General features: G+C 35.4%; 1 long non-coding RNA gene across 1 annotated transcript; it reads right to left on the bottom strand.

Annotated features, from left to right (window-relative positions):
* Nucleotides 1-26,625: 26,625 nt before the first annotated feature.
* Nucleotides 26,626-140,997, bottom strand: LOC150110178 (uncharacterized). The gene is made up of 3 exons (XR_016548247.1): nt 140,899-140,997; nt 111,747-111,851; nt 26,626-26,905 (listed from the first exon to the last, which is right to left on the bottom strand). It is a non-coding gene; the product is annotated as an uncharacterized LOC150110178 (long non-coding RNA).
* Nucleotides 140,998-144,179: the final 3,182 nt, after the last annotated feature.

Raw genomic sequence — 144,179 nt, 5'->3', positions numbered from 1 at the left:
TCGCAAAATTTCCAGTAATGGCGATCTTGGGTCATTTTTCTCCATTTTTTTGTGACACGGTAGGTCCGCCTCTTGTCGTGGAGTCTTGCAATATGACCTGCCCACTGTGCCTTGTTGTCATATATGGTTTTCGCTACTTCTTTTACTCCGGTCTGATAGCTGTATTTCTAATGTGGTCTTATTTTACTTATCCCTAAGATTCTTCATTCCATGGGTGGTTTGTAGACTAAGTTCGTCTTTTTGTGTGGTGCTCCAAGTATCAAAGGCGTAGTTTAGAGATGGGAGGACACAGCTGTTGAACATGCTAACTCTTATTTTGATATCTAGCTTAGGATCTGTGATTTTGAATTTGATAAGGTTAAACGAGGTCCATGTAGCTTTTTCTTTTTGATATTTCTTCAGAAATATCGTTGTCTATATTTATTGTTTGACCAAGGTATGTGTAGGTCTACACTTTCTATGGTAAAATTATTCTATGTTGCTTTTCTTTTTTTTTTTTTTTTTTTTTTGAAGAGAAGAATTGTTTCTGATGTCTTCTATTTTGATGGTATTTTTCTTTCTTTTAGGTATCAAGTAAATCTTCCGGTCAGAGCTTTATAAAGTTGTGGTCCTTCTTGTTGAATATAATAAAATTTCATCTGATCGATGCATTTGATTTCATGTTTTTGAGTGCATATTCTTTTTCGTCTGAGAGCACTTCTGGTACATCGTATATATTATCAAATTTTGGTTCGGGTAAAGGACATTTTGATGCAAAAAAGGTCGTAGAAGTTTTGTGCTATCTTTTGCATTTTTGTTCTGTTTGTGTGTATTCTTCCGTCTTAATCTAGTAGTGTTGTTGGGGATTGGCCTTTCATAGTTAATTCTTTTGCAAATCTTTTTAGATGGAGGCGTTTCTCAGTGTTTTTTCGCTGCAAGTTTGATAGTCCTCTGGGATATTTTTTCTTAATATCTTGAAAATAGTTTTATATTCAAGTGGTGAGTTTGGTTTATCTTCCAGTTCTCTTCTCTTTTGTACTAAATTCCAGGTTTGCATAGAGAGAGTCTTTCTTTTTTGAGGTGTTCTTGATCGTCGTTAGAATTTCCACGCACTTAGATTTTCCAGGAGCGTGTCATAATCCTTGTCAATGTCATATTCGGTAATATTTTATTTGATCAACAGATTGCTTAAACAAATCAAGATCTAAATATTTGGTTGTCGCTTTGAATGGTTTGAGATTGCCCGTATATTTGCTTTCTTTTCTTTTTTTTTCCTTTTGATCAATTTGTAGGATGGCTCATAGTGGACTAGATATCAAAATACTTTCTGGCAATTGTTCCTACATCTTGAACTATTCTTTTGCAGTTAGAATGTAGTCTGTTTGGACGACATTTATCTTTATATAAAAGAATTAAGAATATTGAAAGACATCTAAATGGTTTTCACTTGAATAATAACAAAAGCTCAATTTATGAGACACGTACAATCGAATTTATTTAGCGTATGATGATACAACGGCCGTGAGGCCCTTTTTACAGGGAAGTACGCACCATCTCAATCTCCCCTAATTTTATACTGCTCGGGACCGGCATATCTGACGAATCAGGCCTATGGCTGGGCCCCGGAACACACACAGATTACAGTATCCCTGACTGTAATCCATATGTGTTCCGGGGCCGGTTTGCCTGTTCTGGGGGACGAAAAACTCGAGTTTCCGGTTAAACCCCCCTGTCTCCGTACGAGACCGACTAACTCACCTTTCGTCGAAAGAGACCAGATAAAGGTACCTCACATCACCGAGGGGAATCGAACCCAGGTCTTTCCGACCACAGGGCTACTTCTATACAGACTGAGGTACGAAGGATCTATACAATCGAAACCTGATTCTTACTTTAAGTCTAAACTAATTCAGTTTCAAGTTATTCAAGATAAATTCAAGTTCTTCGAATAGCCCCCCCCCCCTTTAAGATAAACTTTGCCTTCATATCACCCCTAAATCCATCTTAGAATCAAATAAATAATTCGTCTGATATGATTTCATGCCGCACCATACTTCCGGTACTGATTAACTACTTTTGTGACGTCATCATTCATCCTAGTTGGCAAAACGCAATACATACGGTTTCGAACGGAAGGATGGCAGAGGAGAACGTGCAATTAAAGAGCCACCAAAGCAGTTATAACAGTGTGTGAAATCTTCAGTAGTCATGTAACTCATCCGTCATATGTGGCCTCGTTGGGGGGGAGGGGGGGCTGCACATGACGTGTTCCGTCACGCAATCTACCTTCATTTGGAGGAAAACTAAAGCTAGTTGGCAAGGACAGTGAAAGGTCGTTCTTTATCTATAGCAATAACCGTTCCCCTTTTAAAAAACTAATGTCTATCTTCCATCGGTCCTGAATTATAATTGTTCTTTTATTGAGTCTGTTCATGAGACTCGGAATTCTGTAGCTCGAGTCATGACCTTTATTTACGGCCTTACTCTTTTCTTCCCCTCTCCGCGTTTGCATAGTTTAAAAGAAAGAAAAGGAGATAGGGAACAAGTAATACAAGGCTTGGGGACAATTCTCCATTTTTGTTAAGTAGGGTCAGGGGGCAAACGTGATTGCGGAGACTGACCTGCCTCAGTGCGGCTTAAAAATGACATCGCCCGAAATGCACGCGTCCCTGTGTGCTTTTAATGAATTCAATTTTTTTAGTATTTTTATTTTTTATGATTTTTTTTATTCAATTTTACTTTCAGAATTTTTTAATATATTATCAGACTTTCCAGTTTTTTTTTTTTTTATATGTAAGAACAATGAGAGAAAAATGGTAATTTGTTCAGTTTATTTCTTGACTGTTCTTATTGTAAATGGCTGACTGTCATAAAATCATGTGGACTCGTCTTTTTATCTTATTTTATTTTCATTATCAGACTTTATAAATCATTGTTGGTTAGTTCATAAAATTTTTATGACACCTTCTTTACAAATCCTTAATTAAAACTGTCATTTCGATGTTAGTATAGGCATGCGAAAAAGCCACAAATAACTAAAATAGAAGTTATAGATTGTTTAAAATGTTATTTGTTGCACTCAATAAACAAATTAGCACTGCAATAGTCTTAAAATAACAGTTCTGCAGATTACAATGAGTTACATGCCACGTTATTTCTCAAATCACGAACTCAATTGTTGGGTGACGTTGTCGTCACGTGATATTGTGGCAATATCAAATGAAAACGACAGACAAGCAAAAAAAGCTGCAATTTCTTGTTGGTCGCCTAGCTGGAAATATGGTGTGCATTCTGTACACTTATATCTTCGTCTTTTAAGACAGAAAAAAAAAAAAAATCACAGGAAGTTTGTAACTAAAATTATAGCTGTTAGTCACACATACATACAAGCGGTATTGAGTTTTAAAACAGGTACTGGAGTTGTTTGAGTTGACTGTGAACAAACCATAAAAATACTTAATCCTGTTTCCTGCACAATGATAAAGTAGCCTGATCATGACGACAAACCAGAGAAAGGGGGGGGGGTAGGAAAAAATGAAAGCAGGTAGGTAGTGGTTAATCTTGTCGTAAAGTGTGCAGTAAAAGATGTTCTCATACCTGTTTCAACCTCCGCTATAATCTCCATTATAAGTCAACAGTGTAGTCTTTGTTTGATAGTTGCAGAACAGGTAAAAACAAACCGTGCCGGATGCATTTAGTTTAAGATTGCTTCTGCTCAATAAATTTGTTTCTCTGCTGACTGTTTTCTGTTGTAGCAAACGGGATAAAAATAAACTATCCAAGAAATATTTAACCATCAAATTTTATTATAATATTCCAATATTTATTGCCTTTTTATCGGTGTTAAAGAGAGATTGCTTCCGTCCATTGAGCAGTTAATGTAAGGTCAGTTTTGCTCCGGGGGATTCCAGTAAAAATTTTATACCAATATTTTTATTTTTATTTTTAAATGTCTTTTATCGATTCAAATTAATTATATTAATAAAATAGGAAGAGTTTTAATTGTTACTTATAATCAACTACTTCATAAACGCATGAATACAGATGAAAAAAGAAAATGGTTGCACGTAGGCACGCCAGAGGTCGCCCCTCGGACTTGTTCTTGGGAAGGAACATAAAAAAAAATAATATATAAAAAATGGGACACTGCTTGATCGCAGTAGATAAGCGTGTCACTGCGGCCATGTTGTTCTAATCACGCAAGCGTCCGTTACCAGACCTGTATTTTGCTACCGAGAGAATCGCCAAAGGCCAAGAAGACTCTTTTGTTTTGACAACGTGGAAGCAATCCCTACAGCCACCCCCTCCTTTCACCTATCTTCTGTTACGCCCTCTGGTTGTACGTCCGCCCTGTTTTCCGTAGGTCTTTTGTTTCAACTTGTTTTTGCGTTAACGAACACCTAACTACCCCCACCCCCTTCCCCCTTCTCTTCTTTCTATGACTGCTAAAATGTCACTCACTCAGGAAAGAAAGAGAGGGGAAAAATAAGAAGAATAGTATCAGAGTAGTGGACACACACACACGACTGATAAAACGAAAAAGAGATTCTTCGGGGAATATTATCCCGTAGATAGCACATAATAGCGACATTTAGGTTGGCAGAATATCTGGCATAATAGAACACTTAACTTTTAACATTTATAGTGCTTTGAAAATCAGTGGCGCCATCTAACGGCCAATGAATTTCAGCTATTTTAATTGTGAACTATTTAGGGACTCGTGTCTTTAAATGATCTGAAATAGCTGCTAATTTATTTGACAGAGAAAATGTCTTTCTTGTAGGTTCTGAGTTAGTTTGTTACAAGATTCGATTTCAGTTGAGGATCGAGCGTGGATTATAACAACCGAATTTATACACCATGTGTGTGTGCGTGTGTGTGTGTGTGTGTGTTTATTCTTCTAATTTCTTCTATCACTTGTCCCCTCCGAATTTATCTGTCCATTCTCTCATACATTCTCTTCTTATCATTTTTACTTTCTTTCCCTTCTGTGAAATAGATTTCAGCAGTTTTAAGCATTCATTTTAAACACCCTAACTCGATTCTTATTTCTTTCTCTTGCTCTCTTTGTTCTATTTTCCTCCACCTTTCTCGTGTTTTCATTTACATCATCCCTAGAACCCAAACAATCGGCAACAATGTTGATACAAAAAGAAAAAAAAAAGAGATTCAACAGAGTTTTCGAACATTGTTTCATTATCGTTAATTTTATTAGCATTAAGAATTGTCAGAGAACTTCCATCTACCCACTTATCAGAACCTAGCTTAGCTGCAGTTGATATTCTGCATCTATTAATTATTGTTATTATACAAACATCTTCAGGGAGTCACAGAATCAAACAGGGAGGATCTTTGAAGATTCTTTTGGTACCTATCATATCTCCCCTTGCACCAAAGTAGCACTCACAATGTCAATTGGTGGCGACTTATCCACTCACTCTCCACACACGCTATGAATTAAACCCGTACCGCATTTTTCCTGATCACACTCCTACCCAACTTCCAGAGACGACCCCGAGATCTCCCCCACCTGCCATCAGATGCAAAATTTCCGTTGTATCTTTACTAAAACATCTCCTTACTAGTTTGTATGCTTCTATCATACTCCATTTCTCAAACTTTGAAGGCAATACTCCTTCAGTCTATCTTCATATTAAAAGTTGGACAAGCTAGATATAATTTTGGTTAGCTGTTGCCGGACCTTTTCAACCTTTTCTTCATATCTGAGTGTCACGTACGCCTTAATCACATTGGCATGACTTCTTAACTCTAACTCACTGTCCATTACCGTTAAGTTTCTAGTTTCATCAACTAATAATTGCAGTACATTTCCATGAATATGATACTGAGTCTGCAATGTCCGAAGTGCATCACCTTACACTTGAAACAGTAGAAATGATACTTCTTAATATTCGCCTATAGAGTGAGTCTGTTCGAGTTAGCGTGCAGGATAAGGAACGTATCTGATGTAGAATCCCAGCAGCAGGTTGGGAATCTATATCACATAAGGTTCCTATCACCCCACCGCCCTGCTTTGCATCAACCGCATATAACTGAATGTTTCCCCTCCAAACCATCCCCAATATCATTAACATACAAGTCAAACAGGAGTGGTCCAAGCATAGAACCCTATGGTACCCCGCTAGTCACACTCATTCTCTTAGATTTAGATTCTCCATACATCATTCTTTGATAGTTGTCAGATAAGCACGATCCAATCCGTGCCACAAGCCTGTTTTGCATACGCATCCCTTTGAATTTGTATAATAACCTCCCATGTAGAATTCTGTCAAATACTTTGACAAAATCCAAACGGATCATGGTATATCTAACTCTATTGTCACCGTTGTAAAACGGGAGTATATTGGTAAAGCAAGATCCCGACTTGACTTGAACAAAGCCACCCTCTATAAAAGATGAAACATCCACTTCCGGATGAGATTGCTCACCAACTTCCCTAATTGGCTGCATCATTTCAGGTTACATCCTTGTTCTCTTTTCACTCCTTAGGAATATTAATTAATAATTATATTAATACCCATAGTTAATTAATACATTATGTATATTAATATGTCGGATCCTCTCAGTTTAAGTTTAAGTCATTAAATAAATCTGTAAGTACTATAATCTATTCAGTTCGCTGGGATACTAGAGTTCGATAATTTCTCACTAAATATTAAGTTTCGAGATTAGGTGCAAAATATTGTTTTAGATTCGAGGATAAGCCAAAATTGCAGCATTATTGTTTCCACATCGCAATTTAAATTTTAATTCAGGATCAAGGGTTGACGAACGAAAACGACGACTCATCGGAAGTAAGATACTCATGACCAAATACTCATTATTACTTCTTTTGTAAATTATCTTTTGTAGTTCTTTTTGTATATATATTCTCTCTCTCTCTCTCTCTCTGTTGTCTTCTTTATTCTCCTTTATCTTTCGATCTCCAATCTCCATTCGTACTATCTATCTATTTGTTGAGCTAGTCTTTTATAAAAGTAATATTTCTATTATATATTTCCGTTATAATATAATATATTACACACACACACACACACACACACACACACACACACACACACACACACACACACACACACACACACACACACACACACACACACACACACACACACACACTTTTCTAACTGATGGTTGCTTTTGCACTAAATTATTCGAAACACAACAAAGATTTCTCTCGACCTTATAACTTGCACTTAACTTTAGCAATGCCGGTTATTATTAATGCTACGATATTAAGGGGGAAAAAAAAGACAATTCCATATCTTTTGAAGTCTGAAACTCTTTTGTTTGGCGATACAGAAATTATTTTTATTTACTTGATGGCATTGTGCAAATTTCGACACACTCTCTAAGGAACTTAGCAGGTGTTCACAGCTGTCTAAGGGGAAAAGGCACCTCCCCTCTTTTGAATAATGAAAAGGAAGGAGATTTTTGCTGTTGAATTTATGAGCAGAATATTTTTTTATTTTTTATTTTATTTTATTTTTTTCCGATAAAGAATGATGGTGGAAGTGTACTCAAAGAATGAGACAGTTTTAAGGATAAACTCAAAAGAAGGTTTGGAATAGCTCTACAAATGTAGAAATCTCTTGAAAGATGAGTGATTGAAGTTTTATAGAGATGAGTGTGGAATCCAATTTTTCATTAAATAATTGCTTATACTTATTTTTTAGTTTTTAAAAGAAACTTTAAAATCTTTTGGAATTTGGTTTTAATTTTAAATATTTTCAAAGCTTTTGCAAGGTTTTGTTCTGATTTTCAAATTGTTTTTAATTTTTTTTTTAAATAATTTTCTGTAATTTTTTTCTTCATTTGATAATCAGCTTCACTCTTTTGGTGGATCTGCCATTAATTATTATTTAAATTAGTATTACAGAGAAATAATTGTTTCATTTCGGTGGTTATCACAAGTACTAATGTTATATATGCGTGTTGCATTTTTGCAATATAAGTTGAGTGTTTTGCTTGCCAACCGTTTTTGATTTCGAGCCGGACCCTGTTCACGAAAAAGAACCAGACTGTTTATGACCATCAAAGCAGTCCACTTCTTCACTTACTTGAAGAACATCCATAAAAACTGTCTTCTGAATCCTTGGATAAAATTCAGCTTTTTCAAAAATTTTGTAAACAACTAATGGGCACGTTACAAAGTACAAAACAGCTGATTACAAAGACAGACTGAAAGTCTATCCACTGCAGGGGATTCATGTTAGATATCGCTAAGGATAGTCCTCTAGTGTTTTTGAACTCAAAGATTCCGATCCACTGGTGATTCTTGAGATAGGAAGTGGATGTCGAGAAAATTTAGAAAGAAGAGTACATTTAATAAATATTAAATTTGAGTATCTAATTCTCATTTTTCTAATTTGTTTCTTGTGTAGAGGGTTCACATATTGATGCGTATAAAATTTAGAAGTGAGTTGCGGAAAGGTTTCTTTCAGTGGCCCCGTAGTGCACTCTTAAAGCTAATTGATTTGTATTTACGGCTGAAGCAACCCAGAATATGACTACAATATATTAGGTCCGTAAATTGACTCTCTTATATGTCTCTCAAACAGCCATGAGGAGATGAAGCGAAAAACTGTTCTTCCGTTGGAAAGGTCTGGGTTCAAACCCGTCTGCGGTGAATTTTTTTTTTAATTAAAAAAAAAAAACTTTTTGTTTGTGACCGCGTCAATATTTACTAATAATAAGCCATTATTATTAATATTAATATTTTGTCTTTTTTTCAGGGAAGCTCTTCTTTCATCGATATAAGATTCTAAAATACGCATTGTTTAAATCCTGTTTAGGTAACCCCCCTAAGTGGACACGCATGCTCACCAACCAGCATCAGGTAATAGAACCTTAATTAATGCATAACACGACTTGCCCAACCCACTTTTAAAAAATTCTATTTGATGCCATTAGTCGAGTAAGCTTGTATACATAAACATGTCGGGGCTATTGACAAAAACCCGCGGTTCCTCTTTCCAACGCCAGCTACACAATACTGACCGGAAGTGCGAAATCAATGAGTTGTTATCAGAGATGGCGCCTCTGTACCAACAGCTATTGTTCTGTCATGGCGGAGCCAAGGCCACGTGTTGACGCTAGACGAGGATCATGTTCTGGAACAAAGATACTTAAATTCCATGAATGCAGAGGAAATAAGCAGTCCTTTTCAAGCTCTAACAACGTGACTTTTTTGACGATTAGTACGTTGAAAGCAAGGGGGGGGGGATAACGTGACGAACGTGTCATCTCCATGGAGGAGGAGGGGCATTGTTCGTAAGTTAAACAATAGCCACGCCAGGTATCTGGGAAGGACTGTGGAGGAGGATGTTGCGTGAGGGTTTTTATATCCCGGATAGCAAACACCAACTAGCAAAATACCTAATTCTACGTATAAAGCACCTCTCGTCAACAAGGATTACCTGTAGCTGACGCCAGGTGGTGCATGATAGCTCAGGGGAATTGATTTAGAAGGAACTGGAAGCTTATCCTTGCAATTACTGTTATCTGTTGCATCCTTCCTTTGTCATGCGCGCTGTAGGAGTACTTGTTCATCTAATGTTCTCTATTCAACATTTCCCAGAGCTCCTAGTACCAGGTATTTGCTGATAAAACTAACGTAAAATGTACTTTCTAGTATGCACTATTGATTGGCGTGTGTTACTGGCAAATCACTCGAAGTCAATGGGAACAATCAAGCCAAATTCACCACGTGTGTTCTTACAGCCATTAGTTTATTATTTGTGATCGATAGGAGTTGGGAAAATTGCAATTAATCCGGTTTATTTACCCAAGAGACATTGGATGTATGTCCGGCACGAGATTTTCTGATACATCATGAAGACAGTAAAAACGTGACTGTCTAATGACACGCCATCTAGTGGTACAATTAGTATCAGATAACATCAGCGAAATTTTGTTTGTCTGTATGTTGTTGGGATCATTTTATTGTCATTGTTGCAAATTATCGCTTAATAACATTGTTGGGTTCCCACCCATTGTTAAGGTTTTTAAATGTGTCAAAATCGAATAGTGGAAAAGTGAGAATTAAAAGGGCTGTTAAAATCAAAAGCAATTATTCTGTCATAAATAAAACAAATATATATTGTTAGAAATATATAATGACACAGAAAAGATTAACATTGCTGCCCAATTCTGTTTGTCAGGTTGGATTTAAATACGAAACAACAGTCAGGTGAATGGCAGTTTCACCTTCTGAAGATCACATTCTTCAGGATTATTGTTTCGTATTTCTGAAGATGTTGAAAAGTACAGTTTTATCCTGAAAAGATTGGTATTCTTCAGTTGCAAGATATTCTTTAGAACTCAGATGAAAGATCGAACTAATACATTCTTGGACGTGAATATTGAAATTTCAGAAAGATCCATTTAGTTATGAGAGAGGGGATAAAGCTCTAGCTATTAATATGCTATTGGCTCCTGAACGAGATTACTAAACCAGATTGAAATTTATTCATACTTGCAGAATCACCCTCAGTGTTAACATTCATTGCAATCACTCTGCGCGCATCTGTCTGTTTCGTATTGTGTCTTATAACTTAGGGACAAGCTTAGCAAATTGGAAGCACACGTATTCTTGTGTGTCCCCGTAGAAGAGAACCACAATTGAAGGGGATGCTAACTAGGGATCCCCCCCCCTTTTGTTCCAAACATTTCCACCCCCTACTTTTCTTCCACCCCCTCCCTCTAGTTCTGAACATCTGTCAAACGAACAGGGCAATGGTGTGACAATTTCTAAAGACTGTTCAACTTGGTTCGTTCAGTGTCGGATTGGTTCCATGTCTGTCGCAAGATGGCAGCAGCACTAAAACATCGCCCGACGACAGATGGGATTCGAAAAGCCGCTTAAAAGAAACGTAGAGGATATGTTTCGATGTGTGGAAGGAGGGAGGGAGTCACCACTGTTTGATAGAAACCAGAACAACGACTAGTTCGCTGCTCTCCGGGTTCGAAAGATAAACGATGGTGCGGCCAATTAGCTGACTGACTGTGGAGAAATTAGAACGTAATTCGCTGCAGCTAGTCGGACTAATGCGGCGTCACTCCTCTTTCCTGCTCTCCCCCCCCTCCTCCGTCCGCCGGCAAAACCCGCCACCGATCCGCTTAATTTTATTAGGGCATCATAAGTCGACAGTTTGTGGATCCCGTTTTGTTGTGACACAAACAGAGGCTCCGTCACATGAAAGAACGGAGACCACCCCATCGTCGTTTTTCACCGCTTTGACTCCTGGTGGTGACATGGTGACAAAAGAGAAGTGCAGAGGTCGACGCTTCCCCAACAGGACGATGGAGAAGCGTCCGTATGGCACTGTACGCCTCATTACGAACAATAGAGCATCCCTTTCTCTCCCCCCCTCTCTCAGTATTTCCCCCCTAAAAGTGAAAGCCAAAATAGATAAAAGAACAGAGTGGTTGGCCTCCCTGTGTCTATTGGTTTAATCTGTGAAATAGGCTTACGGTGGTCTACTCTTCATGCATGTATTATGGACCAAATGGATGAGCTGTTTAGACTGACTCTAATGGGCAGTCTCCATAGTTACCGCGTGTGTGTCTCCATAGATACCATGAAATGTTCCGTTAGGACTTTATCCAGGTTTAAAGTCTGAGATGGAAAACCACGGGGAGGATGTTTAACTACAAACTTTGTTCGACTTCGCATAAAACATAAACAATAAAATGGAAAAGAAAAAAAAAAGGGAGAGAGTGTTCTGGGGGACCTACTTGGAATGACAAGCCACGAGAAAATCTAATCATTAGTCAGGGGACAGAAAAAAAAAAAAGAATGAAGAGTTTTACAATACGATAGGAATCGAAAGTTACGAAGTTGGGTTGGAAGAAAACCAAGTCCAAACAAACGGATCAGAGATATATAAATCAAATGAAAGAAATACTCCGAACAGACAGTCAGACAGAAATAATTAAGTGACTTGTATCCAATGAAACAGTGCGGCTATCGAGAAAAGAGAGAGAGAGAGAGAGAGAGGTGGAATTAGTTTCAAAGATATCTGCACAATAATCAGGACAAAGAATTGTTAAGAAGGAGTCGCGTGTGCTCCTGTGGAGTTGGTGATTAAGAAGGACTTGTGTTATTGATAAAGCACATAAAATATACTTTTTTATATTTTTTTTTATCCGATTGTCAATAAGAGATACGTTAAAAGTTATAGAAGTATTTAAAAGAAAATGAAAAATCTTCATAGAAATGAACTTGTGACTTTTTTTCCCCTTTATTTATTGTGAAAAATAGCTGCTTTAAAGCCAGTAATGGTTTGGTTTTAGTTTTTTAAAGAAAAAAAAAGATTTTTGTTTTCTTAGGGTCTGTTTCAGAGAAATGCTCTAATTAATGGCTGCCTACGAGGACATCGGTGTTTAAAAAAACAGTTAAACTTAATTAGATTATGTTAATTAATATAATGTCGTTTTTTTATTTAATTTCTCAAAAATTACCAGCCTTTCGAAAAATGATTATCATTTGTCATATAGTTAAATAGTTAAGTCATCATTTACACTTAGTATTATGTGGATTCATTTAATGAACACCGAACGAAGAGAATCAACAATTAACATGACGTCATCGAACAATAATTAGTACATTGTTCACACAAGCTTAATAGTTGGTTGGAGTCTGCTGTTTGCTTCCATTTCCTTTTACACGTAAATATATTGGCCACCGTTTTTCTTTTCTTTCTTCTAGAGAAAATAACGTCATCCCGCTAGTAACACAATACGAACACGGATGTCTGGGGGTAAAAAAAGATCTTTTCATCCTGTGAATGCCGAGAAATTTAATACAACCTTCTTTTCTTTTCAAATAACCTTACAGAGTCATAGGCAAGGGTTTTTCCTCTTTTTTTTTTTTTTTTGTTCTTTCGCTTTTTTTTTTTTTTTTTTTTGTAAGTCGATTTTGTCGGCTCGTGTGGAAAGTGACCCCTCATCCATAAGGCCACTGTTCATGATTTGTATCCAAGTCTTCGTAGCATGTGCTGATTTAAAGTTGGAGGCCTCAGGAAAATGCAAATTACATGGCAGCCAGTTAAATGAAGTCATTACGTCTTGTGTTTGTACTGGGGATCAGGTTTACCAGCTCCGTACGTTCCGAGAAAAGAGGGAAGATGGGGAGGGGGGGGCGAGGAGAATGTTGATGCTGCTGCTGCTGCTGCTGCTTGGGATAATTTAAATACGGCAGAGTGTGTATGTATGTGCGAGAGAGAGAGAGAAAGAGAGAGGATGGTTAGAACGTGTTGAAAGAGAAAGCACTGGAGGCTTAACCTATGGAAACAGGAAACGTCAGTTTACACAAAAGACGAGAAAACAGGTAGAATTACACCTGAGATCACAGCTACTCTACTAACAGATCTCTCTCTCTCTCTCTCTCTCTCTCTCTGTGTCTAATTTCGGCATTGTAGAAATACCTGTCTTTTTGTCTAAGAATGCAAACTAATGTGCATCTCGAAAGGAAGCACAGGAAAGAGAGAAACTAAAAAAAAAAATGCATCTTTCTCTCTATCCATTGAAATCTGAACTATATGATCTGTCCTTTAATTTCTTTCTCTTTCTCTCAATCTATTTTTCGATATCTGTCTCTTCTGTTTATACATTTTTTTTTATTCGCCTCTCAATTAGCTTAAATTCTTATATATATATATATATATATATATATATATATATATATATATATATATAGAGAGAGAGAGAGAGAGAGAGAGAGAGAGAGAGAGAGATACAGAGAGACAAAAAGAGAGAATAGTTATAAGCGAAAGTAAGAAATAGAGAGAGAGAGAGAGAGAGAGAGAGAGATACAGAGAGACAAAAAGAGAGAATAGTTATAAGCGAAAGTAAGAAATAGAGAGAGAGAGAGAGAATGAGAGAAAGATAGTTAAATACGCAAAACAAACAGGAAGAGAGAGAGAGAGAGAGAGATAAAGAGATACAGAGAGACAAAAAGAGAGAATAGTTATAAGCGAAAGTGAGAAAGATAGTTAAATACGCAAAACAAACAGGAAGAGAGAGAGAGAAACAGTTGGATACAGACAGTCAGAAAGAGGAAAAGAAAGAATGAAAAGACAACCCAAGAAAGCAGATAAATGTATCAAATTTAAGAGGATCAGTTTTGATGTGTAGAAAGAAAGAAAGAAGGAATTACACACGGAACTTTTATTACTTTTATTTTCTTTCATCCTAATGAAATCTGATTGTAGGCAATCAGGTAACAACTGAAGGGGGAAAAAATGTGTATATATATATATATATATATATTAAACCTCAGTTAGAACCTGGCTCTACTAAGTCTGAGGTCATTAAACCTGAGTATAAATTTCCTTATCCAGCCGAAGCTTCTGCATTTCCCCCCAATTTTCTAAGTGTTTTCGGTCATCCAATCATTCTTTATTCCATCTCATATTCGCTGCTAATATTAACGAGAGTTCAATAATTATTAAGCACAAGAAATTCGATTCATGTTTACTATTTTCAAAAGACAGTCATTTTGTACGCTCTTATACCCTCGATTCAGTAGGGGCTACTGACCGAAAGATGGCTAATCTGAAATGGGGGGAAAAGAGGGTCGATATCCCCTGAATGGTCATCTCTATTGATACTCTTCACAATCGGAAAAAAAAAGGAAAAAAAAAAGTCCATTTTCTTTTACTGTAGACTTGCATCTTAACCTCTCCGTCGTGTGCTGACGACCATACTTCGTATAATATATTCCAACAACCACTAGCTGGTATAGGAAGAACATAAAACAACATCGCAAATAAAAAAAGACACCCAAAGTTTCTTCCTTCTCTGCTTTGCATTGGAAACTTTGACAGATTGCCAGGGATTCGGGAAGTTTTGAAATATGCACCAAACTGCGAGAGGGAGAGATGGGGGAGGGGGAGAAATAAAAAAAAAAGAAGAAAGAAAGAACGTAGAAATGCTATGCAAAGTATCCACAATCTCTTTCCCCCCACGCTCTCCAGGAAAACCTACCAAAAGAAAAGTATACAAAATACATTTGGACCGTATAGCAGTTGGGCATGGTAGTTGGTAGACAAATGCCTAAAAATACATCATTGCATAGAGAATCTCCCTAGCAAATGTCTTGTGCAGAAAGAACAACTCAATGGGAAAGAGAAAAAAAAGACAAAAAAAAAAAAAAGATAGCTATGCACCACTCTGCTGACTGTCTTCATCCCCTAGCCGTTCGGTAGGCACACACACACACACACAGTATGCATGACAGTGTGTGTTGTAAATGAGGTATGGCATGAATGTGAATGAGGTTCGGGTCACTAGAAATGTAAATGCAGATCAGGACTATCAGCCATTCAAGTGAGTGGGGCTTATATCTCTACCTCCCTCTCTCTCTCTCTTGTGTGCGTGTGTGTGTGTGTGTGCGGCCGCGGAGGTGGGTGTACGTAGTGCTGCTTCTGTTGCCGATATTCCAGCTCCAACCTCTCTGCGAGGTTTTTCCAGTCATCAATCAAGACTACAATGAGTTGTGCGGGCCCTAAATCCAGCACAAAAGCAGTAAAGGCCATAAACATGCGGCATTAGATCGTGGAACCTCCCATTCTCTGTATTCTCCGTTGGCCTTTTACCGTTTCAGAAACCTCCTTGACGCTAGCCGGGCACGGCCCGCAAGGGCACGAGCTTGACCAGATGTAGCTAGCAGATAACAGTGTAAAGAACCGATAGAAAGTTCTTGACGGATTTAATGGCAATGAAAAACGTACCGGGGGGAAGGAAGTTAAAGGGGGGGGATGGGATGGAAACCTAATTTACTCACAGCTTAGGAAGCTACCAACCTAAAAATGCCACTCGGGACGCTACATGAGGAATAAAAATCAATCCGACACCAGTAATTCCCTTCTGTGACACAGACGGGGTATGGGGAGGTGGTGATGTGAAGGGGCAAATGGGGGGAAAGAAAGGTAATGTCGTTCAGGATGAGGTTCAACCATTTATACGCGACTCGTGAAAACACTATGACAGAAGCAATCATCGTCTTGTTCATCATACAAGACAGATATCTGGATGTCGACATCTCTAAGCTGGCAAAGGGGAGTAAAATTTGTAAAGGGATTGATTCTCCCTCAGTTTGTTTTGTGATTCAGAATGAAACTGAATAATCATACGACGCGATGCTACTAGCGAAAGAAAACTAGAAATGGGACTTTATTAAATAAATACTAAAAAGATTTTGGGTTGTACGGTCCATTTTCTTCCTCTTTTGCTTCAAGAGGATTTTTTAACGTTCACATTGCTTATATAATATATAATATATATATAATATAATATAATAGCTCATGTAATAAAAACAAACCAAAGTAGCAACCTTATAGTCCTTATAAGGACTGGCTTAAAGAGGCGAAGCAAGAATGCTTTTCATCTTCCCCGTTATCTGTAGAGGACAGTGTAGGGAAAGGTGTTATTGAGCTATTAAAGCTCTGATCATGGCAAGAGGGTAACAGCAATAGCCGAGCCTCAGTTAAAACTTCATTGGCTATAGCATTGCCATCCATCACTCTCCAAGGGTACTAATCACCGCATCTCCCGGTCGATTATTATTATGGGTCAAAAATCAAAAGAAATAGTCCTTATAAGGACTGGGCTTATAAGTGGCGAAGTAAGAATGCTTTTCATTTTCATATTTCCCGTTATCTGTAGAGGACAGTGTAGGGATAAGGTGTTATTGAGCAATTAAAGCTCTAATCATGGCAGGAGGGTAATAGCAATAGCCGAGCCTCAGTTAAAACTTCATTGACATCCATTACCCTCCAAGGGTATTCGATTGAATGAATCAATCACCGCATCTCACGGTCAATTGACTTCCTCTCAAAGTAAATAGGAATTAAAAAATTCAAAGTAAATAGGAATTAAAATTTTTTTATAGATCTATAATAATAAAAATATTAAGGTGTTGGAAATTTTATCAAAAAAGTTTTATAATTTTTTAAATCTTTTTATATTAAAATAACTTTTAAGAAAATATTACAAATAACATAAAATTTATAACATTATTTTAAAAATTATTTGAAAACTCCTAAAAATTATAGGAATTTCTTGAATTAACAAATATTATTTGACTCAAATTATACAGTATGAACTTGTTATTTCTATTTTTGTAATCGTGAAAAAAAGACGAGTCATCCATCGGATAGCTGCATTCCATATATTTATTCTGCAATCTAAAAAAGACTTTTTTTCCCTTACTGAATTTACAGTGTCTCTTGCACTTTCTTTAACAAACTTTAACCTCCGCGAGTAGTCTACGTTGTCAGAGGTGACCTCAATCGTTCCTCCGAAGATTAATTTTTTTAAAGACCAGTCGATCGTTGTTTGCCATCAGGAAATTACTCCCGTATGCTTGAACTTTTCCATTGTATCTTGTTGAGTACATCTTGGTCCATTTAATCCAATTCATCATTGGCTACGTTTGGATCCATTTAAAGTGGAGAACTTAAATTCCCATGCGCCAATGAGAAAATCTTTCAGGAGATGAAAATCGACAATCAGATGGCCAGTAATATCAAATTCTTTGATATTCTCTGTTTTGTTTTTTTTAATTTTTTTTATCGTTTTCTAGGACGCCATGTGGATTGCTTAGTAAACTGAATTTTCCATTTTAAATTTCAAGAAAAGCCTATTCAAACTTTTATACTTATGCTTTTTGTATTGATGAATCTCCTCTACTGATGTCTTCGAAAAGAGCTATCATCAGAGATATCATCAGTTTTGAGTATTTCATATGGAAGTTGCCAGGCCTGGTACTGGTGTACGATTAAGCTACGCATCATTTATGCTCCAAGTTCATTGGGAAGAAACTATGTAGCCATAGGAATGCAGAAATGTACCATGAGTTGAGTTTCTTTTGTGAATTTACATAATTATCAAAAATAGTCTCATCTCCAAAGCAGCCGAGTGTCATCATTGCTGAGATCGATCGCTACTGATGGATGCCACTGAGGTGCTCAATTTGCAGTACCACAGAAATTTAATTCATTAAATATATAGTCAATAAATATTTATAGAGAATCCTACTCCATTGACTAATGTCGATTCAGCAAAAAAAATAAATAATAATAATAATAATAAATAATAATAATAATAATAAATCATCATGTACATTTATAGGCATTTATGGCTCACGACCAGTCAAGTATCCTTGATTTTCCTACCATTGGATTAACTGGTTAGTCGTATGCCTACTGAGTACATTTTGTCTATAAATTGCGTACGTTTTCATTGCTAGTTTTTCATCTCTTAGTTTCAGGGATGAAAAACCCAGTTCTCGGAAGGAAAAGCCCTACCATCTTCATATGAAACCATCTACCTCACTTAAAAAGACCTTACAAAGGTTCTTCGTGTTCTGGACGAGATTGCATCCAAGTCTTTCCTTGTGAAGGGCATCGTCGATTCCGAGTTACAGAGGCTCCCAGTGGATATATGGAACATATATCCACTGGGAGCCTCTGTAACTCGGGGCGCCCTCTGGGGCGCCTCCATAATACTCGATTTTTTTTTTCACTTATCTAAGCAAAATATATAATAATTCGCAGTTAAACTCTTAGATAAAGCTATCTTTGCCCCCTTTTTTTTTTCTTGTGGGGAGGATTTGACTTTGATAAAAGGAGGTGGAGAAAAAATGCCTTAATTTTCAGCACGCTCTCTTATTGTTAATAATAGTACGAAATGATTATTTTATTTCTCTTTCTTTCTTTTTTTGTTTTTTGTTTTCTGTTTTATTTGTTTTTTGTTTTCTTTTTTTTTTGTTTTCTGTTTTATTTGTTTTTTGTTTTCTTTTTTTTTGTTTTTTGTTTTCTGTTTTTTTTAAACGTCGCTCTAACTTTCTTCTAAAATTTTGAATAGTTATTTCTCGACGTAAAATCAGTTCTCGGATGGCTTCATAAGTGTCCATTATGATAAAATAAATAAATAAATCTTGCTAGCGAAATCACTTTCGACGTGATCACCTTACGCGTAAACCGATGTCCTCTCAAATGTTATTTCACTTTCCGAAAGAGATGGAAGTCAGATGGAGTCAAATCGGCCTCCCAAGTGGATATCCCGAGAAAGTAAACCGAAGAAGGTGAACTCTTTACTTGTTTGTGCACGTGTATGAAATGTGCATTGCTGTATGTCAAGAAAAACTCTTCGAATTTGTGCCTTCAGTTTTCGCAGCGTTTAAACTTAGCGATGATCCACATCATATACTCGTGCATATTAAAATCATCCTTTTTTATTTTTGCATAACCATAAAAATAAATATTTATTACTTTATTATTTTTTAATTAGTTCATATTTCTAATTTCCTTTATTAAAATCATTTCCAAATAACATTTATCTCTAAAAAAAATTCCATTGCATGTTTGTTCTTGTTTATGCTTTTTTTTTGTTTTTTTAATGAAGAAATATGGATCTGAATCCCACCAAGCATGAAAGAACATGTTAGCCAACTGAACCCAAGTCATCCGCTCTCAAGTGAAATTAAAATCTTCAAAAAAAGAGTCGTTACGACTTGTAAACACCTACAATTCAGAGGGTTATCATACACTCGCCTCATTGCCTAAGCTTCCCATATCAACAGCATCTCCTTTGAACAATGATAACGTCATACTTCTGACATCTAGTGACAGACATTTCAACTATTATCATCACATTCTAGTATCATGATGACGTGTGATATTTTAAAGAGGAAAACAGCTCATATAGGGGACAACCGTTTTAAAAAATAATACAAAATGCGTTGTTAGATAATGTTTAAAGAAGAACCAAATTATTACATGAAAAAAAAATTGCTTTTGAAGAGCTAATTTTCTGAATTTTCTGATTGGTTGAAGTTATCGTATTAACTTAATATTTTGAGTTAATTCAATATTAACAAACGTCAGTCACTAATTTATATTCAAATCTATTTTACTTTCCCGAAATAACCACGTTGACTTTGCAGCGCCACCTGGGATCAGTAACGCCACAAACTTATCGAAGTAAATTTACCAGAGAAAAAAAAGAATAAATAAAATAAAATTTAAAAAAATTAAATAAATTGTTGGAATTGGGTTTTATTTGACTGTAATCGGCAACAAATAAAGAATAGGAACTTTTTAAAAAAAAATAAAGGGCATCAACAGTGCTGCTTATTCTGAGATATTATGGATAATTCCTCACATAAATAATGCAATTTGCAGTGGCTGAATATGTGCGCAATTCAACTATACTTAGTTGAATTGCGCATAATACTTAGTAATACACAGATTATTACAAAATATTATTAACATATCCAATTATTATTTTCTCTAATAAAATTTATGTATTAAATTAAATAATGCTCAAATTATTAAAAAATTGAAGTAATAATTAAATAGTTTTAAAAATATAATATATTATTTCGTACACCTTTTATTTATTTCAAATAATTTCCTACAATTACTCTCAAGATTTAATCAATCGGTCGCATTCCTATGAAAGGATCCACGTTTTCTTTTGTTACAACAGAGCACAAATAATTTCAATAGCTTCGCATTTATTTATGAATTCTCATGCGAAAGAAAAATATTTCTTTTTCTTTTTTTTTTAATTTCTTGCTTTTAATACCTTGGGGTTGTTCTTTCTGCAAAACAGGCAAACCGGCGAAAAACATGTGCAGTTAAACATAAAAAGACAGGGCTCATAATCTTAGTTACCCATCTAGATAATCTAACGGATTGCTCATATAAAAAGTGTCCGTTTTATAAAACTTTCAAAAACACTCTCGCAATCGCTGATTGGGCTGCACACTGACTAATTATAGCACATCTACTAGATATCCAAAATCACGTCTAGTTTTATTCATCTCAAGTATCGATTCAAATATTTTTTGAATATTTGACTGACGTTGACCTGATGATTTCTGTTCATCACTCACCAATCTTGGTATGTTCGACATATTTCTCCATGTGATTCTCTTAGCACAATAACCGTTTCATTGGGTCACGTCCTTTGCGCATTACCCCCGCGCACTTTAACGCAGCACTGTTTTATATATGACAGTGAACGCAAGAATTGTTTTGTGCGTAGCTCTGTTCGTGTAAACCGTAAACAACACAGAATCATCTCTGACTATTAGATTTCTTTACTTAAGTTGCATTTTGCAAAAGTGTTTAAATACTCAGTAAGATTCGCTTGACCCATAGTAAACTATAAACTCTTCATGTGTTCGTATGTGGATTGGATACAAAAAGAATTATTAACAGTGCTATTCTTGTGGGAAATCAACGTCTACGACAATGAAAGTCACTTTTCAAGACGTTACTCATTATTACAGCATTTGTGTCTGTGGCAGAATAGGGGGGAAAAAAAAAAAAAAAAAAACGAAGTCTCCACCTATTGAGTGTTAATACACTCAAACTGCAAAAAAAATAATTATGATTGATCTTGATGATTGTAAAAACTAAATACTGAAAACCATATGGGCAGGTGTTTAAGTAAAATGAGGATGGGGCACGCAAGACCTTTCCTGTTATATAATATAAATTCAAATATAAACAAGAATGTAAAAAAAAAAAAAAAAAGCCTTAGCAATCAGAATTTAATTAAACAGTGTCCTCAAATGACTACACATAAGAATAGTTTTAAATCTAGTAGCAGACATCACTGGATATCAATTGTTCATACTTATACGAAGTGTTCTGATTTTGTCAACAGTTACAGATTCAGTGCCTTCAATAACTGATGAATTCCTTGCCCGATATGTGGATAAAGGAAATGTGTTCTAATCGACTTCCAAAATATAAAGTGATATTGTTTTTCAAATTTAATTGCTAATTTTTTGACATTTAAATCGTAAATTTTGTTTATAATAAAATAAAATAAACCTAGCTGTTTATCAACGTGGGGTTTCCAAAGGAAAAGTCCTAATATCTCCATATAAGACCGGCCAACTCACCTCTAATTTATTATTATTCTTGTTTGATTTTTTCTCTCAGATATGCCTTTCTCATTGTTCGAGGAACAGGGTTCCCATTTTCCACTGTACAGGATCTGAACCCTACCGCACCCATGGATGTTTTGTGATTGTCTTTTGCTTGGAGATGAACTTTACCTCCCAGTATGAGACTTATTGGAGGTCTCAAGTAGATTGAAAACAAGTTTTATTTTAATCTCTAGAGCAGTTTTTATGCTTAATAAGCTTATAATCTTTCCTGGGTGGGATTTTCATTAAAAAAATGCAAAACGTTAAAAATATAAACCTGCTAAGGAAAACTGATTTGTTTTATTTTTGTTTTTAAATGTCTTATAAATAAAACATGTTTTATTATTCTGCGTATGTTTCTTAAAATAGTATTTCATTTTATTAAAATAATTCTGTCATTGTTATTTATTTATATTTATCAAAATAAATTTATTTTGAAATCTAAACTTTATAATTTTTTACTATCTTTTTATTTTATTATTTTTGACTTATTTACGACATGAGCAGGAAACTCTCTCTCTGTGAAAGAAAAAAAAAGGAATAATAATAAAAAAAAAACAGTATTGTATGCTCTTTTATAGAATCATTCTCAAAGGTAAATCTGTATTATTCAGAAGGAAAAAAAAAAAAAAACTGAAGCCTAACCATTGTTGGAAATGAAGACCAAAATAGCTCGAGGTTTCACTGCTAGCAAAAATTAAGAAGTGTCAAGATTCTTGCCAAAATATAAAAACTCAATTGTGTCCATAGAATGAAATAAAGTAACTAAAGGCTATAAAGAAGTTGAAAATATAAAAGGGGAAAATAAGAATTATTTCTGTTTGCTCTTTTATGGGATCATACAATTCCCTGGCTATAGTATAGTGCAGATTCGCAGAGGGCTTCTTTTCCCGTGTGTAATACTGGTCAAATGCCACAACAAAAGAGCACAATAGAAAGATATAGATGACGGGGAGGGTTGGAAAATATGAAAGTCCTTCATCCAAAAACATGCTGTTGGCATCACTCACTCACCACCCCAGTATGCTTGGAGGGCTATCCTTGCCGCTTTTGTTCACCCTAATCCGTGCCGAGGCATAAAATACGTGTAAACGCCACCAAATAGATCTCGTATCGTCTGGCGAGGCGTTACTGTTGTTAGCTTTTGAGCTACGTTAGCCCTACCAGTGGCATTATGGTTTCCTTATCTGGAGAGGTCGGAAGTTTGGATCTGGGAGAAGCTTTGGATTATTGGATGACGGGCTGACATCCATAGAACGACTGTCATTGTCCATAAAGCATTTTCGTTGAATTTATGAACTACCAGAGAATCCCATTTCACATCCAGCACAAGCGGATCGCACTTTTCTGCCCCACTCGAGAACTAGATAGATAGGATTATGTAGGGTCATATATTTCTCTTCGTGGACACGGTGTGGGCTCCGCTCTTGATGTAGTGAATGCTGAAACACGGCTTTTTATTTATATCGGGGATACCCAGCGTCTTGTGTTTGAAGGACAAGTGGCATGGGGGTGTGTAAATAGTGCGTTGTTATGTCTCACTCGAGAAAAGCTAGCCGCGATAGAAGATTTTCTCTGATGCATCTAAAACACTTAGTTTCTGGGTGATGAGTATCAGCGCGTGTTGGATGTATACTCTCGACTTCAACACCGAACATCTTACTGGATGATACAAAACTTCAAATATAACGTTTCGCCTCCTTTAGCCGTCAGTGCTTCATATTCGTACACTGGAGGCTACACTCGGAAGAGATTTATAACTGCTGTGATGATAAATATCTTCTGGCATGGAGAAAATATATTTTTTTTTTTTTTTGACGCCCTAAAACGTACAAAAAATGTCCACTTCTAACATCTGTAGTCGTCGTGTTGTGTGTGAAAGAGCATTCGATGAACCCTCCGCCCCCCCCCCCCACTAGCAAATAGCTTGTCTCTAAAAGAGCCATGTCGTTCATTTAAGTAATTACTACTATTTGCGTTAAAAATTCCGAAACTTTTCTTTAGTGACGTTCCGACTACTTTTGGTTAACTTTCTTCAACTACATTCTTTTTTTTAATGATGTTATTAAAAACAGGACCATCTTTTTCTCTCAGACTTACTGGTGGATGTAAAGAATAAAAATAAGCAGAAAAGTTAATAAACAAACATTTATTTATATTAAGAATTATTGTTTTATGTATTTTGCATAGTCAATTATTGTAATGTTTTTAATACTGTCATAATTTAAAGTGTTATGTTTTTTTCTTTTTTAATAATTTAAAATATAAATTGAAATATTCAAATTAAGTGGATATTGAATCTAACATTATTTCAAAGCCGAATTGAGAAACTTACAAGACTTTCGTGCCGAATATATAGATAGAAACTATAAAGTTTCGGCGGATCCAAGCGTAAGCAAACCTTTCATGACAGGCGCAACTCGTAGTAAAGATGGAGTAAACTCTGATCACTATCTTTAGTATTTCCCATAATGTAAAACACATCTCCTAGCGGACATGTATGATGTTATACATTATGGGGGGGGGGTCACTACCCAGACCGGTTTCGACCTTTGTTGAGGTCTCGTCAGTGGGAGCCAGACCCAGATGTAAATACTCAGGTTGAAGTGATGCAGAACTTATACTTTACCATACGAGTTGCTAAAAAAAAAAGGTGTCACATCACAAAAGGCACCAAGATGTCTGCTAGGAGATGTGTTTTACATTATGGGAAATAATAAGGATAGTGATCAGAGTTTACTCCACCTTTACTACGAGTTTCCCCTGTCATGAAAAGTTTGCTTACGCTTGGATCCGCCGAAACTTTTATAGTTTCTATATATTCGCACGAAACTCTTGTAGTTTGTATATTCGGCTTTGAAATAATGTTGGATTCAATATCCACTTAATTTGAATAATTTTGCATCGCCGAAATGAAGCCTTTTGGCTCTCTTTTCTCAGTAAATTGAAATATATTACAATATTTTCTTATATTTTTGTCTTATAATCCATCAGGGGCGATATTTAATTGTTTGCCTCAGGGCGCGATCTGATCTGGCGACGGCCCTGTGTGTGTGTGTGTGTGTGTTTTAAAGAAACTATATTTCCCACTTTTAAAGAAACTTTAGAAGTGGGAAATATAACCAGCCGTGTATATCTTAGGCTGCTGAGATGGGGGCAGCCCAAGGTAAAAGATCATTTTCTTCCTATTGAACAGAAAGTTAAAGGCGGAACATTTCTTCCTGAAGACATATCTTAAAACACTTCGAAATGATAGTTGGTTATTGCTTTTATTTTTATGACAGTTCTACCTATAAAAAGTTGTGAAACTTACAGGTTATTACCATGATAGGTTAGATAATCTTAAAATCCTCTTCTAGACAATAAGCAAGAAGGCAGTCACATTATCTTTTCTTTTTTTGCCAGGTGGACATCGTTGTCCGCCTTCCAACCAACAAATTTTGCACTTCGACTCCAGAGATGCTGAGCTGACCATTCGGCTAAACAAACGAGCATTATTATTAAGAGAAAAAAAAAAGACGAAATAATTAGTGACAAAAAATTGGACTCATTTCGAAGAAGTCCAGCAAAGGCCTTTTAACTCAGAAGTTAGCATAATTCCAAATCAACTGGATTTTTTTTTTCTTCTCAGAAGATGAAAAAGGAAGTCAAATATTATTTCACTTTTAGAAGGCAATTCAGAGCAGTGTCTGTATTAATTGCAAGGGTGAATTACTGCATTTTTAACGGTCAAAGTTAAAAAGTGCATTAATTCATCGGTCTTCTGTTAAAGAATAAGAAAGTTTACGCCATCTCAGATTCTTTTTATTAGAATTTCAGGACTGAGTTAAAGTTATTGTTTACCTTGCAATTTCTCACCACGGAAACAAATCCAATTTCGATTTTATATATACAGTGTAGGTGTACAGTATTTTTTCTTTTTTTGAACGCATAAAGTTTAAAAAATTTATGTTCACAGTTTTTCGTTTGCTTACATCTAAGAATCTGAAGTCAGTTTGATTCCGTAATTTGAAAAGAAGGAATGCATGCAGAAACTAAAGGGAAGCTTCGTAGCCTATCCTCTCTACTGTACTTTAGTCTGATTGAAATTCATTGGTTCCTCTATTTTCCAGACAGCAAACAGACTACTCTGGTATTCATTAGCTTTTCCATTTCAATGTACTTTTCTGGCAGCAAGCACAGGTTTGTAGGCCAGTACAGGCTCCTACTTCGTAAATGTAGAATGCTTTCGGCCTCGCTTTAGATCCTGGCTAACAATTGTCTACTGACGTCTGGTCACATGTCGAAACGCTCAAGTTCGGACATCAACAACACAAATGGTTATTTAATAGCCTACTGAGCTCCTAAGAGGAGAACGATTTTGTTAGCTGCACTTCCCCATTTATTCTAAAATCGAGGAAATCAATACGCCACCATTATTTATTCATATATAAATCTATGAACACAAATTATAAAGGGTGTCTGATTAATTATTAACAAATACATTAAATAAAAGCATTTTTTCTCATATTTTTCATATTATTTTATAATTCTTTTTACTTTCATTTATTTTATATATAAATTACTTAAAAATAAGAAACTAATCAGTGTTTATTCATTGTGATATTGTTAAAGCTTATCAAGGAGGAGATTTTTTTTTTTATTAATGTTTATATAGCAGAAGATGAAATCATTTTTAAATAACACATTTCATTTGTTTTTAGTTTATTTACTATTCTTCGAGTTTCTGTGCTTTTAAAACAAGAAAAAATATTTCTAACATTTCGTTTCTCTTCAAATTCAATTTAATGAATCAGCCTGTGAATTAAAATATTCAGAACAATTTTTTCACATATTCCAAAACTTCTGATAATTCTCCTCGGGAAATTTTCATTTCCGACTACTTTCTGTCTTTTTTTTTTTTTTTTTAATGCAATTTCCATGAACCGATCTTCTTCCAAAAATCCATGACTGTAATCAGAAAAAACAAAAGACAAAAGTTCAGTTAACATTATTTAAATGCTCATTAAGATTATTTACTTAAAGTAATTTGAATAAAATCATTTGATTAATAAAATAATTCAAAGAATAAATTTAATTTAAATTAAAGCAAATGATGTTGAAAGATTGCATTTAAAAGAGAAACTACAGAAGTTTAAAATAACAGAAAATAAAAAACTATCTGTTATTCCCTGAAAGGAATAAAAATCACGAAAGATACTAGATCTCTCTCTCTACATATGAATAAAGCAGATTTAGATCAACGGGATCCCTACTTGATTACTTTTTTAAACACCAGCATTGTTGCTGAGTAGATGGCGCTTCCGTTCACCAACAACCAATGGACTGTGGATGCCCAAGGATGTATTTGGTAGAAGATGAATTTCATTACCAGTTATTAAAAGATGGATGTATCTTAAAAAAAGTTGCGTGTAGGGATTATCCAATCCTCAGATTTACAATGTTTCGTAGATTTGGAATTCACATAAAAAGTAAATAGAATATTTCTTTGAAATTAATAGTTACAGATATAGTTGACAACTACGTGATAATTGTAAAACTGAGCAATGTGGTTCCAGTCAATAAGACAATAAACAGATTATCATATGATTTTCCGATTCTGATAGATTTTTGCAGACTAACTATACATGAATTTTTAAAATGTTGCAATATTCTTTTTTTTTTTTTTTTCAGTTGCTATTTTCACCTACCATCTCGTTGTTTTTTAAGCGAATTTTGCCAGGATAATTATAACAACCTAGCAACAGATAAATAGCGTAAAATTTCACTGTTTTTGCTTAATCATGAGAGCAACGGTGCAATTGCGTTTCCAAAAATTCATTACTAACGCATCCTATACAGCATGTGTAGAAAGATTTTTTATTATTGTTTTTAGATTTTGTTATTTCAGGCAAAAAAGTTGATCAACTGATTTTAAATTTTCAGCGAAATTGGGTGAGCCTAAAAGAAAAAAGAAACATCATCATTTGATTTGAATATCTGTCGATTAAAAAACAGTACATAAGCAGAAATTATTCCAAAGAATAGCACTAAATGGGATGAATAAAGAGAAAGAAAAACTAATGTTCGAGTTCGATAGTTCGAGTTGAACTTTAAATGGATAGTAGATGTTATCTTAATTATATAGGATCTTAAAAAGATAATTTTTAAACACGTGTGAAGATCGAGATCATACAATCTTGATCCCTTCAGAGGGCACTAAATTTTCCTTCACAGGAAAATTTAGTGCTCTCTGAACTTTATGACATCGCTAAATCAAACGCCTTAGAAATACGAACAGTAATTAGTGCAAGTTCTCCAAACTATTTTTCTTTAACATACGAACAAAAGTGGTTAGCAGAAAATAACGTCATGTACTTTCAATACATCGATAACATCCACACTTATTGTTATTAATTTTGAGGATTTTACAGGGTAATATTTTTAAAGTAAATTCTTTAAAAATTCTAAGGAATATTTAGGAGATAATTTAATGATTTTAAAAGCATGAATTTATTTGCATGCTAGAACGATTTCCCTTGTTTCTGAAAAGAGTTTTATAACTTTAAGCGTTTTTGATGAACCCTTACAACTTGTTAGAAACAAAGAGATTTAACTTAAGTATAAATTACAAAGTATTATTGATAACACTTCATACTAACATTACAATGAGTGATCTAGGATTTACACTCAACACAAAAACATTGCTAACAAAAACAGCAGTCCTATACAATGTCTATATCTTTTGATAGGATTGCTTATGATTTTCCTTTCAAGTACTCCTGTTTCAGTAAAGATGCCATAACCTTGATGTCTGAACATCTGAATATCACATTCCAATACTCTTATATTAGGAATATAGTTGAAAGTTATCCTTAAAATTAAGATTAAGTGTGTTTCAAAAACTTTGTTTTGATCTTAAACCTAATAGAAACGTTCAACGACGTATATCCCCCCCTCCACACACACACACACAAGGAAATGACAGCTATTTGCCATGGAGAAACGCATAAATAGATTATGTGTTTGCATTTCTATAATGTAAGTACTAAAATAGTCCAACACCTCAGTCATAAGTAATCAACTCCCGGTAATAGTCATTTAGATGTCGAGACTAGAAATCTAACAAGACTTGCAGATGATAAGACATTTTAGACAAGTAAGAAACTAAAGATAGGTTCCGACATTTTTTTTTTCCCCAAGTTCCCTTCACTTCATACTCTGAAAGTGAAATATAACGAGGTAGGTGTCGTTCTCTTGCGATCAAAACCAAAGACATAAATATTCTTGAGATAAGTACTACACTTTTACAAGATAAGTTGTCTTTAAAAAAATTTTTACTAAGGAGAGAGAGCAGTCGAGAGAGAAAGAAACACTCAACTACTCTCCTTGCCTCTCATCCTCAAATAAAAAAAAAGGAAGGAATAAAAAAACGAACCTTTAGAAAGCAAATTCTAAGATCCATAATGCCTCAATTTAACCAAACTTGAGCAAAGCAACGTTCATTTAGATGAGCTGAAAAACGTGGTCGAAGAATAAATGGTTCTATATCTAACTTTCCAGAGGCCGATGTCGACCAACATTGGATCATTAGTAACGATTGCTGAGGACTTTTATAACTTAAAAGTCGTTTATGACTACGAAATCGGGACTCCGTCTGCTTCATCGCTACCCAAGTGAACGCGCCGTCCATAAACGTCAAGAAGAAGGGAGGAGAGAAGAGGTAGGGGGGGGGATAGGAAACCTTTGACGTGATTCGGCTTACTTGTCAATGATCCAGGGCTCGTTATCAATTATAATCTCGGCGTTATTTATATAGATCGAAGCCACTGTTCTTGGATCTCATGCAAAGAGGCTTAAAACTCAAAAGAGGAAGGGGGTATAAAAAAAAAAAGAAAAGAAAAAAGGAGCCGAGAACGTGGGGGTAGGGGGGGGAAGAAAACCGGCGTGTCTTCATCCATCAGTAGAAAATGTCACCCAGCATGGAAAAGGCGGTACCCAATCAGTTCGCACGGCCTGGATGGAATGGGTCCGGTCCCTAATGAGTTGCTTATTTACATATACCCCAGTCATTAGCCAGGACCAGAAAGTGACGGCTTGTGACAAAGTAACTGCTGTGAATAATGGGAGCTTTGATGTGATCTTTCTTTGGTCTTCCCCGAAGCTGTGGGGTGGTTATCATTTTTCAAAAACTTGTCACTTACCGGCGCATGCAAGAATGTGACAGGTTCATATATATTACTGCGGTGACAGTCTTGTGGGGCGACGGATTAAAAAAAAAAAAAGAAAAAGAAAAAAAAAAGAAGAAAAAAAAAAAAAAGTCGCTGCCTCGACCGAACGCTATGACGCTACAATGAATTCTGAGCTGTCAATATGGGCGCGCCAGAGACATTATAGACGTAATTTCACGTAAGAATAAAACCCCTTCACCTTCTATTATAATAAAACATTAATTTCAACCAACATATTAAATGAATAGGTCGCACATCAATGGAAAAAGAGAGTATCGTCTGTGCTAATTTGGTATGCACTGGTTCCATTATTATTTTTGCTTCCCCCCCTCCCCCCAACTTCCTACCAAGACACGAAGACGTATAGATTTTTTGTCTGAGTCTGCAGATAATTTAGTAGTTAAGATGTTACTTTCCGATAATGTCCTTTCTTTAAATGCATCCACTGGAATAGATACATCGCGATGAGCCTATAAAAGAGCATTATGAAAGTCGAAGGAAATTAGCTCAACATACAAAGGATTGTTTTTAATTCTAGCAGACTGTCAGCACTATAATAGAGACGATTTTTCATCAATTTTTTTTTATTCATGCAAATATTATGCGCGAGGCAATTTTATAAGTGACACAATCGTTTTCTGACGCCATTATGTTTTGGAAAAGAGTTTGATGATAATAACATCGTAATTGAAAAACAAAACTACTCTCTTTCAGTCAACCGCATTATTTATTACCGTGTTTTAATCTATCATTTTATATGTTATGACAGCAAAGAGAAATATAAATTGTTTATTAGAATGCTATGATTATGCATACAGGACTCTGGATTCCTGAACCACATCTTTTATTTTTAGTTTTTATGATCATATAAGAAGACCACATAAAACACAACTTACACATCATTTGATTAAGGATTTAGTGATATTTTTATATTTTATTTTAAAGTTCGGCTGGTGATATTTTTTTATCTTCTTTCTCCGATAAGAATTAAATTTCATGGCTGTTGTATTCTTTACTAATTTCGATTAATAATTTTCATGTAAATACTATAATTTACTGCATTTAAATTTATAAAAAAAAATCCACTAATTTTTCGTAGAAATACCAAATCTTAACTTAGACGTAATTCACATTAATAAACCGTAAACATTTCATTCGTTCTTTGCCTAATTTATTTATTTTTTTAGAATTACTTCCTCTAATTTAATTCTAATTCCTTGAAAAATGGATTTCGAAATTAAATTGGATATTATTTAATTGTTATATTATGGAGTTAATCCCCATTACTTATTCAACTATAATGTAAAAGATTTTAAGGTTTATGATATATAAAAGATTTTAAGGTTTATGATATATTTTTGGAACAGTTTTAAAAAATATATTTTCAAAAAAAATATATAATTATAATTAAAATTTTTGTCTGATTTATTTTTCAGATTTACTTCCTCTAATTTAATTTCTTGAAAAATGGATTTCGAAATTGACATTAAAGTAGCTAATTGTAATTTTACCATTAAAATTTAATGGTAAAATTACAATAACGAAGTTAATTCTCATTATTTATTTAACTACAACATAAACAATTTTAAGGTGTATTCTACATTTTTGGAAATTTTTAAAAAAATTTGAAAAATTTAAAATATATAATTAAAATTTAAAATTAGTTTTAAATTACATTATTATTTCAAAGATAAAAATATTTATATTTAAAAATTAATAAAACTTTTATTGATAAAATAAAGCGGTTTAAAAGTGTATGAACTTAACCTACACATATGCATGTATGAAGGTTAATTTCTCCTCAACCAAACTTTTTATACATACGAAGAGAAATGAAAAAAAAAATAAATTAATAAATAAATGATGCTTAGATTGACATATCCTTCCGTTGTTTTCGTTATGGCAATGACCACGCAAAAAGAAGGATGGATACTCAAATAAAGGATATTATTTAAAATTTTTGGAAAAAATTGCATAATATAATTTAAAAATTCAGGTAAAGAATGGTTCGAGATTTGAGAAAAACAAGATAATTTTCCAAAGCTAAAGTACTACCGAAGCAATTTGATATCCGATTCCTTGGTCGCAGAATGTACATCTTATTTGAAAGGATCAGGATTCAACAGATGTCATTAGATGATACAAAGATGTTTTAGTCGTTTTCAAGAAAAACTGGGTTTGTCTGTATTAAACCGAGGTGTTGGTTTATCTCCTGTAACTCTGGGTTTCTTTCTTGCAAAACTACGAAGCACTGCTGAGAACATATGCGGTTGAAGATCATAACCTAGGATGCCTTAGGACCTTTAGTTGACTCGGTGCCGATTCTAAACAACTTAATGATACAAAGAGATTGAAAAATGAAACATTCTCATGTTAAATAACAACACACTGTTTCATACACTGTCTACTAGAAAACAATCACAATGACAATAGAAAATACTTAAACCAATGTCAAAACAACAATTGAAGAATAATAAAACAATGGCAAAACAACAGATAAATATTAGAAGACACACCATTGGATAAAAATTAGAACAACAACAGATAATTACAAACACGGACACAACACTATATAAATAATAAAACAAGATGCGCAAAAACAGATAAAAAACTAGAACCGTACGTACAATAGTAGATAAAAAAAGTAGAATGAAAGACAAAAACTAGAAGAATAGGACAATAACAGCAGTAGGTAAATGATAGAAATGACAGGAGCAACAATAGGTGCAACAATAGATGAAAAAACTAGCACAACAGGTACAAAAACAACGACAATAGATAAATACTAGAAAACACCATCCAAAACAATAGGTAAACCCTAAAACAACAACAATAGCAAGTGCAATTGCTTTATTACAATATCTGTTGTTCCAAAATTGTTTTAGATTTCACTAATGGAAAAAGCAACAAAAGCGAACCAACAAGAATTGGTTTACAACTGTTATTAATAAATAACTATTCATTTTTTTTTTTCAAGAACTGATGGTTATATGAACATTTTTATGAACATTTTATTGCATAATCTATGATGATGTAGAAATAAATGAGAATGATTTAAATTCAGTTTATTAATATTCAGACATTATGAAAAGCGATATCATTGCATTTCGCTCTCCAGGTGGCACTGTCTTCCATTTGTTTTTATACACAGTCCAGAGTAGATGCCCCTTGTTTACATACATTCCATTTCTACAAGCTCACTGAATGTACGGTGTATACTTTTTTGTGTAAAGTGATGTATTTTTATCCGATAACAATAACAAATATCTCGTTGAATAAACGAGCTCATATCAAAACACGAATCTAACAGATAATCTTATCAGTGGGTGGTCTAAAAAAGGAAACACAAACCTCCAGACCTGAACAGACTTAGATATAATCCTGACATTATAAGATGTGGTTTCATATTCTGTGACATCCGATGGTGTTGTTACTTGTCAAGTCTCCCCATCGCTGTTTGAATCCAAAGTTGAAGAATAATTTAAATCTTAAGAAAGCTGATCCATCAAGCATTATAAAGAAATCAAAACTAGGCTTCGTTGATGGCCTCAGTGTTTCGTCTTTTACCTTCCGCTTAGTTAAGTCCTTTATTCAACAGTCAGCCAATGTTCGGACTCCAAAAAAAAAAAAAGCATAAAAAAAAATACGGCCTACGTTCAAAGACCATCCTTTGCGAATCTGCATGATGTTATGGATTGTACATTGGACAGACAGACGTGGTGGGATCATTAGGTGCTGTCCAGCTATTGTTGTAGTGAAAGGGACCGCCTTCGACGTTGATTAGGGGGATATAATATGAGAGCGGCTTATTCTCTTCGCAACAGTCTTGCAAGGGAGGAACCTAATCACTGTACTCCGGTGTTTTTATAACCCCAGGATCTTGTAGACTTGTGCTGTTTAACATGCAAAAACTCCAGTTATTTGTGAAGAGATTTAAAAAAAAGCAGAATTTTGAAAATTTCCGGTATACATCCAGGAAACTTTAACAGAGTTCGACTCTAAAAGAAAGTCGAAGCTTATAAACACAAGATTAGAACTTTGTCTTGAACTAGGCTAATGATCAGTAGTTACCTTATTCTTAAGACTTTGTAACTTTCTTTTTTCTTTGCTTTTTTCGTTTTGTTAGCTTCTTTACTTTTGACATAATTCTAAACACCAAGACTGTAAGCTTTCGTAAAGAATGTTTCATATTTTTCCCTCAACTCATTCTGATATTTGCATAAGTAAATATAGTCAGGAGTATTAAGGCGAGAAAAAGGCTTGATGATACCGAAGAAAAATAAGGGAGAAAATGGCATTTTTGTACTGATCGAATAAATTGGAAAATATACAAAAGCATTGTATATTATTAAAACCGAAATTCACAATTCCTTCTTCTCTCTAACCCCCCCCCCTCCCAAAAAAAGAGGAGACAATGTAAGATTTTTGAAACACTCTCCATCCGAAACACATAAAAAAGACGGGGGGGGGATATAGAGTCGAAACCCACATTTCCAGTATTGGATCCCAAATTCCAGATGAATTTTTCTGAAGTCAAGTCCCGGTATGTGGAAAGCTATGCGACCTTGTTGACCCGATGCCTCATGTCAGCGTTAGAATCGATTGTTTCAACACCCCTCTTTATGCTGACGAAACGACAGTCAGTATGTGAGTAAACTGATGAAATCTTAGCGTTTCTGTTGATGAAAGAAATCCTTCTGTTTATGTCTGATTACATTTAGACGTTGACTAATGAGGTCGTAAACAGGGTCCGATTATTGACTGGAACGTGTTAAAAGACCGAAAGCAAATACAATGTTTGGCCATGAACCTAAGTCGTGTTAAATGAATTTATTGCAGTGATGGCTTATGTCAATTATTAAATTTCGCTAATCTTAACATATTACACTATTTTCATTCTTTATGATGAAAGAAGGAGGAGGAGGAGGAGACACTCTAATCGGCATAAATTAGATTTCAACTACTTTTTTTTCGATCTTACACAATCGTTGTTATTTGAATCTCTTTCTGAGGGCCTTTGATCCTTCCATCATAACACATCAGAAAGTGGAACTCCTAGCCTCAGTTTCCTCCTCATCATTCTAACCACATCCACCTTTCGGGTGCGGATATAAAGTTCAGTTGCAAAAGATAAGCCAACACTTTATTTTAAGAAACTAAAGTTTTTTGAATATGACAGCCTTATGATAACGTCAGGAGCTTGCTCCACCTTTGCCGAAAGTAGTTGTCGGTGTTGTGATATCTTCAAAGGGTAATTGTATGAAAACCACAAGTCTATTTGTTATAAGACTTGGGTTCAAGAGTCTATAAAACGTAATAAACTTTTCCAGACATTTTAACTGAAGCTAAGATGCCCGGTCTCAGACGGTGGTGGTGAATTTTCCTCTCCCCAACCAGCGATGAAAGCATGCACATAATTGAGAAAAGAATGATGTATTCGTGATACATCATTTTTGTTATTCCTAATCAGCTTTGGTGTCATAAATCTTCTAAATAACGATAACCTAAAGCGTAGCTATTGCTGAAAGCTCATCCGTCGAAATAGGTGTTAATTCCTATTCCTGTGGTCTCCTATGTTCATATATTGCATGTATTCTTCTGGCGAGTTTGTCTGTTTTACCGGGATGAAAAAACCCGAGTTTCCAAGAGAAAATAAATCACCTCCATATGAGAACGACTAACTCACCTTCAGATGAAAAGCCCTGATTTTTTTCCATCCCAAATGGAATTCGAACGCAGAACTTTCCAAACTTTCCAAAGAGTATCGTCGAACCTTACTAAGCTGCGAAGGCTCTTAATATTGAGTTAAGAAAGACAAAGATATTCACCAAATATTTTGTAAGACTGCTAAAAATATTTAATCTCGAAGAAAATCCCTTCGATGCAGAAGTCTCCTATGTTGAAGACCGCCCGCTCTACTAACTGGAAGACTGAAATGACCAAAGTGACTCAATAAAAAGATGTCTGTTGTGTAGAATAGATTTCTTTGGTTATATTAGCTCTTGTGCTGATATGCTTTAATAAAGTGGTTAATCATAAACAAAAAAAAATGAATAATCCAAGTGATATGATTAGACAATAAAACAGATGTAAAAAAGGCTTATAGAAGTTGCTTTCTTAGCAGAGTAAACATTTTGTAATTTTTATATAGAAATATTTCCATTCATAATTTACAGGAGGTGAATGAAATTAACAATAGATAACACTACCATGTATAAAATAAACTAAAAAAAAAAAAAAGTTAATCCTATCGACAAGAGTTAAAAATAAATAACCGGGATGAGACAGTTTTGATTGAACTTTTTTAAAAGAAATTACTTTTTTTCTTTACAGTGTTTTTAAAACTGAACGGTACCAAACCCTTCAGAGTTCAGATTTCTTATGACCCTAAAAGTCGACAACACTTGTTCTAAAAAAAAAAAAAAAAAGCGGTGCACGCAAGTCCCAGATACTTCCTTCCCCCCACCCCCTTATCCCACACACGATGACAACTACTACCGACAAGAAAGTCGACAAGTCGTAGTTCGATGACCAATTGTTCATTTGGAGGCACACCTCAGTACAACAGCCATCACGCGCTACTGTGACACACCAGTGGTGAACTGTTGTCGTGTATCGGTTGACGACAGCAGTACCAACTTCTGCAACATCCGGACACGACACGTTGTCCCGACCTCAGCCGTCAATCTCATCACACTGGACATCCGTAGCCGGGGATTAAAGACTGACTCATGCTAATATCATATACATGCCAGCCATGGCCGACTCTAATATTTAGCCTCTTGTGTATATAAATAGATATATAGCTGAGACCCTAGTGAAGTAGGGGGCAGAGGGGACGGAGGGGAGGGTACGAAGTGTAGAGAGGGAAAGAGAAGGGCTAGATGCGTCTGCTCTTTTTTTTTTTTTTCTTCCTGCCAAACAGACTTAATTAATTTAAGAGGATTAAACTACACCACTCTTTCGGCTAGGCAGACCAACAAAGGATTTGCCGTCAAATGGCTTTCCTTTCGCTGTCAACGCAATATCCGGGGCACTTCACAGCTGTGTGTGTATGTGCATTCCCCGCTTCCGACACGTGCCGTGATGCTACGATTGTCGCCTGTGGGTGGACACACAACGTACACAAGAGATTTTAAGGTTGCCGAGTGCAATGCTGTTGTCCCACCACTGTTGGATCACTTTGGACATTCGTGGAAGGACTGGTTACACTCGAGCGATATTTAGCCCACATTAGCAGGAATTATAACGCTTCGTCTCAAAACGCATGCGCAAATGGGACATTTCTTTTGTGAATATGCAGTGCTATGCAGCTATTGTTATTTCATGCACGTCGGTTGCTATATTAATTTTCCTGATAATGTTATTATGGAAAAATGGCCTTTTCGTCACATATGCTAATTGCTATAATATTAATTTCCAGAGTTATTGGATATCTGAAAAATGGAGGACATTCCTTTCTTGTCACACGTCCGTTGTCGTAATGGTAACTTCTACAGCCTGCAAAATAGAGATGTCTTCCTACTCCTCCATGGCATTTCAAAAATAGACTTTTTCGCAAAGAAATGAGACTAAATTTCATATTAACTACTATTAGAACAAGCTAATAAGTAATAAACAAGTTTTAATTGATAGATTAATTAAAAACATATTTTATTGTCTCATTGTCTTTCTTTCATCTTCGATTTGTGATCATCCGAGAAGTGATCATCTTAAGATGATCACTTCTCGTCCTCCCATATTGTGTTATTTGTATTGTAGAGTAGGCTTAGGAAAATTATTTTTTTTCCTTGTTATTGCAATTTTTGTTGTTGCTGTTACACAGATGATCGTTTAAATACATTTTACTGATCAAACATTCTAACGGAAAAAAAATTAAAGACAAAATTATAAGTATTATTGATGCTATATTTTAGTTAGCAGGAATTTTTTCTTTTTTTAAAATTTCTAATTCTAAACAATGAATTTTAGAAAAAAAATTAAATTGTGTACTAATATATTATTAACATGAGTTATAAAAATTGTAAATTCGAGAGTTTAGTGAAAATAATTTATTGAAAATGGAAAACCATGAAAGTCAATACCGAGTAATGCGGGGAAAGTACATTCACAGGGAAGAGAATAACATTATCATGTAATCTGATAAAGCTAAACAGGATTCGTATTTTGAAAATAGACTGTCGATCTTTTAACACTAAGTGAATTTTCTGAAAATTCATTCCTACTTTTCAGTAAGAAAAAAAGCTATTTAAATGAAGAATCTCGATTTTCCCCTAATAATTTGATTTACATTTTCATTCCAAATGTATTGGTGACAGCTTATTTAATTTGACATAAAACGAATTTCTGTCCAATTTCCTAAACGAAATTCGTGCAGAATATTGCGAAGTGATGTCACACATGTAAATGCGAACATGAAGGGCTCTTTTCAATATTAAATGAATATATATTCATGATCTTTTTTATCCAAAAATGTAGATAATCCAATTGCGAGTAACAAAACAAGAGTAAAATATAGCTTTGTTTGTGTCTACTTGCCGCTATTACGGTATTGTTGGAGAAGAGAGTTCACATTCCCAACAATTAAAACAATAATGTAATCCAAGTAGCCGCACCGCAAACGAAACTCCTGCTTACTTTTTTACATAATAAGATATCACTTATTTTAAAAGCAGTTGACTAAAAAGAGTGCAAAAAATAATTGGTTCGAAACCGGCTTAAGATTAACTCCGAATCTTGATCATACAGGACTTCCGCAAAACAATGGCGGTATTTTAAATGTAACCACTTATCAAATCGAAATCTTTTGGTAGCTTCTTAATCCAAGTTGTTCACAATCTCGATGGCTCTTGTGCGCATGCGCGACCATCTCTACGTAATTAAGTGATTCAAACAAACAAAAAAAAGTACTGTCTTAGGTTTTGATATTACATCGGTGTTTATTCATCTACCACTACAAGAGCCACATGATCTTATTAAGCCTAAATTTTCCACTGATTTTGTGTATTCAATTTTTTTTTTTTTTAATTTTACCACGCGCATTGGACACTCTTCCACTCAAGACTGAATAAAAGAAATAAGCAGTACTATATGGAAGACAAAATTCTAAGAGGTCATCTTTGAGAAGAAAGATGGCCTCTTTCTGATGTATTCTTCTGAACATTTTTCTTAATCTCAACAAGTATTATTGTTGCATTCATTTGGGTTTTGTGCTCGCAATACGTCAGTCTGAATCCAATGAATATCGGCAACTTTCATGTAATTTTTCGTGTTTACGGTGAAAAAAAGCTCATGAAATAAGTCACATTTTGCAGTACGCAATGTATGAGTCAATGATTCACGTATAAAAAGATCTTAGGCTGAATTCACCTGATGATAATGGTAGGAAAAGGTGGTATAATCTATTCTAAGAAACCGGAAATGGCGAAAACTGTCTTACAGTACATCTGAGAACAACACTGGATGGTCTGCATTACAACACCTTATAGCTCCACATTATAACATACTAAACCGTCGTTATTCGTGATTCTTTATTGACAAAACTTGTGAATGCAATCAGCTGATCAACCATCTTTAAAAAAAAAAAAATGCGAGTTCATAAATTGACTTTGTAAGAAATGAACTGTCTTAAAATTAATAACATTAATAAATGATGGGAAACGTTTTCCAATAAAAAGATACTAATCATGATGATTGAGTCTTTTATTTATTTATTTATAGTTACGGCAGAATTTATTTATTATTATTTCCAGCATAAACGGGATATTATTTCTAAAACAGGTCACATTAAACTGATCCTAATCCTGATTTACGCTCACGCACTTTACCGTGTAGGCATTCGAAACCAAAATCCTTACGGAATAGGTTGGTTACTTCTTATTCCGGGGGTGTCTTATACCTGTAGAAGTGTGTGTGTGTTCACGGGGGTGGTTTGCTGTTCTGAGGGACGAAAAACTCGAGTTTCCGGGTGACAAAAAACCCTCTACCTCCGTAGGAGACCGGCTAAGTCACCTTTAGTCGAAAGAGACCAGATAAAGGTTCCTCAGGTCACTGACGGGAATCGAACCCAGGTCTTTCCGACCAAAGAGCTTCGTCTATAACTACGGATATATAGTTTAATGGAGCTACGGAGGCTCCATTAAACTATACATTGAAATAAATTTAATGAAATCCCAAATACTGAATTGAATTTAAAATCTATCCAGTCGAGAAAAGGTGTTTGATTCATACGTGTTTACGGACGAAAAAAATTTGATAATTTTTTTATCAATCAAAATTACCAGATCTGCAGTTATAAGCGCTTTCTTATCATCCACGAGCCTCACTGAGTGAAAACCGTTATGCGCTTTGTCTATCCATTTACATAAAGAATTACCTAATTCTTTCTTTTCGTTTATCAGCCTCTCCCATAAATTACTATCCATAGTTTCTTAAGTCTCATCATAAATTTCACCATATGTTTCATATATTTCTTAAGTTTCATCTCAACGGATCCAGGATCACTTCCTTTATTTTACAATTGCCATTATTATAAAAATTTTATATTTATTTAAAGCATGCGAATATTCATGAGAGGTTATTAAAATTTTATTTGGGAAAACAAGAGAAAATCAGAAGTTTCTCTGGTTTTCTCCTCACGATCCAAACCATTGAGGTTTTGGTTATCTTGGTTTAAAAATAAGCTTATATTTTCGATTTTCCTTCGCAGAAAACTGAAATGGTATGTAATAAAACAATAATAATAAAGGTAAAAACCAATTATAATAGATATGGTATGAAGGTCAGCAATAAAAAGACAAAGACAATGAAAATAGGCAGAATCATTGAAAATGTCAACTGTGTTGTGAATGGAGAACCTGTGGAACAAGTAAAACATTTCAGCTACTTAGGCACAATTTTTACTGAAGATGGTAAACTAAATATAGAAATAGATAACAGAATCAGCAAAGCTGGTATGGTGGGAAGTCAATTGAATAAATTCATATCGAATAAGAGAGAAATTAGTCGGAACACTAAATTAGCGGCATACAAGACAGTGTTCAAACCAGTTTTAACTTATGGATCTGAGAGCTGGGTCAGAAGTAAAACACTTGACCAAAGACTAGAGACCGCAGATATGAGAGTCCTGAGAAAGATTAGAGGCGTGAACAGATGGCATCAATGGCAATATCATATTTAAAACGAGGATATTAGGAAAAAACTTGACATTGTCAGCATCCAGGAATGCGGTAGCAGAGCTAATCTCAGGTGGTATGGTCACTTAAATAGAATGGGAGAGGAAAGATTAGCAAAACAAGTGTTCTCTGCCAGGTTGGCAGGAAAACGACCCAGAGGAAGACCAAGATATAGGTGGATTGATACGGTACAAAGTGCCTTAGACGATAGAAATATAAGATCTGATGATGTTGGAGTTTTGACAAGTAACAGACTGATTTGGAGGAAAATTGTAGATAGGAAGTTAGTAATGATGTAATTTTTTCATGTAGTACTGTCATATCCTGTACACCCCTTGAGGGTACATTTCAGGAATTTGATGATGATGATGATGATGAAAAACTAATTGATTTACAAAAATCCCAGAATGATCGCAGACGTTCACTCCTAATAAAGAAGCCAATAGCAATTTCCGTTCTTCATTAGCAAAAGGATTTTCAGGGGAAAATGAGAAGCATGTTGATGAAGATAAATAAGGCATCATTTTATACGCTGCAAAACTAATTTTATCGATCTTCATTTTAGAAATTGTCACATTCTCTTTAAAAAATTTTTAAAAAAAATGTAAACCAGACATATTGAAATAGAAAAAAGACTGAAGAAGGAAATTTTCAAATATTCACCTTTAAACAAATAAATCCGCTCTACAATAGATTAGAAAGAGTGCAACAGGAAATGAAACGAAGAACTCGAGAATAATCAACATAACTTATTCCAGGAAATGTGCACCGAATGCACGTCAATTTACCTATCTAATAGGAAAGTGTACCCTTCGGACATTGGAAATGGAAACCGACAGAAACAGACCGCATAAAAATCCATCAAAATTGTGCCACAGTTTTAATGGCGAAGTAAACAAAGTGCGTAATAGGAAAGACACAAATATTAAATCCAGTCATACAGAACGTAATTTTGGACAATCTATAAGATTATTTGAAAATGTTGACCAGTAAACAACTTATTTGTGTTTATTTGTATGTCAACTTCACTCACAGAAAAGACGAAACGAGTACAGTAACACATTGATAGGTCAAAAGGTCAAATATGTGAAACCGTATTACGGAGACTATGATTTCCAGTGATGTTCAATCAAGAGTGATTAGGGATGTCTTCAATTCATATTAAAACAATTTATGTAATGAATTGAAGTAAGGGGGGGGGGGGTGTTTCCAGATGAGGATTTGTGTATTGTTTGAAAGAATTCGTCGTAGCAAAATGCTTTAAGCAGATTCTTCTTTGGAAGATGTGCACTATTGAATAATGTTTTAGGCGAACAATGCTTTATACACGTGATGCTAGCATCGCTAAGATCACGTGTGTATAAACGAAACGCACATAACACAAAAAAATACGAAAGTTCACATCTTGTATATATTGCAACCAAAGGTTCGTTCATAAAACAGGACAAAGTAATAAAATCAATTAAAATATTTAAATGAAATATATTGATATTCGTAAATAATTTATTAATCAGGAAACAACCACCTAATTCAAATCGAAATTTCTTTCAATCACTCCTTCTTATAGTCGCTTATGAATCAATTTAATTAAACGTACAAAGCTGTTTGATCATTCTCCCTTCTCTCTTTCACATATATTAATGATCTCGTATTATCCATTGATATCAATAGATCGTAATATTGAATAAAAATCTAATCATTAAGGCGGGTTTTTTTTTTTTATGTTCTGAGCTCTCTCTAAATTCATCAGTATCGGTGGTATAATTTTGTTGTCATTTGATTGTGCAGCAACAACAAAAAGGAAACAAAAATGGCCTCTCAATGTATGCGCGCAATTGTGTGCTTCAGGCAGAGCGTGAGAGCTTTGTTCGTTGATATGCTAATTAAGCTTTAGTCGTTAATGTTTGTTGTCGCTTGCGTAAACCATCCTGTTCTTGACTTATTAGTCACTTGATTGTAATCAATATCCCTCATTTAAAAGCAGGGGCACACGTTAATTCGATGCCTGTGACTCACGCAAGGAAATTTTTGTTGTTTTAAACGAATGTTTTAGCAGTCGTGTCCCATGTAGATTAAAAAAAAAAAAAAAAAAAAGCTGCCTGTTTAGAATACTGTCGCTGTAGCAGCTAATTTTAAATCTATTCGACTAATTGTTAACGCAGTTACTTAGCGAGAAACGTTTGTCACATCAGGTGCCATTGTTTACAATAGTTATTTTAAATCATTCTCGGTAGTGAGATGTCACGCGCTCCATTGTTGCCACTCGCGTAAGGATTATATCACGTGCTAGATTTTAATAGCCTGTAAGAAATTGACATTATTAAGCCTGTTAATGTTTTTAGATTGCTTATAGATTAGCGTCATTATTTTATTAAATAAAAATTGCTTGTTTATTTTTATTTTTATTTTTTTACTTAGCAGTTAATCAATTGCAAGTATGGCTCTGAATAGGACATGACATATAATCTATCGAGAAGAAGAATTGATTCTGATACTATTTCAGTGTAATAAAATTTATCAATTTAAAAAATTTTTTTTTTGAAAAACTGAAAATTGCGATGAGTTCAGAAACCTTGAAAACTGTAGGCGTTAGTGTAATACATAATAGTAATCAACCTTGATGGTAAACTGCGCAGTCGCTTTCTGTTAAAACAAAAGGAAAGTCCGCGTAAGGGGGCCACTGTAAGAGATTGGGGGGATGCAAAAGAAGAAGAATAAGGGGATGAAAAGGAGTGAGTTAGAAAGTCGTCTTAGCCAGACTGCTAAAGTACACTGGTGCATGGCTAATACTGGCCGACAGTGTTAACTGCATCGAAATGCAATATTTGCGGAAGCTGCCTCCTTTGCAAAAGGGGGTTGGGCTCTACTCACCTTATGTCACACTTTCCAGCTCGCTCCGATCCGGAATGACACTTCTACTTTGGACTCAAGCCTTCCATGAAGTTCGTTGTTACCATTCATATCGACACTATTGGAGTTAGGCAGTCAGGCGTCAACTCCTATGCACGCCGAGGGATACAACAGCGCACATTTCGGTGTCGAAGCACAGGGATCAGTATCGAGGTTTCAGGGGGAGGCACCCGTGCGCGTCATCCCAGGGAATTGGGCAGGTCCGCGCCAAATCGCGCTAAAATTACTTGTTAATCAAGAAGAGAAGAGGCGTGGGATTTGCAACAAAATGCCACGTTTTATGCCAGCACATAGCCCAGTTAATGACTACCCAGTGGGGCAGAAGACGAGAGAAAAGGACGGGGAAAGTGTTTGCGACAGCACCGACTATAACCGGCGGAGAAGGCACTGCCGTGTTTTCTTGCATGACTGGGTGCTGCCAAAGCGCTCGCGCGCCGGCCAAAAAGAAACACCTCGGCCTTCGGACGCCCGCCTTGCGCAACGCGGCGTGAAGAGCTTGCGTCACCGGTGTCAGCACGAGAAGCCGGGGCCCCGAGATAATTAAACGTGTCACCTCAGGACAAGTCACTTACCTCGTGTGCGGAGTCCTCCCCGTTGCCTCCGCACAGCTTTACCGGTGTGAACGGACGATTTCACTGAGATTCGCTCGCTGCAGTTTCGCGGGCTCAACATCGCTCTTTCCGTCCTCTTTTCTCTATTTTCCCCCTCTTCTTCTTCTTTTCCCCCCCACCTTCTCTTTCTATCGCTCTCCCGTCAAGCCGTCCGGAAAGAAGAACGCCATTTCTTACGCCACATTCGGGGGGCACGACCCCGGACTAAGGCAGCTACGGAAGGTGAAGCTGTAGTTCGATGATTTTTCTGGCCTCCTAACATGAGCTTGTCTGTCAAATACACAGTTCTGCGTGTGTGGTGCCTTCTCTAACCTTTTTTTTTTTTTTTATTCTTTCTTCTTCATCCCTCTATGGTCAGCAGACCAAATATTCCAAAGATGATGTGTCCATCTTTGGCACGTTGTTGGAATTGGCTGCAACATCCGCCTCTAGAGGGGGGAAAAAATAGGAAAAAGAAATCCGAGATGCCCAAAGCGCCAATACGCATGCCTAATGCAACAATAGAAAGCACAAGAAAAGTGACCAGTTTATGAGAGCATCACATGATCGCTATTACAACAATGATAATATTTAATTCAACAGTAGCAGCGAACCATCGCATTAACAAATGTAATATGCAACTGTAATTTACAGATAATCATCGATTAAGATATAAACACACAGTTCATAGATTAGCATGATATATTAGAGATTTATTATGCGATGTTCACTAATTGTTATCCAGTCAAAGAACAATAAAATAAATATTAATTTCGAAATCTCTCTTTAGCATACGAATTTTAGCTTAGGATCAATCAAATGATATCTGACGTAACCTTAGTTCCTTTCATTGTCACTTTTATGCACGAACACGTGTTTAATCTTCACGTTTAGCATTTTCCAAATACGCAGCAGCTATATCGAGGAGGGGAGAATCTTTCACTGGGAGAGAACTACGCCTAGCTTTATAAGAATCCATTTTTGTTAATCGCAATTAAAATTACAGTTTTAGAAAAATATTGTAATTTAAAAAGAAAAATACGGGATTCTCATTTTTATTTATTTTTTTATTTTTTAACAGTTTATATTTCTATTAGCTGATAATAACAATAAAAGTGAGAATTATTATCGTATTATTACACAAAAAATAAATAATGAGATTAGTTGATTTTTCGAAATAATATTTTCATTGCGTATGAAATTTGATTCTTCTAGAGAAACATTACACAAAGCTATTATTTTTCAACGCGATATTGAAAAATTATGAAGTATATAAGAAACAAAAGCTTATATACCTCCATTTTAAAATGACAAAATTTTATTATTTGTTGATGAATTGGTAATCGAAGTTCATTGGCTATCGAAAAAAATAATTGAAAATGTTTTTAATACTTTATCGGAAAAAAAAATCTTTAATTTATTTATCAAAGTGCTTTTCAAAAATTCAAAATGATTTCATAAATTAAATCATTTATATACAAAATTATCCGATTTTTGGTCAATATTATCCCAATACGCAACAATCATTTAATTGTTTATACGCAACAATCATTTAATTGTCAATATCCCAATACGCAACAATAAAGGATTGATTTTCCATCTAAACAGTAACGAGAGTTTATAGAGATTTTTCTTTGTAACAGAATTAGTCGTTTCTCATTAAACAAATACAGAAACTACAGATGTAACCAGGACTCTTTTATTTATTTATTATTTTGTTTTCAATAAGAAGAAAGGATTGAAAGTTAAATAGTCTTTTAAACAGTTAAGTTACTAAAAGTTTCTTAAGAATGAGTCATTTCGATTTTTAAACCAAAGCCGAATTGTTTTATGGCTTAAAAACAGATTTCGTAATTGTAGCCTTTTGAAAACGGTCGCAAATAAAAATCCCAAATTTAAAAAAAAAGAAAAAAAAATATACCAAAGAAAGGCCACAATTCTTCCACTTAAACTATTGTAAAGATTGAAAAGCTAAAAATTAATTAATGAAAAATAAAAGTCAAAAGTGCTCCCTAAAGATAACGTAAAAGAAGGCCAAAAAAAAATTAAAAAAAAAAAAACTATCTGCAGATCTTGAAGACGATAACACTACATAAGAAAGTGGTGGCATCCAATTACAGCACATTAAAGACTGAAAGGAAGATGACTATAGTGAGAAGTGACGCGTGAAGAGGCTTTGCAGTCATAAGAAAGAGTTAAAGAAAGAGAAGGAACGTCTCTAAATCTGTTAATTGTTGTGATAGCAAAATCCACTCATGAAGATACACATAATTATACCTAATAGTAGAAGATAAGCATAAAAAGCAAGACACTCTATTCTTTAATTACCCAACAGACACACAGAGAAAAACAAGAAATAAAGAACATAATAAAGAGAGAGAGAGAGAGAGAGAGAGAGAGAGAAAAGAGCATCAAAAGATCATTATTTGCTCCTGGGAAAAATTTATTGTAAAGAGCAAACACAGGGCAAGAAAATGAGCAGAAATAAAACAATTAAAAAGACGAAGTACGGGGTCATTAAGGGGTAAAAATTGCGAGTAAATATCTGCTAATTTCAGAAGTCGACATGCAATCTAAGAATAATAAACTTTAGGAGAGGAAGATAAAAAAAAAAAGACGTAAAATCCCAATGGAATCTGAAACAATGAAACAAGACAGACTTTTTTTTTTTTTTAATTGAAGAGATATATTTGATTTTTAGAAATTAAGATCCCATTAAAACCCCTGAAATAAAAACCATTGGATAGAAGGAATCTCCAGGATAATTAATTGCAATAATAAACATGTAGCATTAACTTTGAGACAAAACAGAACTGCCAGAAAATAATACCCTCGAACTCAAATTTGAGTGAAACCTATACAAATCTTATTCTTCACGTGACCTAGACTACGAAATATATTCTCGGCAACCTAAAGAATAGTATTTATGAATAAATGTCATATATACAGTAGACGAAATATTTGGAAACCTACTGATGATACCCAAAGAAAACGAAACAGTAAATATGATAAATACGGAGTATACAAGAAATTGCGAGATTGTGTTCGAGAACCTGACCTACATCTGAATATTTATTTATGTCGGTTCCAACAGGTACAATTACTAGTACCATTTGATTAATATTTGTCCAATGATTTTGGACAAATGGTTCTTCATCTTGGTAGCTTCAAAGATCACGAGATATTTGAATCAGATTAGGCTAACCTCACCTTCATCTCTGCCTTCTTTCCCCTCTTTGGTTGCACAGTGCCATCTGTTGGATCGTTCAATACTTAGTCTCATCACTCTTCCTATATTAGTCTCCCCCCTTTACTGAATTCCGGTATCAAAGAACACGGATCCATTGGCTGCCTATATCAACTGTCTATTCCGAACAGGAAACTATAGGCACATTCACACTGTGACGTAATGTCACGCGCACCGGCTGTGCCATCAGCAGCCGGCAGTATGTATGTATGTATGTGTGCGTGCGTGCGTGCGTGTTTGTTTGCTACTGTAAGGGGGTGCTATATATTGAGCTCCGAATTTTCTCTCACTGGGAAACCTGTCTCCATGGCGTCTCATTATTTCTGTGCAAACAACGACTGCCGAACCCAATCGATTACATACGATTGGGTACGTTATTGGTCGCCTGATTTCTTTGTCTTGACACTTCCACTTGCTCGTGACAAATGCCTAGAGGGGGTTTTTCTCTCTCTTTGACCGGTGACTGAACTCGCAGATGTAAGACATGACGAAATAAGAATTTTTTTTTCTTTCTTTCTTTCTCTCTCTCTCTCTCTCTCTCTCTCTCTTTCTTTACGGCTTCTATCCCCCTCACTTAGTCTTTATGGTAATTCAGCCCTCAATAATAGCGTAAGGGAAATGGAGAATACTGAAAACGAAGTGACAGATGTTTTACTTTTGATGTAATTTCAACTTCTCTCTCACCAAATAACCTGGAATTTGTAATCGATCATATTCTTTTAGTTTAATAAAATAGAAATGACAAACATTGCTTTTTTTTAATTCAATTCTTTCTCCCTTTTTTTGTGAAGGAAGGCTTATAGAAAAAATATCATGAAAAAAAAAACGGTGCGGATTTTTTTATTATTATTGTTTATAAGAGCAGTAAGACATTGGAATAAAGGGAAAGAAAAAAATTAAGACAAAATCAATTTACTTGATTCGTTAGTAGAAGAATATTTACAAATGACAACAGATCGTTCTTCACATTACATTCGTCCAATTTGTCATTACCCAGGAGACACTTTATTCATTTTGATAAGAACTTGATAAAAAAAAAGTTGAAGGAGAAAGAAAAAGGCACAAAATATTATACGTAAGAAACGATTCTAAAAAAAAAACCCGATATTTTAATGCATATATAAATATTCATCAATCGACACGAAATAAAATAATCGTAAAGGCCATAACAAAGCCATTGTTGCTAACAATATTTATAATTCCCAAACAGAACTACTGTTATAAACAATGCACACGTGTTGATAAAGCTATTGTGAACAATGTCATGTGGATTTCCCAGATGATATCATTATTAAAAAAAAAAAAAGAAAACTACGTACGCGCAAAACTGTTTCTAGTTCAAAATGTACAAAACTTTATTACAAACATGCGCAGAATTTTATATAGTCATTTTTTTTTGTTCGAGTTTAATAGTAGGCTTTTTTTCATAACGTCCGTGTTGTGCAGAGAAACTGTAATCATCACAAAATCAATCAAACGACTATCACTCTGGATAAAGTGGTTTCTGGAAATGTTATTAGTTAGTACAACGAAATTGAGACCCATACTGTAATAACAATAATAAATTTGAGTGAACTCACTCCTAAATGGGTTTTGTTCTGAGCATTATTTGCATTATATCTGAGCAGTTCTGAGAATTATATCTATTATCAATTTAATCAGAGTGTTGTTAACTCAAGTTACCATTATTAATTGCTCTTTTGAATAAGACATACTCGTGCCTTTATTTCATATACATGATAATAAACTTCACATAAACTGTCCAGATCTGTACAGTTGTTTCTAATTATTTTTAATATTTTACCGTTACCATGGAAATGGATCCCAGTTTCTACAAGATCAACAAGTCAATTCCTTAACTATGCATTAAATGTATAATAAAATTAATTTAGTGGTTTTTCATCGCAATAGTATATGATTACACTAGAGCTTGTTTTCTAATAACATATGCTATGTTACCATAGAAACAACTTAATAGCCACAAAATCAGCAACAAGCCAAGACAAATATGTTAAATGAATCTGTTTTGTTTTTAGGCATATTTCACACGTTTTGCACTTTATGAATGCATCATTGTACAAAGCGCCCTCTCTTGTTTTTTTGACAACATCATTCCGCTTGGGAAGCCCATCAGTTCAATTGCAACTGTTAAACTTTGTATCTTACTAGTGTTATCATTAATGAGACTTAACCCGGTGATGGGAAAAGTGGTGGTGATGGGGGGGGGATGAAAAGGAACGTCTTCGAGTACAGCGTGGGATGGGGGGGGGAAGAGCAGGAGATGCACGAGGAAGACGGAGGCGGCGATGCCGCTAATGCAGATTTCCCGTACACCACTTTTCCCCGAGAGAGAAAGTAAGTAGCGAAGTGTTAATGAGACCGATAGATTCATCGCATTTTCAATTTACGGCACACATCGACTGTGGTCCGTCACGGATATCTTTTAATATCGGGGGGGAGGTAGGGGGTTGGCTCCTTCTCCCCGCTTTTCTTTTCTTTTTTTTCTAAAAAGAGTTTATTACCTGAAGTTAATGTGCTGACCGGCCGCTTGGGTTCGCATCGTTTAGATTAAAGGTCGAGACCGTTCTTAATGACTGCAGCTAATGACTAGGCAAGATCGTCTAATTGAATCTAAACGAATACAGGAGAAGCTCTCGGCATGCGGAGACACAAAACACTGAGATGACTCCCTGAAGACAAAGAAAACACTTTAATTTAACTTAGGTGGCAATTACTACAAGGAAAAACAGTGAGAGTGGCATTTTTTGGGCTGAAATACACGCGTTCTGATGCCCTTTCCAGCGAACATGATTTAATACGGGTGTCAAGTGTTTTATGGATGACGACAACAACAAATGGTTCCGACGACTCCCGCTTACCTCATTAAAACATCTTCGATTCTGCCTGCTGCTGCTGCTGCCTTTGTCGTCTAGGGAGATACATACACTTCCCTCGTGCGAAAAACTACGCTAGCTTCGAGAAGAAAGTGTGACTGATGTAGAAAAAGCATGTACGAAACCATACCAGTAGGAAGAAAATTTATGCCTCCCGCTTTTCTTTCTACATTGTTAGCCTCTGCTCTTGATCAATGCGGAAGACTTTGTATTACAACGAACACATTTCTTAGAACCCCAAAGACATCAGCAAATCGCTCGGTTACTGTGTGTATTTATTTTTCTCAATTCGTTTCTTTTCTTCCCTCCCCCCCCCTCCCCCGAAAAATTTTTCATTATCCAATAGATGGCAGCACTGATGAAAAATACGATAACATTAAAGAGTAGTACGTTAGCATTTTGGGATATGTGTAAACCAATATCCTACTAGGTAAAGGACGTTTATTGTTGGCGTAGTAGACTGAGTGTAGCTACCTTCAGGATATGCTTAAAAAAACACTAAAACAAGAAACTATGGAATATGTAACTACCTATCGTAATTCCATTGACAGTCACAAGAGAAACAATGGGAAAATAATAGGCCTTTTCGTTAACATGTACTAATACAACACAATATATGGAGATTAACGTAAAAAATCTAATAATTAGTGGAATACGTTTTCACTACGTGCATTTTATTTTTATATATATATCTGTTATTTGCAAGGCGTTTTCATCGGAAGAATTTTTTTTTGTTCAAAAAAGACTCCTGTATGACATGACGGACAAAGAGGTACCGTGTTTTGTTTACTAAAAATATTGTTTAGCTCATACGACTTTAGAGACGTTTAAATAATCCTTCAAATTCTTTCATTAACACTATCAAAACCAAAAATGCTTACAACATATTAAAATATATAAACCTGATCATATACAACTATGAACCCTAGTGATAATGTTCAAAAAAAGAAAAATGTAGGATTTAGTTTACTGCTCATAAGACCAATTAAATGCTCTTTGATTAACGTCACGTAATTGTTTCCAGTGTAAATGGTCTCTATGGAGGTGTTTTGTAACCGATTTCAATCGACCTCCCTCCAAAACACTCAGCCGGAAATCGCGAGTAGAAGTAGGAGGTTTAGCACCAACGTACATTTAGCGAGTAAGATTAAGAGAGTTGGTAGAAGTTTTTTCTCCAGGAAATGCTAGTTTTTTTATTTAGCAAAACAGCCAAACACACCAGAAGAACTATATATATATATATTAATATTTTATTATGGAAATCTTAAGAGATATGTATAATCACGCCATAAGTTGAAATACCTACAAAGGAGTAAATGGTATGCAAGGGACTGCTGCTGTGCACTGTACGATGGGAGGAGGACAGATGGACAAATAGCAGTCCTCCACCCCCTTCTCCTAAGTCCAGGAATTATGGAATCGTTGCATTAAACATAGATTATTGTCAATAACCCATTAGCACTTGTCTAGATAAACACTTCTCGTTACTTAAAATACCCATAATGCACCAGTCATAATGACGTAACTAGTTTTAGTGCCGCACACATTTTTCTTACGATATTAGATTGGGCATTTGAGGGGAAACGGAACAATTTGGCTTCCCTATAATGGACGCAACTCTCCACAAACACGAAATGGAACTTGTTCAACAACTGGACACACCGAAATAAAGGTTTCTTCATTCATCTTTCCGATGGATATTCGCTGTGACCCGACTAACCTTGCCGCGTCATAGACGACCATTGATATCGCTTCCTAAATCCCTCCTTTGGTCATCAAATAAATGGCTATTTTGACGAGTTAGGGGTTCTCGGTGCTAATGGAACAGCTCTTAAGATCGCTGCAAGAGAGAGAGAGAGAGAGAGAGAGAGAGAGAGAGAGAGAGAGAGAGAGAGAAAGATGGGGGAAGGACAATGAAAAATGTCCGACTGTTTCAGCCCAAATCATGACAGTTATGGTCTTGCCTCTGCTTCTACAAACTCGCGATAACGTCCGTTAATGACGTCATATAGCGTTCGAGCAAGCGTGCTAAAACCGGCCATTTCTGTCTTCTTTTCTGACAACGGGAAAACCTCCAGAGTCCCGAATGACAGTTATACGGTGACCGAAAATGTCTTCTCCCCCCCTTGAACTAAATTGGTTTCCCCAATAGCGTCAACTGCTGGGGAGAGGACTGTTGAGATGGGTACGCAACTTCAGTATGACGTTGGATAACAGATCTACACTCTATCAAACTGTAGTCATCGAATGTGATGAGTATCAACAAAATGTCTACTTGTCGTTAAGTCTGTTTCGATAAAAGTTGAGAATAATGTCGTAAAGTCATTGTCAAGAAAGAAAAGTTTCTAATACGTAATATACGACACTCTTATTGCCACGGTATGATCGATATTTTAGCCATCTTTTACTGGAAAAAAAATACATCTGCTTTTATACTTAGTTAAGGCATTTATTTATTTCTCTATAGAGAAGCGCTTGTCATACCTATAGCTACTAAAAGCCAAACTGTCGAGAGAGAGAGAGAGAAGATAACAATGGGATGTCACTGAGAATATTAATTAAATAATTTTTATATCAGGTATTGTTTTAAACGTACTATTATTAATATATGTCATGTTTCTCTGATACCATTGTTCATAAAGTCACTTATATATCATGTTGATTTCATAATGATACCATTGTTGATAACGTCACTAAATAGATTGATTTCGTAAATAATTCTATTGTTCAGAACTACAAGCATGCGTGACGTCGTTTTAAAATGTAAATATGCACTTCATAACCCTACTGACTTCGGTTTATCATTACATCAATTTTATCAGTTAATACATCGACTTCCATATAAACTAGAAGACTAATACATATGAGAAAATAAGAATAGAATAAAATATAAAAACGTCTATTTTCGTAGTGTATTTTGGTGTTTTTGCCGACATTTAAAACCTTAGCATTGCCCTTACAATGTACACGTGTTAATGACTTCGACGTTATGAAACTTTCCTGACACGGTGATCAGGTGGTTCCCTGTTTGACCCGGGGGGGTCGGAGTTAATTAGTTAAACGGCAACACTTTGTTGGCCACTGTTAACTTCAATAGTTGACCTAATTGTCACTACCGCTGTCTAAATACAGTCGCGAGGAAACTCACAGTAGCGATGATATAGGCAACTTCTCTTTCTCCCTTGACTGCACCTCCCCCTCAGGGTTCCGTCTATTTCATCAGCACAATGAGCCGGAATAGTGACCCCATTGCCCTTCTGCCCTTTTGCCTATCATCGTCCAATGATTCGATCCATTAAATACAGTCCAGGCGCTTGCCGATCCCGCAAGGGGGAGGAGTTCAACGAGCCGGGCTCTCTCGCTCGGAAAATTGAATGCAAATCAGCCCGGGCCATTCGATCTTGTGCGTCCATTATTCAGTTCGATGATTGGCCCCGGCGAAGTGCTGAGTGCGCACCTTGCAAATGGCATCGAGCCGAGAGCTCTTCCAGGTGCTCCGTTTGCACAAGGCGACGGACGGTAAAACGTGCAGACCCCTCCATTGAATTCATTGAGAACGAACTAACGAACACTGCGCCACAGGCCGAGGCATGTAGCGTAACCCAGCAACCACTGATCACAGGCGTCACCCATTGTTCTGCTAAACACCTCCGCTGATCATACATGTCTTTACTCATCAACCACTCCGCCAATCATGTACGGGCACACAGAACGTGAGTCAGACGCGAGGAGCAGCTGTCTGACAAGAGCATGACGAGACAGGTCCGTAGGGAGTGGACTTGATGAACTTTTGCTGAAAACCCAACGCATTGCTACAGCAATCCGAAGCACTGATGCGGCTGCTGATGTCGCCAAACAGGCTTCAAGGGTTCATGCGGAAAGAACGGGCAAAACGATTTCTGTTTGTATGAGGGGGGAGGGGGGGTGACGGGGGAAGCAAACATGTTTTGGATGCTTGTTAGTATCTATGTGGGGAGGGGGAGGGGGGGTAAGCCATAGGCATGCAGAATAAGATCGCGTTGCTCTATGAAGATGAAGTCAAAAAAGAGAAAAAATGATTAGCAGGAAAGATGAAAGAGAGAAAAAGACTGCTAGATCGCGTAGGATGAGAAAGAGAGAGGGAGAAAACGACAGACAATCCATCACCTTCGAAAGGGCTCGTTTTGGTAATTAAGAATAGCAGTTTCGAAAACTGTTTACTTTACTTATAAATGAGCTGTCGCATTCTTCTGGATGTCTTAATACGGTTTTAATTTAGATCTAAGCGTTAGATCTTCGAGTTTGTTATTCTCTGATATTCTTATAACCATTTTTGCTCCTCCTCCTCCTTTCTTCATGTCCAACTTCTCAGTTTCAACAAGTTTTATGGCTCCTTTATTCATACAACATTTCATTTTCCTTCTGTCAACATGTTTTTACAATTAATACGATGTTGTTGGACACGCATTCAGATTACTCCATTGTCAACATGAAGAAAAACGGCAAGAATAAAAATTCAATGAAATCAAACATTTTCCAACACATTAACAACAAAAATAATTTTGCATCATTACAAAAAACGTGAAATAATTTCATTCCTATCGATCTAATGTTATTGCGAACTCCGTAATAGAAGCAGTTTCATTACTTTATTATCGTAAATTAAATAAATATAATAAAAAGCAAAAATCTGATACTGCACGAATAGGCAGCTTTTCCCAAATAACACCAGTATTGAATTTTCAGTTTTTAACTATTTTTATTTCTACAAAAACTATGACATCGAACACTGTTAATCTTTTCTCATATATCCGTAATAATAACAGCTACTATACTAATTTTTTGTTACGTATTGTGGGAATTATGTTTTATTTCAATGCAAGATCTAACGGTGCATGTAGTAATAAATGTGGGGCTTGTTTTATTCATTTGTTCACAAATATCAATGTTCGATTCGTTATGCTAAGATCAATCCCTCTGATAATGTTTGCTTTTAAATCTTCTTATGTCGGGTATTAAATATACAGTTTCTGTAATGAGGAAACAGACCGCAACAAAAAAAGAAAAAAAAAAAGGATTTGAATTAACAGCATACCAGAGACATGCTACAATGAATTCACTACAGGGACAACGGATCAGCTTAAAAAAACGTGCATTACAAATCTGTAAGAAAGATACAGTAGATCAATGTTCGTGTGAGGATAAACAGCTCGTTATTATTATTATTGTTATTATAGAAATAATAAATAAAACAGTTCAGAATTTTCAACTTGGCTGAGTTAGTTGATCTGAGGGTTAGGGATTTGTTTCTCTCGAAACTTAGGTTATTTTTTCCCCAAAAAGTAAAGCAGCAAGAGAGAGAGAGAGAGAGAGAGAATTGCATATTATGTGGTTGTATGGAAGTTAAAGCATACAAATATGGAAGTGATCAAAATACTTGATCATAGCTTAATACTGTAAGTTGAAGTTGTATATATATGAAGTATCGATTTGTTTCTTTATGAGAGAACATCCAAGGACGTCCTGTATATAAAATACTATCGGAATAGATCAACTACTTTATATTGATTTTTTTTAAATAAAACAATATTAAAACAATGGAGGATAATAAGAAATTTTAGAGCTAAAAATTACATGGTTTACAACTTCAACAAGGAAAACCTTTATTTGAACTCACTTCACAAAAAGAATCAACCTTCTTTGAATGACACGTTATTATGGGCTTAGCTAGACGAGTGAAAAATGAAGTTATAAGAACATTACCTAAATCTAAGCTTATTTCGTATTTTAAGCCTTTAATAACATGTCAATGGTCTTTAATTTCTATTCTTCGTATAGCGTTTGAAAGTCTTGCTCATGTTGAAAATCAAGGACGGATTGGCTAATAAAAAGAGATAAAAAAAAAGGAATCTTTGTATTATATATGTTATTTATTAACGTTTGTTTCAATAAATGCTTGAAAAATAACAACATGCAGGTCTAGTTTGAGTAGTAGTTTGGCAACTCGAAATGTTTTAGATGTATGTCAACTTTACGTTGTAGGAAACTAAAAACATAAATCGGGAAACTTTATATAAAGCAGGAGATAAAAAAATGGAATTAATAGAATAACTGACCGTACGTGTGGAACAATTATTTCTATTCAGTTGTAGGTAATGCTATTCAAGTGCGCTTAGCGTAAAGTATTAAAATAGTTTAATATTATAATATTAGAACGACAATGACTAACATTTTCTTGACTGTTATTTCAAATAAGATGGGATCTATGCATGCCATAATATAAACGTGCATTGTTGGAATTCGATTGTTGCAAAAGGCAAAATATCAATATTTTTCTATTGTTGCTGTGCAGATATTGAACAATGGCAATTGATAAATACTGTAAGACTAACAATGCGTGCCCATCACAGCTCCAACAATCAACTGGTGCCTTCGGCAATAACAGATAAAGATAAATAAAGAGATAATGTACATTGATAAAACATGATGGCCAACTGGAATTTTGACGAATTTCGACTTAGAATCCGACGACTGATGATGTATTTTAATTTAAATGTTATTTTACCTATAAATATTTTTCAAGCATCAACTAATATGATAAAAATCGCATAATGACAAGAAAGAGACGTGTTTTCAAGTAGGATCGTGTTTAAAAGATTTTAGAAATTTAAAATTATCATCATAATTTAAATAAAAGTCTTTCCTATTAAAATGATACTTGATTATAAGAACATGGTGATTAGACGAAAATCAATGAAAATACACTCGGATTAAGACTTCTTTCCTGAAATGTTATCGCCAGATGACATCGGGGTTTATTTCTAATAAAAGAGAATAAGACATCTTCATTTTTTTATTATCAGAAATAGCGTACGCTGATTTTTTTCTTTTTTTTTTTCTTTTGGGGTCAAGGATTATTTGCGATTACAGAATATTTCAAGCCTACCTTGGCCTGGATCTCAATCCCATTGAGAAGTGTTGACACATGATCTGACAAATGTTACACGAAAACATCTCGAAGTTAAAGTTTAGTTCTCTCTTAGTTTGAAACTATAAATTAGTGTTAGGCATATTTCAAAAGTTGATTTTCAGCATGTCGTAATGACTGCAGCTGTCACAGTGGTTAAAGGTGTGCGTATAGAATGTTAATCTTCACACGTATTTCTTACATACAGTAGTAGTATCCTTTGTCGTATCAAGTTTACAATAGAAAAACACGTTTCCAAGCAGTTTAGGTAAATAATTTATCACCCTAAAAATTATTTTGGCTAAGGCAGATTTCTATTTTGATTCTAAATAGAATTTATCGATAATGACTGCATCTTGACATTCTAGGATACTGACTATTTGAACTTTTGGTGGTTGCTGCCTATTTTGGCGGTGCTGCCTATTCCGATGTTGATTATTTTGGCTAAGGCAGATTTCTATTTTGATTCTAAATATAATTTATCGATAATGACTGCATCTTGACATTTTAGGATACTGCCTATTCGAATTTTTAGTGGTTGCTGCCTATTCCGATGCTGATTATTTTTAGTGGTTGCTTTTTTTTTAAATTTTAGTGGGTGGGTGATTTTTTTTAAGTTTTAGTGGATGCTGCTTTTTTAAATTTTAGTGGATGTTCAACATTTTTTTACTACTTTACATCCTTTCCAACTTTATATCCTTTTTCATGACAAATTTGCAAAGCAGATTTTCCAGCTCTACTGGGAGCAAGATTGACGTCCATGATGGGAATCAACATCCTGCTTTATCGCATGCGGTTGTTAATACTGTTTCACAATCGTTTCCTTTTCGTTGTGTTTTGTACAGAACCCCCTACGAACTACCTTCGAAACACCTTCCTTTGCAGAATTACTGCAGATTCTTTTCTTCGTTCTTCCTCGCTCATTGTGCGCGATAATCTGAGCTGTCTTCTCCCTTCATAAATGTTAAGCTGTGCTTCATTTATCATAGCCCATAAATCAGCTGCCATAATCCTGCGTTGACAAATCTGGTCTTATTGAAGACATTTGCTTTCCTTTCCCTACAAAGATAAGGGCCTTTTGCGGGAGAGGGAGAGGAAAAGAGGGGAAATTCGATGTTTTACTGAAACGTATTTCGTATAATTTTCGGAAACGCGTGGACATCCATAAAGACGATCGCTATTCTTTCAATTTGAATCACGCATGTGTGTGTGTGTGTGTGTGTGTTCGTGGTGTAAGGGTCCTCGTAGCTAACTTGGTATCAACGATGCCTTTTTTTTGGGGGTGGAAAGAGCTGGATTCGAATTCCATCTAGGCGAGTTTGAAAGATGAGTTGGCTAGTCTCATACGGGGTTGGAAGGATTTTTAATTACAGGAAACTAAGCGTTTTGCATCCTGCGAAACAGGTAAATCGGTCAGAGTTCATACTCAATTAACAAATATAATATATGAATCTGTCCGCGCGGTTAGCCTCTTGGCTATGCCCTTCGCAACCATATGCCTGGGAAAGGAGTGTCCTCGATTCGATTCCTGTCGCAGACGTGAGGAGCTTAAGGGATCTTTCTCAGACATAGCCAGGTTAGCCGGTCTTAGGCGTGGAGAGCAGGTTTTTTCTCCTGGGGTTTGTCCTCCCACAAGCAGGCAAACCGGTCCCGTGAACACACTCAGCTACAGCCATAAGAAAATACCGGGAGGGATAGGGCTAGTTAGCCACAGTAGCTCAGTCAGTATAGACTAAGCCCATTGGTCGGAAAGACCTGGGTTCGATTCCCGTACGGGAGGAACCTTTATCTGATCTCTTTCGACTAAAGGTGAGTTAGCCGGTCTTATATGGAGTTAGCCGGTCTTATATGGAGGTAGGGTTTTTTTTTTCACCCGGAAACTCGGGTTTTTCGTCCCCCAGAAGCAAACCGACCCCGAGCACACATGGATTACAGTCATGAATACGTCCCAGCCATTTGCCGGTCGGTCCCGAGCCCGTTTAAAACTGGAAGGTTGGGGAAAGCAATGGTGAACTACCCTGTAAAAAAATCTCACCAGGAATACTTTCCGACCGTAGGTGACCACAAAGTCACCTACGGTCGGAAACGAGTGAAAGGGAAAATCGGATCAGATCAGATAGGGCTAGTTACCTTATCCTCGGGATGAGTACGACTTAGAAGGGCTTATGATCGCCCTGTAACATGCCCATAGGCCTAACACGTAGAAGAGAGAAGAAGAATATATGAACCTAGCCTTAATCGCTTCAGTCATAATTACAAAACAGCCCAATTCGATCCGTCAGCCTTTCAAGCCATTCATTAGTAATAAAAGATTGTTTTCGGAGGCTGAAGTAGCTGCTTTTAATGTAATCTTAAAAGATCATATAAATAATTAAGCCTTAAGTCAATTACTCCTTTCTTGTGGTCAGTTGGTCTGTTCTTATAAGGATGAAAAACATCGGTTTCCATAAGGATCCCGTATGCGACCAGCTAATCCACCCCATTATTGAAATTTCAATTTATTATTAGCAACGGTAAACAAAAGAAGTCATTTCGTCCTAAAGTTTCATGATAACTATTTTTTGTCTATTTTTGTTCCACATTATGCCCCCTGACTATAAATAAGAGATCCATATTAAAACCATTGCCGAAACACTAGCGCTTTCTATAAGTGCAGTGTGCTGAAATATCGTACATAATAAACGTTATATTCTCCTATCTGATACACGCAAATAGAACTTATTGTTGCTATAGGAGCTAACCGGGAAGCATAAAGTCATATCTAATTGTCCTAAGATTTGATTTACATTAGAAACATACATTAACATAATTTACCTTTTTTTTTTTTTTTTTCATTATTAAACTGATATCAGTTCGTTTATTCTACAGAACACATCAGGAACGGTGAATTTCAGAATTAACATAAAATAATTATATAATATAAAAATAAAAACTTGTTCCATACAAGACAAATCTGTATAGTCAAACACAACTAATTTACTGAAAAACAAATGATGCAAAGGATAAAAACGTATTTTAATTTACCTAATTGGAATATCACAAAGCAGTGGTTCGTTTACAATTTAAAACAGAAAGTAAACTACGAATAAATAAATTAATTCTACTTTTAATACTTTTCAAAATTACTTGTTAATTCTTAGCAAATCCGATATGCTTGTAGCGTTCAGTTCGTTCATGCTTTGCAAATTAGATTGTTGTAATCCAGTTTGCATTGCACGGATGAACTCTTAGCGGAAAATCAGGCAAACCTGCCTTCTCTAATCTGTGGACGAATTAGGGATGCCATTCACCACCAGCTATTCGGACATGCACGCTTGTTTGTTTATTTCAGAAAAAGTTATATTACGGGTGTCTTTATGAATCTTGGCTCATCTTGACATATTTATTTATTTTATTTTATTTTTAGTTCGAAACTGAAACCGTTTTCGAACTGATGAAGTTGAATGAAGCCGAAACTGACTAAATGACAAGGAATCAATTCGCCAAATAGATTTCAAATTTTAAAAATTTTGACTGACGTACCATTCCAGTAATATACAGACACGTTCGGCCTTCCTCCACCCCCCCCCCCCATTCAGTATTTAAGTACTAACATTTCATAAAATATCCTTAATAGGCTAATGTATTTTCTTACTTCTCTTTAATTAAGGCGATATTTATAACTTAAAATTAACGATTTTAAAATTCATCGAATCTCCACTCACCTGTAAGCGACTACCACACGCTAGTTTTCTTTTGTAGACTTTTACCTAACTCGCAAGTAACACTGATGATTGGAGCGCCATCTTTTAGAAAATATATTCTTTAAAATACATTTAGCCAAGTATTTTTCGAAATTCAATATACAAAGCAGCATGGGGGAAGAAAAGATGAAAGCAGTTATTATTCAAGCGGGACGGGAACGAAACTTGGTCCCTTTGAAAAGACGCTTAATAATCAATCTGAACGCCGAAGAATGAGAAAACTGCAACGCTTGCGCCGTAAAAGATTCAGTTGCAAGTAGAATACTCGGTGGAAAGAAAGGTAAGGTGTTTGTTTCAAATTTCTAAAATTTAATTTTAACATTTTCATCAATTAAGAAACCACACGGAAAGATGGAAATTTTTTAAATCAACAATTTAAAAAAAATAAAAATAAAAGAAATTATTAACTAATAATAAAATCACAGATGAATTTATGACGTAACAATCAGTCTAAAAATTAAAAAATACACATATTTTTAAGTCATCAAATCAATAGCACTTCACAGTTTATATTTATCTAAATATTATTACGCAACAATTGTGGCAAATTGTTACAAATTTGTTACATAATTGTTACATCTTAAAAATATATTTTTAAATGATCAAATAAATTATACTTCTCAGTGTATATTTATCTAAATATTATTACGCAACAATTGTGACAAATTGTTACAAATTTGTTACATAATTGTTACATTTAAAAATATATTTTTAAATGATCAAATAAATTATACTTCGCAGTGTATATTTATCTAAATATTATTACTCAACAATTGTGGCAAATTGTTAAGTAATTGTTACATTTTAAAAATATATTTTTAAATGATCAAATCAATTACACTTCACAGTTTATATTTATCTAAATATTATTATGCAACAATTAAACAATTATGGTAAATTGTTACATATTTGTAGCAATTTGCCTTAACTCATTTTTGGACTTTCATCTATTTTATAACACTTAATATCCAGAAATGCATCGCAAAACATAAAACAAAATGAGAGAGAGATGTTACTTTATTGTTTTATGATAAAATTGTAACAAAGGGGGATATTTCTTTATTTAAGAATACGAGAAGATAATAAGGAAGATAATACTATGACAAAAAGAGAACATTATCTTTTACAAGAATCTGTATAATAACAGACTCTCTAATATTATCATTGTCGCTAACAACAAGGAATTTCAATTGAATATCGATGTAATAGTTCTGTGTTATAAATTAGAAAAATCAAAAATAATATAAAAGGATACAAAAAATATATATTTTTTTATATATATAAAGTGCAGACTTTTATTTATATTTTTTTAATCTTCAAACAAAGCTTTTATTTTTATTGCATTTACTTGCAATCTTTTAAATGAATCGAAAAGTTTAGTCCTAAATAATAATTTAGTATAGAAGTATTTTAATTAAAATTATATTACTGATGCTGTCAAGTATTTAACAAATTATAACTTCAATAAAACTGTTTCCTTCCTTCACAAACTAAGCACACACAATATTTACACTACGAGCAAAAATTTGTGTGTTGGTGATTTTTTTCCCTCTTAACGAACGCTTAACCGTGTTTAGCACCTGCTAGGGACGAAATTGTTTATCAAACCAAATTGCAATTAGTTACTTTATTCATCCAGATAAAATTCTAATATGCTTCGTAGAATATTTTAATAAAAATTTTAATAAGTGAATAGCAACCAAGAACTTTATTTCTGTAATACACATTTCATGCAGAAAGTGATTAAAATAATTACAAATTAGCTAAGCAGGTTTACTAAATAAACAGCTTGAACTAACCAACAATTAATACTTCATATGCAACTTCTCCATATTTTTTGGAAATTAAATTAGCAATTTTTAAAAAAACACAAAATTAATTTCTAAATAAAAAATACATATTTCGTTAGGATTTTTTTAAAAGATTGAATTTTCGAAAAGATCGAAAATTCAATGTTTTTTTTTGTTGTTGTTTGTTTTTTGTTTCATGCAATTTCCACGTTGCGTTTGAACATTGCAAGTCTCTTCCGAATTAAAGCTATTGATGAGAGTTACCGGTGTTTCTTGTAATAAAATGTGATTATCCAAATTAACTAATCCTTTGTACACCCATTGTTTTAATGCTATACGTTTAGAACGTTTTGTGGGTGAGATTTGCATTAAAAATAATTAATAACATAGAAGAAGTAGTATCCTGTGTGCAAAATAAAAGCGTCGTTGTCTTGTGATAGCAACCAGCGGTGAGCTGACGTCGCTATATATTTGCTATACAACAACTAGCTACATAGCACTTTCAACGCAGTATATATATGGAAACTGCAGATTTTGAAATTCTATTCAAACTTTTTCAGTATATGTAAGTTTATCCGTGTATGGTAGCTCTTCTATTATAAGTGCCTGTGAAATAGAGGCTTCAAACTACATCATCATCATCATCATTAGTGATTCTAAACAAGTCCTTTAGAATATCAAGCATCGCAAATGAATGTCTAAACAAGACGTTCATTTTCGATGCTTGGTCTTGGCACGATCTTAACAGAATGTACTCATTTCGACAACCTTCTTTCTCAGCCTTGGTCGGTCCACTGCTGGTCGAAGGCCTCCTCCTTTTTTGACCACTTCTTTCTATCTTTGGCGGCCTTCTTCCGCTTCTTGACGAAGTTCCTAAGACCATCATCCCGAGATGGGATGATGGCCTTAGGAACACAAACTAACCTTCTTGAAATGGGCTACACTTTAATACAAATTTATTCCATCGTTTTCTTTTGAACCAATAAGATTATTATTAATTTTTTCAAATTTCAGATTGACATTTGATGGTGGGATTATTTGTAGATCTCTTGGTATTTCAATTTTTCTTCACATTTCTATTTAATAGCTTATATATTCCCCCCCCCCCATCTAATGCAATTTTCCGATTAAAAATTCCTTGACGAATCTTTAGCTCAAGTTCCTGTCGTTTTGTTAATAGAAAAAAAAAAAAATAAGAACTAGACTCTACGTAATTCTAAATTTTCCACGAGTGTATATCCTAAAAATAAAACAAAAATGTCACTGTGTCACTAGAGGAGTGTTTTAACTTATGTAAATACATAAACAAAAATAAACTTAGCAACTTTAGAAGAAAAAAAAAACAGAAAAAGATAATAAAGCACGTCTACATCTAGAATGATCTTTACCTTAACTTCCAAACTTAAAGAAAAAAAAAAGTTCATTTTAATGTCAGTACGGAATTTTAACTGCAGAAGAGAGAGAGAGAGCTATTTATATTTCCACGGAGAATACTTTCTTGTTTGATGGATGTGTCGACATCTTCAGGACATAAGTACAATCTCCATTTATGTTAAGTTGCATTTTGTCTGCTGTCTTGCACGCTACCGTCCTCTCTGTCTATATGTACGAGTAGCCAATAGGAACACAAGGGCTTGTCAACGGCTTCAGGCACTCGTTTCCCCTGTCTGTAATGCGTAATTCCCAGTCTACAAAATACTGGAGGTAAAACAAAGAAAAATAAAAAAGCAACAATTTTACACGCTCCCTTTTTTTTATTTTTTATTTTTTTTTATTATCAATGACTTTATTTGTTTTATTGCTTTTCAGAAACGAAGCTAGCCGTCTCTCTTTATTGAGAAGTCCGTACAAATGTGTCCTGGTGCGGTGTACATTGGTACCCTAATGTTATCAGATAGAGGGAAAGCTTAGGGGTGGAAGTTGTTGAAGACAGGGGGGTAGGGTGGGAAAGAAAGTAAGAGGGGGGGGATAGAAGACGAAACGCCATTGTCTTAGCGCAGATTACAGACCATTTTAGTGGCACATTACATCTCTCAAGGCGCCGGCATAGACTGGATTAATAATGTTCTCTACGACGGCAGTTGTCGACGGCCTTTTCCGAACGCTGAACACTGAATGAAACTAAATAGGCTTATTTGAGAAGAGTGCGAATTTCGGGAACATGATTGATAGTATTGTTATACCGCATTTAAAACGATGGTATGGTTGCTCGGAGACCCAGCTTGCTAGCTCGTGAGAAACTGATACAAACGCCAAGCACTTACGTTACCCTCCTACGTAAGCGAACGAAGGCTACGATTGCCAGCGAGGAACGAAGAAATAAATGTAAATTGTGCAATAAATTACTGGTGATTAGTGAGACAAATGGCAACAGCTGTAGACAATAAGCAAATATATCTCCACTTCAAATTCTATTTATGGTTGAACGTTAAGCATTCGCAGTAAATTTTGAGCCGCTGTGTCTCGCTAGCGAGCCTGCTCCAGTGTGACTACTCCGTCTTAGCGAAAAGACAACAGTCAGGGAGATCTTAGTTCCCACTGAACATTTGTCTTAGGGGATAGCTTGCTGTCGCGAGCGAGAGAAGAGAAGCAAACGAAGTGTAAACGCCACCATACTTTTTCTTCTTACAGTTTTTTTTTTTTTTTTTGGCTCTTTTCTCCTCCTGCTCTTTCTTTGTAAGGTGTTTCGTATGATTACAGCTGCTACGATACTTCCATAATAGCCGGGTACTTGCACTTTTGCCCGTTCATATAATTACGGAAACGTGCGGCATAAAAGTTGATGGTTAAGACAATTTGAACCCCGGATGGTAGAGTTGATAAATTTTTCTTTTCTCTTTTTTTTTTTTTTTTTTTTTCACCGTTTCCCTACCCCCGAATCATAGATTGATGATATCAGGATTTATGTATAAACATTAAAATATTGGATTGTTTAATTTTTTTTATTCTTTATCACATGACAACACCGTATGTGGTTAATTTATTATTGAGACGAAAAGGGGGGGGGGTGTTAACAGTAATTGTAAAATTTGTGGTAAAGTGGAGGGATAGTTTATCATAGATTTCCAGAGAGAGAGAGAGAGAGTGAGAGAGAGAGAAAGAAGTAGTTCGGATATCACTGAGAATTGGTATAAGTGATCACAATTCTTAATTGGAATCGACTTTAGATTATAAGTAATAATTTATTAATTACTAGAATTTCGGCGCGCGTAAGCTCTCTGATAGTAATAAGAAAAACAGCAATAGGATATTGTATAGCACAGAGTGGGCTGAATCTATATTTCATGGAGTCATCACGTCAAATTCATCGTAGACAACAATATTTTCTTCTTTTTTTCTGATATATATAAAGACCTGTATTTTTGTTTCCATATACGTTTCTATCTGCACACTGGTGGACACTCGAAGACGAGCGCTGGGAGTGAAAGCAAAACATCTGTTCCCCCAAACAGATCCTAAATTAAAAAGCTATCGCGTTACAAAAATCATTTAAAATATCGAAGATATTTAATTACAAAGGCAACAATTTAAAAGATTTTTAATTAAAAAAAGTACGAGGAAGTTTAATGCTGGCTCTGTGCACGTTTCTTTTTGGTAAATGGGAAAATGAATGCACTGCCGTGTCAAATTATTAGATACCGACTACGTTTAGCACTTTAAATATCCTAGGTATTGGTTAATCCAGGAATGGATAAAAAAAAAAAAAAGGAAAAGAGTGTTAGTAAGTGAAAGATCGGAAAAGGGAGAGAGGGGTGAGAATAATTGTAAGTGCGTATCGTAAAACGAATACTCATTTAGTTCGTTTTTGCCGATCCCTTCTCCTTCTGTTCTTTCACGTGTACTAAATACGCTCCTGCTGGGTAGATTTGATTGAAATTTTGTAATTGGATTTTTACAAAAATGCGACTTCCGCTATCTCTGAATACATTTCCGGTTTCTCTCATACTCAATATACAAAATTCTGTTTCAAAAGCAACAAGAATCTCCAAGTCCTGAAACTGAGTATCAACCTTAAAATTTTCACTTTCTCTCATTATGACGTATTTCCGGTTATGTAAATAAACCCCACCAGATGTCCTCAAATTCTACTCCAGATGTGTAACACTAAATTGAAAAGCGCGATTAGATTTCTTTGTGTTTTCGTGACAACACGTACTTGCTAATTCTCTCCTGCCCCCATCCTTTCCCCTCTTTTCCCCCCTGAATGCCTCTCGTGTGTCGTCTTTAGCACCAAAATCCGACACCTAGTTACGGGTGTCATTTACGGCCGTCCCTACTATTGCCCCAGCTCGTGAGATCCCTGTAAACTGCTTCGTTAAGTGTTTCCAATAGAGGGAGCCGTAATTAATCTGCCCTAGCAGTGGGCGAACGAGGCACAGTAGCGGGGCGACTACCGCAAACAGTTGTGAAGGACTGTCCAGTGTAACAACGCAGCGTCGGCGGTTGGGGTTGGGGACGATTGCAGCGGTCATTGAGAGGCCTGCAATAGCCCTAAGACGTGGTCATTATCCCTGACCGATGATTTGATTAGCAGCCCTACCGTCTCTGACTGCGGTACAATGACCATTATCCCGGCTAGTTTAATCAACGTTAGGCCTATTTTACGCCGTCAATCAGCGCCCTCTCTATTGATTTTACAAATGAAAGTTAAACGACGTAATCAATTTTGCTGGTCTTATTTGCTCACAGTTGTGTTCTTCTGTTGATGGGATTGGAGCGCGGGGGCACGCTTCTTGTCTCATTGATGAACCTCAATGAAGAGAGGCACAGACGTGAATTGCTGGCTCTTACGAATTTATTGTCGGGCTCGGGCATTTAGTTGCTCGCGCTGGGTACAAATGGCCATCTTAGACAAGTCCAATAACCACGGAAAAGTCGTGGATAGCGATGGACAGAGGAAGCATCTTCGACGTGTATGTGTGTGTGCGCGCGCGCGCGTTTTATTTTATTATTATTATTTTTTTCTTATCGCCCCCCCCTCCCATTCGCCCCCATCCTTCTTAACTCCGTCCGCTGACAGAATGTAGCTGGAGCCGTAGCCAGGTCGATGAGGTGTCAGATTTAGAGGATAACATACGAGAACATGGAAGGGTCTAGCGGACAATGTTTGGCCGCTTACGGTGCAGATGGCTTTCAAATTCAAGTTCCGAGAAGAGATGTTGCCAATAACAGCATCTGATACCGTGTTTCTGGACCACTGTGAAGCCTCCCTTGTTTCCATGGTAACATGAGTTTTATCTAACCACTAGGGATTTGGCCGGTGTAGGCAGCACTAGTTTTCTGGAGAAGAAGTAAAGAAGATGTGTTATAAATTACGGAGAATATCCTCTAAAGTGCCACTCTTTTTTTTTTATTTATTTATTTTAGTATAAAAACGGTGCCAAATATGAGCTATATTAATTGACATTATCGAAAGTTGATTTGTTGATATTATTAAATTTATAATATCAACAAATGTCAGCGATTATTTTATTTAGTAATTACTAATGATTCATGACAGTATTCGTTATTTAAAAGTCGAAAACGAGTAACTTCAGTAATACAATATTTCTAGAAAGAATAAGCCTTACATGTTATTACTAAAAAATGTATGAGCAGTATTTGTAGTTTGCACGCTTAACAATGAATAATGACAATACAGATAACTTATGTGACTGTTTATCGTTTGGCTGTAACTATAGCAACAAGTCTCTTCGGAACAGTTCAACAATAAGCTTGCTTACATTAGTCATAGAAATATTGTTGCACTGACATACTTTATTACGTCACAACTTGAAGATATCTACATAATGACTGGATTATACAAGTCGCGTTAAAATGATAGATGCTTCCGAGTATGGTACTGGCGAGATTGTTATTAGATTCAATAGTTCAGTTCAAAGATATTACTATGAAATGTTTCAAAGATACAGCAGAGAACACATCAAAGTCTAACAAAAAAGAACAAACAGGTTACAGACAGCTATAGACCCGGCCATAATGACTTGTCTTGGACAATTACCGATATATTTCTGCAGGTGTATAACTAGAAGATTCTAAAAAAAAGCTTTCATTGTATATAGAAGACATTAATGTGACTCAGCCATATTATTTACTAGTATTTTCAGTTGATACGTAGTCTATAATCTTCTGTGATCCGTGAGAGAATTCTGTAATGTTGCCTTTAAACTTTGATAGAGGAACGAAGAAAAACTGTAATCAATATCGAACCATTTGTATATTGAGGCTATTTTGGGGCTACGCGTTTGTTTGTTGGCTGTAAGCAGTGATTATTCGGTTTGTTCTTAATGCTATTTATAATAATCGATCAAGCTGTTGTTTAGATAAATTAAAAAAAAATCGAAAAATATTTACCAAATAAAACTGGGGGAAAATAATCGCATTCAAAACACAGAGAGGAGCTATTATGGAAACTTCAGAATTTTTTTTTTTTTTAATAATGAAAATCATAGAAAAGATCTTCTGACCTTGAGTAGTGAGACTTCAAGAAACTTGAAGTATAATAAACGTGTTGAATCATATAAAAATTACGTGATTTTTATGCAATATCTGCAAAATTTGTGGTTATGACGCCCTCCAGTTAGACAGGCTTGGGTTCGAATCCCGACAAAAAAAAAATGATTTTTTTTTGTTTGTTTGAAGGTTTATTAATCGGTCTGGCAGGAATCTTTTCTCCCAGGAACTTGTTTTCCCCACTTCTGCAAAACAGACAAACCAGCCAATGAACACAACACGCACACAGATATTGATAGATATCATAGCTATATGAAGATATCAAAATTATTTAAAATTATTAGAGATTAGAAATATCGATAAAGTTACGATACAATCTTAAGGAAAATCAAAAAAAAAGAAAAAGTTAGTAAAAGTTCAACATTATGAACCCCCATCATTTGCAGCGTCCCAAAAGCTGTACATTGCGTTGAAAATTCAAATTTTTCCCCCCCTTCTCGAATCAAATATTCTGAGATAACCTCTTTTTTATGCGTGTTTATCTGATGTATCTCACCCGAGTGTTATTAAATTATCCGATTCTGACTCCACTTTTGTATTTCGTGCACAGGTGCTATGGAGATAAAAACCAATAAAATGCAAGGGGGTGCTTAGAGGAGGCCGCATTCCTTCTGTACACTTTGGAGGCACCGTTCAAGTGGAAGGAGTTATTCAGTCCATGTATCCTGCTTGCAATCAATACGTTCGACTAAGACTAGGGGCAGCCTTCCTTACAGTCTGTCGGACAATTGTCTTGGCCTTAATTCTAACACAGCATTTCCTCCCAGGTCTCTGTAATGCGGAAGAAGGCAGCAGGTGCTGGAATCAGTGCTTAATGCTGCCAAGTAATGACGTGACAGAGAAACAATCCGAACACACGTAAATATCTACACCTGCGTCTAATACCTGAAGTTTGGGGGTTTCTGAAACATTCGTTGTAATGCCCCCTCCGTACGAGGAAAGGCATACAAGATGTTGACAGAAGAGGAATTTCGAAGAATAAAGCGAATGAGCCAATGAATGAAAATGTTTGCAGGGTGATTGTTAACAGAAAGGATAACAGAAATGCCAGAGAGAGAGAGAGAGAGAGAGAGAGAAGGAAGAAAGCAAATGATGCGGAAGGAGAGGAAGAACACGAACATTGAAAATCTCTTTCTCCGAAGAATTCGTGTAAAGATGAAAAGCGGAAAAAAGAGAGATTGGTATAGAAAGAAAGAAAGATAATGAGTGATGAAGACAGGGGGGGGGAGAGAGCGAGAGAAGGAAGATAGCAATTGACACGGAAGGAAATGAAACGAACGAAGAAAGGAGAACTAAGATGGAGAAAGTAAACATTTGAAATCTCTCTCTCTCTCTTTTTCTCCCCGAAAAATTTATGAAGAAAGACAGAGTAGTAAAGAAAGGAAGAAAGATAAATGACCGATAAACAGAGAGAGAAAGGTAGAGAGAGAGAGGGGGGAATAAATGACACGGAAAACGAACAGGATGAACGAAGAAGGAAAAACCCAGAAAGAGAAAATAAATAGTAAATCTCTCTCTCTCTCTCTCTAAAAAAAATTCATGTAAAGCTGAGAGAGAAAGAGAGAAAGATAATTAAAAAGCAAATGATATAGAAGGAAAATAAAGATAGTGGGAGAAAATGAACAAAGACGGGGCCTTAGAAAGAGAAATCCCACATTAAAATCTCTTTCTGTCTCTCTCTCTCTCTCCCAGTCTCTCTTTTCCTCCACAAAGAATTAATGTAAAACTGAATGAAGAGAGGGAGAAATAAAGATAAAATAGTGATGAAGAAAGAGAGAGAAAAAAGAATGGGGTAAACAACGAGCTATGAAGTAAAGAAATTTAAATGTCAAACAGAAAGAAAATTAATAAAGAGAGAGAGAGAGAGAGAGAGAGAATGAATGGAAAGAAAAGAAAAGAAAGAACAAGGCCAAGATGTTTTAACTTCTGTTTTTCTTTGATAAACTGGATGTTTCTGCATTATACTTTGAAGACAGATTCATTGAAACAACATCTGAATTGGGATAATTCAGCGAAGTAAGTACACCCTCGTAGCAGCCGCTGTCTTCAACCTTCAGCAGTGCTGAGAAGAAAGACAACTGCTAAAAGATCATCGTGATCCGTTTCCGATAGGAAATCGAGACTCATGTAAGCGACCCTCGAATTAGAGAAGAGGGGGAACAGAAGGGAGAGGAAGTTGTGTTCGCAAAAGATAGCATCAATCAGACCCAGAAGAATGTCGTGAACCCAAAGGTGTGTCGTACCACAGACGTCAACTCAATTACAAGAATTTCTTAGGGGGGAGGGGCAAGTGTAGTGGTTCGTGGCATACAGAGAAATATCTGTTCTAACACATCCTCTCGGAGTGAATACCTATTGGGCCGACCCCCTATGCAGACGCGTCAGAAGTAGCAGAGAAAGGGAGTGCGTCGCTGACTTGACGCGGTCATTCTTATTACCGACCCCCGCCGAGCACGTAGAGGGAGGTCACCGGACAAGCATCGGGCCACCCGCAGTCGGAGGTCGAAGCAGACCGAAGTTTAGCTTATTTATGAGCGAGTCACAACTTTCTTTCACGATCCTGTGACACTGATCTTAGAAGGGGTGTTGTCGTTTCCCTCCTCCTTCTCCAGACGCTTCTGTCTCACCTTAGGGAGATGCGGACAAAGCCGAATAGCCAAACTCCAAAAGACCAAATCTCATTGAGGCCACAATTTGCAGTGGGACGGACTTATAGAGTGGCTGCGAAAGCTATGGAGTTCAGAGGGCTATTCTAAGCCAGGTGAGACCCCTTGTATTTGCTCAGCCCACCATAAAGCGTGAAGTCATTGAGGCGTTCCCGGAGGACGGGACTGGGACCCAGGGGTCAGGACCCGTCTCAACGTTGAAAGGTGTTTAGTCTCTATTTGAAAACTCCCATTCTTCAAAGCTGCGAGGTGTTAGAATCTAGGTGGATAAAATCAATAGACATTTCATATGGAGCCATTCTCCCCGGCTTTTTGTGTATGGCACGAAAGTGACGACTTGCGACTAGCATGTCAACACTTCTCGGATTTAGTGAAGAGGCTAGCGTGTAGATCTCGTGCCAGCTGTAACCCCCGTCTCTTATTCCCGTTCGCCAGATTTTCGTGGGACATTAAATAAAGCAACAGAAAAAAATGATAGGGGAAGGAAAACTGGATGGGAAAAGTGGTTGTTTCTGAGCTGACCGTTTGTTGGAAAAGGCCAATCGCTATTGGAGATTTTTCCGTTGAATTCAACTTCACCAAGGAGGGCACAAGATGAATATCCCCATTGTGTCCAGATATTATAGGCTGTCAGCCAAGGGGATACTTGTAACTCATTACGCCTAGCAAAAGGGGGGAGGGAGTAAGACCTAGAGGGGGTTTGAGTAAAAGGCTATACGTGTATACTATAACCATCTAAATCGTGATGAAAAGTCTGCTTGCAATGCGAGCAACTTAGGGACCTTAAACTGCGTGAGATATGTCCCCCTTCGCTTTGAGACCCCCTACTGGGTGTGTGGATCTGCGAATTTTCGTTACAGCTGTTGAAAGATGTTGCCTGGGAGATCACAGGAGGTATTATGAACGTTTCTCTTTACGTTCACACGAACCCACGACTATGGGAAACAAGACAGAGGGTTTGTTGAATCTGATGTATGCACGAAGAGGTGCGTGCAGGGACATGATAACGCACACACACTCTTTGCTCATCCATTCGTCCCCCAAGTAACTCGGAATGCCGATTTCTTTTTGCTTCGTTTGACACGTAGCTAAGAGCAGAAAGATGACAAAATAGTGTCAGCTTCGCAACAAACACTTCATTGTTGTGTCCTAAAAACTGGAATTTGATTGTCTATGCCGGAATAGGTTTTAGGTTATTTCAATAGGCACAGGAAAAGAAAGCGATTTCTGGATAAAATCCTTTAAAGACGTGGCATGCTTTCTATCATAGTTAAAAGACAAACTGCTTTGAATGTAAGCAATTTATTTTCTTTGAAATGAAACTAAGATTAGAACGACTTAAAGAAATAGTTGCTATTGATGTGAAACGATATTGCTTCTCACAGTATACGGAATGACTTAGACAGTCATAAATAGGGTGTCTTCCTTTCTTTGAATGCCCAATCCAGTCAGATTTCCCACTAGAAATTTATTGTATTTACATTATATACATAAGAAACCCCCACAAATGTGCAACGCGGAGATTGTGTTTCTTACATGACTAATTCGATGCTTTGGTGATATTTTACCTTTCTGATGTTTTTACATTTTACCTTTGGCCATTATCAATATTTAATTATTCTTGGTAAGTTTGTCTTGGCATTCATTGTTTCCAGCTGTCCTGTACCATTTTCTGTTGCATAGTAGGTTCAATGACTTACGGCAGTGTTTCTCAAACTTCAGATATCCGCGGACCCCTTCTTAAATTTTTATTATTACCAACACCCCTAATTAATTAATTCAAAAATAAATTAATAAGTTAAAATTAATTAAAAAATAAATTAATTAATTAAAACGAATAAATTAATTAAAATTAATAAAGGAATTTAAAATATTAAAAAATTAAATATCTATTTTATTTGAATTTATATGTTCATGTAAACAAAAAATATGATTTATTTTTAATAGAATAAACTTTATAAAGATACTATAAAGTTTTACTTACTTGAAATAATTTATCATCAATGAAGTGGAGTGAAATTGCTTATGGTGAGATAAAATTTCAGCAAAATTTGGCTCTATAGTTGTTAATTTCAATCTCAGATGCGGTTCGACATCTATAATGCGATTCCTCTTCTTCGTCTTAATATCTACAAGGGCCGAAAATCCAACTTCGCACAGATATGAACTTGGAAATAGAAAAATGAATCTTAGAGCTTTATCTGTTAATTCAGGAAATTCATTCTGTATTTGTAGCCAAAATGATGATAACGTATTCTCGCTGTATTTATTTTTTAGGAAACCATCAGAAGCTAGTTCTAAAAGTTGTTCTTCTTCTATTGACGATAGACCCTTTGGCATAAATTTGTTTTTATTGAAAGGGTATCTTATCCACTCAATATTAATGTCCAATTCAGGGAAATACTTTTTTTAGATTCATTTGTAAGCTTTTTAAATGCTGCATGACAGTAATTTTCACATCATCAATTTGTTCATTTGAACTTGCGAGCAATTCATGAAGCGATGGAAACGCGTCAAATTCTCCATTACCAACCCGCTTTTGCCATAACTTCATTTTTGCCAACGTCGCGTTCACTTTATCTTGGACATGAAATATAGAAATTTCCTTGCCTTGTAAAGATAAATTAAGACTATTTAATACAGTAAATATATCTACCAGGTATGCTAATTGACTGAGCCATTTCCAATTATGTAAATACTTTTTCAATTCAAAATTTTCATCAAGAAAAATTTGTAGTTCATTCCGAAGTTCAAATAAACGAGTAAGGACTTTTCCACGAGAAAGCCAACGAACATCAGTATGGAAAAGAAGTTGTGCATAGTTGCTTCCCATTTCTTTGCAAAGTTGAGAGAAAAGTCTGGCATTTAGAGGACGGCCTTTAATATAATTTATGATTTTTACAGCTTCATCAAGAACTTTTCTTAGGTCTGTAGACATCATATGAGTGTGGTCAAAGCCTCCCTGTGTATGCAGCAGTGTGTCGACTTTGCATTTGATGTAACAGCTTGAATCCTTGAAACAAGCGCTTTTTTTAGATCCGACCATGGATTTCGCTCCGTCCGTGCTTATTCCAACACAACTTTTCCATTCAAGCTTGTTTTGATGCGTAAAGGTATTTATACTGTTGAATATTTCTTCTCCTGTTGTATGTTCTGGCAAGGGTTGGCAATATAAAAGGTCGTCATGAATTTTTTGATTTTTTTCGTACCTAACGAACACTAGAAGATTTGCAAAATTTGTAATGTCGGTGGATTCATCTACCTGCAACGCATAATAACGACTCTTACGTATATCGGATAACAATGTTTGTTTTATATTTTCAGCCATTTCAGTGATTCTTCGATGAACGGTACTATTTGAAAGACAAATCCTATCAAAAGATCTTTTTGCATTATCTCCGATCATAATTCTCGCTGTTATTTTTGCTGCAGGCTTGACCAAAGTTTCACCAATTGTTTCCGCTGCACCACTTTTTGCTATTAATAGCGACACACGATATGAAGCTTCTAAAGCCTTCATGTTTTCACCTCCTGACACGATCGACATCACTTTCTGAGATTCTTTTAAGTTTTTTAGTTTATTTTGAAAAAATTCGACAGGTTTGTCCTTGCATTCATTATGTTTCGATTCAAAATGGCGATTTAAATTACATGGTTTCATGCTTTCATTTTTTAAAGTTTCACCGCAAATTACACATAATGGAATAGGTTCCTCTTCATTTCCCGTCCATGAAAATCCACATTTCAAGTAATTTATATCGTACTTGCGAAGTTTTCTCATCTTCTTCCTAGTGGGTTCTTTAGAGATGTCAGACGACACACACTTATCAATTTCACTTGATCCAGATACGATATCAGCATTTTCTTGTTGCTGACAGCTACTTGTATCTACTATGTTCCTCTCTTTTGCGCATTTTAAAAATACAGTCTTTAACCAGTGATTCATACTTAAGAATTTGAAAGCTAAAAAAAAAAAATTACCGTATTTAACGAACAGTCCTTCAACAAATGGCTAGTGAAAGCAGAACTTCGAAACAGACAGCAATGGTAGGCCAATAGAGATAAAGCAGCTATGAAAACGTCCATATGATTGGTGCGGTATTAACAAAAGATCGCGCTACTAATTGACAAAGGCAAGCCGACAGTTCAGTTGAAATGATAATTCTCTTCAATCGAATTCCTTATATAATATCTGAAACACATTCACTATATATTTCTTAATTTTAACACGTTCACTCAAACAAAACCATATGTTGCCGGTGCACCATATGGTTTTGATTGTCTACTATACAGCATTTTATGTGGGAGGGGTCATGCGATTCATTAGTTCCGTTTTTATCCTAGTTGTCTCTAATTGCACTGTTTGTTGAGAAACATATTACACAGCCTGCAGATGTCTCTGTACCTTATTCAGTGATATAATAGGAACGTTTTACGATCTCAAACTTAAATTTTATTCCATGCGTTAAATGATGCATAGCCGAAAATTGCCACGGACCCCCTGAAGACCTTTCGCGAACCCCCGGGGGTCCGCGTACCACACTTTGAGAAACACTGACTTACGGTATAAAGACAAAGTCACTTGGCTTCTTGTACCAAACTATGGTAATGATAATTCTATTCCAATAGTCTGTTATGGTTGTCAATATGGCTGGTTGGTCTATTTTATTAGGGGAAAAACTGGAGTTACGTGAAAAAAAGGTTCTTCTCTTGTCCTAGATGGGATTCTAACCCAAGTCCTTCTTGAAAATCCAAAGGGTCGGTAGACTTATCTAAGGAGACTCTGATTCTTATCTATATACTTATAGATACTAAGAATTCTAAAAGAAGATGAATAATTAATCTAAGCATTCGAGTAAAGGATGGTTTCTTTGGTGTGAGCTTACAACTCTTTATATGCACGGAAGCGGCATGATTTAACCCCCCCCGCCTTCCCCGAAACTCGGGTTTTTCATTTCGGAAAAGAAATAAATCTGCCAGAAGGACACACGCAAGTGACATACTGGCCGCAGAACTTTAGTTCCTTCAGCTGTAGTTCATTCTCATATTCCATTAATGTCACGTGGTTTTAAGCATTGTTATCCTATTCGTTGTTACTCATATTCAGTATTATTACGTATTTAAACACTGGTACTGTTAAACAATAAGCCCACTGTTTCGTATTACTGGTATTCGAGTTTTAGATTCTGTTCTAACGTAGATGAGCATTTAACCTTAAAAAATGTTTGTCGACCAAAACGGAGGCGATGTCATACGACAATGAAATTTACAAGTCATTGAAATATTCTAACCTTCATTCAGGGTTTTGAACAACAAGCGATATGGTTAGACAATTAAGTCATAGTTCCCAAAGTTGGGGTTTCTCCCTCGGGGAAGGGTGGCTTGTGAGGGAGGTACGTGTTGTTAATATGAAACACGTGTTTTTTTCAACGGCATATGGAAAAACGAAAGTAAAAAGCAGATATATCAAATGTATTTTTATAAGTTAAATTCGGCAACAATATAAGAAGCAGACGCTTTGTAACAATATTTTTGTATTTGGTTTATATTACGAAAAATACGTACAAAAATTTCGGGCAATACGAAATACCATTTTGGCACTAAATGATATTCCGTATTATTATCCGAAGTTCCTGTATATCCGTAGCTGATTTTCATGCCACATCTGTTCGTTTGCACTTATTACTGAGGAGGAGAGTGGGATTTATAAAATATTTTAAGAGAAAGTAAGATATAAGAGTTTGCGAACCTCTAAGTTAAAGACTATAGGTTGATTACAAATGTGTACGTATGTGCGTTAAAATGTCAATAAATTGATTCCGATTCTTCTTAGTTCTCGTTAAATAGTAGGATTCTCACTTGCTGCTAAAATCTTATATATTTGACTGCATTATTATCCAGTTCATCAGTCACTCATACTCAATATTATCACGTACTTGAACACTGGTACTGTTAAACAATAAGCTCACTGTTACGTATTCGAGTTTTAGATTCTGCTATTACGTAGATGAGCATCGTGAGACAATAAACTTCGTTGTTAGATAGTATTAATATTCTGTTTTAGAGAGCACAGCGCAGTTCTTGATTGGGGTCGGAAGAACTGTAGCGTTGAAGGATAATTTATATCTACCTAAAGAAAACGGGCACAAGCTGAATGGATTTTGACACATGAAAGACCTCATTCTATACTTTAATAACAGGATTACAATAAGAATGAAGCAGAAGGTTGGAAAATGTAAAAATATAAATGGTTGATTACAAATCAGGAATGTAGATTATCTGCATTCTTCATAAAAATAATACAAATAATTCATATACGCTAATAGTTAACAAATGAACCAAATTTGGTGAGCATACAACAACAAAAATTAAGATATGAATAGGAAAGAGTAAGTTTCAATATGAATTAATACGTCATATATATATATATATATATATATATATATATATATATATATATTCTTTTTTTTTTTTTTCTCGGTCCATCAACACGCCATTGATTGCTCGCGCATGCGCTAGATGGTTTATAGTGCGTGCTTATTTGCATTCATTATAAAAAAATGTACAAATAAAATTGCTGCATTGTTGGATTACAAAAGTGAATTGTTAGACTCTTCGCTATTGTTAAGTGATTAATTGTCTATTGCACGTTCTACTCTCAAAACATGACTGACTTTTTGATATTGTTGAGTTGATTATTGCATTACATTTATTATTATGTTGAAAATGAAACAGAAATCAGATACTACACATTGATTAATAACGGGAATTAAAAATGCCATGTTCCACTTTTCCCTTTATGGCGCTCTGCTAAGCACCAGAGGAGACTGGAAGACCACCTTACTTTTTCTTTCTTTTTTTTTTTTTTTTTTTTTTTTAAGCATTCCTCAATCAGGGTGTTTTATAACACCCAACAGAGACTGAATCTCTCAGTTACAGCCCAATAATTTTTATTCTTTTTTTTTTTCTTTTTTTCCGAGAGCATGGCCTATCTGCAGCTAGCAACCGAAAAGACGAAAACACATCACGCCGTGATCTACGGAAGATCTGCGCGTCCACGGATCCCCGGTCACGTCGTTCTACCGCGACTCGCAGCTTTCTTAGATGTTCAGACCTCCCGGTTCGTTGTGACGTCGAGAATCCGATTTGAGCCGTACTAGCCCAGCGTTTCGCGTGACCAGATAAGTGGATTTACGTTTGCGTTCGAGCACTAGGAAAAGCCGTGAAGGGTTCCCCAGTTTTATGTGCACTCAGCTTGTTCTATGGACCAACAGAGGGAGCTATGAAATTCAACCGTATTATTTATTTTTATCTTCTCCGAGCGGGAGGACAGGAATGGCAAATCTACATTCCAGAGATAGAAAAGGTTTAATGTCCACTCTTTGGTGTAAATACTCGCTGTAGCGGCTTGTGATTGGTTCTCTGCAGTTGCTATGGGAATAGGGAAAATGTCGCCATCACACGTGGATGTGGTTCACTTTTGTAATAAAGGTTGAAGATGCAAACTGAAGTATAAGCTACCGTTCCTGTCTGGCTTTGAATTCCAATTAGGGACAACAATACTCACAAGGCGGCGCACATTTTGACACGTTCCCAAGAGAAATTATTTTCTTTGTGCTCTGCAATTTGACTTGTAGTCAATGTTCCCTTAACTGATCCGATTTGTTTATTCTTATCGCTGATCTTCTTCATAAGCAATTCTGCTTATGAATCTTTAAAAAAACCCTCGGTAATCTTTAAATATCTCTAACACTTTCCAAATAATGTCTACCTAGTATTTAATATACAGATTCAGAACCTTGCACAAAAGGAATTAGGAAGACAAAAGTTAAACCAATGAGGTTTATTGGAGGACATCGAAAGATATGATCAGTTATGCTTATAAACTGGTTAACTTGTGCAGGAAGCTACGAGAACCTATGCTCTCCCCCTTTGTTATCGTACCAACAGGCCACTTCTGAAGAAAAAAAAAAAAATAATAATATTTCAATTAATTCGAACAAAAATTATGTGAGAATTGCTCATTAATAAACGTTTTTGAAAGAAGATAACCTGTTTTGTCAACATTGTGAGTTTATTAAATTGCAATGGATGGCTCTTCTGGGATTGTTTTGACTCTCAGAATCAACCAACCAGTGTTGGTTGACTTTAAGTATGGTATGGCACATGGCAGAGTTGTGATTAGGTCCGTGATGGTTTTAATAAGTTGCTGGTTCACGCTTCTAATGAAATGGATCATAAGTTTCTATTGATCAATACTCATCAATAATCTGTTGATTGATGAAATGTAAAAGACAGCAGAAAGACAGTTGATCGAGTCATCTGTCCTTCTGCTGTCCAGTCAACAGGATGTAGATTCTAATCTCACTGCAGACGTGGATGCTTTTGAATGTTTTTAGGATAAAAGATGATTTTTCATCTGCCGATGTAAGATCATCCACCGCCTTGCTCATTGGAGGCGAGAAATGGCTTGAAAAAAAATTCATGTTAGTCATTTAAAAGTGGAAGGTGACTTTTCGATATTACTATTAGTACTTCACTAGTGCTAAACAGTAATATTAGGCTTGACGCCTGCTTGTTAATGCACACATCTGACAAAGCAACACAATTAAAATAAACTTTGCTTTTTTTTAGTGATAAACATGTATTTTGAAATCGTGGAAACAAAGATAAATTAAAATATTAAAACCAAAACAAAACTAAATCAGTATAAAATCAACAAACATTTATGATAATTAAATCCTTAGGGCGTCAACATAATTTATAATTGACTAAAGACAATTGACATGTCTTTTGCAGTCATTTCTGGATATACTACACTAGTTTTTTTTTTAATATTAATAATGATATATATATATATATATATATATATATATTTTTTTTTTTTTTTGGTTAGAATGACTTTGAACAAGTTCGAAAACCATTCAATCCATATTTGTATTTGCTGGACTCAAGCATTATAATTTGTTGATAACGGAAACCTTAAAAATAAAATTGAAAAAATATTGAAATAGAAAAAGTAACTGAGTACATTGATCAGCTGCTTCGCCGTGTAACATCAAGTTCTTTTAATCATGATATCCAATTACAATTGGATTATTACACAGTTTTTGCATAATTGACGAATAATCTAACTTTGTCATCAACTTAAAATGATATAAAATCTTGCAATAATTCAAAGCGCAGTGAGAAATCGCGTTAAACGAGGAATTCGTTTCAAATTTAAAACTTAAATTTCTAATTTAATACAAAATATCTCTTCTAGTCTATTTTTATGGAACAAAACATCTTGAAACTATACCAAGATTAAGATTATTAAAATAGGACAGAAAATACGATTATTCTAAATAGTGAAAAGTATTGGACTCCATCGGGCACATTTTTAGTGAACGGGATAAAATACATGAGTGCACCCAATGGCACAGTCAGTAGATGACACTTAACTTTGGTTGCAAAATCCAACTTCGAATTCTATCTCTTGCAAGAGGAACTTTTTTTGTAATTGCTTTCTGAAGATCAGTTTAGCCAGATCTGACGATCTGTTACAAAACAGACAAACAAGTCAAAACAGATTGGGAAGTATGATTAAATAGCTCTATAACTAAACAATAAGGTTTGTTAGAAATCGAATTATTGATCGCTAAATACTACAAACGGATCACAGAACAAGAAAGGTCGGTATGAATATTTAATACAAAAAAAAAAATGAAAATTTCAATTTTTATAATGTAATAGTCATTTATATTTTCATTAGAATCACCGATCTGGCAGTTCTAATGAAAATATGGGTGACTATTATATTGAATTTCAGCATATTAAAAGGAACTCGACATTACGATAACTACAAATATGTAAGGAGAGGTCATCTGATGCGATTTGTCATCCAAACAGCATGAAGAATGAAACCTTTTCTTGGATGCAAACGTGGAAAGAAAAATATTGCATTGGAAGTAAAATAACGAATCGATTGGGAATGTAACAAATAATAGGACAATTGGAATGAAATTCTGGTTAAAAATATCTAGTTGCATTGTTGGAGGACCCATTCGGATGTTTCCCTTGAGAATACATTAGAAAAGGGTGATGGTGGTGATACGTCCACATAGATGTATTGACAAAACACGATGTCCTTAAAATGGACAAATTAAAACTAATTTTTCCTAAATTTTGATTTTTTAAAATCATTTTTTAGCATCCACAGAGACCCACATCTCTTGTTCGTAGGGTTCAACATTCCTTGGTCCCTTTTTTTAATTAAGAATTCTCCAGGATGTATGATTACGTATGAAAATGAAAAAGATATAAACCTAAAAATTGCGAATATTTAAAAATAACAGGTGTAATTAATTCTATATTTAAACCAAACCTAGTTCAAAAACAAACCAGGCTAAAAGTATATACAATACATTAGCCCTACCAGTCTTAATGTATGGAAGCGAAATCTGGACAATAAAACAAAAAGACAAACAAAGATTAACAACAGCAGAAATGAAGTTTATGAGGAAAACTGCAAAGTATACCCTATTTGATCACAAAAGAAACGAAGAAATAATGAAAGAATTAAACCAAGAACCAGTAATAGAAAAAATTAAAAAATATAAACATAAATGAATGGAACACGTTCAAAGAATGAAAACAGAAAGATTACCAAATCAAGCCTTTAGAAAAAAAAAAAAAAACCAGGACGTCCTCTTAAACGATTCAACGATGACTTCTAAGGCCGGAACAGGCCATGCTAGGCCTAAATCCTTGATATGCATGATGATGATGATGATGAATTCCCCAGGCAAGTTAAAACAAAAGTGGTTTAAGACAAAGTGTATTAATTTATCATACTGGGATTATCATAGAAAGATAATCCCAGTAACTGAGAGGATAATTTATATTAGGATAAACTGAATGCGATCATCAAACACTTACCTTCTAAAATCGTACATATTTATCGTACAATAATTTTCGGAAATGTCTTCTATCGCATTACGAACGTAAACATTATAGATTTAATTAAAAAAAAAAAAAAAAAAAAAAAAACTGAGTTCCATCGAGAGAATATCTCGACATCCGGGACAATTGAAATTCGAATATCATTTCGCTCAAATATATTATTTGAACTGCTAAACAAACAAACGAGAAAATAAATAAAAGAATAAAAGTGTGAAGTTGCAATGCCGACACAAACACGCTAAAGTACCCGAGAGGTATTTAGAATACTAATATCAGCCGACCATATTCGTTTACGTGTCTCCAACTAAGAGCCCGTGGACATTTACATAGACTAGACCAAGTGACGCTAAGTTGAAATGAGAAAGTTAAAAGAAATGCGTCCTCGCACTTTCCCAATGGGTTTTACATAAAGCAAATGTAGGAGAGCTGCTTCGGAGGGTGTTATCTTCCTATTCTAAATGCTGAGAAGGAATACGATTCTTTTTTCCACTCCCTGACCCCCCTCGGGGCATAGGATTCTGTTTTAGAATACATCAGTCTATCATTTAAGCCATTCCAGGCAGGTCTTTAGCTTTGTTGTCCATATCGACAAAACGGTAGCTTTTCCGAGACCGGGATAGACGCTTTCGTATTGGCCGTCGAGGAAAAACGTACCTCCGGGCATGGGTTACAGTGGCAGTCTTGGAAAAGCGTGAACAGAATTTCTACCGGGTTCTCCTTCAAGGTGGTCTAGGCGCTTTTTCCCCGTATGCCCGGGAATTCTAGGGCGATAAGCCTAAAAGTCCGAAGCCACTGCAAGTGTGTAGAAGGAAAAGAAATTGAAACTTTCTCCGACCTTTCTTTTTTTTATTTTTTCTTTCTTTTTTTTCCCCAAACACAGCGGTAGTATCTTGGCTCTTCTTGATCACGGCTCTAGGGCAGCTCTGACGCTTGCTAAACTCTGCGGGAATTTTACAAGAAGAGGTTTCCAAGTACCAGCCTTCCTATACCTTTCAGTTGCACACTGTTCTGCTAAGTAGATTGCTGCAGTATTTCGTTTTTTTTTTTTTTTTTTTTACCTTTTTTTTTTTTTTTCACTCCATCGTCTCTTTACCCATCTTCTCTCTCTGTTACTCTTTGCCTATCGTTTTCTCTAGTCACGTCCGCCCACTAAGGAGTGAGTGCAAAAACTAGCCACTCTACAGATGGTCTTCGTCCTTGTAAACAAAGCAGGTTTTATCTAAAAACGTGTCATGAGTAGTGGAGTGTACTTTTTGACAGCATCAGAATGTTGACTCCTTTACTCTTTGGAAGATTTTTTTGTTCATCTTTCCAAATAGCATTTTTTTTTTTTAAAAATCTTTTGTTTTCATTTCACTGTTTCATACTCTTTGGGCGGATAAAAGGGATGACAGAAATCCGCTCTTTGTTAATTTTTTGTGTTCTCTTTACTTTTCTTTACTAATAAACAACCAGCTAATGAAAGTTTAGAAAAATCTTTTGTTCCTTGAGGTTTTTAATCGACAGAAAATACCGAAGTCTTTCATTCTTCTAGATCCTCCTATTCGTAGCTTTATGTCAACACATTTCTGTTTTTCATCGCTTCTTTTTTAGTGTTCAATGGAATTTTATAATTAAAACACACGCGCATAGGAGGGAAAAAAAAATCGAAAAATAAAAGAAAAAATCTTGAAGTCACTATAAAGAGCGACATCTGACGGGTGATAAGTTATAATAATTGTGATCGTGAACAATTTTCCATTGAAAAGTGTGTCTATGTATGAAAAAAAAAAAAAATCTGTCATTTCTGTTAACTATTAATTGTTTAGAGTTGTTCTTAGACCAGTCTATGATGAAAAGTGGTGATGGCCTTAGTGTGACGAAATAATGTCTGTAATTAGCAGCCGTAAACAATTACGTCTGTAATGAACAAGAAGGGACTTTTTTTTATTAAAAAAAAAAAAAAATTAAAAGAAAAGGTAATAAATTCTAAAATTTAAAATATTCTTAGTATTTTTTAAAAAATAATTTAAAAAAAGGATGTTCTCTAAATATATATATATTATTTATAAATAAATAAAAAAATAAAAAATAACAACGAAAATAAATCTAAATATTACATTTAAATGGCAATTGTACATTTTAAATAAAATACGTTTAGTGAAAAATGAAAGTATATTGAAAATAAGAATGATAAAGACTTAAGATTTTTAACAAGTCATATTTTTTTTATTATTCTCCCAAGATTTCGGTTGGCTTGTAATATTTGGCAATCGTCCTGTTAACACCTCCCTCAGAGTACAAAATATCATTCCAAAAAAGATTCAATCTCTAGGACATTGACTTCTAAAAGCCCTCATTTTGCTTTCAATTTGGAACTGCTGATCAGAAAGAGATTAGTCAGTCTGTTTTTGAAGGAGTTGCAAGGTTGGACCACTGTAGATATCACCATAAGCAGTCTATTGTACAACGTTACTTGTTATCACGTATCATCGTGCAATAATACGAATTCAAATTACAGTTAGGAGACTCGTTGGTATAGATAGGAAAGACTCAAAACCAAATATACAAAAAACAAAAGAAATATACCTAAAACTATAATACAGAAAGCGCAGCAAGTTTCTTGGGACAGATTTATTAATAAAATAGAAGATATACACGGGAGACAAGACATAGCCTACAAAATATGAAGCAAATTAAACAACGAAGAAAGAGATACACCACAAATCAACATAATACGAGAGAAATAATGGACAGAACGTTATAAGAATTTATAGTATGACCCAAATTTAATAACAGAAAATAATAATGAAGAAATCATCATTCATGTAGAACCAATAAAATTGGAAGAACTAAAAAAAACGCAATAAAGTATCAAAAAATAGAAAATCAAGGGGATTCGATGGCATAAATACAGAGCTTTGGAAATATGGCGGAGATTATTTACGTCACAGATTCTTAAAATTAATAAATAACTGTCGGAGGAAATGTGAGGTTTCATCAGATTGGTTAAAAGCTAAGGTTATATTTATATTTAAAAAGGAAACCGAGACGATTGTGGAAATTACAGAGGAATAAGTTGATTAAATACAAGTTACAAATTTACAGTAAAATCCTGAATAATAATAATAATAATAATAATAATAATAAAAACTTAGAAATATTGCAAGCAATCTACTCTCAGAAGAATAAAATGGTTTCAGACATGGAGGATCATATATAGACAATATTTATGTTTTAAAACAAATTATTGAAAAAAAGAAGAGAATTTAATTTTAGAGACTCATATGGCCTTTATAGATTGCGAGAAAGCTGTTGATAAAATATACAGAGAAAACAATGGAATATAATGAAAAAACCAAACAAAACAAAAAAAACAAACAAGGATATCTATTACATTTGGTACAAGGTATACAAAATTTATATAAAGATACAAAAATACAGTTACCGTAAGCACTAAATTAATAGAAGAGATTGAAATAAATCAGGGTGTCAGACCAGGGATGTAGCTTATCTCTAACTCTATTCCATATACTGTATATATTGATAAGATTATTAAAATATGGAAAACAACAATAAAACAAGGTTTCCAGTTAAACAGAAGAACTGGTATCAATACGTATGCAGATGATCAGATTATATTACGAGACAATGAAGGTGACCTTCGAAAATCAGTTGAAACAAAATTAGCCAACAATACAATTTAAAAATTTCACAAAAGAAGACAAAAGTCATCGCATTTAAAGGTCATGTTAGATCGCAAATAGTTATAGAAAATAAAATAATAGAACAGATGACAGAGTTTAATTATTTAGACTGCATAATAACATAAGTAAAAGATAAAGATATACGTAAATGAAAATATGAAGGAATATAGAGAGAAATGGAAATAATATCTATCTAGAATGGAAAGATATCTGCTACCAAAAGAGGCGGATAGATATAGACCAAAGGGAGAGAGAGAGAGAGAGAGAGAGAGAGAGAGAGAGAGAGAGAGAGAGAGAGAGAGAGAGGAAGACCAACTAAAGATGGAAAGATCAGTGAAGCCAGAAAGAAAAATGCCTAATCCTTGAAGAAAAGTAAAGAAGACGAAAAGACTCAAGGGTTGATTTGGTTAATTCATTGCTAATAATAATATCTGATGCCATTCTTATCACTATTGTTAACAGTGGTGATGATGAGAGTATCATTGTTGAGACTGCAGATAAATCAAAATGTGGGCATTTTTTTTATATCGAACATTGGTATCTTTCTTCCGAATGTATAGCGAAGTTTCAAGTGCTACGGGAAAGATATTTGTCATGTAAAAACACCGAAATTTTTAAAGTAAAAATAATGTAGTTCACATCAAAGAATAGCATCAGTTATACATTGGATAAGAGTCAATTTTTTTAACAAAAAGAACAGTAAATGTAAGGAACAAATATCATACATGAACTACTGAATAATAAATACAAACAATTGACTTCCGTGTTTCGTTTTTTTTTTTTAAATCACATCTTTTTGATATGATGTTCTTTGAGTAAAAGAAAATGGAATCTAATATCCATATTTTATGCACTAATTTAATTTCAGCTCATGCAATCTTAGTATATCCGAAGTCTTAAGAAATTAATTATTAACTTTGTTTGCTGATTTAATTTTCCACGAAGAAATTCAGTAGAACATACTGTTTAAGAAAGAAAAGTGATTTTTTTTCCCGAATATTGTTTACATTTGAAATATTATTCATTACTAATTAATAGTAATATTGTGGTAAATTATCCCCCCCCCCGAAAACCTATTGATTGCAAGAAATTGCAGCGGTTTCTTTCTATTTTATGGATAATTGAAAGAAATTTGGCTTCCAATAATAAGTTCATATTCTGGTTGGTTTCATTATTATGTCAAATAATATTAAAAAGAATTATTAATTATATTTTATTATCGCTTTTGATATACACTATTTATAATTTATATTTATACATAGAAATACATTCAGTTGAAAATTTTAATAATAATTGAGGTTTTCTGAAATTTGGATTAAAAACAAATCCCCCGATACACACTTTTTTTTTTTTTTTTTTTTTTTTTTGTATTCATAGAACCAATTATCTTGTAGATGGATTTCAAAATTATTCTCATGTTTATTTTGAGGCTTTTTTAAAATATTATATATTTACAATTATAAAGAACATTACGTATTTTTCCCTTTCTTCTTCTTCTTCTTCTTATTATTTTTTTTTTTGTGAAGTTTTGTCATTACAATCAAAATTTTATAAGAGAATTATTTATTTCCCAACCACAGATAATTCTACCTTTGATTTCACTTGCTACAAAATAAATCTTAAGAATATTGTTCGGGTGATGACGTGATGACATTAAACTCTAAATTAATCGCGTGCAATGACGTTGTTTTAAAATTTTTCCCATTGTTCCCTTGACTGTGGTCAAACCGTGTTTACAGGTTTCACTGAGATATTCATAAAATACAAACGAAGAAACACTTAAGATTAATAAACGTATATTTTTTTGTATTTTTCATTTATTTTTACTTAGTCCGGAAACCCTGCTCTAGATACCAAACTTTAGGCTTCTAATAAGCGGAAATTTTTCTTGTATCTGGAAACAATGTTACTCCAGAGCAGGATGAACAAATACAAAGAGTAAAACTGAAAGAACGTGAATTTACTGAATATAATCGATTGTTCGTGCTATTAAGGAGTAGTTCAGAATAGAAAGAAAAAAAAATACTTTTATTGGCGCAAATTAATTGTCAGTTAACAGTTAGGGTTGCAATTCTTGCCGAACAATCGCCAATCGATCGGTGTTTAAAGAACTTCAATACATTACAAAGCACAGCAATAAATCGCTTAACAGTAACCATGCACAGCAGTAAATGTAATTTATTGTCAACAATAGCATAGTTTTCGTCACAATGGATTATAGTATTGTTCGCGTAAGATTCAAACAATGTACAATTTACTCATGAGTATATGATCACTGATATCATGCAAACGGAATTATCACAGCGATCTCTCTGAACAGTTTAATAACATCTGAATGCGCATCAAAACTGCATGAACTAGAAGACCGAATCTTGATAGGCTCAAATAGTTTTAACTTTCTCTACTCGTTCAGCCAACATTTCACTATTCATAACAAAAGCCCGTTTGCAATGCATACTGGCAAGAAATAGCGAAACAGATTTTCCACCAGTTGACAACACCAAGTCACGAGGGTAACCATGGTGATTGGACAATGGGTTTAACTGACAAAGCCCAGCATTTTTCACATATTACGGATAACTTTTTTTTTTTTTTTCTTCTGAGTAGTAAAATCCATTTCATGAAACAACTGTTGGGAGGTTAAAAGAAAACAAATTGGATTTTCTGTGCCAGTTTTAGTGAATCTGTATTTATCTCATTTGTCACAATATTTCGGGGCTCAAATGGTAACTTCGATAAGGCTGCAATTCTCTCGCAGCTTTACTGATGGTCAAGAGGGTGAAAGCTGTTTTACAATGAGATTTCTCTCCGCTGACCAGATCAAAATCAATACTGGTATCCTCTTTCGAGAAAACAACAGGTCCTCAATAACTTATGTCTATTAATCAGATCTCGGAATGAGAATATTTTGCGCAGTTGTAGCCATTTGCTCGTCGGCAAACTTGAGAAGAAAATCTTGAGGTTTTTTTCTCGCATTCAGTGAATTGTGATTTACTAGACATTAAATTATATCTGATTTTTTTTTTTTTTTTAAATCGTCCGTTGTATAATTGCTGCACTATCGACACTGTTGCAATGGTGAGTTTATTATTATTATTATTATTATTATTATTATTATTATTATCATCAGCTGGTTCATCTTTGGATGGATTTTTCTAGCTGAAATTCTATCCCATTATAAAAATTCTGAATGTCTTCAGATACTGTTATGTTCCTGTATAAGCAACAATGGTATTTATCAACTGTTATTGAAAACAGAATTCCATCTCGTGTTTCTGCTATTGTATTATGATTGCCTTTTGTTTGTCTGAGCTGCCAACATTGTTGAAAGTTATTTTGTTGTTCTTCAACAATACTTGGGAAATGAAAATAATTAAAAACAAACAATGGATAATTAAATAAGAACAACAGTTTTGACAATAACAGCCAAATTCTGGATTTATTCATTACAATACTATGTTTTGTCATCAACAAACAAGGCGCTTCCGTATTTGCATATAATTTTACTTTTATTTGTTTTTATAATATTTAGTTTGTCTATACTTTGGTGATTCAGTTATTCTTTTATTATATTTTTTTAAAATATAAATGCATGCGGCTCGCGTAGAGTGTTAATAAGAAATTATAAATTAACTTTGGCTAATCACTTCGGACTGAGACATTTCGGAAAAAAAAGAAAAAAAAAAGAATAAAACTAGGTAATATTGCATGCAAACGAGACCATACATAATATACAATGTAAATCAAACAAACAATGTAAGTTACTTAAAAAATATTATTTTTTTTTGGAAGGAGAATAATTTATTGATGATATCATCGGGATGATGTTGCTGCCGTTTGGTGTTACGGCAGAAGCGACTCAGGATTTGAGGCCAGCGTATTATGGTCTTTAATCCTTTGGCCAGTTTGCGTGTTTTGGACAATTAAATCTCTAGAGGGTTTCCTGGAGGGAAAGCCTTGTCACCTTCTTAAAGAATGGCTAACTCACCTTTAATTGACAAGTCATAATAAATTTTCTCTGCGATCTGGAAGGGATTCGAATACGTATTTCCAACTACATCATCCGCGTGACAACGGAAAAACTCATTATCTGTTATCTTACCTTGTAGATGCAAGCACAATCTATTACTTCCAGGGAAACTTAGGGATGCATTCCACAACCAACATAAATGAAACATACTTATTTGAATGAAAAACAAATATAAATAAAAACACTCGGAAACCATTATTTTGCAGTTTTACTCTTAGCCAAAAAAAAGTTATCCGTATGTCCTATGGGTTTAAAAAAATAATAAATATAATAAATAAAAAGATATATTACTGCGTCCTTTCCATCCTAAAAGTATGCTTAATTTAGTGAATAGAAAACAGATTATACTTCTTCTATAGGCAACAATTCAAGACTACTCTTCTTCCGGTCAGTTATCCAGAATTAAGGACGGCGAAATATGCACCTATAAGATTTATGGCATCAGATCGTCAGATGAATGAATGAATGAATAATAAGCCACGGAAAAACAGCTGCTCAAAACCATTGTTCACTGCGTAGGGCAATCAGTAACTGTGAACGCAATAGCTTCAATACAAAATGAAATTCTTTTTTTTTTTTTTTTTTTTTTACAGTTATATACTATCATTCGTTTATTATTATGATTGCATCACACTATATGACGTCATAGCAACTAAAATTACCGATCTTAAGTTTAGTATCGTCCACTCCCATAATACTTGACTGCATTCCCTTCCAGACGCTACAAAATAAATCTAAATTTTTCAAAAGTAGCTTGTTTATCGGATAGTCACGAAATAAGTAAGAAGAATGTTGAGAATTTATGGACAGAAAATCATTCTTAGATTTGAAGAAGTCATTTTCAGAAGGAAGGGAGATGGTGTATTTGCGGTAAATGTTCCCTACGACCTCTGATGACGAGAGAGAAAGATATTTGTCACTTATCAAGAACCTATCGAACTCCCATACACACGCACACACACACACACACACACACGCATGTGTGTGGGTGTGCGCGCACGTGTGTGTGTGTGTGTGTGTGTGTGTGTATCACCCAATCTCTAGCGGTTGTCTTCCAAATCGAAGGTTTTAAGGGAACCGTGAGTCATGTCGAGCCCTGGATGCTTATATTGCAAAACCATGTCCGAGGCAGTCAGTTGGAAACAAACAAGACACACGAGGTTTTGGAAGACCCTGTCTGGCCAGCAAATAGCAGAAAGAAGTGGTTGAACAAGCCTAAATACAAGTGGTTTTGTGTCAGGCTTCAGTTTTCCCTGCACGCATTGACCCATTTGGGTGTCGTAAAGGGTGTCTACACTTCCGTTACTAGGCTAAGATTCGGAGAAAAGGTTCCTCTCAAATGATTAAAATCAGAGACGGCAGAGCTAGAGACAAGGCGGAGTCAATTGTTTCTGCTTTTATTCCGACATGGTTTACCATATTGATTAGAAAACTTACTAATTTACCGATCTCGGCTACCTTTCTTGTTGTTTCAACTTTTTTCCAAGCAGTGCTTTATCACCGTATCAGAAAATCCCTTTTCTCGTTCAATTTTTCCCTCATCTTTCTTTTCTTGTTTAATTTTTCTTTCTACGTACCATTCATCGTTACTTTTCCTATCCATTTCTCTTTTTCAAACCTCTTCAGTATCTTATTCTTTCCTTCTTACAATCACTGTCTCTCTGCTTCCAAGTATCCATTCTCTAATTATGTGCCTTGTCGTTTCCTGCCCTCTCTAGCTAGATTTCCTGTTCGCGGTTAGTCTTCAACCATGTTCTCTCGTCGGCGCTAATTGATAGTCCTGTCGTTGCATGTTGTCTCTAATACTCCTCAACAACTCCTGTTACACACAGCTTCATCAGTTTGGGATCATCCGGTGTTGTCTACCTAGCTCTTACCAAAGATGTGTCACCTTCTTTGTTTGTTGAACGTGCAAGCCAAAAACAGTAAGATCAATGTCGAGGGAGAACCTACTAAAAATATCAGATGTGACAATTTTTTTTGCTGTTAATAGCGGGCACTTGACAGTATATTAACCTTCTAAGCGTACGTTTTAATAATGGGTAAGCATTTTCGAGATTTACGAAACCAAACCATCAACTTTCCATTTTTTTTTTTTTCCCCAAAGGCTAATGTTAAAGGAAAGTAGTATTAAGCATTCTGAAGAAAACTGCAGAAAAGGTAAGAATATATTCTACATTTTTACAATACTAAATAGGTAATAATACCTAAGAATTACGGTTTCCAACTCACAAAATGGATTCATTGTTAATATACATAATTCAAGTCTTTTGGGTAAAAAAAAAAAATTGAAAACTTTAAACAATCCAGCACAAAACAATGAAAGCTCAAGACAACAATGTCAACGTTTAGACAATCCAACGCAAACAACTATGCGATCTTTTAAATAATCCAATGAAACCTAACAATACAAAGTTTTTAACAATTAACGTAAGACAACAATATAAACATTTAAATAATGTAATGCTTCAGAAAGCGATGGACATTCTTCAATGAAATCTGTTAAACAACATAAACAGCAAGAGACAGAGTATTCGTTAAATTTTGTTTGCATAAAGATTTTTCCCTAAAAAACAAAATAAATGAATAAATAATAGAGTAGGTAGAGTGTAAATATTTATTAATTTTTTCTATAGTATTTAATTGATTTCATCGCATTTTTCATTAGTCCTAATACATGCACAGCATGCAATGGCGACCATCATATTTGCCAGTATAGGACAGTATCTAATTATAACGAAGAAACTGGAATAAACTATAAGAAAGAAATTAGACAAAGATGAAATTATATTAATCTCTAATATAGTGACATTTTTTTTCAGATCGGGATCTAATACTTCAGATTCCCATTTTACTCAAGAACTAGGAGGTTCTAGAATATGTTCATCGGTGCAGCCGAGAAGACAACATGGGATAGTTCATTACTCGCGCTGAACAATAATTCATTACGCGTGTTTTTCTAAGGATCTTTGGAATCACATCGTACTATGACTTCAAATCAATGTAACAAAGCATATGTATACTACTGCCATCTTGTGTGAGAGCGAGAAATTAATTTTCTATCCAATATAAAAAGGCGAGTTACAAATTAAACAAGACCAAACAGATGGAATAAAAAATAATACACTGCATACGTGACTCCGTCCTTTATGGTTTTAATGCTTCTTATCGGTTATTGGATATTAAGATTAATATGAAAATCCATTGGTAAGGAGGCTTAATATAAACGGGCCTCATTACCTTAGTTCAACTTATCTGATACGTAAAAGAATTTTTAAAATTTTAATTTTAATCTTGATAGGAATTTTTAAAATTCCTATCAAGAATTCATATTCCGAACTTATTGGTAATGTTCGCGGTGATTGGTAATTCCACTTCAACGGATGGTCATCTATGGTTCAGTACTCCAAGTATGGAGATAGAAAGGAATGTGTATCCATTAGTGACAAAAAGAAATGACTGTATTTCTTTCTGTCTCAACAGATTAAAAAAAAAAAAAATCCACCATATTCTATGCGTCATGACAAGATTAGGCCTAACCGTCGCAAAAAAAGGACATGCAACTTATTATGGTATCTCTTAACACAATTCAGTCCTTTGCACATATTTTAGTGTATCACATAACTTCTTGATTCCCATTACTATTACTATAAACAGTTTTTTTTTTTTGGTACGAATGACTTGATTTATGGAGGGATATACCTCTGCCAAGAGGTTAATCTATTGTCCGTTAATTAACTACATATGTTACTGAGATAAAGAGCCAATAGGCTTCACTTCGGCGAAGTAAATTTATTCAAATTAAGTAGATATTGAATCCAAAATTATTTCTTAGCCGAATAAGAAACTCAAAAATAGAAAATTTATCTAAGAGTTTCATGCCGAATATAGAAACCTATAAAAGTTCGGCGAGTCCAAGCGTAAGCCAACAGGTGGTACATGCTGGGGCAACTCGTAGTAAAGGTGTAGTAAGCTCTGATCACTGTCCTAGTATTTTCCCATAATATAAAACACAACTCCTAGAAGATGTATGCTGTTATATATTATGGGAGAAAGTCACTACCCAGACCGGTTTCGACCTTTTTTGAGGTCTCGTCAGTGAGTAGGTAGATGTAAATACTGAGGTTTCAGTAATAATGTTGGATTCAATATCCACTTAATTCGAATAAACTGCATATGTTCTTTGCTGGTTTGTGTATTTAGCAGGCGCAAAAACACTCGAGTATACCCCCTGGGTGTACCCCCCTTCCCTCCACAGTCGTATAAGACAGGTACATCACCTTCAGATGAAACGATCTTGTAAAGACTCTTTGCATCTTAAAAGGGAGTCGAATCTAAGTATTTTCTGCCATGCAAAGTCGGCTAGAAAAAGATTCTTAACAGAGCACTTCGGCTGTAGTCAACCAATCAAACTCTTCAGGTGCGATTGCTTCTCAATAACTTCTCAATTATTTCCATAACGTTACAACTCTGAATTCGAAGGCGAATAATCCATTGCATTCAATGTCGTCCTAACTACAGTATAGCGTCGTCTAGCAGTCAGTCTGCAAACCTATAAAGTACGATGCTTTTCAGTAATTACATCGCTTTTTTAAAGGTGTTTGTTTCAAAGATTGATTACTTGTAACATCACTCTTTGAACACTGAGAGCACATAAAATGTATGTATATGATCGAATCTTAGTTGCCAAAAAATAAATGATTTTGAACGGTCAAAATATTTTAATCCTGTCATAAACGCCAGCAACTGGCTGAGTATTTTTTGAAGCTTACTTGGCTGTTTTCAATTACAAGACTTGAGTATCATTCGTCCATCAGATACATTGCACTCACACACTTGAATCTGTTACAGTAAACATTTGTTTGAGAATATTTGCGATTTATTTATCGATTAGCATAGATATAAAAGCAACTGAAAAAAATAAATAATTTAACACGTGCAAGAATCTGAATTCATGCATTATAAAGGCAGGTGATTCATAACTTGGAATTATAATAATTCCAAGAATTCTGCTTAATATTGCAGTTAAATAATTAATTTTGTTCTGTAAATTGCTTCATCATTACTGAATGTAACTACTAATATTACAAAATGAAGCTTTTTCTTTCTTAAAAACAATACGATGCCATAGCAACGCACCTGACTAAACCAAGTAATTAAATAAACGTAGTCATTTTCATATTCTGACTCAAATCTTCCTTATATTATTATTTCCATTATTCTTATGAGAATTTTAATTATTTTATTATTCCTTATAATAGACTAACCCAAAGCCATTTGGCATATCGGTAGACATAAGTTCGTTTTATTTAATTTTGACATTAAAATATTTCATTTGCAAGGACAAATTTTAATTATTATCTTAAATACCTTTTGCGCACGCCCCCCCCCCCTCCACGGTGATATTTTCATGCCATATGTTCTGCGTAAAAGTACTTCCGTATACAATAATTGAATATAATTGAATACATAACAGATCTTTCACTTCCCTATACGAAACTTATTATAACAGCATTTTTTTTTTGTATTTATTCTAAAAACTCGATAGAACCCACATACTTCCTTGCTAGCTTATGCATTAAGCTAGCCATAATATAAAAAATAAATAAATAAATAAGCAAATAAATAAACTATTTACATCTTTCAATGAGAATTTACTTCGAATGTTTAGTTTATTAACAACGACTAAGATGCAAATTTTGTGTGTGTGTGTGTGTGTGTGTGTGTGTGTGTGTGTGTGTGTGTGTGTGTGTGTGTGTGTGTGTGTGTGTGTGTGTGTGTGTGTGTGTGTGTTTAATGTGAGAGTTTTATAAAATAATGACATAATTGAGAGTCAAAATTCATAGATTAAGCTAAGTGAATTTATTATTATTTTTTTTTCCAGGAGCAGTTGAATACGATGCACTGAATCACAACCTTCTCTAGTTGGGTATTGAAGATAAATGTTGAAACCATCTGTATTTTGACAGTTCAGCTTCAACGTATTCTCTTGTGTTTGAAACTGTTGAAGTGATTTCCTAGTTACTCTTTTAATGACGCCAACAGAGACGCCATCAACGACGTATCACAGAGACCTAAAATGCCATAATGACAAACTTTTAGAACTGTCACCGTAAGCCAATTAGCTGTCCAACATCACGTCAATGTTTTCCAAGTCAAACATTACACAACCACCTTTTAATTTTTCCAAGTCCCTCAAGTCCCCTGTCACACGTTCCTGATTTAATACGTCACAAAGAAGCCCTCACCACCGTGTGCTTGTGTCAATAGAGTGAGTTAAGTTTAGCCAGAGGACGTCTATTCAGTGGCCCACTTAGGGAACGCATAATCTGTTATCAATAATCATGATAATTAAACATCTCCCCCCCCCCCTACCACTGGACTCATGAGCAGAGGTCTAAACACGTGCATGACACTAGGGCGCGCGACCAGGCGGTGCCATGGCGTGATTGATAGGCACCAAGCGTTAAGCCTACTGCGGCAGACCCCTCTCCACAGGGAGAATGCCAGCTCTCGCCTTTCTCGTCCGGCCTAGCCCCGTTGATATTAGCCATATCACTGGCAAGGGCTTACCGCCGGTCTAGAGATTAGTGGAAGAGGCTACTACTGATGGCTCGGTTGCCCAGGGGGATCAACAATCATTCAGCCTGAGAGGATGTGGCTTTCCATGGGCACAAGGATTTCGGAGGAAGGCTGGTCGAACAACGGCTAAACAGTGAATGGTGTCAGCACTGGTCATTGCTTTACAGTTGTTGTCCGAGATATTGTAAGAGCAGCGGTAGCGAGATCACCGATCCCTGGGAGGTATAACTGCAATAGAAGGGTGTTGACAGAAGTTGCGGCAAATCACTGATTTGTTCTAAATCAAACATAGATGCAACTGAAATTAAAACGAGTCCTTTATGGAACGCCAGGAACAATGAAACTAAATCCAGCAATGAGTGCATAAAATCATGAACGGAAATATCAAAAATAGATTTTTAATAATATTTTATTTCCAATCTATACTTAAATAGATGCCAAATCATTTATACCTTTGCAAGAGTAGATTAGCCCATTGTGAATAACTGAAATGTACCTTGCTCCTCCTTTAAGTTGGGTTTCAGAAATACGTTGTTGCTCCTCCTATTTAAAGGACAAGGAGGAACAACAGCATATCGGCTCAAATAAATTCTAGCTGCTCCTATAATTGTATCTGATTGTATATTGCATATGAAAAATTGTAATTGTATATTGTAATGGTATATTGTAATTACATATGAAAAATATTATTCGTATTAGTTAAAAATTACGTTGTTCCTCATACTAATGCAAATGGCTTCGTTATTTACCCTAAATATACGCATACTGAGTGACAAAATCGAGTTAGAGAAACAATATTCCCTTTAGAAGATAGGACAAAATATTCATTACTAGTAAATGAATATTTTGTCCTACAATACGCATAACTTTTCTGTTTATGTTTGGATTTGATCAAAGTTAAAACCAACTTTGATTACAGAAGAATAAAATAAAATAAATGAGAATAAAATTAAAAGCTATTATCATATCTTAGAAACCGTTGCATTATGAATACATCAAATAAATAAAATAAAATACCAGTCATAGAAACAAATTATTTCTATAAGTGGTTTTGCGTAAGTCGTGTCTATATTATTCTCTATCAAAGACAACCTATCTGCACGTTATCTATGCAAGAGAAACATACAGAAAAAGACGTGATCGCTACAACTTACCTCTGAACAAACTTAGCAATACATAAACTGAGTTCTTGGAAAGCACCATTCTAGAAAGGCGGTTTGATTTATTGATTTGATTCGCAAAAATGGATTTCAGTTTAGCATTTCCCACAAATCCAAAATCTAGGAAGTGTTTTAAAGGGTTGAGGTGGGGTGGGGGTGGGGGGATCTTCTTTCTTCTAAGAACTCCAACCACCGATCACATGTGTACAATGTCAGGTCGACAACTTCCTGCAGAAAGTATTATGTGAAACAGGAGCGGTGTTGGATGTCTTCTAGACTCGGAGGCCTTGTTTGTTTACGCTGATGGAGATAGCTGAAACGAAATATCCCGTTTTCTTAGCTATCCCCTCTCTAGGTCTCGCAGCTAGTATTCGACCACACTTGAGTCTGAAAATAAATACTACCGGAGACATGGGAAAAGAACTGCAATATAACCTTTGTGTCAGACAGCACGCTCAGTTTAAACATCTTGTCGACATGCTTCCAAGATACAGACGTTGTTAGGAGGGAATTGGAGAACATTGGACCATATCTAGACAACTTTCTGAACATTCACTTATTCAAGATACTCATGAATAAGCGAAGCATTGAGAGAGAGAGAGAGAGAGAGAGAGAGAGAGAGAGTCCCTATCGCCATAGTTCAACGAAGAATGCCAAACTGAGTCCTTCCATAATCATTATTTGGAATCTACTCATTCAAATATGCTTGATTATTCAATATAATGATTACATATATTATAACATGATAAATCATCCATGTATACGGTCTAATTACACGTGTGTTTCGATTGAATTAGAGCATACAAATTTTCAATGTATCCTTGTTTCATGGCATTAACAATATGTCCATTGTTAGCTTATAGAAAAGTTGTACTATGACGTAATAATAAACATACGTTTAATCATACAGAGCCTCCGGTATCTTATTACATTAATTTTATTTCCGATATGTCTAATTCTTCCAATCGTTTTTATTTAATCTGCAAAATATTAATAGCAAATTCTTAAAAAAAATCTAAAATATTTTATAACAAATTCGCTCTAAGAATTTTTATTTTTAATTGAAACTGTGTGTGTGTGTGTGTGTGTGTGTGTGTGTGTGTGTGTGTGTGTGTGTGTGTGTGTGTGTGTGTGTGTGTGTGTGGATAAATCTTAACATCAATGAATATAGCTTTAATATATCACATAAAAACACAACTCTATTCATAAGTAGGCTTAACGATAAATTACTTGGATTTTTTTTTAAATTAACCTAATTGATAGAGAGGTTTCGTGTTTCTAATCTGCCACATATCAGTCAAATAACTTTAAATTTTACTGCACAACTATAGCATTGTTCACAGTTTCTTTATTGCTTAAACTAACAATTATTGCATGATTATCTTGAATAGTCATCATTTTTAGCATCCTATTAATTTCCTTTTTTTCCCCTTCTATAATTGCTTTTCCCGAAGAATATTGTGCATCACACAAAAAGATACATTATATTCCATAAAATATGTGCTGTGCAGAAGTTCTTGAATTATGTTCAGAACAATGAACGACTTTCGTCTCTTGAGGAGTGTGTCCTTCAGCTGGTTTGTCTATTTTGCAGAAAGAAAATGCAATTTCCAGAAGGAAACCTATCCATCGTCACACGAGAAGACCTGCTAACTCATTCCTTATAAAGGTCCCTCTGATTGCATACCGAATTCCCATCTGTCTTCTCAACTAAAGACGTCATCGCTACCGACTATGCTATGGAAGCAGTGCTTCAAAAATAATTTAAACTAAATATCGCCAAGTTTTTAAATTGATATTTTAAAAACAGTCATTTTCTCTTTTTTGTGTAAAAGAAAAACTCGTGCATCAGTCAGTGATGTTTTTATTAGTAGAATGCTGGCGTCAATGTCCGATGTTATTCTACTTCGTTTAATGTCTAATCTTTAAACTGAAGAGCTCCTGTCCATCACCACTGAAATGAACAAATCCTATTATTAACAACCAGCCAGTGGATCACACTGTCTTTATTAAGTCTTGCATAAGAAATTTGTTCAATTACTACCATAACCTGTTCCTCCCTCCCTGCCCTCATAGATAAACACGTCTCATTGGTGTTAACAGAGACTGCGTAAGGATGCTAAGACAAGCATCTCCAGTTAAATGAATTACAAACAAAACCATCAACGCTAGCAACTGAATGACAAAAATCCCCTTCAGTTCACTCCCCGAATCCAAAACTGTACTGACAAAAAGGGGGATAATTAGTTTATTCCCCTGATACATAATACTTTCGTATCCACTAGAAACAGCTGCATGGGATGAGAAAGTGTCTCGAATGGATTCCTGCTGCTGAAGATCTTTGATAGGTCCGAAATGTAGGAGCTGTAACCTGTATGAATGGGTGTGTTTCCCCCCATGTTACAGAAGAACGCACGCCCAGCGACTGTTATCAGCCCCCAGCACTGTCACCAGTAGTTCGGTAAGCACCTTCCATTTTCTCTCCAGCTACTCTGACACGTGTCGGCTTTTTGATATTTAATTAAAGCGTGCCACGAAGACCCCCCCCCCCCCTCTCTCGGTCCTTTCCCCAGCTCCCATCGCACACGTTAAAGGGCGTACAGCAGCAACAACCCCTAGCAGTAGGCTTCCTCACAATACCTCTGGGCAAGTGTCACACCAAGAGGGGGGGGGGGACAGCTGTAGCCGCCATGTCCATCGCCTCAGCAACATGCTGAGTAGGAAGAGAGGGGGGGGGGTGAGAGAGGATGGAAAGGGGGATGGAAAGAAAAGAGGGTGGCAGCGGCACAGACAATCCAGCCGCGCACCTAATATCACATGACGGCTTTCGTAATGCTGTAAAGGCCCGACACTGGGAGTTGATATCTTGCTAAAATAATAAAAGGCCGTAAGAGAGGGTGGTGGAAGTAATGAACAAGTCGGTGCTGCAGGGAACGCTACTAAATGAGAAAATGTGACGGATTATGCCACAGATCATTTTAATAAATCTGCCATTAAGATTAGGACGGTGCCGTTAAAAGATGATAGCCGTTCCATTACCAGCCAGTCACTACTGACTGACGACCTACGACAAGAGGGGAGATTATGGATGTTTTATTCATACGCTCAAGGCAGGAGGTAAGCCTCTAGTTCATAACGGATCGCCCGAAAACACATATCGCCACCGTGCGGGGGGAGGTACCTCTGCGTTTAATAAATCCGGCCCCAGACTATGCGAACTTCCTTATGGACTAAGATGTTCCGTAGTCGAAAAAGGAAATAGGGGCGGAGGGGGGTAAAGGCTGAATTGGGGTTTTGGCGCCTACTACGGAAATAATTGCAACTGGCCCGCTTGCTTGTTGTGATGGACTGGTGTTCTGGTGAAAGCCAGTGCGAGCTTGTACAGATAACCACGGCGACAAGTTACACAGGCTATACCCAATAAGCACTTCCGGCCAGGCAGAAGGACCACAAAAACAGTTGCTGCTTCTGCTAACTCATAAAACCGACCACCAATGGGAAGGCTGCGATCCATATGGCTATAGAAGGACAACAGACTGGCATGCTGGTTTGTACTTGTAGAGGCATTGCATGCAGAAAGAAAAATAGAGAGAGAGAGAGAGAGAGAGCAACATAAAGGGAATAAAAGATTGAAAGAGACAAAAATGAGAACGTAAAAGATAGATTGGTAGAGAAGAAAAGAGAGAAAACAGAGAGATAAGAAAACGATAAAGAGATAAACAGAACATGTAATAAAGAAAGACAAAATGAAAGATAAAGAGAGAGAAGAATAAGAAGAAGAAGAAGGAGAAGAAGATACACTGCGAAAGATAAAACGAGAGAGAGAGAGAGAGCGAGAGAGAGAGGAATAAAGTTAGAGAAAGACATAGGGAGGAAGAAGGATAGAATGAAAAATAGATAAATAAAGAGAGAGAGAGAGAGAGAGAGAGAGAGAAAATAAAGCTATGAGACCCAGGTATCACGTCTGTAATTGTGTATATCTTCAGCTGGTTTCCCTGTTTTTCAGGATGAAAAGGTGAAAAAAAAGTAAAGATTCTTCCCCTACCAGTAAACAGTCCTGAGAACGTGACGTTCTCAGGACTGTTCAAGCAGAGACTGATACAGCAATGGAAATGACAAAAAAACAAAAAAAAGAAAGATTGAAAGAGTGATTTGTGTTTTCGTGTTATTTAAATATTTAACTACGTTCGCTGATACAGTGATATAGTTGGAAGTACGCAATACTACTTCTTTTGGTTTCTGGGTTCCTGGACCTGGACCGGAGTTCGAATCACTTCTAGAAACTTGAAGACCCTTTATTAAAAGCTTTTCAATGAAAGCGTGTCAGATGCGCTCATAAACTAAGTGGCAGAGACTAGAAACTAGACTGTGCCTACAAGATAAACAAACCCACTGACAGATATAACACACTGGAATAGTAGTCTTTGTTCTTTTGACGCAATCCTTAACCTAAGAAGCTCGTCCGGCTTGCTTTTACTTTTTTCAAATCGCATACTTTCCCCTTTAGTTTCTGCGCATGTCCTTAGCACATGCGCAGAAACTCAGAAGTGTCTGAAATTTCAAAAAATGCGAAAATTGTGCAAGCCTGTTGAACTCATTCCGAGTCTCTTTTGAACGGACAAATTAATTTATTCCTAATTTAATCAAAATTCATTTTAATATGTTTTTAATTTTTACACGCACTTCACTGGTTCGATATGTATTAATTATCCTCCACCCCAAATGCTTCAGTTACCGTCCTTCATTTGAAACTACTGCTCCGATGGAAGCTTGCTGGTATAATACGCAGATATTCTTCCAACTATTAGGCAATACATTGAGCACCATTTTCCAAGAAGTCACAGCAAGCCAGCCAAGAGCGAGAAAAACATCGAATGTATTCGGTGCCTGTTTGTGTTGACAATATAATTAATATCTTAGCCTGTTCTCACCATGCCAAGAAATCCAATCTTTGCCTTCTGCCGTCTTCAAATCATGTCAGCTACTCTGGGCATTCATTTCAACTGGGGATGTTGCCCAAGGGATTTTTGTTGGGGATAGCCAGACTATTTCTGGTCCTCTTGAAGCTATCTCGTCTGTCCGACTGGATGAATGTCTTCCGTCGTCACTTGAGCAAAAGCACTCAAGTTCTGTGTTAATTTCTGTTACCATGTTGTGAGTTGATCCTTTGAACTACATTTCCTGTGATCCTGCGAGCAAAATTAAGACGTAAGGGATCTTATAATAAATCTTTTTGCCAAGACAGACGTTATTTCCCTTGGTGGAAAGCTTTTTATACAAAGCAAGTTGAAATAAGATGTTAATTTCGCCAAGAATGAATGCAAATAACTGATAGACTCGACTATGGACAATACTTGGGATAGAAAACTTCATTATACTATGGCATTTTTTTTTTCTTTTTTCAATAACCAGCATGTTTCGTATATACTTTCCGTATTATTTCCTACAATTATTTTATTATGAACTGTGCAATCCGTAAACTCAAAGGCACAAAGAAAATAAAGCATTCAACAATAACGGATGGTTAATGGACTATTCTTTTTTTTTTTTTTTCTATGTTTTCTCCTATAATTAAATATTATCAGATTGGAAAGAAATTAGGAAATAGATTATTATTATTTTTTTTTTAAAAATAAGAGCAGTATACTTAAAATATATGAACATCTTCAATGCAGTGAATAATAGAAACCGGACAATGTTTATCTGTACGTCATCGGTAAGTGCATCTGCCTTGCAAGAATAGGATTAAAATGAAGAACAGAACTTTGCCAATTTTTAATAATTACATTAAATTATTTTAACATAATTTCTACAAATGAGTACGTAAGCAATACACGATAATCACATTGCGTATCTATAGTAACCAGATGACCAATCACGCGATGGATTAATTGTTTACTGGTGTATCATGAATTTGCCCATTGTTGTAATCATGCCTTTTTGATTTTAATCACCATTATTAATTTATCACACACACACACACACACACACATATTAGCGACTAAACAGTATTAACAGCTTAAATATCGCTAAGTTGTTAATGATGCTAAGCTTAATCAACACAAAAAGTATGAAGAATAAAATAATGTGCAAAAGATAATCATAAATTAATACTCTGAAATACTATAGACATTTTATTTATTTTTAATTGTGTTATATTTATGATGAATTTTTGTATACTTTTCTTTACTAATTATGTATACAAGCACGAATCAATTGCTACAGTCTAATGGCACTTGAAGATTTTAAGAACTCGTGTATTTTTATAAATTACCCATTAAAACACACACGCCCGTAAATTCCTAAAATAGTTCCAAAATTAAAAAAATGGAAAGAAATAAAATAAGAAAATGATAATAATTTCATTACCATATTATATTATTAAGAATTATGAAAGTAATATCCTCAACAAGTTTTTATTTATTGGCTTGTTATGTATATAATATTATGGTGTATTTGTTTATGATTTAATTTCTATTTCGTAATTACGTTTAATTATAAGTCATAATTATATTTATTTATGTTTTTTTTGCCTATTTAATTGTGCATACAGAAATAATTAGCCTGGAGTATCGAATGAGCTGCCTTGTATGAGGTAAACAGTCGTCCGTTTTTTTTTTTCCCGGTACAAACAATTTAGAAACAATCTATCCCGAATTGAAAGACTATAAAGAAAATATATTACACGTTTTTATTAACTCTTCCTAATAAAACTTCAAAACGAGCTGTTTTATTAGTTTCTAAATCCCTCTTGCCATTGAGAGATGTGTGGATAAACAGAGGCAAACACAAGAACATTCTAAGAACGAATCTGCTCCTGCCTTTAGCAAGAGATGATTCTATTTTCAGTAAGTGCATCTGCCTTGCAAGAACAGGATTAAAATGAAGGACAAAACTTTGCCAAAACCAGCTTCTGCTAAACCGAGGAATACGAAACAAAAACATTAAAAAAAAAAAAAAAATCATATCTGGTCCAATAGAAGGTGAGAAATAGTATTATTCTTTTTAATTACATCGTGCTATTCATGATTAGAATTTAGAAAATTATTCAGAATAAGTTGTTTGCGGATTTCAACGCTATCTCATTTAATGTACGCTCTCATTTCTCTTTAGCATTGCATTTAGGGATCTTTTCCTGCCTGCGTCAAAGCAATTGTCCCGGTGATTTGCAAAAGTCCACAGTTGCCAGCAGCGCCTGTCAAAGTTGGCTTCAGCTGAGCTGCCATTCCTTAAGACATAGCTTTACGAAGAGCACAGTTGCAGCAGTTGTCCATGAGAGAGCTTTCCGTTGTTTCCAGGTTGTCCACCCTTGTAGAACAGCAGCCGACACGTCCAATCGACACATGTCCCACCGGCCTGAGCAGTGATCCCACCATCGTCCTGCCACAGTGGACTTCGGAGACAGCGAAGGGAAAGACAACAGACTATCGGAGTCGGTGGAGGAGGAGGGAGGGGGGGAGGAGGAAAGGAAATGCAAAGGGAAAAACTGAAGGCGAGGGAGGGCCGTGACGGCTAGGGTATCAAAGTCGAGTCGCAGAAGGTGCGCGGCGTTTGCGCCTACGGCGTACCCGAACGGAGCGGGAATCCTAGAGCTACGGCTGAAGCGCGCGCGAGAGAGAGATCCCTTGGCGGGCTTGAAAGCGTTAATGGGCTCGTGCTCTCGACGGAGCTGTGAGAGTAATTACACTGATGAAAACCTTTTACCAGCATACGGCTCACATGAATTATTAAGGTTCGGTGCCGGGATTTCGCCAGGCTCTAAGGTTAGTTTCGATCTAGTGGAAATGCGTATTAACGACTCGACTGCCTTAATCATTTAATTATCGAAGGCTGTGCAGCTGGCTGGCAGTGAGAGGCAACCCCTGCATGGGCAATATGCCAGTTAGGTGTTGATTCAATAGTTTCCTGGCTCAGTGGAATCCAGCGTCTTTCACATATTGGCTTACAGCCGATTTCCAATGTGCCCAGAAGGATTTCCAACGCACTAATAGGTTTATGAAGGGAAATCATATACACAGATTAAAGACGTCCAAGAAGTGGCTTCTTCTTTTCTTCACTTGCAACTTATTGTGGGAGCAAGTGGGGGGAAGACGAGTGGGGGAATTTTCCGTCTTTAAGACGATGACGTTGTCTCGAGGCAGAATGAGAAATAAATTATTCTACCAGTTTCTTGGTCGAGTGCTTATAAACAAACTTGTAAGAAAAATTCTATTCCTTCTGTTTATTTTAAAGCGGAGAGAGAGAGAGAGAGAGAGTCTTTGGCAATAATAAAATATACATTCGTAAAGTTATTTTGAATTCGTTGTCGAAAGTATGATTACAAACCGAAGTGTTTTTTTCTTTTCTTTTCTTTCTTTCTTCTTTTAATGCTAAGTAGAGCGGAAATTAAAAAAAAAAAAAAGTGCAAATTTTCTCTTCATATGGCTTTCTTCAATACGGGACCCTCTCCTAATAATTTCTTCCTCTCTAAACTGAATAAACAACAACGAAAAGAGTATGATTCTAAACTCTTTTCGTTTGCTTCTAATCAAAAATTAATTAGAAACAAACAGCACATATCAGTACAACTGAAGGTAAGAAGGTAGAATTAATTCCTACTTTAGTCGGGTGTTTGGTTACGTCAAAGCAACTAAAGCTATGAGGCCGATGTGTTATAAATGCAAATTGTCTGCATTGCTTTCTAGTCTGTTACGCAGGATGAAAAACCCGCCACCTCCGTATGAGACTGATCCATTCACATTGAATTTAATTCTCGTACGACGGCTGGAATAACACTTTGGGTCTTTGTTAAAGCAAAACCGATCCAGCAATTCAAGGAATTGCTCAGATGGGAAACGTGTTTTGTAATTTTATACTTTGAATTAATTATTGTTAATAAATAATTGTTTATGATAATTATTTAATAATTATTTATCCCATCAAAGTACAATATGTTAGAAGGAAAAAAATCATTAAAATAGTCATTTTAAAACGATTTTCATTGCAGTTTTTTAAATCAGTCAAGAAACAGAACCTGTTACGAATGTCAAAGAACTTCTTTAAAATGTTGAGAGTGAGCCTGAAAATTTACTGGTAAGCCTTTGTTATTGACGTTAAACGAATTCATACGGAAGAAGCGAGTGCATGAAGTCAATTAGTTAGGTGTGTTCTCTGGTTGGTTTGTCTGTTTTTTGAGTGACAGAAAAACAGGAGTTTATTAGTGTGAAACGGCTAACTCGCATGAGATTGGTTAACTTGTTTTCAGTTGAAAAGATCTAGAATAGTCGAAACAAGAAAGAAAAAAAAAGCAATTTCATTTTTCAGATTGTATTAAGAGGAATCTTTCTTTGGTTGGGTTCTGTTTGATCGTCTGACAAATGTCTGAAGATAAAAACGTGAAACCAGTGCTCCAATCACAGTGCAATTTATAAATATCGCATCTGTGATGCAGCACTGAATTCATGTTTTGTCCGTCCTCATCAAATGAATCACTACATTGATCTCAGAGGGTTTTTCCACCATTTCGGTACTTCCACTATGGTTCACGTGCATCTCATAATTTCAAAAATCATCAGAATTTACACATTTTGTTATAGTCCGCATTTTGTAATTACCACAAAATGTGGTAATTATAAAAGTATTTCAGCGTATTTAGTTGAGTAACATTATTTCCGATCATAAATACACGGATTTACAATGTCCGGTCAATTACTAAGCGTGAAGATAATGATTCATCCTCATCTTTGAAGATGATAATAAAATATAAACATACCTTTTGCATAATCTAAATAACTCCGCCTTATAGATATCACATGGCAAGAAAACAAGAAATGTGAACTTAAAAAAAAAAATAGTATTTTATCTGCGATCACTGATATTTTATACAACTTTCTCAATGTTCTCTTGAGGTTTTTATAAGATAAATTGCAATTCGTACCATGAATAATACCATCAACTTTTCAAGTAATTTCTAACAGTCAGTGATTCTCCATAAGGTAAACATTGTCACAACTAGAAGCACCCAATCTGTTCATTAAACCAAGTATTGTAGATGACTGTTACTGCATGGCTTATTTTACTTTTATTCGTCATCTTCAAATGTTGATAAATTTCTATTTCATCATCCGGATGAAATATAAACTTATTCATCACAGATTTTGTAAATACATGTATTTAATGATCGGAGATAATGACACTAGATTGTGCGAGACATCTTACAAACAAAGAAGAAAAGATTCTTCCTTAAGCATATAAAATGTATTAAGCCTTTATATTTATTCAATAGAAATATTTCATTCATATTTCACTTAAAATATGAAATGACATTTCCTAAAGTACCACCAAAGATACTCATCACCATGAAACATGAAATTAATTTATATTACGTTGTATCAATAAAATACTCGATGATTAAGGAAGATTAAACTTAAAAACTTGGATAATCCTTACATATTATTGTTCAGTAACTTCCACATTAAATTTTATATAAAAGTAAATAAACAGTTGATATTTCTAAAGTTCTGAGACTCCAAAATTCAGTAATCATGATGTCTAATGTCTATTTCACGACAAGAGTAGTGAAATAGACACATTAAGGTCATGTTTATATTCGCAACTAATAAGGACACTGAATGAAGTGAAGGAACCCATTCGCGAAGCCATCACAGCAGTGAATATGGATATGCTACAATAAGTAGATAATGACAGGATTAGAATACAGGCTGGATACTTGCAGTGTTATTAGAGATGTACATACGGAGTCATTGTTGCTTGGTACCCTTTCCAATTAAAATTTAGTATTTGTCCCTAGTAAGTGGTATTTGATTTTTTACTGTTCCTAAAGCAATTTTCAGCCCATAAGTCACGAAAGAGTTGAAAATGTGAATATCTCATAGCTATAAAAATCTTCAGATTCTGTATTTCATTATAACAAAAAATAATAATTAATAAATAAAAACCCCCTTCGTGACTTATTGGCCACCTTGTATAAGGTTGGTGTGGTCATTATGAAACACCCTGTCTGTTTATGACCATCCATTCCCCGAAATGCTGGAGACCACACTACTAGCTGAAATAGTAGTGTGGGTGGGCTGAAAATTAGATATTACAGAAACCGTACTTACAGACCAAACTCGGTTTTTTCGAGCGCCCTGATAAAGGTTAAAAAAATTGTTTGGTATTTTTTTGCTCCAAATAAGTAAGGTGTTGGTACCACATCAGGGAATGAAAATATTCTGCCATGTTAATTTTCAATCTAAAATAATAATCATATTTAGGCAGTAGATGAACCTAACGATGAATAACAATATTCATCTACTACCTAAAGATATTCTACCAGTAGGCTGTAGTTCGAATCCTCGTCCTGCTGTTAGACGCCATCACGTCGGGCTCTGAGGGTTCACGAAAAACTGGGAAAGAATTTGTTGCATTTTAAGTCTGCTTTAATCATGTCGTAAATTGAACATAAGACAACGGTCCTCACTCTCAAGGGATGTTGCCATCTTTATGAGTGTGAAAAGGAGAAGTGAACTCTGTTTGGAGTTCACTGTAAAAATAATTTAAAAAAATCATAGGTTCCATAACCTTTAGCTTTATGTAGCGTTTCTGGTCCGTAATACTACACCTCATTCAATGGTTCGATTCTAATTTCCGATAGAGGATTTTTTTTTTCCCTAGGCTTTTTTCAGCTAACTTAATTGCCGAGTAAGTCAATATGTGGTACAGACATTAACTTTTTTCCTTTCCTGACTCTTGCGATTTTAACCGCCGAGAAAAACAGACTGTAGAATTCAAATAATTTTAGAAATTAATACCAATTAGCGTTTAGGAATAATCAGCCGTACTCTCTCCCTGAAGGTTTCAAAATCATCGGAAGTCGTGAACTATTAGTGAGAGCCGTGGTAGCGAAAGGAGAATAGCTGCCTACCGTTTTCCAGAAAGTTAGTTGGAACCAAAAGTGCCGCGTAGTCTCTTTGAGGAATGAAAAGAGGAAATAAGTTATCTTTATTTCTTTAAAACAAATTATAAATAACATTCAGAAGGCTTTTTTTAAGTCGGTGAACAAAACCATAGATTTATGCGAGAAGGGTCATGAAAGGATGAACAAATCGATCGCTTAAGAGACTAAATTCTCATGTGGAAAGGTGAAGAATATTAGAACATCGGATTACATCCAATTATCCTGCTACTAATGTACCAGGCTAAGTATTTTTTTTATTTCTTTTTTTTTATTTTTACATACTACGGAAACCCCTCTTACAGACCAAACACGAAACCTTTACAAGCCACTTCGGGCATCTCAAAAGCAGGAATGAAGGGGAAGTCACCTACATTCTCATCTTCTACCTAACGACGATCACAAACATGCAAAGAGTGAGGTTGGTTGAGTGATCAACGTATCCACTCGCCATCTGTGTCAGCAGTTTTCTTAATGTGTACTTCACAGCTGGTTACAAGAACAAAATAACGAATTAATATTTTAATTACCGGTAGCTTATTTACGAATCTAATATAGAACTATGTATCGATGACAGACTTAAATTTGTAAGATGTTAAAATTAAAAACGTTTTAGCTGAGTATTTTTGTAATTTCTACTCGTACAGGTATCCGACCTTCTATCAAAATCATATTACCAACTGATAACATAAAAAAAACAAAAAACAAACAAACGAGTATTGTATTTAATATTCAAGAAAGAATTTTCTAAAAGCAATTCAATGAAGTTACCTTCAGAGGATACTCTTAATTACGAGAAACATCCAGAAATTTGATCATCATTAGTTGAGCCGAAAGTACAAATGCCTTTGCTCCCTAATCTTCATCTTTTGAAACCTTAAAGATGGGGGAAAAAGAGAAAATAATCTTCAGTCATTTGTGAAAGTATATACACACGACATTATATCAATGCTATTTTTTATTGCTTTAAAAACATTCCTATTTTGCAGATTGTCAATCATGTCGGTAGTGGTCACTTTTAAGTTCAATTCAGAATCAAAAAGCAGGGCGACATCCTTAAAAAAAATCTAGATTTTATATCCTAATTACTTTTCTGGGTAGTCTTACAAATCAAAGGAGTTTTAATAGTAAGTTAAACATTCTCTTGAGTTGAATTTCTCTTCAGCGTTGTCGTCCACTTTCAAACGTTCTTCAACATCAACTGATTTTTCCTTCTTTGATTATCAACAGTTAGAATTCAACAGCGTTGATACTTCGACCGTCAACATTCGAAACTATTTCTTTAGTATTCGGCATACAACAACGATTCTTCAACTTTTCGACGTTCAGCGGAGATTTTTCCGCAGCATCGACTCTTCGATCTTAAACATCCCAACTCCGATTCTTCAATGGTCGATATTCAGTGATGATTTTCATTTTCAAGATCACAGATTTTTCACCATGTAACATAAGTCTGCAGTTTCCAAATCTAACATTAATTCTTCAATCAATTCTTCGAGGCCAAGAGGTCACGACAATTTTCCGGAAATTAGCCCATCTGCATTTGTATTAACATCTTCTTGTAGACTGAAAGACAACATTGATCCTTGTCATTATCAATTTTTTTTTGGCCAATCATTGAAAAAATCTTTATTTTATATGAAAAATGTACACTGTCGGATATAAGATACAATATAAGAAAAACAATGTCTTCTAGATCCTAATTTCCCTACGAACAAATAAAGAGCCCGTGTGTTTTGATATCAAAAAAGTCAGAAATCAAAGCAATAGTCTTGTAGGGGGGGAAAATCCTAATTCAAGTACAAATCGCGGTAAATCCTAGTGGCCACGGAAAGAAAGCCTTTGCAATGTGATATCCAAACACCGCCAATTATAAGCTTTTTAACACTCAGTTTTAACTAAACTCTTTACGATCTGAGTTGGGCTATGTAGCCCCTCCCCTCCCCTCCGTAATAACCCATAAATTTCCTTGTAATCCATTACACCGTATTCTTTTGATGAGGTTACAAACCATGAAAATGTTAAACCTCTAATGTGTGTGTGTCTGCTATTCAAGACGCCTGTAGCATCCAAAAAAAAAAAGTATAAAATCATTCGCGAATGTTTGGTGCTTTTTCACGAACGTCGGGTTTCATCAAAGGATGACTGCATGTCTCCACAATAGACTATTAAGTTTCTAAAAACCTCCGACATCCGGATCTGTCCTTTCCGACTAGGGTGTGGTTAGAAATTGCGTCACTATATTCGTTGTCGTTTATTATGGCTGTGCATTAGGTCCGCCTCTTTCTTGAATTAATAATACGCAGTTACGACTAGCAGGGATTGCTTACAGGCACAAGAGTCTGTCAACAAGGGATAGACAAGAGAAACAAAATCGGATACAAAAAATTGCTTTACTGATAGGCGATGATGTTTGCTCTGATAAACAGGATCTGTCATTCTCCAACAAAGTACTATTCCCAGGTTAAATTTTATTGATGAAGAATTTGTGTTGTACGATTTCGATGAAATAAAAAACACGTATAACAGTAATGAACATGTCATTTACATTTAGATTTTTGTCTATTAGACATTTTAAATCTTATAAATTACTTTCATATACTTAAAACACCGTTCATATACAGTATTGCCTACTATATATAATTTTATAAAACTAATAATTTGCTGAAAGAAAAAGAAAAACTGCCTGACTAATGATTTGACATATTTTACAGATTCTTTTCTCTTTAGAGTGGTATATAATTATATTACTTAGAATAGAAGCCATTAGCACCGCAAAAGAGCAGTCACAATTTTTCTATGTTAATACATGAGGTTGAGAAGGGCAGGAATTTGAATTTGAACACACATAATAAAACTTACCTTACTGACATGACATCGGTTGCTAAAGCTACCGGTGTCACATGTTGAATAAACTGCCTAAATGACAGTAGCTAGTCAGAATAGCTGTAGCAATTGTGACGGTACCGAACTACATTTTCCCCGTAGATAGATAATTAGCCTAAAACACGCACTACACATTGTGCAAATCAAATACAAGATGGGGAAACGGCCAGTAATGATCATTGGCTCAACGATTATGAAATCTCACTGTTTGCAATACAACGTACTCCTTTTGTTCGAGGTTACAATTTCCTATTGTACAAATAGATGCTTGAAAGTCTCCAAAGGTCAGTGTGTGTTGGGGGTAGGGTCAGCATTCCTCATTAATTCACATCTGTATTTCTGCTGTAGACGCCAGCTAGTGTTGAAAGGAAGCTGTCTGCCCACTAGCAACGAAACATAATTATAAAGAGCGCTGAAAAGTCTGTCCAAGGAGGATATTTCTGTTGCGGGTATTCCTTGATGTATATGGTGGCGCGGGGGTGGGAGGTTTTGGGGGGGGGGGGGAGAATCCCATTCGCTAGAGCGTGATCTCTGGAGTAAATAGACATGGCCCTCTAAAATTACCGCCCCCGCCTAAGTGTTGTTCACTGCGTGACCAAATGTCCTCTGCAACGGAGTCGTCAGAAGAAACTCCGAGGGGGTTGGGGGGGGGAATGGAGGTAGAATTGGGGCCGAGGTTGGTGGGGGATGGAAGGACAGCTATATAATTTGGTTGCGGTGACTTGTAGGTGCTCTAATGCAACGTAATTTCACGGTAATTCTCGAGCGCAAGCACTACCCTCTAATATCCGTATTATTAAATGTAACTCCGAGCAAACAATGTTGATATTATTTGGAGGTTATGGCGCACACACACACACACACACACACTGAAGTAAGTTCTTTGAGTATTTTTTTTATTATTATTCTTTTTGTTGGCAGTTGGGCTGGTGTTGAGATTCTGTTTATTGTAACATGGTCGTTGTAATGGCCTACCGCTGTTTGACATCCAGAAATGACTGCCGCACATGGCCCAATCTGACTGTAGTAACCGGTGGTTAGCCGGGCATCGCTCTTTTAGCCTAGAAGGGGTAATTCTCAGTTCAAGGATTGGTGAGAGACGGGATAAAGACAGGATCTCATCTCGCTCCGATTTCTACGAAGATTAAATTACGATCATCATGCACCAATGAAACAAACAGATGTCAAGCTGATGCTCAGTTCTCTTCCCTTCATCCGTATGAGAGAGAGAGAGAGAGAGAGAGAGATTCGGTCCAAATTGATTTCATCCTGGAGTCAGCCGACCTTGTTGTACGGTGGCTATTCCGAAGGTCGCCTAATCAGGGTCCAACGCTTCCAGCTACTGGAGCGAGCAATTCGGGGATTTAACAGAACGGTGTTTGTGTGCGTTTCGAGGTAAATAAAGTCAAAAGGTAACAGAAGCGTTCACAGTTTGTACGAAACTCTTGGTACGATTGGCAAAACGGAAACAAATTGCAAACTGAGATGACCTTTACCGAATCGCCTGAACGGACGAACGCGTACGTGCCCCTTGGCATAAACTTACTGACAGCTGTCCTTATATGTTACATTCGTATTTAAAGAGGCAGAGATGAAAATTAAATGTCCAATTTAATCACAGTGTTGATTTTCGTAGAATAAGTGATGCGCAACGATACACGTTTAGAAGTTTGGAGTTTCTCAGTGAAGATTTCTCTAATGAATTTCATTGGAGAAATTTTAATTTTCATTGATTTTCTCCAATTATTCATTGGAGAAATCTTGACCTTTCAATCACTTATTTAGAACGTTTATAGGCGAGGATAATATTTAAAATAATTCAAGTATATAAAGTGTTATCCAACGTCTGTATGATAATAAGAAACAAAAGCTAAACTGTATGATTTTACCAACTTTCAAGAATTATTTCGGGAAAATTTTATTAATAATTGCACAAAGCTACGATTATTTCCATCCTTAGCCAGTCCTTTGTCCTCAATGTTAACTTTATCTGGTTCAATAATGTCAATCTGATATGTTAAATGTAGCGAAATATTGAGATTCTTTAAATTTCCATTAAAAGCTTCTGCTTGAGATGGAATATTAATACTTCCATATCGAAATATCGTACATAGTTTGCGGTATTTGAATTTCTCCGCTACCTAAATGGTGGATTTTCGTTCATTAACAAACACGTCCACCCCCCATAAACGTTTATTCACACGCTGCCTTTCTATATCTAAAGATTTCTCCAAAAGAACGGCTTTTCATGTTAAGGAAAACTAATAAATTGGAAACCAACAGCAACGCTCGAACTATGACAGAATCGAACTCAGGTGATTTCAAAGGCTACCACTGTCGATTACGTGAGAGAGAGAGCTGGGCATCCATATCACCATAATGAATGGTTATTTCTTAAACATTCTCTGAGTGCTTTATTTTCCCCCATAGCGTCCGAAGGAATATACATAAACAAACGTGCTAATAATAATGGGAAAATACTGATATTTAAAAGACAAATCATCGAGCATGGATAAGAATAGGACAAATAAATAGTCTCTTGATCAAAATGAGTTATCTGATATTAAGACTTTTTGTTCCACCCATTCTTCTTGTGACCCCCAAGAAGAAGAAGAAAGGTCAAAAGAAGAATCATTTAAATTAGTGAGTCACAAGATTTAATTAGTAGATGACATGGTCTGATTGATTACTTATTACACACTCAATTTCCTTAAATTTTAATTACATCCCAGTGCAGATCTCAGTTTAAGTCGTTGGGATTAAACGTAAGAAGTTTTGTGTTTCAAATAATTCGAGTGTGTTACAAAGGATTAATTAGTTGGAGCATAAAACTTTCAAATAACTAATCCTTTTGTACTTGGGGAGCAGAACCGGTGTCCTCTAGCCGCTTGTTTTCTGATGACAGAATGTTGTCATCTAATTTTTCAGCTAAGTGGAGGTAGACTTCTATATTCTTACATGTACTCTTTTCTTTCTTTTTTATTTCTTTTCCAAATTTTAATTCCTATTCACACACATTTTTGTAATGCAATTTCGTTCTTAATATTTTGGCTGCTTCTCTTCTTTACTGTTACTTTCTTCATTTTTTGAAGAAAGTATTCTTGATTGTTTTAATCTTCTTGGCTGTTCTTTATTGCTTTGTTCTTCTAGATTCTTTAGCTGCCTTCTTCGATGTTTACCCTTCTTCATTGTTCTTCTTCATTCTTTAGCTGCTCTTCTTCAGTTCTTCATTCTTTAGCTGCAATTCATTGTTTTTCTCTTCTTCATTGTTCTGCTGTTCATCATTGCATTAATTCTTCTTTTTCTCCTTCTTCATCTTTGGTTCCTCTTCTTCATTGTTCTCTTTCATTCTTTAGATGTAATTGCTTTAATCTTAAAACAATGAGAAGGAAGAAAAAGAGCAGCTTTTGCTGGTCTTCACTGTTTTACTCTTCCGCTTCGTTCTTTGGCTGCAATTCATTGTTTTTTTATCCTTCTTTTACTTTAGCCTTTTTTGTTCATTATTTGATTACCATCTTCATCTTTTTGCTGTTCACTTTCCTTTTTTTTTTGAATATTTATATACTCAAAAAATTTCATGCTTCAAGTCAAAGAAGTCCGACTTCTTACCTATTAAGATGAGACAGCATGGCTTCTATTCACTTGCAAACGACTCTGACAAAAAGTTAAAGTATAAATGATAAAAAAATAATACCGATAGAGGAATTATTTATGAAACTTAAAAAAATGTAGATATCTGGAGACTGACGCAAATAATCACACAGCTTAGAAAATATGGATAAAATTTTCAATCTGTTCGGCCAAGTTCCTTGATTTGCTTATATTTATTAACTACAAAAGAATCAGAAGAGATTCTCGCACGTTTTAATATCGTCACTATCTATTTATTTACAAAGCTTATTTTTACAAATAAAAACATCGATAAACAGATGTTTTCGGTGTAATTTTTAAGAAATGATTATTATTTGACAACTCCAGGGAGTCCATGGACTCATCGAGGGAGGGCACCTTCTCTACAGCTCTGTCTCCATTACTCAATCCACCAACACCATCTACCGCCGACCATCATCACCACTAGTTTTTCCACAGACAATCACAAACATTCATGCCCACGGCGGGATTCGAACCCGCAGTCTTTTGGTTGGAGAGTGGATACACTAACCACTGGGCCAGCCAGACCAGCAAAGAACGTTCATCCCTGGTGGAAGTCAAACCTACGACTTTTGAATTAGAAGTCCAACGCGCTATCCACCTAAGAAATTCACTTCAGATGGGTTTGAACCCAGGTCTTTCCAACTGAAGAGCAGTTTTGTCGCTTCATCTCCTCATGGCTGTTTCGTCCTAAATTACACTCAACAAGGAAAATGTTGCTTACACTATTTTCCCCTTAATGTTTTTTGAAGGTTTAGATCTTGGAAAAAATCGGGAATTTATTCCTGAAAAAACTTTGTTTAAAATATTTCTTATGAAAATTGACTAAAATTAGTGCTACGAAATAAAGTTCTTGTTTTAAGTATTTTCCTTTTTTTAAAAGAAATAACTATGCATTAATTAGCGAAATATATGAGTACAAGGGTACAAAAGTCAGAGACTGGTTTTGAGATATTTTCAATATTTGAGTGATCCATGATTCCCTTCTTCCTTGTCTCATGTCTTATTGAAGAGAATGAATCAATCAAAATTAATCAAGATAATAATAAACACAAATGGGAAAGAAGTATTGTAAAGACTCAAATACGATATATGAACTAACTTAAAGATACTAATGTTATGTCATTGGACATAAGCTTAAATAAACAATATTTTGAGGACAGAAAAACTCGATGTCCTAAACTATGATGCTCATCAGATCGGTGGAAATATTATGAAGAAAACAAGCTTGCTGATATCATCTGGCTCATTCAAAAAAAAAAAAAAAAAATCGCTGTTGCAGACTTGATTCTTACTAATTCAGATAATCGCATGAGTTGAAAAACAGCTTTGATTTTTTTCTTTTCTTTTTTTTTTCGGTAATTTATTTCACTGGTAGGATGTACAAAAATATTCGTACTAGCGCAAGACAACGCTGAGAAACTCGGTAACATCGTATTAATATGAACTACGAGCATGGGGGGAAGATTGGAATAAGTGGTAGCCTGCACGCGCTGATAATCGAGTTGGGGGCGTAATCAGCGTTGAGAAAGAGTCTGTACGGATGGCCAGCATGGAAATATGACAGGAAACAGCAGTAGCAGACGACCACGCTACAAGTCTGACGACCTGACCAATACCAGCCAAGAGATGGAACACCCTGTTATTTGGGAGGGGATGCTGACAGACACATCTGAGATTACCTGGAGACAGGATGGTGCTGGGCCGCATCATTAACTGGATTATTGTATACCTTTCAAATGACCCGTATCTTAGGTGTGCTACAATAAAAATCACCCCCGGGTGTGTCATTGTCAGAACAATCTTCACTATGAGTAGGAAAAAAAAATGAAGGAATGACGCTTTGTTTAAACTAAAAAAAAGACACTCTTTTGTTGAAATTGCAATGATTGGACTGTGGACTAGCTCAGCGTGAAAGTGAAGCAAACTGGTGTCAAAAGAGAACATGGATGTGAACCTCTGCTTGGGTGAGCTTGAGAATTTGTCGTAACCTAGCGAGTTTGTACGTTGTTAAGAGAGAGAGAGAGAGAGAGAGAGAGATTTTTTTCAGGCTTGTGTCTCTTGTTTTAAAAAGAAATTTTAAATGAAAAAAAAAAAAATCTAAGTTATTAAGATAAATCACTAGAGGACGCTAAACAAAGTGCTATTTCGCATTTGATAGATTTGCTAGTCGAAATCTGTTATTCGAGGCTTCGATTGTGGTATGATTGGGGGAAGAGAGCTGGAAATAGCTTAAATAACTGTTCGATGAAAGAAATCAGGGACAAACAACTGAGTATTCGATTTCTTAACAATCTAATGTATGTTCCAAATAAAAATGTTTGATTTTGGAGAAGGATTTTTTTTATATTTTTTGAGACATTCTAGTTGCAATAGACGTGCTCAACCCTTTGATTATATTTTGTTTTACAAACACCGTTAATTAGTATATACACCTGCTTTATTCAAATAGGACACTTTCGTGCTGCTTGACTTCCCAGAATTCCGCTGGCCTTCTCCGTCCCTTCCGAAAAAAATGATCATTCCAGATAAAGGCAACGATGTGCTCAAGGACCGAATAACTACTTGTTTATTTGCTACTCAGCTTTTAATTCCATTGAGCAGTACTCGATCTCAATAAGGAAGAAACCTCTCACGTCTAGAGTTGGATATATTTTTATTTATTTTATTTATTTTTTAGGACCCTTTAAGCACTAAATAACTGACTCGAGTTCAATATATTGATGGTAAACCTCCTGTGTATTATCCGATAAGTTAACTGCTAATCTAACGAACTCTTGGAGGTCGAAATTTTCTTTAGGCATTCTTTTAGTTCTACAGATGCAATCATTTCTTACTACGTTCAACAAAGACTAAAAAAAAAAACTACGAAAAATCTGAATTTAAAAAAAATGTAACGGATAATAAATCTTTCGCGTTTAATTTCTTTAATTATCCGGGATAGTAAATTCGTCACAAAAGGCATATTTTCCACTGTCGTATATTTTTAACGATAACCTAACAAGTATTTACCGATGGCAAAATCACTCGTCAATTTTCGCCGGCAAACAACTCTGTAAAACGCCACTTAATGAACACTCCTAAATTTTATAGCCACAACTGCTCGTAATAGAGAGGGTTTCTCCCCCATGGAATGAGACGACGCAAGGGATACATAATACAGCTATCGGGAAAGTCAGGAATCTTTTGATAAAATCCGTAGATTGAGTTCGGGGAAAAAAAAAAAAAAAAAAAAATCTTAAAATGAAAATAAAAGCGTAAGGAGAACTAAAATCCATTTGCATGTTTTTCATTCCCTTACTAAAAAGGGTATACAAAAATACCGGAGGGGTACATAAGCGTTTGATTAGCAAGACGAATCCAATCCGGTATATCTCCGCATAAGCAATATTGCCAAGACAGATTACAACGTTTTGTCCAATCGTTCGTTGTGCAAGTGCCTGCGCGCGCACATTTCCACCCTATACACCAACCTGGTGCTTGCATACATCCTTGGTACACTGATATTATCAAGGCATTCTGTTTTAGCTGCTAAAAGTATTGGGAAAGATGAGATGACGCGTTGGTAGGGAGACATTCGGTGGTCCCGAAAACAATGGTAGTTTAGTGAGGCTTGGGGTCTCCATCGATCAGCCACCAGAGCGAAATATAAAAGTGCAAAGTTTGATAAACAAAACGGTCCCCGTGCATAATGCCATCAATACTGCAGGGACGCGACATTAGCGTTGCTTTAATGTAGCCATTCGTCTTGAAGTGCGGGTTGATGATGGGAGAAGCTATAATAACCATCTGTCGGCGCTTCCTATCCCCGGCAGAATAAAAATAGGAATTTGAATAATTTCGCCTCGTCCCGCACGCTATTGCTGCTTCCCCTTTTGTAAATGTTGGAAAGAAAGGACGAACATAACAGATACGGTAGTCTACGTTCTGATAAACAAAAGACAATCGCCTGCATGGAATATACAATTGGTTACTTGAATTTTAAATCATTTAGGGAGAAAAGTTTGTCGCAACGTATAATTTATTGGGGGAAAAATGAGGGGGTAGTCGACTGTGATTTTCCGCTTGCAAAGGAATTAGATGGCCAAAAAACGGCTTCGAAACATTTTTTTTCTCTTTTTCTTTTCTTATTTCTAAGCGTAAAAATGACAATATTGAAAAGGGGAAAAAATGGTGGAAAGCGAATGAGAATTTTATTTACGTTTTAGTCCCCTAATATATACACCCAGTGTGATAATGAAGGTGTACTGGTGGCAGGCGTAATTACCACTAGACTCTCATGATTAGATAATGAATAGGATAAGTGACAGTGCTGATACAAAAAAAAAGTCAAAAACCTACATTGGAAAACGAATCGGTTCTCGCTTTTAAAAAAGGTAATGGATTCTGAGAAGATGAGGGATAAAATTACAACGTACAGCAATTTCGAAGATGACATTACATATTTCGTTTATCATTAACAAAGCAAATTACGTTACCATGAAAACATTACGTCCGATCCGACAGAAAGTGAACATCACACTGAGATTAACAAATTAGCTGTTTTTCTCTGTCCTTTATCATTACACCTAAGAGAGAAGTATTAGTTAGCGTAAAACAGGGAAAAATAATTTAAAAATCGTAAGGTGAACCAGCGTATCTCAGTCGATGTTGACAATGCTCTTTCGTTGGAAAGACCTGGGTTCGAATCCCGTGTAGGATCGGGAGACCCTTAATCAGGGTTTTTCAACGAAAGGTGAGTTAGCAGGCCTCATACGGGGGGGAGGGGAGTTTTCATCCTTCGAAACAGGAAAAGAACCCACGCAATTTACAGATACAGCATACAATTCAGATGGGATTAACCGCCCTATCATAACAATAATCAAGTTTCAAAGGGGCGAAGCCATTCAGCCTAACACGAAGGATGAAGATGGGGTGGAATGGGAAACCGTATGGCTGGTACGATATATATATGTAGCGATTTTAAAATATTGTAGGCATAGAGAGAGTAAATCTCTTTCTACACACATACAAGATTTATATGTTGAGTTCGTTATCAAACCATTTGTTATGCCTTTGAAATATCGGATTTGACTTTTCCTTTCACTATCTAGGTTCGAATCCATATCAGGATATGAGGAAGATTTTTTCTAAACTTTCAAGAAATGGCTGTTTCGGATGGAGAGCGGAAACTCAGAAACATGGAATGATCTACATAAATAAGCGTGCGTCATGACATTAGTTGTCTTAACTTGAAAACAACTATCCCGTATCTTGTCATTCAATGATTGTTATCAATTTATATAATGAAAAAAAATTCTATGTAATTCTCAGTACAATATACATAATTGCGCTAATTATACACACACACACACACACACACACACACACACACACACACACACACACACACACACACACACACACACACACACATCAACAGTATGAAGCAGTGGTGGTTCGTGTTTTTGAGAACCACCAGTAGTCCACAATGGTGTCAATACATTGTGATGCTAATTTCCTACCAGTAGAGTATAAACAAGAAGCTATTTTTCTGTCGAGGGTACTGTTAGCTGATTTACTATATAACAATAATGGTGGTCACTTTCATTGTGAATTAGGCCTAACTGGCAATGTTGTATTCATAAATCAGTTGCTTACATGAAGATGAAAGCACAAGAGAGGAGTTTATTTTTCTGTCCTCCAGAGCATTCAACATCGCCCTCGAACAGAAAAAGCTGGTATGTCTTTGAAAAGAAGTGCGTTTCTTTCTAAACGGCGTAAACCCCAACATTTGGTTCTACGCTTTTGGTATCTGCAAGTCATTGTAATCTGGCTTTTCATAAGTATTACAATGAATGGTTTATTCTGTAGATTCCATTTCCGGGGGATGTGAAACAAGCTAACAAAGCCCCCATCGTGAGAGTGTGAGCGTCTAACATTGAATATTTCGTAGCTGTTTGAGGAGAGTCAGAGACCCATGGGGTGGGGAGAAAAAGAGATGCAAAATGTGACCCGTCATCATTGTTTTGCTCGTTACAAAATAGGATTACCTTTCGCATCAGTTATCCAACTGACAACTCATGACAGAACAACCCCCCTATCTCGCATACCCCGACCTAGGGATAACTCCCCCTTTTTCTTTAAAACGAAATTGCTCCGCCTCTAGACCAACCTCTTTCCACTCTCTTGGTCATTCCGTGCTTGAGTTCCTCCTTTCTAATCCCTTCCCCCTTTCATATTCCCTCATCGCCTCTACCCCTCGAGTGGAGTCGATACTCATTTAGAGGTGAAGACGGGTTCTAATTTAAGGCAACCCTACTTTTCTTTCTTGTAACATGCCCGTGTGTACAAACCACTCCCCCCATTCAGTCCTAGATAAGCAGTAGAAACACCGGAGAGAGAGAGAGAGAGAGAGAGAGAGAGAGAGAGGGAAAGGACAGTGCCGGTACGGAGAGATAGTATGAGAACAATAGAAACAGTTAATATATCAGGAACAACATCTGTGTGTACACTAAAGGGTTCCCCACACCTTGCTTCAATTCCCAATTCGCTTGTCTCCAATAGTACAGGAGACACGCCAGCTCGAAATTAAACCTCGGTAAGCAATACAGCATATACAATGGCATTCACAAGCTGTACAGCAACTCAGACATGTTGATATGTTCTATTGGCAACAATAGACAATTCGACTGCGCAGAATGGATGTAACAGAAATACGAAACAGTCAAGTTTGTGATACAAAGCAACGCAATAATCAGGAGCAATGTAAGCGTGAAACAAAATAGAATAATATCTGATTACAAGCGAAACAGCAGACGTTCACAATCGCTAAGACTAGTGGACAGCAGAAGGCCATTATGTAGAAGGCAATGGAATGACAATCCTTTTAAGAAAAGAATGTTGGCAAAAGATTTAGGGGGGAAGGTGGGAGGGGGGGGGACCAGCGATTCAAATCACGCGCACAGAATGACAGTGATGTAGGGTGGTCCTCCTTTTAGTTAACTCTCTTGTTTTCAATCATTTCCTCTTTACTTTCCCCCCATTTCATCCCACCCCACCCCCCCTCAACGGGTCCATGATGTCCTTAATGTTCTTTCACTTTGAAGAATGGATTTTGATAGGCTGGTACTATCGGTTTCCTGGCCTGGAGGTATTGATCCCCGTGTTGGGCTAGATGCAGACGTCCAGAACGAACACATGGTCCACTCTTGAAGAACAGTCAACTTCAAGGGCACAGCGTCATCGGCAGCACGAGGACATAAATCAAAGTCCTGTTTTATCTACAGACGTCAACTATAATGATTTCACCCAGCGTTTATCGAGTTTTTATTCTCATGGCGTTGCCCTGTTTTTTTTTTTTTCTCCTCTTTTTCCCCCTGTCGGACTATCGCTGAACTATCAAACCTCCGGTATAATTTGGAAGTCTATTAAGCTCACTCGGTTATAGAACACTGTGGACTGGGTCGAAAAAGGGAAGTGGGTGGGGGAGGGGGGGGATAAGAAACAGTAATTTATTTCTTTGTACTTTTTTCTTTTTATTTTCCTGTGACAACTTTTAGCCCGCAGGAATGCCATGTGTGTCTTGCAAATCATTGTGCAGAACGACAACTTTGACTTTGCTATCACAATGGGATAGTTTATAATCAAAGTAGTCGGAGAAAGAACGCCGGTCTGCGACAAGAAACAACTGCTTAACTAGACGATGGATAGATAGAAAGGCACACATGTGAACAACTCCGTTGTTGTACGCAGATAAACGCATACATATAGAGGGCATGTTCACGATGTAGATAAACCATTTCTAACATATTCATCCCTCCCCAGGAAAAAACTTCTTTTGTGGATATCCCCCATACAATTGTCAAACCTTCTGATAAGTTACATAAGCACTCAATAAGCTTTGGAAGGCGCAGATGAAAAAAAAAATCCAGACAATTACAATCCTATATTCATACTTTTTAATACTGTAACGCTTTCAAGCTTCTTTAGGGTGTATTCTTTACTTTTCCCTTACAATGGAAATAAATGCTCTATCATCGGATAGTAAGAATACGCCCACTTTGTTTTTGGAATTTAGACAAAAAAAAAAAAAAAAACCTTCAATTAATTTCTTCACGTTCATATTTCTAAACTTTATTAATCGAAGATCAAAGTAATACATTAGTCGGCAGAGAATTTGATATGTGCGGATCTTCAAGCACTGTGTAATGAGAGATTTCAAAAACCGTTGTATAAAATAAGCTAATATGTTAATAATCCTTGAAAGAAGTAAAACTATTTTATAAACTTTATCTTATTCAATGACGTCACTGTATTTTTCTTTTTTGGGAGTCTCGATTACCATTGAGGCTTAATGTAAAAACGTTGATGCGAAGAAGAAAAAAAAAAGGAAATTTCAGGTATTAGCCACACCAACTATAAAAAAAATATTGTTTTTGTATCGGAACTCGATAATCTTAATATATTATTGCGAACACTGTTATTATTCTTAGTATTAGTAGTTGTATAGTACAATAATTAATATGTATTATTATTATTATTATATGTTGTAATGTTTCTGCATCTATTAACCCTGCGGAGCTCGCGGCTGATCCGACAGATACATGCAAAATGTTGAATATAAATATTCTTACATATACAGCGAATAGCTTGGAGGTCATGATTAGCTGCGCATGCATATATTATGAGTGATATTCCACACTGTTTATGCAGTCAGTTTTGGTTTAACACGTGTTATGTAAAGGTTTGTGATATTTGACAGTAAATTGTATCTGAGAGATACCGCGACCTCCGATGTCAGTATAGTATGGTTTAGTTGTTGTTGTTTTTTTATTCTTTGTTCAATAATTTCTAGATTGTAATTGAAAATAAATAAACCGTCATGTATTATATTTGTAGTTTTTTTTTATTATTTTTTTTAAGTTTTTTCGCAATTTAGCACATGCTAGTAATGAATGTATCTCTCAGATACACGCGACCTACGCTGTAATTTTTTCGACCGCGACCTCCGCAGGATTAATAATAAGTACAATATTTAGTCATAATTAATAATATAGTTCTTAATAAAAGGATGATGATAACTATATGATTATTGGTATCATCATTCATCATATGAATAACAACGATAATACTGATTATGTTATTGCAATACTTGATCGCATACTATCCATCTATTGATGTTTAATGTAATATTGAGGTCTTTTGACAATGCATAGCGCTTACATTTGTTTTTATAATATAATTGAATAGATCAGAAAAAGAAGAAAGAAAAATAATTAGTTGGATTTGACGTTTCGGAAGATTACATTTCAGCGCCTACATATGGAAGAAGGCTGTTTCATTGTTGTTCTCCAACTTTCATTGTTTAAAAATCAACAATGAAATTTGAAGCCTAAGTTTTGCTTTTTAACAATAGCATTTGAACTCGGGGTTTTGCTTTTGAACAATGAAAAGTTCAGCAGTATATTAAGAATAAGGTAGTTAACGGTTGCATTCCAAGTAAAGATTATTATATACTTAGCTAATACTTGACTGTGTTCACGTTATAAAATTAATACACGCAATTAATATTATAATCAACAACCATCAAGAATCACTTTCCTTAATCATTTAAACCACGCTTTTCCTTAGAACACAAATTACGGTGATATTAATGTACTGTGAGCGAAACTGTTCTTTCCGAGGGAACGAGGAGAATGTCTTTGTAGGCAAATGAAAGTTTTATAACTTCTCGTTAACGTATTCTCAATTAGTCACCACACAGAACAGTCTCACTTCCTCCTGTCTATAAAGACCAGTAATTACGTTGCTGCGCTGAGTAGAGCTTACGTGGCAATCATGGCTTATCTGTTTATTATCCTGGGCGCTTTAGTAGCGATACTGTGTGAACATTCGAACCACAGAAAGAGGGAGGCGGATAAAAATAAGAGGCGAAATAAAGAAAGATAGAAAAAGAACGGGAGAAACACCTGGTACAAAACCAGTATTCACAATATTCTACCCTTAATTGACCCTCCACTCCACTATTGCAGGAAAACTACAATTGGACGCAGATTACCGTAAAGTGGCGGAGTGTGTGTGTGTGTGTGGTGGGAGTGCAATCCTCGGTGTCGTCAAACATGTTTATTTTTCGCCTTTCACTTCATTAGTTGCAGGTGGTCAAGGTCCGATACTGCGCGAATCTCTGCGACAAGCGTATCTTATGGATTCGACTTAAGAAGTGCCAGGTGTCGGCCAACAATCCATGTTATCCACCTGTGTTCGTTTTCTAACATCGGCCTCCGAAAAGTTGAAAGGTCAGCGGGTGTGGAAACTACGGGTGACCAAGCTTTTTAAAGTCGCCTTGATTTCCTGCTGAAAACGAACCCTCCCGTTGGTTAAAGCGAAGTCATTTTATTTAGAGACAAATTACTTTAGTGCGAGGGCATCTCGGGGGCCTTTGTTTAGGGGTGTGAAATAGCTCTATGTCGCGTCTCTAGTTTTGTCACGGGTCTTTTGTCTTCCGCTTGCTGACGGACAAGAAGGCTCGGTACTGACCACCGGCTGAGATATTGGCAGCGCACGTGTTCGAAGGAGGACTGGAAGACAGATTAAGGCCACACACACACACACACACACACACACACACACACACACACACACACACACACACACACACACACACACACACACACACACACACAGTGGAAAATATGACTTCGAATGAAACATTTGCAGCAATTTCGTCGTAAACACATTACATTATATTAAGAATTGTAAACATGTCACTGTCATCCTATCAAATTACACGTAGTTTATTTCAGTAAAGTTAACACCTAAATCTGTAAAATAGTTCTGTATAAAAATATTTATGCTCCCCTTAAAAGGACTAATATTTTGGTTTTATTTTACTTGTAAATATAATACGATTCCTCAAAGTGGCCAATTTATACGGTTTTAATACCATTCAGTTACTCTGTAAAATGTTCTGGGATTCAGAACATTTTCGGATATATGTAAAGGTTTTGTACGCTATTATAAACTAAAAATGGACATATATTTTAATCTAGGATATGATCGAAGAAGACGAATGAAATCTACAGATTAATATCTGTCTGCAATGAAATCTACAATGGTCATAATCTGTAGATGCCAATCATCTGCAATGCACATGATCTGTAGATTTCATTCGTCTCCAAATAAATGCAATCAACAATGAATATAATCTATAAATTTCATTCGTCTGCTTCGAATGAAATTTACAGATTAAGTCCATTGTTTCAAATTGCAATAATGATACGATTTAAACTATTGCATCTTAACAATAGTCTTATTGTTAAAACGGAGTAAATTTTTCTCCAGATCATTTCGAATACGATCCACAATAATGATAATAATGTATTCCTTTATTTCAATTGAAAATTTCGTCTTGATGATATCAGTCTATATCAAAGGTGATTTTTCCTTAAGTTAATTGACACCGGTTAGTCATTTTTAAATGACTATGATTATTCACAAAAAGAAATATGAATATAATAATTTTATGCAAACTCGTTTTAAAAAGAACTTTAGTAGGTTAATAATCTTGAAGTAAAAATTTTTCGCAAGCCTGTCATTGTTTTAAAAGTCGGTGTAATGAAAGCTGGGATCCGCCACGTTTTCAACAAAACTTAGCACACTTAACAGCCATAGGTAATTTACTTTATATGACGCAATAAGCGTCAGCTTCTAAAGTTGACAAGACAGTCAAAAGATATTGTTCCCTACTTTATTCTCTTCTCTATTTTAACCTTCTTGTTTCTAATTTAAAGTTCTTTAAACATTTACTTAATAGGAAACGCTCTGTCATGCCACACAAGCGTTCATTTCGGGCAAGCGCGAGCGCCTGTTGGAAAAGGAGAAGAAGGAGGTGGGGGGGGGGTCGTGAACGCGCGCGCGCGCGCGTTCTCTCGCCTCGTATGAAGCAAATATAATACAGCACTGCAATAATTTAATTAGAATATCTATTAATTACTGGCTCTGTTTTTAAAGTTGTCTTTGTTTCGTAACTTAGCAGCTGTTACAGTAAAAGGTTTGAAGCACATTCAAGATGCTCTTAGTTTTCCCTCTGTGACAGACCAGAAACAAAATCGGATTAGAATAGAGTACGGACAATCCACTTAATAAAGCAAAGGCCCGTTTTCAAGAAAACAGTCAACCTTTTCCGCTGGGAGAGCGGGCGAATAGAGAGGTGGGAGTCTGTTTCCCTATGACAAGGCTTTGTTGGATAAAGGCTACTTGAGAGTTCTTAATTAAAGCACAAATGATAACAGGGTATTTGTTTAATTAGTTATGTAAATGTGTCATGTCGCATTTCATGAATGACAATGTAAAATTGTAAAAATGATCAACTTGGAATTTAATTAATGCATCTGATCATGAGAGAATTGCGTTGACGATAGCAGGAGGAGAAGGTGGTGGTGGTGGTGGTGGGCGTGTGACGGGGGGAGGGACACACACACTGGGAAAGCGAGCCACGGAGCTCGAGATAAAGACGGAGCGGTAAGCGTGCAGGGGAACATTATCTAGTTGCTAATTTAGTAAAAAAGTGGTCGCTTAATTAATGCTCTGAAAGTATAAATGAGTCTCTTATACACTGAATCTGACAGAAAAGCATACAAAAGGCTACTGATATATACACCACATTGGCGCGTCTCAGCGCGCGCACTGCTGCATTCATAACTTGTTAGCTAGGCGCGAACTCTCTCTCTCTCTCTCTCCATGCTGCTGTTGTAGATTTCTGACAATGGTTCGTTTCGAGCAGGCTGAAAAGTAACGTTAAAATTAGAGGCCACTTCATAATCGGCTTCGCGAACCAAATCTATTCCCTGAATGCTTTTCAGAAGATTAAAATAACAAAAAGTGTATTATAATGATATCGAATTCTTTTCTTCTTTTCATCAATGAGCAAACGACACAGAAAAACGAAGTTGAATGTTAGTAATTTCGCTAAAGAATAGTTTAAACGTTACATAGTAACATATTTTGCTTCGACTAATAATTGTTTGCATAAATAACCATTATTGAACTTTTGTTCCTTTTATTAAATTTTTTTTTTCTATGTTAACTTACACGAACATGCTTCTTATTAGTGTCAAGTATGCGGTTTTTTTTATATATATATTATGCACTTTTATTTTTTGTGCTGAGAGAGAAATGTGATGGATGCATTTTAATCTTTAATTTAATAACCGGCTACTATACAGAAATATTAAATACAATGCTGATTTATTGTTACTTTAAGAGAATCTTATATGACAATTGTTACACAACAATTGTTCAATATAATTTACATAAAACTAATGTCAAATGGTAAACCCATTGTTGTTATATCTTATTACATTTCTTTTCCATTGTTACTTGAAGAGCGAATCATATTTGATAATTGTTGCATATTGCAACAATGGTCTAATATGATTCTCATAAAACGTCTAATGGTAAAATCATTGTTGTGATATTCTATACCTTTCTTTTCCATTGTTACTTGAACTGAATCAATTTGATTATTGTTGTATATTTCAACAATGGTCTAATATAATTCTCATAAAACTGTTGGGGACGAGTGCTAACAATGAAGAACTTCCAATGTAAAACGTAAACAATATAAAAAAATAGATATTTATTTCAATGAATATGATTTCTTTTGCACTAAATAAAAATATCCTAGTATGAATTTATGGTTTACTGAAATAACTATTAAGGACAGCATATTACTATAAATTTAGGTCTGTTTCAGTGAATACCCCTTCTCCCAAATTCCCAATAGGTTCATTGCATTTTGTTGCATGTTTAACAAGTCTAATAAGCATATTTAGTTCAACTGTTGATCTAAATAGGCGATGCTGTTGGTCCTTTTCCCCCCTTCCTTTTGTCAAATACAGATCACTTAATAAATCACAAAACTCCCATAACCATGGCAGCTCGTCCATCACCGAACGCGATAATCGGCGGGCCGTACCCCAGTGGGGAGTTAAACACCTATGGCCCAGCCCATTCTAACTACGTCAAGTAATAAGAGTAGTAAAGAGGGAGGTTCCCTAGTTGGAATATACACCTCCGGGTCTGAAGCTGTCATTTGGGGGGCTGGAGGGAGCGACTACCGACGGGGTGCTGATCAAATCATTCGCGTCTTGACGGAAGGAAAGAAGGCTGGGAGACGAGGTCGAATAAATATTAACCCTAATAAATGTACTTAGGCTATATTAGGGGAGGGGCGATTTCTTGTTGTATGATCTTCGTTCTTACTATAGAACTCAATACGCTTCTTTGGATTGCAGTTATATATTCTGATAGAGTAGCAGAGAAAGAGTAAAAATTAATTAGATGCGCATTGAACCTTTGCTCTTGTCATGGGCTATATATAAACACATTTTGAGGGGAAAAAATAAACTATTTTTAATCCTGTGTGCAATGCAATTTTACATAATTAGGCTTTGTATTTATAACAAAACTCTTAGTAAATATCGTTATTATGAGCAGAAATTTTGTTAATATTCTTAACAAAATCAAATAATTGTTTACATATGTGACATTGTAATAATGTCTCACGTATTTAAAGAAGTTGATGTGACTTTAATAATAATAATAATAATAATAATAATAATAATAATAATAAATCCTTGCATGGCCAATTTCTTAGAGATACCGAGGACAAAATTGAAGTGAACAAGACGTGGCAATGGCTACAATATGGATATATTAAAAAAAGAAACAGAAGCATTTATTCTAGCAGCTCAAGAACAAACATTACAAACTAAATGCAATCAAAGCAACAATATTGAACATCGATAACAACAGCAAATGCAGATTATGCGATCAGAAAGATGAGACTAGAACATTTGATCAGTGCCTGCATTGATATTGCTCAAACTGACTTTAAATACCGCCAAGATCAAGTGGCCAAAATAGTTCATTGGCATTTATGCAAAAAATATGGCTTTCCTCCTTCTGATAACTGGTGGCAGCATAAAATAGAGACAGTCTTGGAAAACGAAACAGCAAAAATTCTCCGGGACTTTAGAATACAAACTGATCGGCATTTGGAACACAATAGACCTGACATCACAATTATCGAACATCAACAAGTTTGGATTATTGATATCGCAGTACCCAGTGATAACAACATTAACAACAAAGAACTGGAAAAAAATTACTAAATATCGAGATCTCGCAATCGAAGTTGGCCGACTGTGGCTTAAACACACCAAAGTCATCCCAATAGTCATCGGTGCACTTGGTGAAACGTCAAAGAAGCTGTCCAACTATTTACAGCAATTAAACATCAACGAAGTGACCCCATATGACCTACAAAATACAGCATTACTTGGAACAGTCCATATTTTACGACGTTACCTGAGGGACTGTTCTTAGATTCTTGGGTGGAATCTGAATTTCTCCGTATCACCAGTCAAATTGTTGTTTAAATGATATCTTGTTTTGACTGTGTATCAATTATGTGAATAAAATAATACGATTCTAACTAAGATAGGATTTACCAACCATCTGTTCGATCCTTATTCTGATTCTGCTGGGATTTCTGCGCAGTCCAAATATAAATGGATTATTATTTTTTCATTACGCTTTTGAACTCTGATTATCACAAAACAACAACGTTCATTCTCAAAATAATGGTTGATTGTTTCGTGAAATCTAACCCCGATAAGGCATTTTCTTGTTCGTTGTTCACAACCTATTCTTGAAGTCACATAATGATTTTCTTGCAAAACACATCGAAACGTATTCAAAATACCTTTAAATGATAACTTATTACCCATTTCTATTCTGCTTCCCCAACTAAGAAATCATATTTTCGATTGTTGCGGAAATGGCAAAATACTATTAACTTTTCATCTTACAAACTTACTGCTGTATAAAACTTGAGATTTTTTTTCTATGTACAAATTTTGTTTATTTTTTCTTTAATGAATTAAAAGAATATATAATTTCTTATTATGTAAAATTTCATTTTTATTTTTATGAAAATATTTAACATAATTATTCTATTTCTAAGTATTTCAATAATTGTATGGTACACCTTTTCAATATCTGCATATATAACGTATATGTTTGATATGTTCATTTAATATTTTAAATTTCCATTTAAAGTAGGGATGTTCGTGTTTGTCTGCTACTGATTGTAAATTCTTCTTAAAAGGATCAAATGGATCGACCCAGAGAAAAATAAAATGCATTGTTAATTTGGAACTATCTGAAATTAAACAAACCGAAGTTTATTTTCAAATTTAAACAAAGTTAACAAACTGGTCCAAATGTACGTTATTATATTCTGCTTTGCAGGTCATCCACTTCAAGTTGATTGCACTATATAATGGGACACAGTCATCCCAATTAATAGAACCACGTGTTTACCTCCCCTTAAACGTGTGCCGAATGTTCTGTATGCCGATCTTAATCGTAGCGGATCACTTAGGGTCGGTGCCACCTGTGAATTATAGAGAAGCCAATTACCTGCTGTATCTGGGAGGGCTAATTAACAGACAAAGATATTTCTTCTCTCTGTTTATCTATTTCTGCCACTGGGGAACTTTAATAGAGTTTTTCGAGGGTAAATTAGCTGATACGGACGTCTGTGAATAGCAAGAATGTTATTCCATTACGGTGGCTACCATAGTGAACTTGGTAATATATGTTTCATTTAGCTGTGAAGCACATATTAATGACAGTATTTGGTTGATAATGACAAAATGGGTCTAATCTGTGTTCCTCTTCGTGGAATGCAAGCTAATGTTTTTTTGTTTTTTTTTTATGACAATCCCACCCACGAGAGGTTACTAAACCTGTAGCACATTAAGTACCGTTGGTGGGCTAAGAAGTGTAGTCTATGAACCCTGCTTTAGAGACCAAACATCGTATTCATTTTTCAAGCCACTTCAGGTCCTCCAGTAATCAGGATATCAGAAAATATTGTCTGAAACTAACTCCAAGAAATAAATACAAACAAGAGATCAAGACTGTTTATTCTCAGAACTGATATCGATGACAAGACCAATAAACTCGGTTCTTAACAAAAAAAAAAAAAAAAAAAGGAAACCTTGAATTGAATAGTTGAATCTTTGCCACAGTAATGGAACTAACGTGCGCGAGTACACACACACACATACACAGACAGACAGAGAGAGAGTTTCTAACTTTTTGCTTTTGATTTCTGTCTGTACATTGCGTTAGTTATTCTGGCCCGGTTTGCTTGTTTTGCGGGTTGCAAAACACGTGTTTCCGACAGGAAAAACACTCATGGGAGACCAGCTAACTCATCCTCAGGTGAGAAGTTCCTGATAAAGGTTCTTCCCATCGTCTAGACGGGATTCGAACCTAGCTTCTTGCAACCAAAGGATGTTGTCGAAACTGATTAAGCTACAGAGGCTTACATTTGTTTAAAAGATCCAATTTATACATTATTTGAAAGGAAAAAAAAGTTCTTGACTCAAAATAATATTCATTGCTGTGAAATTCTATGAAAGAAAAAATACTTTAGTATTAAAAAAATTACTCCTATAACCTTCCATATTGTTAACATGGATAACAATTATTTATTCATTCGCCAAATATCACAAAGCCTTAAACTCTTTTACTCCATTTTTGGAGATAATTCGGTTACAATTAGCCTCCGATTGAAACCAAACTTCGCCAATCGTACTATCTCAATTGTATACAGCTACTGAAAATACACACTGTGTAGTCATATCTAAAAGGACTATAAATCAACGTCTAATTCTTCGTTAATGAACCACGAAGAGATCAAAGGAGGCTGCAAACTTCAGTGTTGAAACGACACTCGAAAATGACTCGAAAGCTTACACCCAACTAAGAAATATAGTTTAGTCGCCATCATTATACCGCATTGGAGAAAACCTGATGACGGGACAAACACACAGGTAAATTACCGCCCCCATAAATTATTCAGTGATGAACGGTGCCTGTAGTTAAGAAACATCGCACTCTTGCCAATGACAGAGGATGAAGCTCACATATAATGATACACTCTTACACACACACACACACACCGAACTATTTTTTCCTGTCTGAAAACGAAGTCATCTATCTATGAAGAGTTGCAGGTATTTAAGGGGCAGATGGGAGTTCTCTGTAATCCTGTCTACCAGTTACTCCTGCCTCGCCAGCTTAGTGGAGATGTGTAGACGCTCCTATTTATCTCCAGTAATGTCGAATGGGGCAAAGTTTCGTAATGGAGAAGAAAAATTTGCATATCGGTGGCATTACGCTGAAGACAGGGATCAGGGCACAACTAGATGATGTTGTAATGCTTTGCTCATCAGTGGAAATGATATCGTCCGTCTACTCAATCATGGTGTGTTCGGGGACCCTGTCGACATAACCGCTATCAAAAAAAAAAAAAAAAAAAAAAATCAAAACGGCCAAGGTTGTGTTGTTTCTTGGATCATTAAGCTGATGTTAGGCTAAACTTTTTTTTTTTGGGGGGGGGGCTTGGATAGGGGTGAGTAACTTTGATTTTGAACAGTGATCGTTGGGTAGGAGAACTAAATGTCTTACTTGGAAGTAGAGCTAGCATTTATTATACTCCGATCGATTTCCAATTTATCTGACCATAAAAAATCCTTCAATAATATAATTTTGTAAGTAATTATCGCATATCGGCAGATTTTTTTAAAGTATTTATTGTTGTAATCAAGGTAATTTGCATAAACGTCCTGTTGCCCGTGATCATTTCTTATAATCAAGTCCCACAATATTGTATGTAGTAACTCTAACCACATTGTTAATTTAAGGGTAATTTTAAGGGATCGCTGGTGTTTTTTCTCTTTATATACGTCTCTTATTAATAAACAATAAACAAACTATGCTTTTGCTTGCATTGCAATAATAGGAAGTTGCATTGTTATCGGTGTTCTAAATTGGATAGTAGTCTGTGGCTACCGAGATTTCAACCTATTCTGTAATACTCCAGTATTATTGGATCGCGTTGTACATTATAATTTTTTAAAGATATTTGCACTTTCAGGAAAGCAAGCTGCATGATTATTGGTAGCTACAATAAAATGTTTTCCATTCCTCCAATCTTGGATAAATCATCCAGGATTCATTCTTGGATTTTCATCTCTATGGAATTATTCTATTATTAGAACGATTAGGATATCTATATTATTATCATAAAATTTAATAGTATGCAAAAACAGCAACCAAGGGAGAAAATAACCAGTTTACTATGGAGAACTATAAATTTAAAAATACTACTTACTTCAAATAATTTCGAACATTAATTGTTCCGAATAATTAAACTAATACGGATATACAAACTAGAATGCATGCAACAAATAGATGCATGTATTGTATAATTATATACGACAGTCATTAAGACTATTGTTTTATACGGATCCGAAACCCTGGAATATAACATACCAAGATGAAAAACCTTGTGGATTTTGAAAAGAAAATCTACAAAAGACGTCTTTGGACCTGTAAAGGATAATTCAATTGGAGAATGCAGCAGAAGACATGATTAAGAGTCATGTCGATTGTATAGTTCCTCATTTTTAACTAATGAAATCAGAGCTTTCAGAACCGAGATGAATTGAACATGGGAGAAGAATGTGTGAGGGAAGAATGGCTAATTATGACGAGGCTTAATGGAAAGTGACTCAAGAGGAAGACCATTGCGCAGTTGGGATTATAACATCCAAAAAACTTAGACGAGATGGGAATCCTGATTTAAACTTGAAGAGCTCAGGAGAGAAACGCGTGTAACTTAGTACGAGAATCATTGTAAAGACTTTTTGAAACTATAGATGAATTAACCGGTCTCATACGGAGGGGCAGGATTTATCCTTCCTTCTAATCCATCCGAAATACACACACACACACACAGTACACCCGCCTCGTAGTTGCTTACTTGGTCAGCCTTCGTTATTTTCGTGCAGCCTGGAGAACCGACCAACCCATTATGCGCACTCTCCATCAGAGCAGGTTCTTCAATTAGTTCGTTAGTTTTCTTCGCGGTCTGCATTAGAAGAAAAGTCAATTGTTGTGGCCCGGATTCCTAAGTAGCTCCAAATCAATAAACAATCAGATCAGTATTTGCTTTCCAGCACACGTTCTATTTCTTTTCTTTTTTTAAAGATTACGTTATAAAGACAACCGTTAATTAACGAAAGGAGTGCATTTTGCTCGATAACATTTCCCCCCAAAAGTTTTACTTGATCTTTGTGGCAATTTGAAAGAAGTTTTTGGTTATATGAGAGACTCGAAATTTTTAAATGCTTATTTTCCTGAATTTTGATTCACCACGTGAATGACTTTATTATTATTTCTACAAAAGACGTCATGCTCATAAAATACATGATTCATATTTTATGACTTGAAATTTGATGTCACACTTCCAAATAAAGGGACTTAAAAAAAAATATCAACTAAAAATTCTTTTTAGGCCGAAACCTGGAGGTCTATGAAAACATTCTTCGGCATTTTAAATAGGGATTACTGTCTGCCATTTAAGGATTCTAAACGCTTAATAATTCGACTGATTTTCTTGTGTCAATCTTGCAACTGTTTTAAACATTGGTAACTCGTGGGAATGTGTGGAAAAAAAAAATCACAGGTTGACATCTCTTAAATAAATTGCTGTATTTGGTTTTGCGAAGAACGTTAAGTTTAAAAAAAATATGGAAAACGACGCTAACAGTGCGTATGTTGTGATCTTTAAAACACAATTCTAGAAATATGATAATTTTTAGTTTTACTGAGTAGTTGTGTGATATTTTTTATTATTATTTAGATCGAAAAAAAAAGATAATTTTACTTATTTATGAGTCAATATCGAACTAATAAAAGTCAATTCTCAATATTTAATTGAACTATTGCAAACTATCCAATGAACTATATTTTTGTACTTAACTAATAAGCTTAAACTGAGCACCACATCTCTGTTCCTGAAACTTCAGACACCCTGCATAATTATAGAAGTCCGATACTACCTACATCTCAGAGAAGAGTACGAATGTATAAGGAGGAAACCATCAAAGATTCTTTGGTCAACACAAACTCGGATACGAACACTGATTGGGCCTTTTATGTATTGATATATATCGGCATAATTCGGAAAATGCTATTTAATGGTTAGCTATTAAGATATATAAATGAATTTTTTTCTGTTATACACATAAATAGATCAGATTTCCCTAAGGTTGGTTTGTGGGTGCGTTTTCTTCAATCCAACGTCCTCCATCCCACACATACAAACACTAGAGAAAGAAAGAGAGTTTGAAAGTTTGAATCTGCGCGAAAATAATAAAATAATTCATTTTAATAGCTTTTTTAATTCACGCCATAATTTGAACTCTTTCCATAATGACCTGGTTTCTAGTCAAAAGTATATTTGTTTCCAGATGGGCTGTTAAATGATAATTCGGTTCCATTCTCTGATTGAAGGAGACATCAAAAATCAATATGATTTTTAACATCCCGGTGCATCTCCCAAAATAGATGAATTCTAATAGAGAAATATGCAATGCAATATTATGCACTTACAATCATAGAAGTATGGGTTCGTTTTTATTTTAAGCCGAGTATTGTCATTTCTTTTGCTGATCATCCAATGGATTAAAAACTGATTTTATATAAAAAAAAAGAAAAAAGAAATTAATATTTTTTTAAATTAATAAAGTGATATTCAGTAATCTTAACATAAGACAAATAGTTTAATGTGGCTCTCCTTAAGACTCTTAGATATCTTCACTAGTTCTGGAACTTTCCTTCTCGATCAGGTGCTTCCAAATCTGGTTTCATGAATTCAATAATGCTCAGAGATATCTGGATAGACTCGTTGTTCAATGGATGTCTTTCGTTGCCCATTTTGGATTCTGAAATGATGAGAAATGTCCAGAGTGAAAACACAACAAACTGACCGAATTCAAGCCTTTGTTGGCGTTGCACACAAATCGACCATAAAAACCAAAGTAACTTTCTGCGAAGACAGATAAACCCGCTAATAAGCAGGTACTAATCTCATGCGGTGATAGCAGACATAATTTTTTCTTCCTCCCGGAAATCTATTTGCCTTCTACAGATATGCTGATGAATAAATTTGGCACTCACAAACAACCGTTTCATGACCTCAGGTTTCTTGACTTATTCTAAACAACTCAATCTAGTTTGACATCCGAACTTCCAACTGCTTGATTTGTACGGATGTATTACCGTAACCACCTTTTTCAAGAGGGTGAAATCTAGTATACTTCGAAAAAAAAAAAAAAGTATTTTGCTCACGTATATAAGATATTATACAAAAACTAAAATTAGATAAGTTATTTTAATATTTTTCTTGTTAGTGAGCCCAAGTGAATATTTTATGTCTCTTGAAAAATAAGAAATATGGTCTACCTTTTGACCTTAACACTTTCCCATATAACTGTGTGTTATAGGTGTTAATATACATTCGTTTGTGATTTTAAAAGAAAAAAAAAACGAAAAAATTAAAATAAACTGTTTATCTTCTATGACATTGGCTATTATTGCCTTTGGGAGATCCAAAGGATTTTTACTTGCAAGCAACACCCTCGTTTAAGATCCAAAGCATTTGAATTTATGAATATTCATTGGAAAGTAACAAGGATAATATTTAGTGTATATTATGAGATTTTGTAGGATTTAAAAGTACGTTTAAGTTAAATAGAATCTGCAATTGTCAATAATAAGACAACTAAAACCTAAGCTAAAAAAAGATGCACGTTAAAAAAATGTCAGTTTTTTCACATTGTTAGTCTAGAATATTGCAATCAGCACAAGAAAATTAAACTAAAATATCAGTATATGCACATATTTTCACTTAGTCTACTAAACTGTAGGACTATTTCGCAATGTACAAAATAAAAGCGCATACACAAAAAAAATCCTGACCTGTAAGTGTCCCATGTTCTAAATGTGGCCGTCAGATGGCAGCTTCGTCAAATACCGACTGAGCAATTATACAGTACTTGATTTTCACGGTCTCCAAAGGAGGTAGTATTCACACCTGATGCAGGTAAATTTCAACAATGATGTATTTTATCTCTTGCACGTGATTGGTTGTCATGGCATACAAAATATCTACTCATTCCAATACAATAAAACAAGCCAATGAACCATTTTTATTTATTTTTTTCCTACTTCACCAAATCGTTTGTTTCGCTAAAAAAATTTAACTAAACTATAAAAATATTTAAAAAAAACTATTATTTAATAAAAAAAAGAATAATAAACCCTAGAGATTGCATTAATCTACATTCATAAACAGTATTTACATATCCCTAACCCTAACCGTATCGCAAATATCTTGAATTTCTTAAGACATTCTTTCACTCTTTCTCTCCCAATCAATCAATAATGGCGAACAGTGCATACTTTTAAGTGTACTTACTCTGTGTCTCCTGGTCTCCTACTCCCACGATTTAATTGATAGGTATGCAGATCTGTGCTGTAGCAAGAATGGTTCTCATTCGATCACGTCTCCCTCTTTCCAAGAGGGAGTGCCTTGGCTGTGCTTTGCTGGGAAGCCAAATTGGGCGGGAAGGTGCGAACAAATGGCGAAGCTTTTAGCAAGCCTCGTTCGGGAAATGTGACAAACGGGAATGGAATGCCCTCTACCGGTGTAATTTTACACTTTTTGGGAAAAAAACTTCGTTTTTTTAAAAAAAGGGGTATTCATTTATTTATTAGAATATTTTAATATATAAACCTTCAACTCATTACGAGATGAACATGACAAAAAAACTTATTTTGTTTTATATTTATCGCGTTTTAACATTTGAAGTTTATTCTCATATGTAATATACGCTAAATTGTGTATTTTCATAGTCAATCAAATGTGCAGATTATTTTAAAGCAAGTGAAATAAAATTTCTTTTAGCTACAGTATGGAAAAATAATATAGATAAAGGCCTTCAAGTTAGGTCCGGGAGGGTGTGTTATTATTATTTTTTTGATCCCTCCACTCAGTCCGACATACGCTGATAGAATGACTAGAATGCAACCGTTTATCACAAGCATATGGCAAGGTCTTGGAAAGTTTGGTAATAAATCCTGAAGCCCTCCAATACATCAACAGAGAGCAAACCCTCTCCCCCCATATGGTCTTCGACAAGAGGTATCAGCATTGGTCTATCTACAATCCCCGCCACCATAAGTGGCCTTCAAATAAGATTGGTTTCGTTTAAACCTTGTTCAGGCTACCACTGCCAGATCTTTGTGGACGGATCTACATAAAGTGGGGGGATTTTACAGACGATATTGTCCCTCCCATTTTCTGTTGACACACAACTTAAGCTAAGCTACGATGACACCTTCGATTCGTCCGACCTCATGTCATATCCCATGCTGACAGCAACTCGGCTGTCGTTGGTCGAGCATCCGAGAACGTAATAACCACCCTCTGAGTTCTCTTTTACTCTTCCCTCCCCCCCCCCCCTCGAAAATGCACGTTTGTAGGACAAGTGTTCTTCGGTTTCTGTTGATATAGGAGTCGGTAGACGACCCAGCTCAAAGGGAAATGTTTACATGGTCGTATACTCAGTGTTAATTAAAACCTACGGATGAGTCAATATCCAAGCCCCGTCAGTTCTCCCGTAAGCAAACAGGGTAGCGGCCTTTATTGACTCAATGGAGACAGGACCGAGAATGAAGCTACCGTCTAGCATCTCTGCTATCAGAGGCAGGAAATTGAAGAGTTGCCTTTTCCATACTTCGTTCATTTATACAGGGCAATAAAGCTGTGCTTATATCTCCTTGGAGCTGACAGAGTCGAGAGGCACGAGCCTAGTACATTTAGAAAGCCTGCAGCCGTTCATTGTGTCGATTTTTTCTTCTTATTAAACTCCTTGTCAAGAATGCAAACACTCTGTCTTCTGCCCTGGAGTGAATGGAAGATCGTCAAGGTGTTTCCGTTTAAGATGATGAATTAGAAAGCCAGTCAGTAGGTTGCTGACTGTAGAACGGTATGTTTCACAAGTTTATTCAACAACAAATTGAACAGAAGGAGAGCGCTGCAGAAAATGCGTTTGTCACTTTATAAATGACAGAATGCGAACAGACACGACTGATATTTATAATCTAAACAGAAAAAAATATATATGCACCATATGTATATGAAATGAATGTGGCAGCTTATATTAATATTTCTTTTCTTTTTCTTTTCCATTTCAGAAAGAGAAGAAAAAAATTTGCCTATGCCAAATAAAGCATTTATTTCTTTTTTGTTAAACGTGTAGCATTCGCAAAGTTAATTTTTGTTATTAGAATTATTACAACCATTAATATGTTAATTTTTATTATTGGCAACACAATAGAAATAGTCTTATGAATGCTTACTTATAAAGATAAATGACAATTTATAATGATAATACTTATTAAGATCAAATTTATGCTTAAACCTTTAAAATAATCGACATGTTTACTTTGTTAAGTAAGCCAACAATTAGAATGTATTTCATTTTGTAAAGGAAGTCAACAATCGTCTTTCGTTTTGTAAAGGAAGTCAACAATCGTCTTTCGTTTTGTAAAGTAAGACAACAATTGGAATGTATATTTCACTCTGATAGGTAGCTAACAATTGGAATGCTAATTTCGCTTTTATAAGTAACCTAGCAACTGGAATGTGTATTTCATTTCGTGAAGTAAGCCAATAATCCGAATGTTTTTCATTTTGTTTAGATAACTGGAATGTATATTTCGAGATGATAAATAGACTAACAATTAGAATGAGTATTTCAATTTGCTAAATAAGTCATTATGGAAATACTGACTTCGTTATTAAGTGGAACAACAATAGCATTTTACACTTAACACAGATGCGCAATAAGTAAACATTCATTATTGAAAAAGTGCGCAAACAATGAATTATATTCGTTGTTTTTTTGTAACGTATACGCATTGTACCATATATGTATATATTAGATTGGAGTAATGAAACAAATATTGATCTGTACTCTAAATAAATCTTCTCGATAATGATTAGTTTCCTTCACTTATTTAGTTATTTAGAGTTTTTCCTGGAACAGAAACTCCGACTTCTCCCTTAATAAAGTATGATTGGGAATATCTCGCCTTCATTATACGATAATTAAACTTTTCTCTGCATCGTTAGTACTTAAGTAAACATTAAATATCATCATTCATGAATTTTCATACAAGAATCTGAGAAATGCTTTTGCTACGTATTTCTGTTAGTTTTCTTAAAACAATGATTGGTTTTGATTAGCCTTCTATAAGAATTAAGAGCAAATATTTACATCCTACCAGTCTTTGATTAATATTAATAATAGCAAGATTATTATAATTATTAGTTGAAGAGATCATATTTCAAAATGCATTGAAATTCCCGATGAGGAATAAAAATATTCCGGTAGAGGGCACAGTTTTCACTCCAAGTTAGAAGCGGTGCTTATGGTTCACTAACATTATTAAGGTACTTCTGAAGTACGCCTTCTATTATTAAAATACGTTTAAAGTATTCCTATTATTACTGAGATACTTCTAAAGTATTCTTACTTTAAAATATCCCTACTGTTATTAAGATATACTTCTGATGTATCAATACTATTATCGAGATACTTCTGAAGTATTCATACGGTTAAGATATTTATGAAGTATTCGTATTATTATTAAGATACTTCTAGAGTATTGTTATTACTTAAGACAGTAACA

This window comes from Typopeltis vanoorti, chromosome 1 (genome assembly GCF_054136105.1).
Source record: "Typopeltis vanoorti isolate ZY-2024b chromosome 1, IOZ_Tvanoo_1.0, whole genome shotgun sequence".
NCBI lineage: Eukaryota > Metazoa > Arthropoda > Arachnida > Uropygi > Thelyphonidae > Typopeltis > Typopeltis vanoorti.
The sequence above is the reverse complement of the archived record's forward strand: the minus strand, read 5'-3'. Positions and strand labels throughout refer to the sequence as shown.